Source organism: Lithobates pipiens, unplaced genomic scaffold (assembly GCF_037356315.1).
Source record: "Lithobates pipiens isolate NorthernLeopardFrog02 unplaced genomic scaffold, aLitPip1_a1.2 Scaffold_18, whole genome shotgun sequence".
Classification (NCBI taxonomy): domain Eukaryota; kingdom Metazoa; phylum Chordata; class Amphibia; order Anura; family Ranidae; genus Lithobates; species Lithobates pipiens.
In genome coordinates this window covers 368,708,176-368,852,354 of record NW_027507758.1, presented here as the reverse complement: position 1 = coordinate 368,852,354, position 144,179 = coordinate 368,708,176, and the positions used below count along the sequence as shown (strand labels likewise).

The following is a 144,179-nucleotide window of genomic DNA, read 5'->3' as shown; positions in this document are numbered from 1 at the left end:
AATACAGGAGATGACCAGAGACTGCGAATCTAATACAAGAGATGACCACAGACTGCGGATCTATTACAGGAGATGACCAGAGACTACGGATCTAATACAGGAGATGACCAGAGTCTGCGGATCTAATACAGGAGATGACCAGAGACTGCGGATCTAATACAGGAGATGACCAGAGACTGCAGATTTAATACAGGAGATGACCAGCGACTGCGGATCTATTACAGGAGATGACCAGAGACTGTGGATTTAATACAGAAGATGACCAGAGACTTTGAATCTAATACAGGAGATGACCAGAGACTACGGATCTAATACAGGAGATGACCAGAGACTACGGATCTAATACAGGAGATGACCAGAGACTGCGGATCTAATACAGGAGATGACCAGAGACTGCGGATCTAATACAGGAGATGACCAGAGACTGCGGATCTAATACAGGAGATGACCAGAGACTGCGGATCTAATACAGGAGATGACCAGAGACTACAGATCTAATACAGGAGATGACCAGAGACTGTGGATCTAATAGAAGAGATGACCAGAGACTGCGGATCTATTACAGGAGATGACCAGAGACTGCGGATCTAATACAGGAGATGACCAGAGACTGCGGATCTAATACAAGAGATGACCAAAGACTGCCGATTTAATACAGGAGATGACCAGAGACTGCGGATTTAATACAGGAGATGACCAGAGACTGCGGATCTATTACAGGAGATGACCAGAGACTGCGGATCTAATACAGGAGATGACCAGAGACTGCGGATCTATTACAGGAGATGACCAGAGACTGCGGATCTAATACAGGAGATGACCAGAGACTGCGGATCTAATACAAGAGATGACCAGAGACTGCGGATCTAATACAGGAGATGACCAGAGACTGCGGATCTAATACAGGAGATGACCAGAGACTGCGGATTTAATACAGGAGATGACCAGAGACTGCAAATCTAATACAAGAGATGACCAGAGACTGCGGATCTAATACAGGAGATGACCAGAGACTGCGGATCTAATACAGGAGATGACCAGAGACTGCGGATCTAATACAGGAGATGACCAGAGACTGCAGATCTAATACAGGAGATGACCAGAGACTGCGGATCTAATACAGGAGATGACCAAAGACTGCGGATTTAATACAGGAGATGACCAGAGACTGCAAATCTAATACAAGAGATGACCAGAGACTGCGGATCTAATACAGGAGATGACCAGAGACTGCGGATCTAATACAGGAGATGACCAGAGACTGCGGATCTAATACAGGAGATGACCAGAGACTGCGGATCTAATACAGGAGATGACCAGAGACTGCAGATCTAATACAGGAGATGACCAGAGACTGCGGATCTAATACAGGAGATGACCAGAGACTGCGGATTTAATACAGGAGATGACCAGAGACTGCAGATCTATTATAGGAGATGACCAGAGACTGCGGATCTAATGCAAGAGATGACCAGAGACTGCGGATCTATTACAGGAGATGACCAGATACTGCGGATCTAATACAAGAGATGACCAGAGACTGCGGATTTAATACAGGAGATGACCAGAGACTACAGATCTAATACAGGAGATGACCAGAGACTGCGGATCTAATACAAGAGATGACCAGAGACTGCGGATCTATTACAGGAGATGACCAGAGACTGCGGATCTAATACAGGAGATGACCAGATACTGCGGATCTAATACAAGAGATGACCAGAGACTGCGGATCTATTACAGGAGATGACCAGAGACTGCGGATCTAATACAGGAGATGACCAGTGTGAAAGGGATCTCTAAGAGAGACTGACCACTTTTATTTTTTATTAAGATCAGTTTTAGGCTGGGTTCGCACTGCTGCGGCTACGAGACCCGGATGTGATTCGCACCGCACTGCAGTGCAAATCACATCCGATCTCTCTGCGATGCGAGTTCAGCCATACAGAGAGTATGGCTGAATTCGCATCGCACCCGCCCCAAACTCGCACGGGACCCTTTTTTTGGTCCGCAGCAGAATCGGATCGCATGGGTGTTCACACCATGCGATCCGATTCCTGTCCGAGTTTGCAGATCGCACTGCGATATGCGAACTGATCTGGGGGTGTCATTAACCTTTTACTGACACTCCCAGCAGTTCGCGTAGGGCAGTGTGAACTGCCACCGGGAGGCATGCGATGCGGGAACCCGCCGCGGATTCGCGGCGTTCCTGCATCCCTGCAGTGTGAACCCAGCCTAAAGCATTGGCAGGCATGAAAAAAAAAAAAAATTAATACTATGAGCCAAGATACAAAAAACACATTGGCAGGCATGATAAAAAAAAAAAAAAAAACATTGGCAGGCATGAAAAAAAAAACACATTGGCACAGGCATAATAAAAAAAAAAAAAAAAACACGTTGGCAGGCATGAAAAAAAAAAAAAAACACATTATCAGCAAAGATGCATAAAAAAAATATACATATGAGGCAGGCAATAGTTTCACTTACCTTTCTAGCAGTTGCAGGTCCTTTTACGACACTAGGCAGATAAGGTGTCCTCCAACTCCTCCCCCTTCGGTCACATGACCTCTTCTTCTTCATTTCCTGCTAAGGTGAAAGGCTGGCCGGATGGCTGCGGAGGTGGCTGTGGTTAGCGGCGCTGGCACAAGGAGCAGCCCAGCCCGCAGCCCAGCCCAGCCCGCAGCCCTTGACTCCTGCAGAAATAAATGCGGCCGTCTCCGCGGAGTCGGCCGCGGAGCCGGCCGCGGAGCTTGTTGCAGGATCAGCTTCGCAGGGACATGCGGCCTGGCGGTCCGCGGCCCACCGGGCAAATGCCCGGTGTGCCCTATGGCCAGTCCGGGCCTGCCCTCACTCCTAGCCTCTCCCTGCTACTGCACTCATCACCTCTTGCAAATTAACCCGCACTGTTCTGATCATTATAAGGTATATATTTACTGATCGTACTGTTGCTTTAAATTGGCATCCATTACTAACAGGAACTGCAGTATATTCCGCCCACTTCCTGCCCAGCAGTCATATTAGATAATCTTTCTACAGTGAAGGAAGCATACTAAAAACCTCCACTATTTCTTAATACAGGCCCTGGAAGCATAAGTCTGTAAGTAAGCAGTCATCAGTTTTCAATTAGTTAGTATATGTTCTACTAATGCAACTACATTGTATATGTGTGTTGGTGGGAGTTTACCCAGCTAGGCCACATTTCTGCTAGCTAGTGCCTTAACAGTATTGTAGCATGCATGTTACTATTTGCATTTGTGATGTAATGTTAAATGCTAATGCATATTTTTATAATTTGTGTTTTGCAGTTTAACAAAAAACTTATTCTGAGTAAAGATTACAACTATTAGCCCTTCCTCCTAAAAACAATGGCCACTATGCCATACTCATACTATTATATCTTTCTGCTGCCTTTGTTACCGTTGACCACTTGCTCCTCTTCAAAAAAAGTCCACTCCATTGGCCTCCAAGACTCTCCTCTTTTCTGATTATCCTCATACCTACCACAGTTTTCGTCAGTATTGCTTACAACTCTGTCTCCTTTTCTTCGCCTTTTCTTTCAAAAGCAGTCCCCAAAGGTTTCGTCCTCAGACCCATTCTTCTCCATCTACGTCTCCTCCCTTGGCCACTTGATAAACTCATACCACTTTGAATACCACATCTATGCTAATTACATCAAAATCTATCTTTCTACTCCCCACCTCACCCCTTTCAGTCTCCTCTGCATTACTAATTTATTAACTGACATATCAGTATGGATGTCACACCACAACCTCAAACTCAATATTTATAGAACTAAACTCATAATATCTCTCCGCCTGTGGCCCCTCCCTTGACTCCATCAAGACCAATAATACAACTGTTGGTCCCTCCCCTCATACCAGGTTGCTAGGTGTAATCCTGCATGCTGACCTGCCCTTTCAGCCCCAAATCACATCACTATCCAAATATTGTAGACTCCACCTCTGTAACATCTCCAAAATATGCCCAATTTAAACTGATGAAACCACTAAATCATTAATTCACACTTTATCTCTCGCCTTGACTATTGCAACTCCCTCCTGTGTTGCCATAAGTTTAGTAGTGACTTGATAGCCATAATATGGAGTTAGATATATTAGCCCATATATTGTTACAAGCTAAGGCTCTCTATTGAAATGTAATTAAACCAGTTGGATAGGTTTTTGGAGATGAGCAGAGGACAGGAAGTTGGTGGGAGGGGCCTGGGGGTCTTTTGAAGAAAGCATGTGGTGGAAGCAAGGGAGTTGTGTTTTGGAAATGAAAGAACAAGATGAGGCTGCCCGAAGCTGGAGAGTTTTGGAGACGTTTTGAGTTTGGACTTTGAAGGACATTACATCTTGGTCTCTAAGTTGAGTAACTGTTTAGTTTACTTAATGCATACATATTGTACATGCTTAATTTTTGCTAGAAAGGATATGAATTGTGTTGTATTGTGTATCCTACAGTTGTATGTGCAGCTAAGCATTGGTACACTACAAAAGTCTAAGCTTCCTTGCTTTTACCGCAAGAACCTTAATAGATAGACGGAAAGCAAAACACTGGGGGGCTTGTGAATAAGGCTGCAAATGTTTTTGGTGTCCTTGAGGATAAGGCGTGTACCCTTCCTACATGGTCCAGAGATAGTCAGTGGGTGTCTATTGTAAAGGAGCTGGCTAGATATGCTTCTCCTTTGAAAAGAGCTTGGGGAGAAGGGGTCTCTGATCTTTCCTCAGATTTTAGTCTCAAAAGTTTTGGGTTCAGTAAGGGAGAGATATGGGCAGTTGTGTTTGGTTTGCACTTCCTGCATGCTCAATATATTGAATCTGAAAAGTGGGAAAAGGCAGAATTATAAACAGATTTACGAAAGGAGCAGCTTGCAGTGACATTCAAGTGTTTGGAGGAAACTGCAAGCAAGGCAAAAGATTTATAAACTAGGGTAATCAAAGTTAAACCTGCAGTGGCTTCAAAGTGTGTTTAAACCCTTGTAGGCAGAGCTGAAGATTTTAATGAATGGTGTACCACCCTCATAAACAAGTCTAATGATGCCCTAACAAAGGCCTTAAGCCTGTAAGCAAAAGTAGGACGTGTGCCACTGGTGCTTCCCATAAGCGCGAAACTGGAAATTCGATCTCAAATAGAGATGGCCGAGTTGAGCCAGATGAAAGTAAAGCAAGGCCTATGGTTTCCAGGAGACAGGGGGGAGAAGGGTGGAGATACCTGTCAAAGACAGGTATTTACACCCACTTCCGGGCATAGACTCCCGTGGGAGTCTATGTCATTTCCTGTCCTGCCGCGCTGTCTGCTGGGACACACGCGAGTCCCAGTGACAGCGCGGACAATTCCTATTGCGCTGCGCGACTCGCGCATGCGCAGTAGGGAACCGGGAAGTGAAGCCGATTCGCTTCACTTCCTGATTCCCTCACTTAGAATGGTGACGGCAGCAGCCGAGAGCCGAGCGATCGATCAGCCTCGGCTGGCGGCATCGCTGGAACCCGGGACAGGTGAGTGTCCATTTATTAAAAGTCAGCAGCTGTAGTATTTATAGCTGCTGGCTTTTAATATTTTTTTTTAGGTGGAATCCCTCTTTAAGAAGTGGAAACAAGTGGTTGAGAATGGTAGATTCAGTCACATTAAGTGTTTCTGTTGCCATAAAATGGGACATGTTGCTAAAATGTACCATGCTGTAAAGACTGGACAACACCAGGCATGTGTTTCCAGGACAGCACGGTGAGGCATGCAAGTTTATTCATTCCTTTGGAATTCAATGCCTTTCTTTGATAGTGTTTCAAGGCAACAGTGGGCACCCTACAATAGTTTTGCAGTTAAAAAATTAGCAGGTAGAGAAATGTAAGCAGTCAGCTATGTTTTTGGCACAGGTGGAAGGAACATATAATATGCTTTGTCTCTTACTCTTTTAAGGCACTGAGCATCAGCAGGTCAGAAGATCGGATGAGAACCTGAGGATTTCCTGACTTTCATCTGAGCATTTCCTTATGACAAGGACAAGGAGGACAACAAAGGATTTACATCATCTGGAACTTTTATTCCACAGACTGGCAAGGACATTATTAAACCTGCTCAAAAGTAATGTTGCAGCCTTCCAGGGACTTAGTTTGACCGCCCAGAAGATACAGGAGTAGAAATTGCATTTTTTCCTCCCATTTAAATATATAGGGGGTTTATTTTGCCTTTTCCTGAACAAAAGGCTTTACAAGATGTTGGAGTTTCCTATATTATGCTATAAAGTCAAGATGCGATATGTATTGCCATGGCTATTAGTGACTTGCTAGCCATATTATGGAGTTAGAAATATTAGTCCATATGTTGTTACAAGCTAAGGCTCTCTCCATTGATATGTAAATAAACCAGTTGGATAGGTTTTTGGAGATGAACAGAGGATAAGAACTTGGTGTATACAGGAAGTTGGTGGGAGGGGCTTGGGGGTCTTTTGCAGGAGGCGTGTGGTGGAAACAAGAGAGTTGTGTTTTGGAAGAGAAAGAGCAAGACATGGCTGGCAGAAGCTGGAGAGTTTTAGAGAAGTTTTGAGTTTGGACTTTGAAGGACATCTCATCTTGATCCCTAAGTTGCGTAACTGTTTAGTTTACTTAATGCGTACATATTGTACATGCTTATATTTTGCTAGAAAGGATACTTGGCTTGTGCATGGTTTAGGCATATTTTGTAACCTATGAATTGCATTGCATTGTGTATCCTACAGTTATATGTGCAGCTTTTCTGTTTAGTAAAGCATTGATACACTACAGAAATCTAAGCTTCCTTGGTTTACTGCAAGAACCTTATTAGATGATAGCAAAACACCTCCTCATAGGCCTACCTCTTTAAACGCTGCCCCCTTTCAGTCTATCAGGAATGTAGCTGCCAAACTCATCCACTTAACTAACTGCTCAGTGTCCGCTACCCAGGGCCATCTTTAATTTTGATTGGACCCTGGGCAAACATTTTCTTGGGCACCCTCCCCTATGCAATTTCGCTCTCCACCTGCCCTGAAACATACAATAAATAGCAGCTAGACTTGAAATCGGTTTACTAAATCAGATCAGGCAGCGATTGCGTTTGGTTGCCAAAGTTTACAATGCATCATTATCGCTCACTGACTGGCCGCAAGAGGTCACAGCACACATTATGGCTCACTGATTATTTGCTAGAGGTTACAGCACATGACTTATGCTTGTTGATTGGTTGCTAGAGGTTACTGTACATCAATACTACTCAATAATTGGTTGCTAGAGATTACTAGACATCCTTACCACTCACTAATTGGTTGCTACAGCTTACTGCACATTATTACTGCTCACTGATTGGTTTCTAGCAGTTACTGCATATCCCTACCACTCAATGATGGTTGGAAGAGGATAGTGCACATCCTTACTGCTCACTGATTGGTTGTTAAAGGTTATAGCACATTATCACTTCACTGCCTGCACACCACCTCTAATGAAATCCAATGTTAGATGGCATTTACACTGACCACCAGTGTAAGGGAAATTCTGCATTTACAACCAATGTAAAGGGAAATGTACACTTATCACCAATGTAATTAAGAATTTGCACTTGCCAATGTAATGGGGGAATTGACATCAACAACCTATAAAGGGGGATTTCTACAATGGCCACCAATGTAATGGAGATTTACACTGACCATTAATGTAATGGGGATTTACACTGACCAACAATGTAATAGGAGCATTCACAGTAACCACTAATGTAAGAAGGGATTTACACTGACCACCAATGTAAGGGGGGCCATTACACTGGCCACTAGTGTGAATGAAAGGATTGTACACCAAGCCTCAATGTAATGAGAAGATTTACACTGACCACCAATGTAACTGAGACATTTAGCCTGCGTTCACATTTGTGTCGGGAACGCATGCAGTATCACTTTCCTGACACTACAGAAACATGCTGCCCTTTAGCGGATACACAGAAATGTCATTAGTTGTTAATGTTACCCTCACGCATCTGCTGAAATTTACGTTTTCACATGCACAAAAATTCAGGGTGCTGTGGCACCATGTTATTTTGAAAAAGGGTTCCACCTCCAATTTGCTTAGCTTTGCAGAACAGGATGATGTTAGGCTTAATGACCACAGTTGTAGGCAAGACTTTCCAGCATGCCCCTTTATCTCCCTAGTGGGCAGCATTCAGCAGAAGTGATGGTGAATATGACCTCAGGGTGGCATGATATACATACGAATGCTACATATCAATGCCTTTGGTCCACAGCTATTTACATATTAATGCAGCCGCTATTTGCATATTGATGCAGATTATTTCCATGTAAACACAGGGTCTGCAGGTGAGTCAGCAGAAATGGGCAGCATTAGTAACAGAACTTCAAACTGAGATATTGGGACACCACACATGACTAAAACGACAAGGGAATTTAAAACGGGGATAGTTGACAAGTATGAGGCAGCTGCTTTGGGCCCCACAACAATCAGCTGCCCCTTTTTCCCTGGCTTAAAAACGGTCCTGCCTCCACTCCTCTCTGCCAATCCCTCCACTGGCTTCCGATTGCCTAACAAATGAAATTCAAAATACTGATAGCATAACCAATATTATCTAAATATATCATATTTATATGATGTATATATATATATATATATATATATATATATATATATATATATATATACAGTGCCTTGTGAAAGTATTCGGCCCCCTTGAACTTTTCAACCTTTTGCCACATTTCAGGCTTCAAACATAAAGATATAAAATTTTAATTTTTTGTGAAGAATCACCAACAAGTGGGACACAATTGTGAAGTGGAACGAAATCTATTGGATATTTTAAACTTTTTTAGCAAATAAAAAACTGAAAAGTGGTGCGTGCAAAATTATTCGGCCCCTTTACTTTCAGTGCAGTAAACTCACTCCAGAAGTTCAGCGAGGATCTCTGAATGATCCAATGTTGTCCTAAATGACTGATGGTGATAAATAGAATCCACCTGTGTGTAATCAAGTCTCTGTATAAATGCACCTGCTCTGTGATAGTCTCAGGGTTCTGTTGAAAGCGCAGAGAGCATCATGAAGACCAAGGAACACACCAGGCAGGTCTGTAATACTGTTGTGGAGAAGTTTAAAGCCGGATTTGGATAGAAAAAGATTTCCCAAGCTTTAAACATCCCAAGGAGCACTGTGCAAGCGATCCTTTTGAAATGGAAGGAGTATCAGACCACTGCAAATCTACCAAGACCTGGCCGTCCCTCTAAACTTTCAGCTCAGACAAGGAGAAGACTGATCAGAGATGCAGCCAAGAGGCCCATGATCACTCTGGATGAACTGCAGAGAACTACAGCGTAGGTGGGAGAGTCTGTCCATAGGACAACAATCAGTCGTACACTGCACAAATCTGGCCTTTATGGAAGAGTGGCAAGAAGAAAGCCATTTCTCAAAGATATCCATAAAAAGTCTTGTCTAAAGTTTGCCACAAGCCACCTGGGAGACACACCAAACATGTGGAAGAAGGTGCTCTGGTCAGATGAAACCAAAATCAAACTTTTTGCCCACAATGCAAAATGATATGTTTGGCGTAAAAGCAACACAGCTCATCACCCTCAACACACCATCCCCACTGTCAAACATGGTGGTGGCAGCATCATGGTTTGGGCCTGCTTTTCTTCAGCAGGGACAGGGAAGATGGTTAAAATTGAGGGGAAGATGGATGCAGCCAAATACAGGACCATTCTGGATGAAAACCTGTTGGAGTCTGCAAAAGACCTGAAACTGGGATGGAAATGTATCTTCCAACAAGACAATGATCCCAAACATACAGCAAAATCTACAAAGGAATGGTTCACAAATAAACGTATCCAGGTGTTAGAATGGCCAAGTCAAAGTCCAGACCTGAATCCAATCGAGAATCTGTGGAATGAGCTGAAAACTCACAAACACTCTCCATCCAACCTCACTGAGCTCGAGCTGTTTTGCAAGGAAGAATGGGCAAGAATTTCAGTCTCTCGATGTGTAAAACTGATAGAGACATACCCCAAGCGACTTGCAGCTGTAATCGCAGCAAAAGGTGGCTCTACAAAGTATTAACGCAAGGGGGCCGAATAATTTTACACGCCCCACTTTTCATTTTTTTTTATTAGTTAAAAAAATCCAATAGTTGGTGATTCTTCGCAAAAAATAAAACTTTAATATCTTTGTTTGAAGCCTGAAATGTGGCAAAAGGTTGAAAAGTTCAAGGGGGCCGAATACTTTCGCAAAGGCACTGTGTATATATATATATATATATATATATATATATGTATATATATATATATAAATATATAAATAAATTTATCTCTCCATTCCACCCTATATCTCCTGCACTCTCCTGCACTCTAGCTCCCTTGTCTCCCCCCATGCTCGTCTCCAGGACTTCTTCAGAGCCTTTCCTATCTTCTGGAACTCTCTACCCCAATCTGTCTGACCAGGGGTGGACTGACAACTCATGAGGCCCCCGGGCAATCCGAGATTATGGGGCCACACAGTATACACACACACAGTATACAATCACACAGTATACACAGACATATTTCTATTGGCTGAGAAGGTACTGGAGACGTTAGGCAGCTATAATCTTGGGATTTTTAGACCAAAAGGATGTCGATAAAAGGACATTTCAGAGACCGATGTAAAAAAAAAAAAAACACAGATTTTTACATACTGTCCCTGGTTTTACTGAGGCTGGCAACCCTGATGGGGCCCCCTAGTGGCTCGGGGCCCTCGGGCAGTGCCCGAGTGGCCCAATGGTCAGTCCACCCCTGTGTCTGACTATCTCCTACTCTGTCCACTTTCACGGGATGCCTTCAAACTCAACTCTTCAGGGAAGCCTATTCTGCTGTCAGCTAACAACTGAATCTTTTATTTCTCCCACTAGCTCTTCCCTCTCAGTTATTACATTTTGCTCCACTTGCCCCTCCCTATTAATTTGTAAGCTCTCAGGAGCAGGTTCAGCCTAAATCTCTTGTATTTGGTTGTATTATTACTATACTGTCTCCCATTATATTGTAAAGTGCTGTGCAAACTGTTGACACTATATACAGCCTGTATATTAATAATAATACTACAGTAAAAATAATGTATACCATTAACAATAACACAATTCTTATTTAATAAAAGACTACTCACATTTTGGGTGCAACTTCAAGAAAGATACAGGATGTATAACATGTCCAAAGCAAAATTTAGGGTATATTTTAAATTGTTCTAATGAGAAACACACCACTTGCTAAAATATCCTATGGGTCCTTTAAAATGTTTTACACATGGGTGGTCAGTAGGGTTGTTCCGATACCACTTTTTTAAGACTGAGTACCAATACCTTTTTTTAATGTCATATGACAGTTTTCAAAGCACAATACAGACTAATGATCTTGTCTTTATAATTATGAAGAACTATAACTCAAGACGTTATAAAAGAATAAAACGGTTTTATTTGCTTGTCACAAAGTTGTAAAAAGCTCAAAGATTTTTCACATAACAGCTTGATAAATACAAAAAATATATTTTACAACAATAAAATATATTGATAACAACAATAAATAACACATTTTAAATCACACAACCAACCAAAAGTACAAAACAGTAAAAAAAATACTGTTAAATATAACAATATAACAGTACATTGTTTAATCATGGGGAACAGTATGGGCTAGATTAACAGGCAATCTAGCAATTAGAATTATTATTTCTCAAAAGTTAGTGGCAAGTTTTTTTTTTTTTAGAAACAAGCATCTCTGCATGTTCAGACATTAGCCTGTTTCTGCTATCAATAAGGACGTTAGAAGCTAAGCTGAACAGTCTTTTACTTTCCACACTACCTCATGTGGCAGAAAGATATGTTTGAGATTTCAAACTCTGGCTAAAATGGCCCACTTTATGAACTGCCCAGTACTGAAGGGGTTTCTTTGAACGAGGTGCAGTGATCTCTCCCAGGTAAGCTTCCAGCTGTATAGTAGCAGCTTTTAGAGCACTGCTTTCAGATGTAGATGAACATTCACCAGAAAATTCTGCAAAGACACTGTCCAGACTGGTACCTGGCTGGTCACAGTGAGGCCTTTTGGAAACTAGTTCTTCATGCTTCTCCTGAAATACAATTGCCTCTTTAGAAATGTTTTGCCGTTCCAGTATAAACATTTCTTTTGCCTCCCTAGAAGTGCCTGAATTACAGAAAAATGTATTGTTATACCTAGAATAAAAAAAAAAAAAAAAAAAAAAAGAAACAATCAATGAATGTAATATATTCTTTCTGTGCATTAAGAAAAAAATAGTCAGAGCATTACACTAAAAACTCAATAAATAACTCAAATAAAATTACTCTAGTTAGCTTTTAAAATGTTGTTAAATAACATTACATTTTTTTAATATCATTATTTATGAGCACATTTAAAGCTTTTTTTTTAATATTTAATTTAATAGCAGAAAAAGTACAATTTCCTTGGATCAAGTAAAGTTGCGATACAGTAAAGTGGATTTCACGTAGTACCAGTAGCAATCTGTAGCATTGTGACTGCAGGAATTACATCAGAGGCAAACACATCTGAATAACTCACTTGGCGAGTCATCCCTTCCAAGGGAGCCAAGATTTTGATCATCTTCTCCATCAGATTCCACTGTTTTGCAGTAATGGTGGCAGGGAGCCCATGTTCAGCAAATACACTTCAAGGGCCCCGTTTCAGAGACTTCAGCATGTAAAATGTGCCATTTGAACAAGTTGGCATGTCTGGTTGGAGTCGTCTTAGTGGCTGACCAAGCTGTATCTGGATGTCCTACAGCCGAGAGTATGCCAGGTTAGAATGTTTGAAGTGGCCAATTATTCTGCACCTGACTCCCACAGCATCCTTAATTCTGCTCTGTGATAAATGTCCCTCTGAGACAGCCAGCTGCAGTGTATGTGTCACACATGAAATACTGGGAAGTCCAGCATCTTCCATACCTTTTTATCATGTTTTGGGCATTGTCCTGGACCACAACATGAACAGAACTTCTGGGAATCACCCAAGTCTGAAACATTTCCTCAAGTATGTTTGCTATTGCTTGACCAGTGTGGGAGCCTTCAAATTTCGTAGCCTGGAGCATGACCTGATGCAGAGAGAATACGCCATCTATCCACTGCGCCATTAAGCTGATGAGAGACAGTGGACTCACTACTGCTCCAGATGTCAGTGGTGAAGATAATTGCCTTTATGTTCTTCTGCAGCATGATGTTAATGTGCTTTTTAACCACGTTGTGGATCTGTGGTAAGATGACGTCTGTTTTGTAGCAGCGACTGGGAATGTCGTACTTCGGCTCCAACACGTTAAAAAATCGATGAAAACCCATGTTATCAACAATTGAAAGAGGTTGATCATCCAGAATAATAAATTGGGTGAGCGCCTCTGTTATTTTTTACAGCTCTGGGGTTATCTCTTGACAGCTTTTCTCTTCTGGCTAAAGTGTGTTGCAGAGTTGGCTGCCAAGTGCTACTGCTAGCAATAGAGGTAAATTCTCCATGCTTAAATTTTAATTTCAAATACTTTATCAGATTACTGGTATTGTAAGAACTGATTTTGTTTACCTCCTCTTGATAATTTTGCCGAACAAAGTTTTCAGTTTGCAATCCGTGGGTTGTCCTCGTTAATTTTAAATACTTCCACACCGTTGACATTTTGCTGATGTCTCTGTGCAGTGCGAGTACAAGTACTCGCACAAATGCATCGGTGTCCACTAGGGATGAGCCGAACACCCCCCAGTTCGGTTCGCACCAGAACTTGCGAACGACCCCCGCGTTCGGTACGAACGTTAGAACCCCATTGAAGTCTATGGGACTCGAACGTTCGAATTGGAAAGTGCTAATTTTAACGGCTAATATGCAAGATAGTGTCCTAAAAAGGGTTTGGGGACCTGCCTCCTGCCTCAGGGGACATGGGTCACTGCAAAAAAAAGTTTTAAAAACTGCCGTTTTGGCGGGAACACTGATTTTAATGACGATTAAAGTGAAAAAAAAAAGTGAAATATTCCTTTAAATATGGTGCCTGGGGGGTGTCTGTAGTATGCCTGTGAAGTGCCACGTGTTTCCCTTGTTTAGAACAGTCCCTGCACAAAATGACATTAAACGGAAATAACACCATTTAAAACTGCTTGCGGTTTTAATGTTATATCTGGTTCCTGCAATATGGTTGAAAATCATTGAGAAACATGGCATGGGTAGCCCTCCCTGCCCATTACCAGCCTATTTGGGTCTTGTACGCATATTAAGGGGAACCCCGTACCCATATTAAAAAAAGGAAATGCGTGTGGCCCCCAGGCCCTATATACTCAGAACAGCAGTATACAGGCGGTGCAAACAAGACAGGGACTGTGTAGGTTTGTTGTGTTAAGTTGAATCTGTTTGTCATTTTCAACCGGTACATTTTTAAAGTGTAGCTCCAGTCAAAAAAACTATCTTTAAGCTTTTTGGAAAACATAGGGAAGGGTTATCAGCCCTGTATAATTTGTTTTGTCGTCCATCTTTTTTCATCTCACTTGCTGCTGTCTCCTTGCGTTTGCAAGTAGGAGATGTTTGTAAGTTGGATGTTTGAAAGTAGGGGCCTGCCCTATATTATAGCGGTATGTACTGGGTACAGAGCACGCAGACAGCACGCACTATCTCCTAACACTACTGACTGCAAGCTCTATTATTAACCACTTGTTAGCCCAATGTTTGCATAAAGTGAAAGATGAAGTTATGCTGAGTAAATAGATATCAAACATGTCACTCTTCAAAATTGCACATGCCCGTGGAATGGCGCCAAACGTCGCTACTTAAAAAATCCCCATAGGCTACGCTTGAATTTTTTTTTTACTGGTTACATGTTTTGAGTTGCAGAGGAGGTCTAGGACTAGAATTATTGCTCTCGCTCTAACATTCTCGGCGATACCTCACATGTGTGGCACATGCGAGCACATGGGGACATGGGCGCTTTAATTTTTATTTTATTTTTTTATTGTTCATTTTACTTTATTTATTTTAGTTTGACATTTTTTTCCCCAAAAATATATTTTTGATCACTTTTATTCCTATTACAAGAAATGTAAACATCCCTTGTAATAGGAATATGGGGTGACAGGTCCTCTTTACAGTGAAATCTGGGGGGTCAATATGACCCCACATCTCACCTCTAGGCTGGGAAGCCTGAAATAAAAAATAAAAAAAAGATTCTGGCTTTGATCGTACTGGCGAGTTGGTAGAAGCACCGGAGGGCGGTGAGGGGTGGGGGGCGTCTATGGCTGGGTATTTCAGGGTATCACCGAGTATGGCTGGGTATCTCTGAGTATGGCTGGGTATGGCAATTTATGGCAGGGTATTACAGAGTATTGGCGGGGTACTACAGAGTAATAGCAGGGTACTGCAGAGTATTGGGGGGTACTACAGAGTAATGGCAGGGTACTGCAGAGTATTGGGGGTACTGCAGAGTATTGGGGGGTACTGCAGAGTAATCGGGGTTACTGCAGAGTAATGGGGGGTACTGCAGAGTAATGGCAGGGTACTGCAGAGTAATGGCAGGGTACTGCAGAGTATTGGGGGGTACTGCAGAGTAATGGGGGTTACTGCAGAGTAATGGCAGGGTACTGCAGAGTAATGGCAGGGTACTGCAGAGTAATGGCAGGGTACTGCAGAGTATGCACTGGTATTGCAGAGTATTGGCAGGGAATTGAGGGGTTAAATTCGGTGAGCAGCGATGTGGGCACTGCAGATGCAGCCCACATCGCTGCTGACACCGATCTCTTTCCCCTCCGCTGTACCGATCGGTACAGAGAGGGGAGGGAGGAACCGGCGTCATAACATGACGCCGGTTTGTTTCCAAGTGATCACTCCGTCATTTGACAGAGCAATCACGTGGTAAACGGCCGCTATGAGCGGCCGTTTACCGTGATCCGTGATGCGCCGGGTCCACAGAGTGCGCACACCTCGGGGCACGCGAGAGCAGAATTCTGGGAGGCCGTTAATTAACGGCCTCTCAGAGTTAAACAACCGCCCTGAAGCCGTTAATCGGCAATGGGCAGTTGTTAAGTGGTTAAAGCTAGATCACTAGCTATATAGGTGAGGTGAATATAGTGGTGTATACTGCAGTCAGGGCACAGACAACAACCACTACACAGCAGCAAGATAGGAAATCAGCCAAAAACGATTAGTGTGTACTGTGTTGAAGGTACACAGAACACCCACTGCTTCAGATGCTAAGTAACACACTACACGAAGCCGCCTCAAAGGCGGCCTTATATAGTGTGGGGCGTGCACTACACAGCCTGAGCTATGATTGGCCACAGGCAGGATGCCTGTGGCCAATCATGGCTCTCCTCGCTGCCGGCGCTGCGATTGGCCAAGCATGCGGGGTCACAGTGCATGCTTGGCCAATCATCGGGCAGCAATGCACTGCGCCAACGCAGTGCATTATGGTCCGCGCGCGCGTCACTCGAATTTTGACGCGAACGGCCAAAACGTTCGGAATTCGCCGAACGCACGAACAGCCAATGTTCAAGTCGAACGTACGTTCGACTCGAACACGAAGCTCATCCCTAGTGTCCACTCAGGTTTAAAATAAGATCACAATACAATTTTGTTGGCACTCCACTCAAAAATGATCTTTTAGTATAGATGAAGGCTGGTGGCTTGATACAGCCCCTGACGTCTCAAATGTTTTTGGGGACACCAGCAGTGGAATTTATATGCATCAAAGTGATACTAAACAGAGACGTGTTCATTGCAAGAATTCATTCACATAAATCATGTACAATACATCATGCCACTGTTTTTTTTTTAATTCTCTAAGTACCTTATTCCTGCAGCTCAGTTGTGTGGTCACATGATATTTTACTCTTCTTTGGCATCTGCAGGCAGGGCCAGACTGGCCTACCAGGACATTTCCCAGTAGGCTGCCTGCCCTGAAGCCGCTTTGAGCTACACTGTGGCTGCAGTGTGGCTCAAAGCAGAGTCCCACTGTGTCACAGAACTCAGGGTGAAGTCGCGCTATGACAAAGGCACCGTAAGGTGGTAATGATGGGCATGGTGAGGCTACATTGATTGGCATGGTGAGGCGACAATGATGGGCACATTGAGGCTGCATTGATCTCTTGTACCTTGTCTGCAGTCTCTGACCATCTCCTGTATCATGTCTACATTCTCTTACCATCTTTAGTATCATGTCCTCAGTCTCTAATAATCTCCTGTACCATGCCCACAGCCTCTGACCATCTCATGCATTATGCCTGCAGCCTCTAACCATCTCTTGTATCATGTCCGCAACCTCTGACCTTCTCTTGTCTTATATCATGTCTGCAGTCTCTGAGGGTGTCTGGAGAGGAGTCAAGAATGGGAGCGCCGCTGGGATGGGAATCATGGGAAAAGTCAAATGTGTGTGGACTGTGGAGAGAAGACTATAGGATAAAACCATAGCCACCAAACTGGTGCCAACTGGTTGAGCCCTGCACGGTACACCTGAGAGGAGGTCAGTGGCGGCGCCGTCAGGCCAGTCTGGGGGGGGAAAGTCACTGATGTAAAGGGGCACGGATATAAAGGTTTCCCCCTTATTACCCCCCTTTACCTTAGTGTATTCTTTCTGTGGAAGGTGGTCTCTGGTCACTAGAGACCCCCCCCCCACATTCCCAGAGTCCTTGTTGTCCACTTTGATGATTCCTCCACTTTTACTACTTTTAACTGAACATTTCTGTTATATATATGAAGCCCTATGTGATTTCATATCTGTCTCATCTATATACAGTTATAATATGCTTTTCAAATGTGCTTTGAAATGTATGGTTTTCCCTTTTATGAACAAGAAAATAATGACGCTATATTGTTGGGCTGATATAATAATTCTATGGGGCTGGTATAAAATTATTTCCAGGACTGGTTTTTATTCCCAGTCCGGCCCTGTCTGCAGGGAAGATGTTTTGGAGGGGCTTATATTATTCTGCTGATGTATGTTCTCTAGTTGACACTAGGAGTGTCTGTACAGCCCTGATTGGTGTCACATGACAAAAAAAAAAAATAATAATAATTTCAGAAGAGCAATTCAAATTAAAATTATTAATGTAAAAAAACTGTTTAACAGCTTCCTATAAATCTTAATTGAACATCAATTGCATATCTTTTTTGTGCATTATAATGGTGTAGGCTGAGTCAAAAATGATTGATACTCGCTTTCATTTCATTCAAATGGCATCGACATCCAAGGCTCTTTTTTTTACTTTACAGGTATGAGCAATAACATTAGCTATATTGAATACTGGTTTCTATTAAAACAAAGCTTTTTATTAGTTTCTTAGTGATTTAATCAATCAGCATACAATATCCCACCCCCATAGCTGTTTAGATAAAGGAGAAAATGAAGAGCTTAGAAGGGAACTGAAACTGGAGCATGCTCAGTAGATGGCAATAGCTCATCTACATAATTTCAGGCTGCAATGGGCACACAATGGGAGGGACAGCTGAAGGCAGGATCAACCAGTTATAATTCACTCTACACAAAAGGAATGCTCTAGTGGCTTTGTGAGTATGAACACTCTAATACCTGATCCATCACTGTATCCTGCTTTTTGGGTGTTCCTGTCCATTTTTTGCATTTTCTATAATATAAAACAAAATATATTATAATAATATAAAAGAAGAAATAAGAAGAAGGAAACTGAAAGAACAGTAGTGATGATACTTTTGACATGTGTGTTTAGTTTAGTATTTAATAGCTATAAATTGAGAAATGACAGTTTTTTCTCATAATGTTATCATTGCCAGTATCTTTTAAAGTGATTGTAAACTCTTAATTTTATTATTTTAACCACTTGCCTACTAAACACTTTCACTCCCTTCCTGCACAGGCCAATTTTCAGCTTTCAGCGCTGTCACACCTTGAATGACAATTGCGTGGTTATGCAACACTGTACACACAGGATTTTTTTTTTATCATTTTTTTCACACAAATAGAGCTTCCAGTTTTCACCAATGGGTTTATTATTTTTTGATAAACAAAAAAAAAATATGGAAAAACATTTTTGTTATATAATTTTGCAAGCAGGTAATATTTCTCCTTCACTGATGTGTGCAGATGCACTGATAGGCTGCTCTGATTGGTGGCACTGATGATGAGGCACTGATTGGCAACACTGGCGCTGATAGGTGGCACTTGTGGGTACTGATTATCAGCACTGATCGTGAATGCCCTCCCAACTTTTCTTTTTTTTTTGTTTACAAACGTTTTTATTAACGTATTTAAGCAAGTAAAAACATATAAATGCGTGGAGAGAATACAGTGTACATTCAAAAACCAACATATGATTGTACAGGTAAACAGCTCTCCAAATTTAATTGAGTAAGAAAAATAATAAAATAACAAAATTCAGAATGAAAAAGAAACTGAGTAGCTGTTTCTTCAATATAAATAGATTTCTTACATAGAAGATATGCTCTAGTCTAGACACTAATCTTCCAATATACAGGAATCGGCAGTACTGGGTGTGTTATATTCCAGAGATACCCAATCATCCAATGACCTCAAATGGGGAAACAAGGAAGCCCTCCAAACACAGGTTACATCTGATAAGGCGACCAGTTAGCCCACTTACACTCGAAAACACGTATGATATCCATGAGGGTGTGGTGTACCCTTTCTATCAGTTTAATGGATTCCAATGCGATGGAGCACACCTGTGACAATTAAACAGAGGGACACCGCCAGTTTAGGGCAATTGCCCAGTGGATGGCACTGAAAAGTGTGTGAGACAGATTTTGATGGGGCTGGGGGGGATCTCCCAGAGCTATGCAAATAAGACGAATATCTGGTAGGTCAGGTCCACATGTGCACCTGTTATCTGGAGCACCATCAATGAGGTTCTTTTCCATATGGGTTTCAACACCGAGCAGCTCCAGAATGTATGGAGAAAAATGCTCCTCTCGTGACAACCTCTAAAACGTGTCAGGAACTAAGGGGAAAATCTTATTTAATCTAAAGGGGGTATAATTCCAGCGGGTGTGTTGCTTGACAACATTCTCCTTAATAGCGATGGAGCATGTGCATTTATGCATGTTAGAGACCATGTCAAACCAATCCTCCTCTGAGATCTCCTGGTCAGTCTCCGCCTCCCATACCAGCATAGCTGATGATTTGGCTGTACTATTGTGGTCATAAAGGTATTGATATAAGGTTGAGATAGTCCCCTTATCTCTAGAGGCCTCCACACAAAGGTTCTCAAATGGTGTTACAACTCTATCAGCCGCCTGAGTTGACATATTAGAGAAGAAATGTCGTACTTGTAGGTATTTAGTATAGTATAGTTTGTAAGGTTGAATAAAGACACCAGTCCATCCAGTTCAACCTGAGTGTCTACAATTGTCCCTATCCCTGTACATTGTGTCTCATTAAAATGTTCATCTATTATATTATTATTTATTTAAGGTACCCGTATAGCGCTGTCAATTTACGCAGCACTTCCCACATACATTGCACGCTCACATCGGTCCCTACCCCACAAGGTCCCCAACTCACATCCATATACTAGGGCCAATTTTTGGACAGAAGCCAATTAACCTACCAGCATGTCTTTGGAGTGTGGGAGGAAACCGGAGTACCCGGAGGAAACCCACACAGGTACAGGGAGAACATGCAAACTCCAGGCAGGTAGTGTCGTGGTTGGGATTCGAACCAGCGACCCTTTTTGCTGCTAGGTGAGAATGCTACCCACTACACCACTGTACCACCCAAATCCGCTGTTGGGGACACCAGATGTAAGGAAGGGTTCCGCTGCTGGGGACACCAGATGTGAGGAGATATCCACTGCTGGGGAACCAGATGTGCGGAGGGGCTCCGCTGCTGGGGACACCATATGTGCGGAGAGGCTCCGCTGCGGGGGAACCAGATGTGCGGAGGGGCTCCGCTGCTGGGGACACCATATGTGCGGAGGGGCTCCGCTGCGGGGGAACCAGATGTGCGAAGGGGCTCCGCTGCTGGGGACACCTGATGTGAGGAGGGGCTCTGCTGCTGGGGACACCAGATGTGAGGAGGGGCTCTGCTGGGGACACCTGATGTAAGGACGGGCTTCTCTGGGGGCACCTGATGTAAGGACGGACTCTGCTCATCCTGACGCCATAACAACTATGGTGCCGGGATGATTGAAGCACTAACACCAGGTGTTTGGAGCAACTTTATCTGCTGATTGTTAAAGTTTCTGGAATAGACATACTTTTATTGTGGTGTAGGATCTGGGCCTGCTGTCCCTCCATCTCTCTCTCATTCTCTCTCCCTCCTCTCCTTCTCCCTCATCCCTCGTTTATCTCTGAGTCTAACCACACCCCTTTGAACCATGCCCCCTTTAAGCCACGCGCAATATTTTGCTTAATCCACGCCCATTGTTCGTTACGCAATTCACACGCTGCATTTTTCTTTCTCCGACCCTTAATTATAACACCACTCTAAAATGTTGGCAACTATGCAAACAGGACAGAATTTTTGATCGGTATAGCTGCCCCTCTTGACCTGGATTCGTATGTGGTGAAATAACATTGTTTAACCTCCCTGGCGGTATGATTAGTTCTGGTTTTAGGTGCTGAAAGCGGTACAATTATTTTGCATGGAAATTTGGCGTTTTATATTGTAGTCCTGTAATTCCTAGGAATAACTCTTTTAAATCTGTTCAAACCAGAGTCTAGCAGACATCCCGGGTATGATAAAGTTTATAATATAATAAATAATAAAAATTATTTAATAATGTAATCAAATCCAAAAACACAGAAATTTGCTCATTTGCAGAATTGTCGCTGTCATTAGATTTAGTGTTTGATGACGAATTTCCCCACAAATCGCTATCGCTCAATTCTGCAAGTGATTATAATTTATTATCGCTGTTTTCTAGTTGGTCTAAAATCACTTTTGACATAAAGGGACACTTTTTGGTTGCTATGGGCAATCTCCAAATTCCAGGCAGAAAAAAAACAGTATTTATAATATAAAAGTGCATGCAGGGCACTGCACAGACCACTAGAGACAAAGGGGTGTGTAATTTTTTTATACAGTACTGTAATCTGTAAGTGTGTGTGTTTTGTGTAATTTAACTTTTTTGAATTTGGCGCCGATCTCCGCTCCCCTGCGCCGTAACGTCGCAGGGAACGGAGCTCGGCGGCATTCGGGCACTGTGTGAATCGAGCGGAGGACAGCACGATCACACAGCGCGGAGGACATCGCTGGATCCAGGGGACAAGGTAAGTAAGTTTCCCGAGTCTGGCTCGGGGTTACCGCTTATGATAGTAAAATCCTAACCCGAGCCAGACTCGGGATCACTGCCAGGGAGGTTAAAGGACTTGTCTAGGTAGGATGGGTGATTATGTGTGGAAAAATGTGTTAAAGCCATACCCAATATTTCGCTTAAACCACACCCATTGTTCGCCACGGCGCAAATGTGCACGCCGCATTTTTCTTTCCCCCACTATGTCAAGCCTACAATCGAATGCCCCGCCCAAAATATAATAACAATTTGCCTACAGGCAAAAAAGTGTCCCTATAATTTTTTTTTTACAATGTTGGCAACTATACAAACGGGACCGAATTTTTGATCAGTATAGCTGCCCCTCTCGAACTGGACTTGTATGTGGTGAAGTAACATTGTTTAAAGGACTTGTCTAGGTAGTATGGGTGATTGTGTGTGGAAAATGTGTTTCTTGAAGCAGTAGTATGTCTGCTCCCAAGATTTTATGAGATCTGAATGCTTTTTTCCTTTCGTGTGGGGAATTAAAAACGTTATGGGAAATCACCTTAAAGCGGGGCTCCACCCTAAAGTGGAACTTCCGCTCATCGGATACCCTCCCCCCCTCCGGCGCCACAATTGGCACCTTTCAGGGGGAGGGGGGTGCAGATACCTGTACAGTACAGGTATTTGCACCCACTTCCGGCATAAATATCCGCAGAATCTGCGGATATTTACGCCACTTCCTGCGGGTCCCCCGCTGTCTGCTGGGAAACACCCGGATCCCAGGGACAGCGGGGACCATCCTTATTGCGCAGTGCGATTCGCGCATGCGCAGTAGGGAACCGGGAAGTGAAGCCGCAAGGCTCCACTTCCTGATTCCCATACACAAGATGGCGGCGGCAGCACCCGAGAGATGATCGAGAGATCGGCTTCGGGTGCCGACATCGCGGGCACGCTGGGCAGGTAAGTGTCCTTATTTTAAAAGTCAGCAGCTGCAGTATTTGTAGCCGCTGACTTTAAAAAAAAAAAAAAAACGGCCAAACTCCCGCTTTAAGGGAGGGATGCAGCTAAGGGATCAATAGGAGTCCAGGTCGAGGAGTAGGCCCATAGAACAACCGACAGTACATTTCTAAAGAAATTAGGTTGAGAAGATAAGTGGTAAGTAGAATACCAGCACCATCTAGTGAGCTTAACAGGTAGAACAACCAAATAAGTAATACATTGATAATGCAGAGTAAACAGTGAAATTAAAAACATTCCGAAAAAAATATAAAAGTCCATAAACCAGAAAAACAAGCCAAAAAATGCCAGAAAGTTGGCTGGTGGGGTCAGGGGAAAAGCACTCAGCCTGAGGAAAAAGAGCAGTGTCAATTCAGACCAAAGATTTGATTTTTCCAGGTACATGAAGGGATCTTTCGGGACAGGACATCCCGATCCATGGTGGAGCCAACAGGTAGGGACTGAATTAGAGTAGGGGGACAGTCAAGCAGACACGACCGGACTTCAGCACCGCTCGGAGAGTGTACAGTAGCTAATGAGCATGCCTGCTTCGTTCGGTCATCCATAAACTTAAAAGAAAGGGAAAAAAGGAAAAACAAAACAAAGGAGGGCAAGAGAAGCAAGTGTTAGCGTTGACTCTGACGATCACATCTTGGAGAAGGAGCTGCTCAGATAGGAGCTGAACATTGAGTAGAAGGTAGCCTAGGGAGCACAGCTGCATTGAGGAAGCCCAGCTTCACCAAAAGCTGTTTACACTCTGGAACCGTGGTAACCGCGTATGTTGTGCTGTTTTGGGGAACCTGCAGCTTGAATGGAAATCCCCAATGATACCAGATCCTGGCAGACTGAAGAACAAACGTAACCTCTTTCCTCTTCCTGCATTTATCCAGGGTGGTAGGAGAATTATCGGGGTACATTTGGATAGAAGTGCCCTCATACTGGATGTTTGGTGTATTGTGAGAGGCCCTGAGGATTTCTTTCTTAATCAGAAACTCTTTAAGGCAGAGCACAATATCCCTCTGTGGTTTTTCGGGGGGGGGGGGGGGTTTAGGATGCAGGGGTCTGTAAATCCTGTCACAGGTAAACGCAGACAGGGGAGAGTCAGGGGGCAGGTTTTTTCACCGCAGGAAGCAGATCCAGATTACGGTTTCTGAGACCCCTCGCACCCTGAGGTTGTTGCATAGTTACATAGGTTGAAAAAAGACACAAGTCCATCTAGTTCAACCATAAATATAAATAAATACATAAAAAATATGAAACAATCCCATATACCCAGTCATATACCCACAGTTGATCCAGAGGAAGCCGAAAAACCCCAGCAAAGCATGCTCCAATTTGCTACAGAAGGGGAAAAATTTCCTTCCAGACCCCCAAGAGGCAATCAGATTTTCCCTGGATCAACTTTACCTATAAATGTTAGTACCCAGTTATATTGTGTGCATTTAGGAAAGAATCCAGGCCTTTCTTAAAGCAATCTACTGAGCTGACCAGAACCACCTCTAAAGGGGAGTCTATTCCACATTTTCACAGCTCTTACTGTGAAGAAAACTTTTGGTATTTGGAGATTAAATCTCTTTTCCTCTAGGCGTAAAGAGTACCCCCTTGTCCTCTGTGATGACCGTAAAGTGAAAAACTCAACACAAAGTTCACTATATGGACCCCTTATATATTTGTACATGTTGCTCATATCCGCCCTTAATCTCCTCTTCTCAAGAGAGAATAAATTCAGTTCCTCTAATCTTTCCTCATAGCTGAAACCCTCTATGCCTCTTATCAGTTTGATTGCCCTTCTCTGCACTTTCTCCAGTTCCCCGATATCCTTTTTGAGAACCGATGCCAAAAACTGAACTGCATATTCCAGATGAGGTCTTACTAATGATTTGTACAGGGGAAAAATGATATCGCTCTCTCTGGAGTCCATACTACCAAAACCCCCAGATCCTTCTCCACTACGAATTCCCCCAGTTGTACTCCTCCTATTATGTATGATGCATGCAAATTCTTAGCCCCCAAGTGTATAACTTTACATTTATCAACATTAAACCTCATCTGCCACATAGTCCCCCAATTAGACAGTGCATTGAGGTCGGCTTGTAAATTGGAGACATCTTGTCACATCTATTTCTGTTATTAAGGTCCTCCAGGTGAGCATGGAGGGTTTTAAGGTCTTTCCTGAGAATCAAAGTAGGCTAAGCTGAGTCATCACGTTTGGTTTCTAATAAGTCAGTCCTGGTGCCTAGTGCTGCAATCTCCAGGGACAGAGTGTTAGTGGATTTGTGCAGCTCTGATTGAAAATTCTGTGCTATCTTGTCATACATGACAGTAAGACTTTCATCCAAATCAGATTTTGAGAGCTGTACAGCATACTCGCTGTCTCCCATGTAGTGGGTTGGGGATGCCTCTGCAGCCAGAGAACATGGCTGTGTCTCTTCCAGCCGGGCGCCATCTTGAGACACATTGCTCTGCTCCCTCACCCAAAACAGGTAGTTAGTTAGGGACCTTTGAGCCATTTTATTGCAGTGATTTCTGCATCCAGGCATATGCTAATCATTCCACCGGGGGTGTGGGCTGAAATTGAGGTTAAAGGGTGTCAGTATAGGCCTGGGATTGCCAGTATAGTCCTTACTGTTCATGGAGCTTCAAGCCTCTGCTTCCTTCCTGCTTCGCACCACGCATGCGTGTCCCCTGCTCTCCTGACATTTTAAGCCTGCACTGTAGCCGTCTTTTGGCTATAGCACGGGTGGTAAGGCGTTAAATAACAAACATGTTATACTTATCTGCTCTGTGTGATGGTTTTGCACAGAGTAGCTCAAATCCTCAACTTTTCATGTCTCTTGTCGGTGTGCTCTTTGTCCACGGACACACACAGTGTGGCTCATCCCAGCCCTGCCCCCTGCGCCATCTTCAGTGGCTGTGATTGCTTGCCAGTGGATCCGGCTGCTATCTCTGAGCCTATCGGAAGGGAGAGAGCCACAAGCACATCATTAGAGTGAGATGATCAGGTTCAGGTAAGTATAAAAGGGGGAGGGGGGGTTGATATATCCAAAAGCAAGCCCAAATTTGCAAAAAAATAACAGCTGGAACAATATCTTCAGGCAATTTAGTTTTATCTTCATCATGAATGAGTTAAAAAAATAAAAAAAGTAAACTTATCTCAGTGTGATGAATCATACATCAGGAGGTAAACTATTTCTGAAGTATGTGTTCATTTGCTCCTGTCAACTACCCAAGCCCAGCAACTCGTCCAAACTGTACAAAAAAACTGTACAAAAAAACTGTACATAAAAACTGTACAAAAATAGGGAGGGGAGGGGGGCATGACAAAAAAAAAAAGGGCAACTAAAAGTCAAACTAACCTTTTTATGGACATCCTTGTATACTCAAAAAATGTGTTTTCATGTGCATGTATGTCACTATACATGATGGCCTCTCACTGGCCTCATTTTTCTCAATCAGAGATGACCAGGTGGACCCAGTATCTGCTTGCCCCCTCTTTCTCTGTTCCTCACAAAAGAAATATGACATTACAGCATCTGTGAAACACATCTTTTCTTCATCATTCATGTTGGAGAAAAAAGCACCACACAACACAGCAAAGACCAGGAACAAGAATATATTCATCCAGGAAGCAGAAACACGTAGCAAGAAATTCTAAAACAGATTCTATTTTTTCTGTATTGGCTAATAAAAATCTGCCAAAGATCAAAACTGCCTTAAAAATCACTGTACAAAAATGCACATACTGTACAAACATGTGACAAAATGTGCAACAACGCTACTCTTGGGTGTAAAAGCAGCTTCAAATTTTCATGAGAGGTCCATGAGTATATGGCTGTCTTATATGTTGCCTTAGTTATCTGGTTTATTCATAGGATAATCTAAACTTGTATTATATGTATGATTGTAACATGCTGTATGTTTGTCTCCTTTTTTCTACATTCAACCACTTATTTTGCTTTGTGCTATCTGAAAACACTTACAAAGTGAATAATAATAAATCTTTTTTTTTTTTCTTACATGGACACAGAAGCACCCATTCAACTAATGTGATAGATCAGTCAGGGTCACCCCCAATGTCGATGCCGGTGAAACACTTCAAAACTAACAGTAGCCAAAAGCTCATTCTTTGTCTAAATATCCAACATACGGTAAGCAGAAACTTGGAAAGTTAGAGTAAGTAGTGGTAAAAGGGTAACAGGTCCAGACCTTTTGCTAATGTGTAAGTAAACCATTCAATGGTGATAAATGTCTAAGATGGCAATTTTCCTCATGTTGGTGAAATTTCTTATTTCCTGTTGCGTATCCAGGACAGAAAATTAAGTAAAATCACTAATAGGACATATACGGCAAAGAATAGGGATTTTAACTCATACTCTAAGCCCTTGTACACACGGTCGGAAATTCAGACGGAAAATGTCTGATCGGACCGTGTTGTCGGATAATCCGACCGTGTGTGGGCTCCATCGGACATTTTCCGTCGGAATGTCCGACCAACAAAGTTTGAGAGCTGGATATAACATTTTCCGACAACATGATCCGATCGGACTTTGTCCGATCGTTTGTAGAGAATTCCGATCGGACAAAGTGCCACGCATGCTCAGATCAAATTACAAGACCAAAGTTATTGGCTACTAGCCTGAATGTAGTCCCGTCCTAACGAATGAACGTCATCACGTACCGAACGATCATATTTTCTGACAACTTTGTGCGACCGTGTGTATGCAACACCAGTTTTGGACAAAATCCGTCAGAAAAAATCAGACGGATTTTGTTGTCGGAATGTCCAAGGGCTTAGGCTGGGTTCACACTGCTGTGCTGTGCAATATCACATGTGATTTTCACCGCACTGCTGTGCACATCACATGCGATGTCTGTGCGATAGAGATTGTATGGCCGAATTTGCATCGCATTCGGACCAAAATCGTGCAGGACCCGTTTTTTGGTCCACACCAGAATTGGATCGCATGGGTGTTCACACTGTTGTATGTGAACAGTGGTTCGCATACGACAGTGTAAATTGCCTGAGAGTCCCTGGATTCGCAGGGTTCCCGCATCTCACTAACGTGAACCAAGCCTAAAACTAAAACGATAACATTTCGGCTAGAGGTACACTCTAGGTTTCTTAGGAGCATGAGATTAAAATCTCCTGCATGGTCAAGGGATAAGAGGTGAGTGTAGTGTTGCAGAAGGCTTGGTAGGAAAGGTCCAGAAGAATTTACTTTTTTAATTTTGGATAGCGTGGAGAGAGATTAGAATACCTGTCAGGTTTCATTGCTGACTTTGAACCCAGTAGGGAGATTCACCCTCTCTATTTCGCCTGTGTACTTTTATCATCAAAAGTGAAAGTAAAAGGAAATCCCAAATTTTAGGCTGATGTGAGCATAATAATAAAGAGGACATTTTCCAATGGGGACAATGGTTCTTGTGCTCCGGGTGACACTATGGGATTTCCTCACTTTTTATGGATTTCATCACAATTAGAATTTTAGCTTTAGGACAGGAAGTGAAGGGAAATTTCCCCAATAAAACACAGATGGCAAAAAATAATAGGGTTTAGAACCCTCCCTTAAGCCCTGTACACATGATAGGATTTTCCGATGGAAAATGTGTGATAGGACCTTGTTGTCACAAATTCCAACCATGTGTAGGCTCCATCACACATTTTCCATAGGAATTTCCATCACACAAAATTTGAGATCTGGTTCTCAAATTTTCCGACAACAAAATCTTTTGTCAGAAATTCCGATCATGTGTACACAATTCTGATGCACAAAGTGCTCGGAGTCAAGCAGAAGGACAGCACTGGCTATTGAACTTCATTTTTCTCGGCTTGTCGCATGTGTTGTATGTTACAGCGTTCTTGACGTTCGGAATTTCCGACCAACCTTGTGTGACCGTGTGTATGCAAGACAAGTTTGAGCCAACATCCGTCGGAAAAAAAAACCCATGGATTTTGTTGTCGGAAAATGCTATTGTGTGTACAGGGCATAATTCTATCCATTTCCTTTAGTTACACTTTAAATCCTTGAATTAATGGGAATAAAGACTGAGGGTGGAGGTGTAGTTGAAATGGTTGATAAAGAAGATAGCTATGTTGCTGCATTCAGCATTCTGAGGTTGTGCCAACTTACTCCTTGCGGCAAGCCAATCAGTAAACATTTTCAGCAATTCATGCATATATATATAATTAACCTTTAAACACCACAACTTTAAGCCACTTCAGCAAAAGAATACTTACCTATCTTGTAATGAAAATGATTGTTTCATAGCATTTATCCGTTTTTAATATTGATATTATTATTCTAACTGAACTGTGTCTATAGCATGGAATTTCTTGCTGCTTCATGAAGTTCAGTGTCAAAGTCTAAACCCTTACTTGGAGGATGATACAATAAGGAAAGCATTATAACACTGACACACACAGGTGTCCAAAGGTTAATTGGAGTATTTTGCATGGTTAATGGTACAGATATTTAATAGGAGGGAAGTCTATATAATGTCAGTCTGGAAAACAACAGAGTGCATGTACCTACCATTACAACGTACAGAGATGAAGGGGATACGTCCAATTGTTTTTATCTTATTGGCAGTAGCATCTTACATCACCCAATCCTGCGATGCAGTAGTAGTGGCTTCCCTTGGTAAGAACACTTTAATCTGATCTACATCGATGCTCTACATACTTTCAATTTGGTGTGTGTTGTGTGCTTCTGAATCTCTGGTGGTGATTATAGTTCCACTTCTTCAGAGTGGTGGGTACATCTGGCATAAATTATGCCTGAGTACTCCACATAGCTTTATAAATAGAATTGTAACTCTATCTAGGACAAATATGTTTTTAGATTTATTAAAAATAATATACAGTATATTACTACAGATGTGAGCTGGCTGTCAACAACAAAACAATTCATGATGAACAATTCACGAGAACGATTGAATTTTTCATGGATGGCAGCATCTATTATTGAAAAGTCATTTTGGAAAATGTGTCCACCTAAAATGGTAATTCAATTCTGGGTCAATCTAACCTGCAGGTTTGGTTGACTACCTAAAACTTTGAGGCTTGATGGTTAGATCACAAAAATACAGCCTCCCCACCTTGCCTCTTTGGAAACAATTTTTATCATTTCATGCTGTTCACAAATTACAGAAAAAAAATCCAGCAGGTGTAAGGTGAGAATTTTTTTTTTTCGAGAGTGGGTTAGAGATGCAAAACCTCATCAAAGCCTTTGCTAGGCTAGAAACATTTCAAACCCAGCAGGGTATATCCGTATATTATATGGATATTCTGTGTTTCGGGGCCCTAAGGCTATGCATGATCCAAGAGGGCAGACATGTTTTCACCTAATAATGCAGTGCACAAACTTTTCTTGGAAGTAAAGCAACTTATGTTTTACTACCATGCCTGTGACTACTGTCAATACACTTAAGGACAACGTCTCACATTGCCTAGTTAGGGAAAATTAGAGGTTCCCCTTAAAGTATATGTACACCCAACATTTGTTTTTCAGTATGCTTTCTATTATGGATCCCTGTGTATAGTTTTCTTGGGGAAATCATTTTTGTGACTCTATTGGAAAGTGTCTTACCTGGAGATTCTGTCAGTAACAGCACTTCTTGCTGCAGTTTGACAACACTAAGCCACTGTCCTTCAGCATTTTCACCCTGCTCTTTCAGTTGACCATTCACCAGACTATCAGTTGTAAACATCCTAACAGCCCCTGTCCTGTCCTTCTTAAAGCTTCAGCTGAATGTGATAATTTGGTTTTATAAATAATGTATGTAATTGAACAGAGCATTGGTCACTGTGGGCATACTTGGCAAGCTTGTCTCCTTTTAAAAACCTGAAACAAAAAATGCAGTAAGATTGTGGCCCATATATAAGCAGCCAGGTTGTATACTTTATTTTCTTATCTCCACTGAAATAATATGACTACTGAAGTGTGGCTTCTAAGCTAATGTGATTTGATCTAGTGCTTGTAAGTTATTTCATTTGGAATTCATAAATACATAAATGTACTTAAAATTAGATGACAACAGCAATTTAATGACAGTGCCTAATTACATTTCTTTTAATTTGTTTATAAGAGCCTGGCAATATGGATAGCACTGTAATCTGAGGTGTATTTGGGATGTTATCTCCCACCAATCGATCAAACAAGCGTAATATTTTATCCCAAAATGTGATAATTTTCAGACAGGTGCCCCAAATATGGGTCATGGTGCCAGAGTCCCTTAAACAACACCTGCAGGTATCTGGGATAGATGGATCACTTTTATGTAATAGTGTAGGGCAGCGATACCACTTGGATAGGATCCGATAATTATGTTCATGTATGTGAGAAGATATAGAGAGAGTGTATAAAACAGCCAGTATTTTGTGCCAGTCCATATCTTCCGACGATATTTGCAGTTGCCTGTATTATGCCATTGTAGAAAGGTGGGGGACTAGGAGACAGCCAGGTCTGTGCAATGAGCTTGCATGCAAGAAAACAGTAAACACATCAGCAGCAATTTGGTCAAAGATGGTACAACATCCTCAGGGTTAATGCTCAGGAAAGTCAAAGTTGAATGAAGCGCAGGTCGAAGGTTTGAAAGACAGTTGATCAGTATCGAAATCATTTAGCACACATATGAATTAAGATACTGTAGTGCCCTCTTCTAGTAAGTTGCTAAGTAAATTTAGTTTTTGGCTTCATTGCAGTGAATAGAACATTGATTGATTGTGTTGGTCTGTTCTGGGTTTTCTGAGTTGGGAGTTTGATTACTCCCACTTTCTTCTAGAAGAAGTATCCAGAGAATATGGCCGGGAGCTTCAAATGATCAGTTGAATATTTAACATGCTCCAGCCAAACCCCAGGAGAAGGCATCCAGAAGGTGATAAATGCGCAGGAGGTCTGAACAGAGTGTTTTTTTTCCCTCAAGGGAGTGTGACAGGTTATCTTGGGGCTACTGCCCGTGGAGGAAGCTCCACTAAAGGCAAAAAACTGCAGTCTAGGTATAGCAGCTGCTGGTCTGAAGAAGATTGCCTGAGGATTACTTTTGTTAGATGGCTACTAAGAGAGTAGAGTATATGTTTCCTATTAAACCCCTTTTGTCAGTGCCTGACAGAGCAACCATTTTGCGGAATAAGGAACCATCTAGGATGAGTGTGATTGCTTATGTAAGGTGTGGTGAAGTTGTAGGTAGTTAAAAGAGTGACTTGAGAGCTGGTATTGGTCGACAATGTATTGGAAAGACAACAATATGCCTTTATCATACAATTGGTGCAGATGGCTGCATCAGTTTTCTTTTTTAGGCTTGCTTTCTTCTATTTTCATCTGGTGATCAAGCCAGTAAAGCTGATATTTTTCAACAGAAATGCTCTCTTGCAGTTACAGGGAAAATACAAACCATTTAATGATAAGCTTTTTCTTTATCCTAAGAGGAAATAAAATGTTAGCTGTAACTGATAATAAATGATTACCTAGAATTCTGCTTCAATTTGCTAGAGTACGTACAGTAAATCTGCTGTTACTTCTAAGCCCACGTACACACGGTCGGAGAATATAACTTGAAAAACAATGGGGTTGATTTACTAAAACTGGAATGTGCAAAATCTGCTGCAGCTCTACATAGAAACCAACCAGCTTCCATTTTTTTTTTTTGTCAAAGCTTAACTAAACAAGCGGACGTTAGAAGGTGATTGTCTTTCATGCACAGCCGCACCAGATTTTGTACTCTCCAAATTCAGTAAATAAACCCCAATGAGTCCTTGTGCTGTTACAGTTTGCAGGACTTTGTGTAGAAATGAACACATTATATGCTTGGCGACAGGTCTCCTTTATAGCCACTCTTAGCCCACGTACACACGGTCGGAGATTTTGCCAACCAAATCCGTCGGATTTTGCCCATCGGATTTTGCCCATCGGATTTAGTCCGACGGATTGTGTCCGAAACTGTTGCATACACACGGTTGGGTCAAGTTGGCGAAAAATCCGATCTTTCAGAACGTGATGACGTAATTTCATTACGATGGGACTACATTCAGGCTTGTAGCCAATAGCTTTGATGTAGGAATTTGATCTGAGCATGCGTGGCACTTGGTCTGATGAAAATGCTTTACACATGATCGGATTAGGTCCGTCCGGCCCAGTTGGTCGGGAAATATTTCCAACATGTTGGAAAATTGGGTCGGACGGAGATTCGGACGGAATCAGTCCGATGCATACCACACACAGTCGGATTATCTGACGACACGGTCCGATAAGACTCATTCCGACAGATTCTCCGACTGTGTGTACAAGGGCTTAGACACCCCTGCCCCCAGAGTGACAATGCTGCTGTACAAATCTGCCCCCATGTCCCTTCATCCAGATTGGTGTCTGCATAACACAGAAGGTGTGTTACTAGCCAGATCACCAGGTGAAACACAGAGGGAAAAAAAACTAAAAAAAATCAAAACAAAACGAATGCCGTCACCACATCTAATGATTGGTTTTGAGTTTAATACTGCTTTAAAGTTTCCCACCCAGCAATCTGCTGGAATTGGGAGGCCAGAGGATATAATTTGGGGTAAGGAACTGCCAGTCCTCCACCATCTTTTGCAGAGTGAAGAGCCTCTAGCCTCATTCTAGGCCAGGGGTGTCCAAACTTTTTTCAAAGAGAGCCAGATTTGATGGAGTGAACATGTGTGAGGGTTGACAATTTTGCCTGACATTCTTTTAAACCATTATAATTCGGTCTATGTGTGTTCGTCCTGGCACTAATACACTGTCCAATAAGTTTTATCTTGCCTTTGTGGCTGTGTGTGGTGAAGAGATGAGCTCGGGCGTGTTGTTTTGATATATCATATTTACTAGCATATAACATGCACCTTTACTTTAAGAGGGACGTTTCAAGAAAAAAAATACATTTTAAACTGTGAAGCAAAATAAGGGTCAGTGCCCATCAATGCAGCCTAATCAGTGCCCATCTGCAGCTTCACAAGTGCCATGAATGCAGCACCCTCTTTGCCATGAATGCAGCACCCCCTGTTGTCATGAATGCAGACTCACCATTGCCATCAGTGCAAACTGATTGATACCCATCCATCTGCAGCCTTGGAGGAGACAGGGAGGGGGCGGGATGAGCGCCAACAGACATACAGGAGAAACTCTTGTTTTCTTGGCGACCTCTTTAATAGAAAGTCCTGCCTCCTATGATGGACAGAACAGTCGTCCAATGTCAGCACAGGAGACAGGACTTCCTTTTACAGAGGCCGTTGTGTAAACACTGTATGTACGGTACTAGTCCTGCCCAATCCCTGTCCCCTCCAAGGCAGCCAGCATATAAATCTTTTGTGGCCCCTGGGATTCGTTGGGGGCCACAAAAGATATACATGTCAAAATTACCAGGTGGGCCGTCCAAATCCCCGAAAAGCGGTCCAGACTTTGGACATGCCTGTTTTAGGCCTTCTTCCTTTCCAAATTAGATCCCTGAATATCTTAGAACAACTTTAAAGAGGAACTTAAATAAAATAAAATGTAAAGTCTACAGCTACAAGTACTGTACTGTAAATACACTGTATTGTAAAGACACTCACTAGCCCAAAGATCCAGCGCTGTCCTCACTCAGGCCAGTTCCTCACTGGTCTTTGGGTCCTCAGTGCCACTATGTTGACTATGCAATAATATGCAAGCTGTACTGCACTTTCTAAATGGCCAAACAGCTTCTTGGGACCTGTGACATGTCTCAGGAGGTTGCAGGTAATTGGGGGGGGGGGGGGACTAGAATGCCTAGGCAATCCAAGCAGAAGCAAAACTAGGTACATGTGCTCCCAGCAAAATAAATAGGTACCATTAATGTCAGGGAAGGAGGAGGTAGAGCAGAACTGCCTGTAGTAAGTGGAAATGTAATAGGCATTGCAAAGCACAGATACAAATAGAAGACTAACACCTCATTATAGATGACAGATTCTCAAATTACTCTACAGAATTATGAGAGAGAATGAGTTACTACTGAATGTATAAGAATGGATGCACGTATAATAGAAACAAATTTAAAGGTTTTAGATTTAGGTCTCGGTCTCTACAGAATCACACTAAAGCAGGCCAGGACACTAGATGATTTTCAAACAAATGTTTATAGGAACATTTGTACAAAAATTCTCAGTACATTGGATGACTTAATAAATGTAGTTCAAAAGTCATTTAAAATTTGCAGCATGAAGATCAGTATCCTGTGAAAAGCGACCCGCAGTAAGTGATCCATGCTGGGCATTTTATAGCTTCCTGCTCCCTATTCAAACCTACAATCACAGCACCTAGCAGAAGGATATCTTCCAGTCTTCCAGCACCAACCTCTTTCTCATGTCATGTGTTTTGGAATGCCAAGAGCCAAAAAAAAAAAGTGCTAATGTTGAAAGGTGTGTAAAACCTAGTTGCCAATATTTAAAAAAAATGTGTTCCCGGGACACCATTTTTCACCTTTGCACATCCACTGTACATGGAGAATGTACTTTAATCAGGGGCAGGGCATTCATTTAAAATGGGCATAGTTCTACAAGAGAAATATTGTTCCCTAATGCCACATATATAAGGATACTTGCACACGGTACTTATGTTTGAACATTAGTATTTCTGGTTTCAATTTCTTCCTTTTATTCTGCACACAGGTGCATCTCATAAAATTAGAATATCATCAAAAGGTAGATTTGTTTCAGTAATTCAGTTCAAAAAGTGAAACTCATATATTTTATATAGATGCGTTACACACAGAGTGATATAATTTTGATGATTACAGTTAGTGATAACCCAAAATTCAGTATCTCAGAATATTTGAATATTACATACGTAAGATCAATAAAAAAAAGGATTTTTAATACAGAAATGTTGGCTTACTGAAAAGTATGTCCATATACAGTATAGTATGCACTCAATACTTGGTCGGGGCTCCTTTTGCATGAATTACTGCATCAATGCAACGTGGTACGGAGGTGATCAGCCTGTGGCACTGCTGAGGTGTTATGGAAGCCCAGGTTGCTGTGATAGCAGCCTTCAGTTTGTCTGCATTGTTGGTTCTGGTGTCTCTCATCTTCTTCTTGACAATACCCCACTGATTCTCTATAGGGTTTAGGTCAGGTGAGTTTGCTGGCCAATCAAGCACAGTAATATCATGATCATTAAATGACCTCAGCAGTGCCAAAGGCTGATCGCCTCTATGCCACGTCGCATTGATGCAGTATTCATGCAAAAGGAGCCCCGGCCAAGTATTGCATGCATACTATACTGAACATGGACATACTTTTCAGTAAGCCATCATTTCTGTATTAAAAAACCTTTTTTTTTATTGGTCTTATGTAATATTCAAATATTCTGAGATACTGAATTTTGGGTTTTCACTACCTGTAATGCCGCGTAACACACGACCGGACTTTCCTGCAGACTAGGTCCAAAGGGATTAGTCAGTCGGACAATCCGATCATGTGTGGGCTAATCCGATCATTTTTCCCCAAAAAAAAAATCAGACAGACCTAGAAATAGAACATGTTTCAAATCTATCCGACGGACTCAATTCCGACGGACTAAAATCAGGAAAACCGTTTGTCTGTGTGCTGGTCCGGTGGACCAAATATGATGCAAGGGAAGCTACTGGCTATTGAGCTTCCTTGTTTAGTCCCGTTTATGTCATCACGTTTAACCACTTTCAGACCGGACCAATTTGCTGGTCAAAGACCAGACCACTTTTTGCGATTCGGCACTGCGTCGCTTTAACTGACAATTGCGCGGTCGTGCGACGTGGCTCCCAAACAAAATTGACGTCCTTTTTTTCCCACAAATAGAGCTTTCTTTTGGTTGTATTTGATCACCCCTGCGGTTTTTATTTTTTGCGCTATAAACAAAAATAGAGCGACAATTTTGAAAAAAACGCATTATTTTTTACTTTTTGTTATAATAAATATCCCCCAAAAATATATAAAAAAACATTTTTTTCCCTCAGTTTAGGCCGATACGTATTCTTCTATATATTTTTGGTAAAAAAAATCACAATAAGCGATTAATGATTGGTTTGCGCAAAAGTTATAGAGTTTACAAAATAGGGATAGTTTTATAGCATTTTTATTAATAATTTTTTATTCTTTTTTTTTTTTACTAGTAATGGCGGCGATCAGCGATTTTTATTGTGACTGCGACATTGTGGGGGACCCATCGGACATTTTTGACACATTTTTGGGACCATTGTCATTTATACAGTAATCACTGCTATATAAATGCAGTGATTCCTGTGTAAATGACACTGGCAGTGAAAGGGTTAACCAGTGGGTGGCAGTGTAGGGGTTAAGTGTTCCTAGGGGAGTGTTACTAACTGTGGGGGGGTTGGGCTTTCATTTAGTGTACACTGATCTCTGCTCCAATCACATGGAGCAGAGATCAGCGTCACTAGTTGCTAGGCAGAATAGACAAATGTTGTTTACACAGCATTTGCTCTATTCGGCCGCTCCGTGAGACGATCGCAGGGATGCCCGCGGCGATCGAGTCCTCGGGTCCCGCGACCGGACTCACGGGGGTCCCGACCAGTGCGGGAGCGCCGCCGGCGGCGGGCTCCCGATGGCAGGGCGGCATCGAATATTGGACGTACCTGTACGCCAATATGCCTGCCCGTGCCATTCTGTCGACGTACATCGTCGTGCGTTGGTCGGGAAGTGGTTAAAATAAACTGACTTAGTCCGTTCATGTGTGGCCAAGTCCATTCGTTCGGAAAGTCCGTCGGACCTAGTCTTGCTGAAAAGTCCGGTCGTGTGTACCATAAACCATAATCATTAAAATTTTAAAAAATAAATACTTGGAATATATCACTCTGTGTGTAACGCATCTATATAAAGTCCATTTGTTTCATTTTTTGAATTGAAATACTGAAATAAATTAACTTTTTGATGATATTCAAATTTTATGAGATGCACCTGTATATGCGTGTACACAAGTAAAATAAACTGTAGCTCACAGAATGCAATTTTTACCTCTTTATACCAAATTTTACACGATATGCATGAGCAAAATACTGACCAGCAACTCAGATTTTTGTCATTTTTTATACCCATCTGTATGCAGTGCATGCTTACACATCTGTGTGTACAGGCACATTCAAATCAACGTGCTGCATTTAATAATTAAAAAGAGTTTTTAAATAGCAGCATGTAAGAGGCTTAAGAAAGCTTAGTTATAGGGCAAAAAAAAAAAAAAAAAAGTAGACAAAACAGTAAACAGATCCAAGGTTTTAGTGGAGGACTGCAGGCATTACCAATCATTCTACACCGTAAAAAAAAGTATGATAACACTACGTACATTAAAATAAAATTGAAATTGAGCTAAAAGTTATTTTTTTGCTTCACAGCTTTAGTGATCCAACATATTGTAATGAAATATGTCCCACATCATGCAGGCAGCTGGATCCTGGAGAAATCTTCACGAAGGGATGCCTGTCCTCTTCCTGTCTTGGAACCACACCTCTGCACCCTCCATTGATCTGCCACCAATGTCCCTCCACACACCTCTGTACTAACACACCTCATCCACCATTGCACCACTGTGCTCCTCAGTACATGTCTGCCAGCTCTGCACTCCCAGCACACCTCTTCCAACAATGTCTCCCCTGAACACCTCTGTACCCTAACATGCTTCTGTAACAACTATACCCTCCAACAAATCTTTTGTCACCATTGTGCCCACCACAAATTTCTGTACCCCCAACACACCCCTGCCACCACAGTACCCCTCAGCACAATTCTACCCACTAGAACCCTTCTTCTACCAATGTCCCACCTGCACACCTCTGTACCCCCTAACACACTTGTGCGACCACTGTGCCCCCAGCACATTTCTGCCAGCAATGTCCCCTTAGCACACCACTGTACCCTCCAGCACATCTTTGCCACCAACATCCTCAGCAGCACACAACTCTGTACCCCCTAGTACACCCCTGCTACCACTGTACTTCTGCCACTAATTCCCCCCCCAGCATACCTCTGCAGTCTGTCTAACTCCCCCACCCAACCGCATATGCGCCCTACAGTCACTGTAACGTTCCATAGTGGGAGCATGTGCTCCATGCAGTCGTGGAATACAAACAGAATGTGATGGGAAAGGGGGAGGCATGGCCAGCTACCTAGCTATAAATGACAGAGCTTGGTGCTAGAACAGGGGCATTGCAGCTGTCATTGTGGCCCTGATCCCAGGAAAGTTGGTAAGTAGGCAGCATTCACTGATGACACTGCACACCAGGGGTGGAGAGGGAAGTCCTTGGCAATGAAGTGTATGGACTGTATTATTACTGTCAGCAATGAGAGCCAGTGCATATGCAGTAACACTTAGCGAGCCTCATGCTGTGAAACAGCTATCATGGGACAATTAGCTCAAAAGCAGGGTTTTCCTGTCAAACTCAGGTCAGCGGAAAAGTATGGAAAAGATATGTTACAATTTCACAAAAAAACAATGTCCCTCAGAACCGCCCACCTTTCCTCATTCCTACCAATTATTAAGACACCATGGCACACTTTGCTTTCTGCAGCTCACAAAAATCTGTCTGTACAATGGGAGGGCTAGCTGGTTGTGTTTGCCCTCCAGGCCAAAGGTTCCCAGTCCTCTGGGTCCCAAGGCAAGCCCTTGGTGAGACATTTGAAAGAAAACATAACTGCAGTCTATAACATGCATTCAAAATTTTACTGAGCACAGCAGTAAAGCCGTAAGACCGATGCAGAAGCATTATCAGACCACAAAGTAGCAAGCCCGTGTACAGTACAGAAATAGGTGGTATATCTTCTATAACATTTCACTGCAGAGTTGTATGATTTTAAATTCTCATGAACTGTAAAGTAATGTACATTTTTTTTTCTAAGTATTTTTATCACTTTAACATGTAATTTACAAATGGACTAAAAGGCATTCCATTTTTTGTGACTCATCTTCTTGAGTTTATCTGTCATTTTTCTTTTTAAACCAAAGGTCTCATGGAACAGGGCTTGTTGTCTTATATATCACACATAACCTCAGCAGAAGAGTAAAGTACACAGATAAGTTCTAGGAGATTTCGGTTAGGTTCACATTATTGCGATCTGCATTCTCAGTGGAGGGGGCTGCCCTACCCGCAGAAACATCCAACCTTTTTTTTTTTTTTTTTAAATAGCCCTGCACTGAGCCACATAGTGAATGTTTGCTGATCAGGACTAAGGGCACCCACCAAGTGTTTGCTAAAGAGCAGCAAGTTTACTTGCAGTTTTACGCATGTTTCCAACCTGCAATAACTTCTATAATCCAATTATATGCCATCAATAATACAAATTTTTATATCCCAAGCTTAGGCAAAATATGAACCCCTTTCAACCCCCCTAAACTCATGCTGCATTTTTTTTTCTCTTACCTTGTAAAGCAAGTTATACTCACCTAAGACCACAATCTGGGTGCCTCACTGGTGCTGTTTCTGGATGCAAGGACTGACAGTCTCCTTGCACTGATGTCACTTCTCTTCTGAATCCTGAGAGACCTTGCCACTGGACAATCAATAGTAAGAGCCTGTGGGAGGTGGACACCTGATGAAGGACCACACCTCATGTAAATAGGAGTGGAGAGAAGACTGAGGGTCATGTTACTGCAGCTTTAGGTAAGTGTAGCATTCTGACACATCAAAAACGGGATAGCATTTCAGCCCAAGGCAAAAATGGGGGGGGGACGAGAGAGGATATTGGGCGCCAGTGACTTTTGTCTTTTTCTTTTTCTTTTTTTTGAAGATTCTTTTTATTAAGCGTTTGCATTTAAAATACAAAACAAAGCCCTATTGGGCATACCCAGGCTTATGTGGTATACACAAAAAGCATAAGGAAAAAAAAACACACAACAGTGCTTAGTACAACTATTCACTTGGCAACCAAGGTGTCTTTTTGGATACAGCTCATTGGCATAGGCATAACCCAGGATAACATTGATCAAACTTCCTCCACTGCTCAGGTGCTCTCAAAAGGCCAAAAAATAAAAGTATGGAGAATCACTTTGAAATATCCCCAGAAGAAGTCGTTATTTAAGTGAGTCAGCCCAGATATCCCAAGTTTTAGCAAATTTCCTGGGGCAACCCCTAGATTCATAAGTGTATTTTAACAGCGGTATTACTGAATTGATCAGTTTTCAAAAAATCAAGCATGGGTGCCTTCGGGGACTTCTATTTGAGCAGGATGACCTTGCAGGAATAACATAACAACCCTATTCAGGTTCTCATTGCTCTAGACATGGCCAATAAGTGGACCAGACCAACTACACAGACATTCACCGCAGTGGTGCGGAGATCAAAGTACAGTGCTTTATACACTCAAAAAAGAATTGGACACAGCCAAATAACATGTGTAAATGTTGCTGGGTCTTCTGGACAGTGCCAGCATTTTTGGGGTAGATCCTATGCACTTTTGAGGGTTGATATAGATTCTGTGAAGTATCTTAAATTGGATTAGTCTGTCTTTCGCCAAGACCAGTTGTTGCATAGGGTATTCCTATGCAAATTCCCAGTCCCCGGAATCCATATCTGGGGACTCCACGCGCCAGCAGTTTATCAAGGCAATCATGAATAGATGGAAGGAGAGCTTTGTATATATTGAATAAAGGTTTTGCATACGAGTAATCTCATAGCATGCTCTCCATTACAGATTCTACAAAAGTAAGTTGAAGTGGAGCTTGGGTCAGTAAACAGATCCAGGAATGACTAGTAGGTGGGTCTACCATGCCACACAATTCACAATGAAAATGTGAATAATATGAGAGATAAATTGTGCCAACCAAAAACAATTGTACAAGGTTGCCAGGTAACACTAAACTGTAAAGACAATATAATAAACTCCCTACTAACCAGCTTTTACCCCAACAGAACTGACTAGTCAGTTTTTGGTCCCAAATCAAGTTCAACAAGGTCCTCTTCTACTGTGAATTGTGCAAAATGTACCCAACGAATGTTTCTAGGACAAGAAGGCCAAAGAATCTGAAGAATATGGGCACCTGAGAGAGCTACGGTAATGGAAGCATCCTAAAAGCGTCCTCTTCTCTGAAAATCAGACCACAGCTTAGCAGCAATGTAAGAACATACCGAGTAACCAAGTAAACTCCCCTTCCCGCTTAAAAAAACCCCCAAAAAAAAAACCCAGGCGTGCACAGACTTACGCACCCAGTGAGGAAGATAGGACTAACATTTCAGTATTTGAAGGTTTTTCAAACTTGGGCAGTGTCTGTAACCCATAACTGAGATGTCTTAATGCTTGATTTTTTGAAAACTGGGCTCCGTTCCCTGCGAGCATCTCGAAGCATTGGGGCCGGAGCCCGGCAGCAAATTCAAAAAGTACAAAAAATATAACACATACGGTACACTGTAATCTTACAGATTACATTACTGTATCAAATAATTTCACATCCCTTTTGTCCCTAGTGCTTTGTCCAGTGCCTTGCAAGCACTTTTATATTATATTTACTGTTCTTTCTGCCTAGAAACACAAGATTGTCCGTGGCAACTAAAATGTGTCCCTTATGTCAAAAGTGGTTTTAGACCAGCTAGAAAACAGCGATAGTAAATAAGAACACTTGCAGAATCGTGGGGAAATTCATTTTATTATTATTATATAATTTTTTATCATTATTTATGGTTATTTATTATATTATATTTATGATTTCGTGTTTCAAACTTTATCATACCCAGGATGTCTACTAGACTCTTGTTTGGACGGATTTAAGTGAGTTATTCCTAAGAATTACAGGCCTACAATATAAAATGTCAAATTTCTATGCAAAACAATGTACCGCTTTGAGATCCAAAAATCTGACATAATCATACCGCCAGGGAGGCTACATGCGATTCTCTCTCGACAAAAACATGAAGAAAGTCTGGCACACTTACTGCAGGGTAGAAAGCCAGTAATTCGCCTTGGCTTGGGATTTAAAAAAAATCAGACTGATCCAAAGTGTTGAATCTGGAGGCAACTGGGATACAGCATACTATATTAGATGTTCTTCCTCCGGAGATGACAACAGACATCATTAAAAGTTTTCCTCTTCCTCTGCAGCTCTGCTGAGAAGTCGGGCAACAGGAATACAGAGGTTTTACTGTAGGACAGTGTGGGATGTTCTCTTGCTTCCAAGAGGATTTTGTCACAGCCCCGGTGGTTGAGAAATGTAACCAGGAAGGGGCAAGGATTATTATACAGAATGTAGCCTCTGGTAGGTACACAGTGATCGCGTTCTACAAAATATGTTGGAGACACCTCTGTAAGACCTAATAGGTCTTTAAAGAAGGATTCCACAAACTCTGCTGGAGAATCTCTTCACCTTTTAGAAGCCCCAGGACACGCACATTATTGCACCTCAATCGATTCTTAGCGTTGTCCAATATTACTACTAGGGCATCTCCTGTGAGTGGCTGTCAGATCTTTTGTGGCAGAGATGCGGGTCTCAGTCTCTGTAAGTCTGCCCCAAATCTTATCTAGATAACTCCGGATAAGTTTGCACTCCTGCCAGATGATCAATGCGCATCCAAAAAAGAGATCTTACTTTGTTCTATGGCCCAAAAAAGGAAGCCACTGCCCCCATCTATAACTGGCCATTGCAGCAAACAACATTGGAAGGCAACATATGTTAGAAAAAAGGCCAAGGCTAAATCCAAGGAATACTCCAAGCTCACTTACAGTCCAGTCCGTGGACAACCAAATTGACCTGTCTAACAATATGCGGTAAAAACAGGGGTTTAGTCTGCACACATTTGCAAATACATGCGTATGCTACAGGCCCCACCAAAGCACCCTGGTATGTGTAGTCCTATCATTAGCTTATGAGTGACTCCACAATAGAAGACTCCACATGCATTCTGATGGATAGATGGAGGGCAGTTGGACTGAAGGGAGTCCACCCCTTCTTAAAGGTGCAGGGGCAACCTGAAAACCCAGCACATAGCACAATGGCTGCAAAGGAGTCAGTGTGTTGCCTGAAAAATATAACAATAATACAAAAAAGGAAGTCACTACCCCCACCTAGAACTGGCCATAATGGCATTGGAAGGCAACATATGTTAGAGAAAAAGCCAAGGATAAATCCAAGGAAAACGGCAAGCTCACTTACCGACCAGCCGGCAACAACCATGCACCCCTAATAAACAGGCCACCACTGGTCTGAACTAACTACAGCCCAGCCAAGAACTAACTTTTCATAGAAGCCCCTATTTAGAACAAGGAGACTACCCTAGTAAAAAGGGATTTTTTTTATGCCAATGACCAGTTAGAGGGGCGTGTAAGGGAGGGATGGGAGGGCATTTATGTTTTGACCAGAGTTGGAGTTTAATTTTCCTTGTACATGACTAAGTATTTTTTGCAAAGTGAATTTTTACCATATTCTCAAAAAAGTAAAAATTTCCCTGCAATGCGAACATTCTCCTTTAGTAAATTTGCCACAATGAGTCAATGGAAAAAAAATCGAATGCCCCGTACACGCGAGCGGAATTTCCATCGGAAACATCTTGGATGGTTTTTTTAACGGAATTCCACTCAAGCTTGGCTTGCATACACACGTTCACACAAAAGTTCACTGAACTTTCAACCGTCAAAAATGCAGTGACGTGCAACATGATGAGCCGAGAAAATGGCATGCATAGGAATTTTGCACATCGGAAATTGGAATTGCTGATCTGAACTTTTTCCGACCGAGAAATTGAGAACATGCTCTCAATCTTTTGCTGGCGGGAATTTGGCCAGCAAAAGTCCGATGGAGCATACACACAGTCGCATTTTCCCGAACAAAAGCTCTCACCGGTCTTTGGCTGGCTGAATTTATGATCGTGTGTACGGGGCTGTAAGTGCTAGGGGTTTGCAGTGCATATAAATTTATATGTAGAGAAAGGCAGCAATTTTGTTCTAATCTATAGTGTAATACCTATTATCAAATGTCAAGCTGTTTTAGCTTGACGCTGTGCATATTTTTGAACATCCTGCAAAACTGGTGAGAATTCAATTGAATGTTTGTAAACTATAAAAATATGATTTTTTTTGAGTTTGTAAAACCCCTTTGTGATCAGGGGTGTAAATATGGTGATGGCTTTTGAGTCCAACCACCCCTTCCCCTGAGTGTATATCTGTGGTGCAGGTGCAGCAGCTAGGTACATTCATATTGCTCACACAAGTGGTTCTTAACCACAGGGCTGCAGCTTCCCTTTTGCCAGGCTTTGAAATGTGCTGTCAGAGGTAAGCAGTGTTGGAGGATGGTGGCATGGGGCTCAGAGGTAAGAAGCATTGAAAGTGTGTGACAGACAGTGCAGTGGTGAGAACCATTGCAAGATGGTGGTAGGGGATGCAGAGGTGAGCAGTGTTGAAAGAGGATGGCAGGGGTCGCAGACTTGAGCATCAATGGAAGAGAGTGGCAGGGGTTGCAGAGGTTGGCAGTATTGGAAGACAAAGGCAGGTGGGGCAGAGCTAAGCAGAGTTTGTAGAGAGTTGCAGGGGATGCAGAGATGAACAGTGTTGTAAGAAGGTGGCAGGATGTTCAGAGGTGAGCAATGCTGGAAGAGAATGGTTGTGGATGCAGAGTTGAGTGGTATTGAAAGAGGGCGACGGGGACACAGACTTGAGCATCAATGGAAGAGAGTGGCTGGGGATGCAGAGGTTGGCAGCATTGGAAGACAGTGGCAGGAGGTGCAGAGCTAAACAGTGTTTGTAGGGGGATACAGGGGATGCAGAGATAAGCAGTGTTGTAAGAAGGTGTCAGGAAGTTCAGAGGTGAAGAATCATGGAAAAGGATGGTCTTGGATGCAGAGGTGAGTGGTGTTGACAGAGGTTAGCAAAGGGCACAGAAGTAAACAGTTTTGGAACATTGTGGTAGAGGGTGCAGAGGTGAACAGTGTTTCTAGGTTTGTTCACAGTGTCTCAGAAGCTGAATTTTGGACTGTCCCAAGGAACCAGGTTCCCCTCTTCACCTGCAGTGGTGGTGGCGTGATCAAAGATTACAGGAATCACACAGGGAAGACCTACAATGAATGATACATACCTTGCACTGGATTAGCTGTACAGATATGTCGCCTGCTATGTGTTCGTAAATGTATCTATTAATAGCAGTCATATAATGATTACAGACATTAGAACTACAGACATACACAGCAGACACAAGGCAGGCAAAAAAGTTTATATTCATGTAATAAAAGTATGGGAATACAACGTAGATATTTTGCATTCCCATATTTTATGGTATGAATATAAATAAAGGTTTTGGAATGCAAAATATGTGTTTCCATACTTTTATAGTATTTTGAATTGGCTGCCTTAATTTAAGGGCTAAATTCACCTTTAATAAGATATTACACCCTTATCCAGGGTGTAACATGTTACTAAGTGAGCAGCCTTGACCACCTTGCTAATTGCGGGTGCTATACAGGCTCGTAATAAATAAATAAATAAATATATGCACGTTTTTTTAACCTGCAAAAAAGGCGTGCATTCATTTTTTTTTTTTTTTTTTTTTATCAAAGGTGAACTTATCCTTTAACATAATATTTGTTAATGCACAATGATGAAGTAAATGGGCTCTTACTGATGAGGCATGGAAGGTTTTCGAAGCAAAATACCAGGCCCTGATCTCACTAAAACTGAGAATCACTGCTCTTTAGCTAGCATAAAATGACTGCCTTAGCAATCATTACAGTATGGATGGTTCTAATAGATTATTTTAACTGACCACTTAATTTGTTACACTAGGCTGTATATGACATTCTCTTGACCCCTGTACATTTTATAGTCATAATTCCTGCATTCTTTGTTATATCGCACAACAATTGCTGGTGGCTTAGTAGTCAATAAGGTCTTCCCGAAGGTAGGCTGTGTACATTAAATTATACATAAGGGAAGAGTTTAATTTTTTTAAATGATTTTGCTGGGGTTTATACATGTCTGTTAAATTCTTGTGTTGGGCACAGTAGTAAAAGGATAATTTGTGGGTACAAGGACTGCACCACATTTTACTTAGTCAGCTCAAGTTTTAAGCCCCTTACATTATTAGTATAATTTAGCCACAGTGCGCTGTGGGCCTCCGGTGATTGAACCCTCCGTGGAAAAAATAAAATAAAAATATATATATATATAGAATTCTGCTTATGATAGGCATTAAAATATAAATGTAACTTGAACGTGCATGCTAATAATGCCTGGCTATGATCAGTGTACTTATATTAAAGAATGGAACATCAGACCTACAGACTTTGATATTACTTCACAAATTAACATTAGAACAAGCACTATCAAGCCTCCCTAAAGTAACATTAAACATTTGTTTTTTTAAATTGGAATAACAAACATGTTATACTTACCTGGTCAGTGCAACACCTCCAATCCTCCTTTTCTGGGGTCCCCCGCCGGCGCACCAGGCACCTCCTCTTTGGCAAATGCACCTGTGCGGGCTCACTCCCATGTCTATTGACACAGACCAGGCAAATCGGCCCACCTTCTTATCACAACATTTGATGGACAGCCAATGCCCAATGAGGAGGGAGACAGGGGCGAGAGCCGCTGCTTTTCTGCATGTCACTGGATTGGATCGGGCTCCACTAAGAAAAGGGGGGGGGGGGAGTTGGGGGATCCTGCAGCAGAGAAGGTTTTAGAACCACTTTAAACTTGCAGACAGGATAATCACACATGAATGCCACTACAAGGAAAAGATAAGACTTTTCAATAAGCTCTTTGTAAATGCCAACATGGTATTAGAAGGAAAAAATGTAATTATTGACATGCCCTTGGTGAATAAAGCACATTTTATATATCTTTGTACATACAACCAGATGTCTTTACACATGTTTATTTGGGGGCACTGGCTTACCTTAGTTAAGGGACTATAAAAACTGTCCATCATATGTACCTTTTTTATTTGAATGTGAAATAACTTACAGATGTTTCATCGTTGTCAAGCACAGCCTTTGATTTAAATGTTCAGCTTAATGAAATCTAGGTTTCTATGGCTGTGACTGAGCCTCTTTCTGAGATTTGGTGTTTATAAGTTAAAAACTTAAAACTTTTTTGCTAGAAAATTACTTAGAACCCCAAACATTATACATTTTTTTTCTAACACCCTAGAGAATAAAATGGAGGTCAATGCAATACTTGCTGTCACACCGTATTTGCACACTTTTTTGCATTAAAAAATAAGACAACAGTAAAGTTAGCCCAATTTTTTCTTATATTTTGAAAGATAATGTTACGTAAGTAAATTGACACCGAACATGTCATGTTTAAAATTGTGCCCGCTTGTGGACTAGCAACACATTTTTACCCTTAAAAATCTCCATAGGTGACGGTTAACAAATTCTGCGGGTTGTTGTTTTAAGTTACAGAGGAGGTCTAGGGCTAGAATTATTGCTTTTGCTCTAACGAACGTGGTGATACCTCACATGTTTGGTTTGAACACTGTTTTCATATGCAGGTGCTACTCATGTATCCGTTCGTTTCTGCCCATGAGCTCGGTGGGACGGGGTGCACTAAAAAAAATGTTTCTTGTTTATTTAACTTTTTTATTCTTTTTTTTTAATTTTTTATAGAATTCTGTCACTTTTAGTCCTAATACAAGTAATGTAAACATCCCTTGTAATAGAAAAAAGCATGTCAGGACCTCTTGAATATGAGATCTGGGGTCAAAATGACCTCAGATCTTATATTTACACTAAAATGAAATACAAAATAAATAAAAATCTATCCCATAATTTCTTGTTCCTTCCACACCAAGCTTACATCAACAATTGCTGTATCATTAAGACCCCTTTCACACTGCTAGCATGGCCGTGATAGCGGTAAAGCACCCCTAGTTTTAGCGGCACTTTACCGCTGTTATATCGGTGCTTTTCGGCTGCTAGCGGGGAGCTTTAGTTGCTCTCTTCAGCTGTACTCCCCTGATGGTGGCCCAGCATGCAGGAGGAGGGTGCAGGTGCTTTTTTTCGTGCCACCCCCCTCAAAGTGCCACCCTAGGCCTCAGCCTTGTTGGCCTAGGCCAAAACACAGCACTGCTATAAGGTCAGAACAGGACACTACAGCGGTAGGGTCACAAAGTTTAAAAGCTAGTACTATTGCATGCAGACACTTAAAAATACCTAAGCACAGAGCACCCAAGGTCTTCAAGTTCATATCTACTAGGGAAAATATATGACATATTAGAAAAGCAACATGATCCATGTTGGGTAATTTGGGCAATCTGTCAAACTACAGTATATAATAAATACATAATTTAAAACATCAAATGCAACATAAAATGTTAATAACTATACAGCTTTAACAAGTGTTTGACTTGTGAGATAAAACAACATGAAACCATATAGATAAAATGGCTATTTCAGGTGCATTGGTAGCTCAGATTCCTATCATACAGGAATGTGAACCTGGTGACATATGATAATTGTGATCTCTGAAAATCTCAAAGTCTTCAATAATAGGTGATCTGTACTTCGATATGATCTACACAAGGTACAATACACCTGTCTGTGAACTGTCTGACATCTACACTCAGTCTGGCCTGTTCTGTCTATTAGGATGATATTCTATATGGCAATCATGGCATACAGTTAAGATAGATCTCTTATACAGATTCCATAGTATAATGGGGACGAAGGACGCACTACAGAAATGGGGCAGCAGTAGGAATTAAGACAAACTTATTACTAGTGCTGTTTTTTCGGGCAAGGGTTTCTTAAATGAAATACCTTTCAGTCACATTGATCAATAACTCATAAATAATGCCTGGGATAGCAGGATAGCCATCCTAATAGGCACTGTCTTTTTTTTTTTTACTATTTTTTATTGTATATACTTAAAGGGTAACTCCACTTTCATGGGAAAAAAAAGCAAATAAAAAAAAAAATATATATATATAGCACATACAATTGCGACTTAAGTCTTATTGTAATTGAATGTTATTAAAAATGACCTTTCCTTTCCAATCTGCAGCTCTGTAATTTTCTGTAAAGTGCAATGCAATATGGCTACCTGGAGGTATTTTGTACACAGAATGTGTACAGAACACCCCTCCCCCCCAGAAACATAATTTTCTGCTTGTGTGATTGGCTCACTGATTTTCCAAAAGTCTGCCTAAGATACAAGTCAGATTTTTTATATTCCCTGCATCAAAAATGTCTCTCTGCCCCACTGTGGGACTTGTGTGGATGTCTGGTGACCCACCAGGTACAACGATGTCCTTGTGACATCAGTGGCGTATGTCTGCGATGCAATCGCTGCCCCCAGTCCAGCAGTGAACTTACATGATGATCATCCTGGTGTGATTCCCTCCTGCCTACTGGCCCTGACGAAGGGACGTTTTGTATCCTGAAACATGTTGGGCTGTCTGGACCTCCATGGGAATTAATCATCATTGTTATCAATTTTTAGTGGTTTGATAATTCATCTCTGTATATATGTACATTTTGTTGAATAATTTATATTGTATTTTTGTATTTCATTGCCTTTAAAGTCCCAGTTTTTATGGGGGGGGGGGGGATCTCCTTTTCTAAATTAACTGTACAAGGGATGTTGGCAAGCTCAAATTGGTTTGGCTTGGAAATTCTCTTACTATGTGTATACAAGTACTGGTATGATCAGGCCAAGAAACTTTAGAAACTAAACTGCAACCCAATACCAATAAAGCAAAGAATCTCATCTTGTTTTTATTTAGAAAGGGGGCCATGCTGTCCCTCACCAGAGTGCGGCCTTTTTCCTGCAGCATCTCTCGGACGAGCCTTGCCGGCCCTAAAGCAGTGAGAGCATTTGTGCTTGTATCGGCAACTAGTGCCGAACTTGCAGGAACCTTCATTAAACTGCCAATGTTGCGGCCGGTTGTCCAGGGGCGGTAGGACTCCTGGATCCCCGCTGGGAAAAGGGAAGTCGAGGCGGAGGTGGAGAAGACATACGTTTTATCCACAAATGAATATCTTTATCATCCCAGTGCAGAGAGGGACGCATTGCCTTGTGTTGACAGAACTGCTCATCATAACGCAGCCAAGCTACGTCCCCATAAACCCTCTGGGCCTCGCTAATCCAGAAACCAGATAACTAAAAAGCGGAGAACAATTTTCAGGGGATTTCTCACCGATAACGCTCGCCAAAATGGCGAATGCCTGGAGCCAATTGTTAAACGTAAGTGAAATCAACCTATAACGCCGCTTCTCTTTGTCTTCTTTCTTGGACTCTTCTGGTTTTACCTTATCTAAATTCAACTTTTCCAGGGAGAACAACATGAAGATCTCCACATATTCCCCCTGCCAAATCTTTTCCCATATCTCAGATTTGAGCTGTGCTCCCAGATGACCTTCAAAACAGACATACACTTCGCATTTGGTCGAATCGGCCAGGCGAACCTAGTCCATGCTTTTATTAGCTTCTTTCGCAGATTCTACAGGGGGACTGACACTAGTCCCTGGGGCCACTGTAACCCCTGAAGATGTTAATGCCACGGATACTTGACCCCGCACCGGCGCAGGACTCGCAGTAACCTGTGTCACTGCCCGACCCACCCCCAGGGAGGCTGAAACCCAAGCCAACACCAGTGTAGAGCTCGGCAATGTGCCCACGTGAAAGTGTTGGACCAAAGAATGCAGCCTGACCAAAAGGCCCAGTGCAGCATCACCTGTCGTGGCCGGCCCCTGCTGTGGCAGTCGTCCCCTGCAGGGCTGTGATCCGGTCCCCATGGATTCCGCCATCGAGCGGAGCTGCTCAGCCAAGCACCTTGGATCCTCCATCAGGAACACAGGGGAAAGGCTAAGCACAGAACGATTTCCTACTCGTGCCTGCTGGCCGGATATCCTGTCGCTCCTGACCTCCCTCACTCCAGCTCCTGTACTACCCCCCACCACTTCACTGGCCAATCTACAGTCTGCTCTAGTTGCCTAGCAACAGTATTAACCCCCACTAGCCTGGCTCCCTTTGTGCCCCTGTTCATGCAGTCCTGCACTTTTATTTTCTTTATTTTGCTACGGGCTGTGCTGCAGTCACAGTTTTTGGTTATATTGTGAATCACTGTTTAACTGCGCTGATTGTTTTTCACATATATTGAACCATATCTGCCATATACCTGCCCACCCCTCTATTTTAACTTGGTCTTCTGGTAAAGTTGCTATATCCTGTAGTGAGGTTATTGCCCTGCTTACTTTTGTATCATCACCAAACACTGAAATGTAACTTTTTATTCCATCCTCTATATTGTTTATGAACAAGCTTAACAGAATTGGCCCCAGGGCAGAGCCCTGGCGCACCCTGCTCAAAACTCCAGAGCATTCAGAAAATATCACATTAATCGCTAGCCTCTGGATATCCTCCTGAAACAAGTGTTCTCTCCAGGTACATACCATATCATAAATGCTAAAAGACCTTAATATGTAAATTAAGCTTTTGGGGTACTGTACGAAATGCCTTAGCAATATCTATATAAATACCATCAACAGGCCTTCCTCTATCTGAATTAGAGCTCACCTACTCATATAATGTTAGGTAGACCTAGCTGGTGGCTAGGCCTGTTTGTTTTCATTCTGGGCTGGGTGTGGCTCAGGGTAGGGCTGGGCGACTCCAAGGTAGCATCACTGTCATCTCCCTCTTTTCTGGAAGGTGCTAGAAAGAGAGGGGGAGAGGAGAGATGGAGCTGCTTGGGGTATTCCAAGGAGCCTTGATCAATCCCCAACTTGGATTAGCAGGTGGCAGGCCTCCTTAAATATGCAGAGTCAGCCCAGCTGGGGAGGAGTTGTTGGATGGAAGAGCTGAAGTGAGGCTGTCGGGGCCCACAGGGATCTCCCTAGTCTGGGGGGGTGACCTTGGGCCTTGGCTCAAGTGTAGCCAGGAGGAGAAGAGATTCTGGAGGATGGACACATGAGAGAGCAAGGAGAGGACAGTGGGAGAGAGCACTGCTAAGAGACTCCAGAGAGGACAACTGGTCGCAGCCAGGAGGGAGTGAAGCGCAGTTAGGCACACCTGATAGAACTGGGAGTTGGGTGCAGAACCATAAGCCCCTGTACACACTGTCGGAGATTTCCATAACCAAATCCGTCGGATTTTGCCCGTCGGATTTTGTTCGTCGGATCTTGTCCGAAACTGTTGCATACACACGGTCGGACAAAGTTGGCGAAAAATCCGATCTTTCAGAACATGATGACGTAATTTCGTTACGATGGGACTACATTCAGGCTAGTAGCCAATAGCTTTGATGTAGGAATTTGATCTGAGCATGTGTGGCACTTGGTCCGATCAAAATTCTCTACACATGATCGGAGTATGTCCGATCGGCCCAGTTGGTCGGGAAATATTTCCAACATGTTGGAAAATTGGGTCCGACGGATATTCCGACGGAATCGGTCCGATGCATACCACACACAGTCGGATTATCCGACGACACGGTCTGATAGGACACATTCCGACGGATTCTCCGACCGTGTGTACAAGGGCTAAGAGTGGACTGTGAGAAGGGCATTGGAAAGAGGCAGCTGCAGCCAAGAAGGCTGGCAGAGCCTGAAAAGGGTTTACTGGGATCAGTAGCCGAGTTGAGGACAGTTAGCACCAGAACTATTTCTACATCATAGGGACCCAAGGTTTCCAGCCCACAAAAGGCAATTCACTGAGGCCTGGCTGAGTTTGTTTCAGGCCCAACCATGTGGTGCTAGCTGGTCTGGGAATCTACAGCAAGTGAAGTGCTGGAGGAGTAACGTTCTATAGCAAGTGAAGTGCTGGAGGAGTAATGGTCTGCAGCAAGTGAAGTGCTGGAGAAATAAGAGAAAAAGGTCTTAAGCATATAAGAGTTGTGCTGGGGAGAAGACTGGGGTATATATACAGGAGTGTATATAGTAGTCCCAAGCAAGTTGCACTGAATCTTTCTAGGCATCCCATAATTTCCCTTTCCCATCCAAGTTCAATCCCCTCAATAAAAAAACAAAGCTTATAGACTGGACTGTTCTATGTCTCTGAGTGCCTGAGAGATGGATGCCCGGCTGGGTAGGGTGACGGTGAACCAGGGGCAGACTGACAACTCATGGGGCCCCCGGGCAATAGGAGATTATGGGGCTCCCAGGCAATCAGAGATTATGGGGCCACATAGTATACAATCACACAGTATACACAGACATGTTTCTATTGGCTAAGAAGCTACTGGAGAGGTGGGGCAGCTATAATCTCTGGATTTTTAGACCAAAGGGATGTTGGTAAGGGACATTTCATAGACAGATGTAAAAAAAAAAAAAGATTTTTTACATACTGTCCCTGGTTTTACTGAGGCTGGCTACCCTGATGGGGCCCCCAGGCAGTGCCCGAGTTGGCGAATGGTCAGTTGGCCCCTGGCGAACCATAATATTCAGCTATGGCTACACATTAGTAGAAGTCAAATATTGGTAACGTGAATAACATGGTATGCACTTACTCATGCTATAAGGTCAGAACAGGATACTACAGCAGTAGGGTCACAAAGTTTAAAAGCTGATACTATTGCATGCAGACACTTAAAAATACCTAAGCTCAGAGCACCCAAGGTGTTCAAGTTCATATCTAGGGAAAATATATAAAATATTAGAAAAGCAACATGATCCGTGTTGGGTAATTTGGGCAATCTGTCAATAAACTACAGTATATAATAAATACATAATTTAAAACATCAAATGCAACATAAAATGTTAATAACAATACAGGTTTAACAAGTGTTTGACTTGTGAGATAAAACAACATGAAACCATATAGATAAAATGGCTATTTCAGGTGCATTGGTAGCTCAGATTCCTATCGCACAGGAATGTGAACCTGGTGACATATGATAATTGTAATCTCTGAAAATCTCAAAGTCTTCAATAATAGGTGATCTGTACTTCGATATGATCTACACAAGGTACAATACACCTGTCTGTGAACTGTCTGACATCTTCACTCGGTCTGGCCTGTTCTGTCTATTAGGATGATATCCTATGTGGCAATCATGGCATACAGTTAAGATAGATCTCTTATACAGATTCCATACTATGAAGGGGATGAAGGACGCACTACAGAAATGGGGCAGCAGTAAGAATGAAGAGAAACGTTTTACTAGTGCTGTTTTTTTAGGACAAGGGCACATTGATCAAGACCCCAGAAATAATGCCTGGGACAGCAGCATAGCCATCCTAATATGCACTGTCTTCTTTCTTATTTTTGGTATTTTTATTGTATATACTTAAAGGGTAACCCCACTTTCATGGGGGAAAAAAAGCACATAAGAAAAAATAATATAGCAGACACAATTGCGACTTAAGTCATATTGTAATTAAATGTTATTAAAAATGACCTTTCCTTTCCAATCTGCAGCTCTGTAATTTTCTGTAAAGTGCAATGCAATATGGCTACCTGGAGTTGTCCTGTATACAGAACGCCCCCCCTAGAAATATAATTTTCTGCTTGTGTGATTGGCTCGCTAATTTTCCCAAAAGTCTGCCTAAGATACAAGTAAGATTTTTGGCATACCCTGCAGCAAAAATGTAATTTTTGGTAAGATATCCACAATGTGAAATAACGTCTAAAGGGAAGCAGACCCTGCAACTTTCCTCATAAGAGCCCTGATTCTTCAGCAGCTGGTTGATAATTATGAAACCACTCTCATTAGACTCACTTGGCACAGGGGCACAGAGGAACAAACAGTGATTTCTTCAGAATAACAAAAGGTAGGAATCTGCAACAAAGCTTGTTACAATCCTTGCAGTGTACATAGATCACCCATAAGGGAATGCTTTTTTCTCTACACAAGTAGAGAACGTTTTAAAGATAAATTTATTTGCAAATTAAATTGCATTGCCATGATATTTAGAAGTAATTATAAGAGTTTTAGCGATTAGTGTGTCATGATTAAACATACAATTGGAAAAATATATATTATGGTCTAATGGGATATTTTGTTGCTTGTATTTCACAGAGGCCGAACAAACACCCAAGTACTGGTATGATCAGGCCAAGGAAACGTTAGCAAATGCTATCAAACTGGTACCCAATACCAATAAAGCAAAGAATCTCATCTTGTTTCTAGGAGATGGTAAGTGCAAAGAAAATACATATACTGTACTTTCCAGTGTCGGTGCATACACAGAGGGTGCAGGAGCACTGCCCCCCCCCCCCTCTCCTGCACCGCTCTATCACCAATAGATAGATTCATGCATTGCATGAATCTATCTATTTTCGCTGCTGCCACCCCCTATTCAGGTGTCTGGCCCCTGGTCGGGTGCCAGGCATCAGAATTACAGCGGCAAGGTTTCTTTGGAAGTGCCTGATCTGATAAGCGTCCTGATTAGAGCTGTGGGCTCTAATAGGCTTCTAAAAGTGTAAACAGCGGGCACACTGCTGTGTGTTCGCTGTTTACACAGTGTTGTGTTAGAGAAGCGAATACATCGCTTCCCTAACACTGACCTGCCTCTCAGCCAATCAGGTTTCCGGGTCTGTGTTACCTATCAATTGATTGGCTGAAATCACAGGCGCTGTGATTGGACGCCTACCAGGTGTCCAATCATTGCAGAAGACGAGAAGAGGAGCACGGGAGAAGACATCAGGGTCAGATTTGGAGGACACCGGACACTGCTCGTCCGCCTGCTGCCATCACCCTCTGCACAGTAGAGACAAGGTAAGTGCTGGGCACAGTGGCAGCACATGGGCACAGTTGCAACATTTGGGGCACAGTGGCAGCGTTTGATGGGCAAAGTGAGGCTGCAATTTTGAGCACCAGCCGCCACTGCATCTTTCTCACTCCAAACATTAATAACCTATCCTCAAAAAACTACTTACCCTTAATACAAAAATTAAGATTGATGCTTAAAATGTGGAAATCTTTCAAAATATAATTTTTGGGGCAGAATCACTGCAATTAAAATGACAATTCTAGCAAAGATATTATACCTATTTAGGGCACTCCCAATTAGACAAAATAAAGCAATTATTACTAAATTCCAAGCAAAGATTAACAAGTTTATATGGTTAGATTCTCACCCACATCTATCGGATTACTATTATATAAATCACAAAAGAACGGATGACTGGACCTCCCAGATTTCTGGTTATACCATTTAGCTGCCAGATAGTCTCAAATTGCACAGTGGCATATTCTCAACCCCCAAGAATCCCATGGGTTAGGTTTGAAAGAGACTCAATTCTACCATATTCTATCTCAGGGATATTATGGGGAAACAAACCATACCCTAGACACTCTTAGCCAAGTAGTCTCACAATCATACCAATTATGGAAACTACACAATAAAAAATAAAAAATTATATCTAACACACCCCCACATGCTTCTTTTGTAGGAGATCCAAATTCTCCCTACATACACACGAAGCTGGAGACTTCTCATGGTGGACAAACAACAATCTGACATCCCTTTTTATATAAACCTCACTCTCCACAACTGTGTACTATTTTCCCCTATCATTGGACTCTCCACCCATAATGTGAGACTGACCCACACAATACGTGTAGCAATACACTGGTTGATAGCATTCCATTGGAAATCCTCATCAGTTCCTCTAGCACATTTGAAAACCAGAATTAACAATATTAATCTTATGGGAAAAATATTCCACACATTACAGAATACTAATCATTTTCATAATAAAAAAATGTGGCCCATGGTTTAACCTTCTCAACCTCTTTCAATCCTGAATATTACATTACTAGATATCGGAGTTCGAGGAAAATTATAAGATGTGTATATGAGTAACAATCATAGAGGTTAACATGTTAACTTACTATAACAAAGTATATCAACAATTCACACAATATATTTTGATCCTCCTTATGTGTAAACTACTTGTACTGTATTTCTTTTGGCATATGACAGAGCTTTTTGTACCACCTTTTTGTACCCAATAAAAATAGTTTGTAAACAAAAAAAGAAAATACATATACTATATATGAAGTGTGAGCAGTAAAAATATACTTGTCAAATGAAATAGTCATCAGACAACATAGACTACCCAAAACAAAAGTCATAATACTGAGTCAGAGAAGATCATGGTGTGTGTTAGTATTGATGATGGTTGAATGAGGATGGGCTAATCTCTATCAATTTTTACATTCTTGTGATAGATGTGCTCCTTTATAGCTACCCCTATAATATTATCCAAGTCACCCAGTATTCACCAGATTTTAAGGCCGGTTGTTACAACCCAAAAAGCATTTTCAAAAGTCATTTACATTTCGGTCCTTCCTTTTCAAATACCAAAACGAGCATATATTCATGAGTTAATGGTCATACAGATGTATGGCATACTCCTGCGCTAATGGATAAAATGGGTGAACACAATTTTTATATATATATATATATATAATATACAGTATCTCACAGAAGTGAGTACACCCCTCACATTTTTGTAAATATTTTATTATAGCTTTTCATGTGACAACACTGAAGAAATGACACTTTGCTACAATGTAAAGTAGTGAGTGTAGTGCTTGTATAACAGTGTAAATTTGCTGTCCCCTCAAAATAACTCAACACACAGCCATTAATGTCTAAACCCCTGGCAACAAAAGTGAGTACACCCCTAAGTGAAAATGTCCAAATTGGGCCCAAAGTTCAATATTTTGTGTGGCCACCATTATTTTCCAGCACTCCCTTAACCCTCTTTGGCATGGAGTTCACCAGAGCTTCACAGGTTGCCACTGGAGTCCTCTTCCACTCCTCTATGACAACATCATGAAGCTGGTGGATTTTAGAGACCTTGCATTCCTCCACCTTCCGTTTGAGGATGCCTCACAGATGCCAGTCCATCACCTTTGCCCTCAGATTCTTTAGCAAGGCAGTGGTTGTTTTGGAGGTGTGTTTAAGGTCGTTATCGTGTTGGAATACTGCCCTGCGGCCCAGTCTCCGAAGGGAGGGGGTCATGCTCTGCTTCAGTATGTCACAGTACATGTTGGCATTCGTGGTTCCCTCAATGAACTGTAGCTCCTCAGTGGCGGCAGAACCCATGCAGCCCCAAACCATGACACTCCCACCACCATGCTTGACTGTAGGCAAGACACACTTTTCTTTGTACTCCTCACCTGGTTGCTGCCACACACGCTTGATACCATCTGAACCAAATAAGTTTATCTTGGTCTCATCAGACCACAGGACATGGTTCCAGTAATCCATGTCCTTAGTCTGCTTGTCTTCAGCAAACTGTTTGTGGGCTTTCATGTGCATCATCTTTAGAAGTGGTTTCCTTCTAGGACGACAGCCAATGCAGTCCAATTTGATGCCGCGTGCGGCTTATGCTCTGAGCACTGACAGGCTGACCCCCCCCACCCCTTCAGCCTCTGCAGCAATGCTAGTAGCACTCATACATCTATTTCTCAAAGACAACCTCTGGATATGATGCTGAGCTTGTGCACTCAACTTCTTTGGTCGACCATGGAGAGGCCTGTTCTGAATGGAACCTGTCCTGATAAACCTCTGTATGGTCTTGGCCACCATGCTGCAACTTTCAGGGTCTTTGAAATCTCCTTATAGTCTAGGCCATCTTTATGTAGAACAATTCATTTTTTCAGATCCTCAGAGAGTTCTTTGCCATGAGGTGCCATGTTGAACTTCCAGTGACCAGTATGAGAGAGTGAGAGTGATAGCACCAAATTTAACACACCTGCTCCCCATTCACACCTGAGACCTTGTAACACTTATGCCGCGTACACACGAGCGGACTGTATGGCGTACTTAGTCCGTCGAAACACATTTCAGCGGACAGTCCGCTCGTGTGTGGGCTTCAGCGGACTTTTTCAGCGTGCAGTCCGGCGTACTAAGAATTTCGGATTTTTCGAAATTCTGTCCGTCGTACTTTGGTTTCAGCGGACAATCCGCTCATCAGTATGCTAGTTCGACGGACTAAAAATGGCGCATGCCCAGAAAGGATTTACACGGCGGAAGGGTGCTTTGCTGTGTATTGGACTTCCTATTTCTAGTCCCGTCGTACGTGCTGTACACGTCATCGCGCAAGCTTTCGACGGACTGTTTGGGTATCCGTGTGTGGTCAAGTCCGTTCAGTGGAAAGTACGACGGACTGTCCGTCGGATTGTATGACGAACTAAGTACGCCGTACAGTCCGCTCGTGTGTACGCGGCATAACGATTTACATGATACCGGGGAGGGAAAATGGCCAATTGGGCCCAATTTGGACATTTTCACTTAGGGGTGTACTCACTTTTGTTGCCAGCAGTTTAAACATTAATGGCTGTATGTTGAGTTATTTTGAGGGGACAGAAAATTTACACGGTTATACAAGCTGTACACTCACTACTTAACATTGTAGCAAAGTGTAATTTCTTCAGTGTTGTCACATGAAAAGATATAATAAAATATTTACAAAAATGTGAGGGGTTTACGCACTATTGTGAGATATTGTGTATATATATATATATATATATATATATATATATATATATATATATATTTATATATATATATATATATATATATATATATATAGTCATGGCTGAAATTGTTGGCCCCCCAGACATTTTTCCAGAAAATCAAGTATTTCCCACAGAAAAGTATTGCAGTAACACGTTTTGCTATACACATGTTTATTCCCCTTGTGTGTATTGGGTCAAGACAAAAAGAGGGAGGAAAGCAAGCAAATTGGACATAATGTCACAAAATGTCAAAAATGGACTGGTCAAAATTCTTGGCACCCTTTCAAAACTGTGGATAAATAAGATTGTTTCAAGCATGTGATGCTCCTTTAAACTCACCGGGGGCAAGTAACAGGTGTGGGCAATATAAAAATCACACCTGAAAGCAGATAAAAAGAAGAGAAGTTCACTTAGTCTTTGCATTGTGTGTCTGTGTGTGTCACACTAAGCATGGACAACAGAAAGAGGAGAAGAGAACTGTCTGAGGACTTGAAAACCAAAAGTGTGGAAAAATATCAACAATCTCAAGGTTACATGTCCGTCTCCAGAGATCTAGATTTGCCTTTGTCCATAGTGCGCAATGTTATCAAGACGTTTGCAACCCATGGCACTGTAGCTAATCTCTCTGGGCATGGACAGAAGAGAAAAATTTATGAAAGGTTGCAACGCAGGATAGTCCGGATGGTGGATAAGCAGCCCCAAACAAGTTCCAAAGAAATTCAAGCTGTCCTGCAGAAGACCCAGGAGGACCCCACTGCTGACACAGAAACATAAAAATGCAAGACTACAATTTGCCAAAATGTACTTGAGTAAGCCAAAATCCTTCTGGGAAAACGTCTTGTGGACAGATGAAACCAAGATAGAGCTTTTTGGTAAAGCACATTATTCTACTGTTTACCGAAAACGGAATGAGGCCTACAAAGAAATGAACACAGCACCTACAGTGAAATATGGTGGAGGTTCAATGATGTTTTGAGGTTTGTCTTGCTGCCTCTGGCACTGGGTGCCTTGAATGTATGCAAGGCATCATGAAATCTGAGGATTACCAAAGGATTTTGGGTCACACTGTAGAGCAGGGGTGTCCAAACTTTTTTCAAAGAGGGCCGGATTTGATGAAGTGAACATGCGCGAGGGCCGACCATTTTGCCTGACATTCTTTGAACCGTTAAAATTCGGTCTAAGTGTGTTCGTTCGAGCTCTAATACACTGCCCAACAAGAATTCTCTTGCCTTTGTGGCTGTGTGTGGGAAGAAATGAGCTTGGGCGTATTTGTACATACTGTATTAATTGGCGTATAACACACACCTTCACTTTAAGAGGGAAGTTTCAGGAAAAAAAAATGTTTAAATAAAGAACTGTGAAGCAAAATAATGGTCAGTGCCCACCAATGCAGCCTAATCAGTGCACATCTGCAGACCCACCATTGCCAGGAACACACCCACCACAGCCAGGAATGCACCCACCATTGCCAGGAACACACCCACCACAGCCAGGAATGCACCCACCATTGCCAGGAACACACCCACCACAGCCAGGAATGCACCCACCATTGCCAGGAATGCACTCACCATAGCCAAGAATGCCACCAGCATAGCCAGGAATGCCCCCACCATAGCAAGGAATGCCCCACCATAGCCAGGAATGCCCCACCATAGCCAGGAATGCCCCTACTATAGCCAGGAATGCCCCCACCATAGCAAGGAATGCCCCCACCATAGCAAGGAATGCCCCCACCATAGCAAGGAATGCCCCCACCATAGCCAGGAATGCCCCACCATAGCCAGGAATGCAGCACCATAGCCAGGGACGCAGCACCATTGCCAGGGACGCAGCACCATTGCCAGGGACGCAGCACCATTGCCTGGGACGCAGCACCATTGCTAGGAATGCCTCCCCAAATGCCTCACCATTGCCAGGAATGCAGCACCATTGCCAGGAATGCAGCACCATTGCCAGGAATGACTCACCATTGCCAGGAATGCAGCACCATTGCCAGGAACGCAGCACCATTGCCAGGAACACAGCACCATTGCCAGGAATGCACTGACGAGCGCCAAAGGAGAATCTCCTGTTTACACGGCGGCTTCTTTAATAGAAAGTCCCGCCTCCTTTGATGGACAGAACAGTCGTCCAATGGCAGTGCAGGAGAAGGACTTCCTATTACAGAGGCTGCCCGTAAACAGGAAATTCTCCTGTGTACGGCGCTCGGTCCTGTCCTCCCTGTACTTTCCGAAGCATATATATCTTTTGTGGCCCTGGCGCTGGGAGATCGTCGGGGGCCATAAAAGATATGTATGTTCAAATAACCAGGTGGGCCGTTCAAAACCGAGCTGCGGGCCGCGATTGGCCCGCGGGCCGGACTTTGGACATGCCTGCTGTAGAGCCTAGTGTCAGCTGGGTTTGCGTCCGAAATCTTCCAGCAGGACAATGACCCCAAACATACGTCAAAAAGCACCCAGAAATGGATGGCAACAAAGCGCTGGAGACAGTGGCGTAACTAGAACCTTCAGGGCCCCGATGCAAGAAACCATGAAGGGCCCCCCTGAACCCCAGCCAGGGCCCTTCCCTCCGGGTCCGGCGGTGGAGCTCCAGGGCGTGGTCACAGGTATGACCTTTGTGAGCCCTGTAGTTCCACCACTGGTATCAGTAGTTTTTTTTTATTTTATTTTTTTAGGTGCCCCATTGGGGGACTGTTCCTAGGCAGGATGGGGTTCCCATCCCCAGAATAGATGAGGTCCTTTTCTCCAAGGAAGATGAAGTTACTGCCCCCAGGTGAGAAGGGGTCCCTGTCCCCTGTCCCCAGGGGAGGTGGGGGCCCCTGTCCCCACGTGAGAAGGGCTCCCTGTCCCCAGGGGGAGATGGAGGGGGTATGTAATAGTGTGTGGGGGATGGGGTCCTCTCACTCGCCATGACCAAGCTGTACGCCGCACACTGATCCATGTTGGCCTGGGCTCCATCCAGTGTGCTGGGCGGGCGATCAGCATATCTCCCAGAAAGAACTTTCATCATCTGTGTATGGCGGGGGGAGGGGGGCTGGCAGACAAGCCTGCAGTGTCCTCCGGGGGGGGCTCTCTTAGGGCTGCAATGCATCTGTGTGCTTAAAGTTTGTTTACCTGGGAGAAGTATGCAGTGCAGTGTGGGCCGGACTCGGGGGGGGGGGGGCGGGACTCTGGCTGGGGAGAACAAACATCGGACTGAGTGGCAATGCATGGAGCAGAAGAGGGGTACTCTGAGGAGCCGTCTGAGGACACGGGTCATGCGGAGAATGCACAACTAAAGAGCATCCAGTGCGATAGTCAAGCATGGAGCTCTGCTAGTCACCCTCTACCTCCAGCCACCCGTGTGCATGGTGCACTGGTACCCCTAGCTGCCTATGCTGCTGCCGGCCATATGTAGAGGGGGCTGCATGGGCCCCCTGCATCACAGGGCCCGGTTGCGGTCGCGACTGCTGCACCCCCTATAGTTACGCCCCTGGCTGGAGAGTTCTAAAGTAGCTTGCAATGAGTACAGATCTAAATTCCATTGAACACCTATAGGGAGATCTTAAAATTGCTGTTGAGAAAAGGCGCCCTTCCAATAAGAGAGACCTGGAGCAGTTTGCAAAGGTAGAGTGGTCCAAGATTCAAGGTAAGAGGTGTAAGAAGCTTATTGATGGTTATAGGAAGCGACTGATTTCAGTTATTTTTTCCAAAGGGTGTGCAACCAAATATTAAGTTAAGTGTGCAAAGAATTTTGACCAGCCCACTTTTGGAATTTTGTGTGACATTATGTCCAATTTGCTTTTTTCCTCCCTTTTTTTTTTGTTCCAATGCACATAAAGGGAATAAACATGCATATGGCAAAACGTGTTACTGCAATACTTTTCTGTGAGAAATACTTGATTTTCTGGAAAAATTTCTGGGGTGCCAACAATTCCGGCCATGATTGTAATATATATATATATATATATATATATCCTATTAAAGAGAGTTCATATGTGAATATATATGTGAATTCTTGATTGCTGTGAACATCCGTTCATATATCATTCCCCACAGCGCTCCTCTCATTCTCTATAGATAATACTTGAATTCTTTCTTAGTTTTTAACACTTGTTACAGCGATTTTACATGTGAGTGGATATTGTTTGTTTTATGTGACCAATAAATGGAATTATGCTATATTGCTTTCTCTGCCATCTGTTCAAATCTCATGATGGTACATTGAGAACCACCCACGCTGTAGGACAAAACACAACCCGTGGAACTACAGAGCCCAACCATTTATACAAGCACTTGTGACTTCTGTCATGGGAGTCACAGACATCTGGGGGGTGAGGATGCACAGAGGGGAGCACGGATCGCACAGACTAGTTTTTCAGCACTTGCCACTTTTATTGCACAATTGAATATTTGAAGCTGCACTGGAAGAATATGAAATTATATTTATGAACTTTATAAGAATTTATTAATTTTTTATGGACTAATTAGTTATGATTATGGTTTGTTATTAATTTATTGCACTGCGGTTAATGATTTGTTACCATTGGATAGCGTTCTTATATTCTAAGTATATATTCATCTTTACCATTGTTGTGCTCAACCTAAAAAGCCTACTTTATAGCCTTGTGTTGGCAATTGATGTATTTATAACATCAGATGCTAGAAAATCCAATTGGCCATACATATTAGGAATGGTACAATAAGTAAAATATGTTATAGAAGTGACACGGTTATAGTCTCTATTTTCTGCATCCATCTCTTTATTGCTTGATGTTTTGTTATAGGAATGGGTGTCACCACAATATCTGCAGCTCGTATATACCAGGGACAATTGGAAGGGCAGCCTGGAGAGGAAAACATTTTGGAGATGGAGAAATTTCCTTATGTTGCACTTTCTAAGGTAAACAGTGCTGTAAACCCTTTACAGCATCCTCATGTATTATTGTCGGATCATGATTTCTGTGGTTCTTATTATGTTATTTTTAAATATGTACTTGCAAAAGTGTGTCCATTTATTGCAGGGAGTGGAATGCACTGTACACTCATCACACCCTACCATGCACTCCATATTTAGCATTTCTCCCTGTGTACTCTATACACTCAGTCCACTTTACTGTACATTTAGCTCACCCTACCATGTACTAATATACCTTATATACATTTTATTATCATACCCGAGAACTTGCTGGAATTTACCTGGTCATGCAGGACTTTTGCTCCTGTTGATGGGTCATTGCCAGAATCAATTACATCTCCTGACCTTCGATTCCAGAGATGTATACAATACAGTGCACCTCTATGCACTCAGCACACAACACCATGCACCCTTTGTACACTCAGCACACCCATTATGTATGCATATATAGTCAGTGAACCCCACCATGCACCCTTACTATACCCAGTACACTTTACTGTGCACCCCTATACACACAAGGCTCCTGTAAGAGGATCACCAGGCTTACCTGTGAAGTTCTAGGCAGATATGTACACCCTGCCCTCATTTTTTTTCCAGGCTTCTTTATGACATGAGGTTCCTTCTCCTGACTTTCTTGCCCTTGTCAATCCTAGTCTTGTTCACACTAAACTCAGTCAATTAAGAGTGTGTAGTATGTAAGGCTACCTCTCATTCACCTTTTAGTTTTTATATTTAATATAATTATGGGATTTTTGTATTTATGCATTAAGGCTAGATTATGAACAAATGCTATGGGACAAATTCAAATATAACTTGAAAAACAATGGGGTTGATTTACTAAAACTGGAACGTGCAAAATCTGCTGCAGCTCTACATAGAAACCAACCAGCTTCCATTTTTTAACTTCATTTTTTTAATTTCTTAACTAAACAAGCGGACGTTTGAAGGTGATTGTCTTTCATGCACAGCCGCACCAGATTTTGTACTCTTCAAATTCAGTAAATAAACCCCAATGAGTCCTTGTGCTGTTACAGTTTGCAGGACTTTGTGTAGAAATGAACACATTATATGCTTGGCGACAGGTCTCCTTTATAGCCACTCTTAGCCCACGTACACACGGTCGGAGATTTTGCCAACCAAATCCGTCGGATTTTGCCCGTCGGATTTTGCCCGTCGGATTGTGTCCGAAACTGTTGCATACACATGGTCGGGTCAAGTTGGCGAAAAATCCGATCTTTCAGAACGTGATGACGTAATTTCATTACGATGGGACTACATTCAGGCTAGTAGCCAATAGCTTTGATGTAGGAATTTGATCTGAGCATGCGTGGCACTTGGTCTGATGAAAATGCTCTACACATGATCGGATTAGGTCCGTCCGGCCCAGTTGGTCGGGAAATATTTCCAACATGTTGGAAAATTGGGTCGGACGGAATCAGTCCGATGCATACCACACACAGTCGGATTATCCGACGACACGGCCCGATAAGACTCATTCCGACAGATTCTCAGACCGTGTGTACAAGGGCTTACTGTGTCTTGACCAAATACCAGGAGAAGTTTTGATTAGCCAAAAAAGAGTTGTGCTTACATTTTGCCCTTATGTTGGCAAATTTTCTTTATAACATTAACATTTTTAAAACCATGCAGGTCATTATGAGAAGGCATTAAGGCAGGAGTTCCAAACCTTTTGAAGAGCTAGAGCCACTTAAGTAACTTGGTAACCCGTCAAGAGCCACAATGAGGGGAGCGGGCAGATGACAGGTCTGTGTCCATTTTGCACATACAGAGCGGACAAGGACACAGCCTGCTCTCCTCTATGGGCCCTCCAATCCAATCCACCCAGATGTAAGGGGATTGGATTAGAGGTAGCTGGGTGTAAATGGACACAAGTTATGCCTCTCCATAGTGATGAATGAAGGGTCCGACTGAAAAACGTACAGGTGGACCCAATCGAGACAGTCATGTAAAAGGTACCTAAGACTGCTTTCACACCGATGAGCTGCGGTTTACATATACAGTGAGTGCAGTGCATCTGTGGCTTTCCTGTGAGTTACCTGCACTTTGCAATATAATTCTATTATAGCCTGCAAGTGTGGTGCATTCAGGAGTTTTGATGCGCAAATCTATGGTTTAGAGCAGGTAACCCACAGATCAATTTGAAAGCAGCCTAGAGTAACCAGTGTAGAGAACGGATATTCCCATTGCTGTTTGATTTTAATAAGAAAATTGGCCTCAATCTTCACGTCTTCCTCGGGATTCCTACAGGTATCTGTCCCGAGCTGTTGCTGTCCCAGGTGGGTATCGCTGGCTGTTGCTGTCCCAGGCAGAGTGCATTTGATATCACTCCACCTGTGACAGGAGTCGGCGCTATACCAGAAAAATCGTCTCTGCTCTTTACTGCAGCCACATGCTTCCTCTCCCGCCAACTCCATTCTTACCACTGATGCTCTGAGTTGGATTGGGTCAGGAACAGGGGCGTACTAAGTGGGGGGGGGGCGGGGGGCGGGCCGCCCCGGGTGCCATACACTGGGGGGGGGTGTCAGGCCAGCGCCCCCCCTCCGCAACTGAAGTGTCAGACAGCGCCGTGCCTCGGTTCCACAGCCCACACAGAGAGAGCCTGAGGCACTGGCAGTGGGCGGCATTGCAGGGGGGGGGTGCGAGCAGCACCCGAGTGGAGTGACATATGACGGCTCAGTGATCCGGGACCCGGCGCAATAATCCCCTTGTCTCTGTGGTCACGTCGCGCGGCCGTTCTGATCACTCTCGGGCAGCGGCTGTCACTCACAGCCGAGCAGAGTGAAGCCGCCTCCCCCTCCTCTATGCACAGCACTGTGTAGACAAGGAGGGGGAGGCGGCTTCACTCTGCTCGGCTGTGAGTGACAGCCGCTGCCCGAGAGTGATCAGAACGGCGCGACGTGAGTCACGCGACCACAGAGAGAAGGGGATTATTGCGCCGGGTCCCGGATCACTGAGTCGACAGGTGACACTCCACTCGGGTGCTGCTCGCACCTCCGCCCTGCAATGCCGCTGCCTTGGGCTCGAGGTACACTATGGGTCCTTAGGGGAGGCTGTGCACTGTAGGGGGGTTCTTTACTGTGGTGGGTCCTGCACTGTAGGGGGGTCTGCACTGTAGGGGGGGTCCTGCACTGTAGGGGGGGTCCTGCACTGTAGGGGGTCCTGCACTGTAGGGGGGTCCTGCACTGTAGAAGGGGTCCTGCACTGTAGGGGGGGGGGTCTGTACTGTAGGGGAAGATTCGGCACTGTAGGGGGGTCTGTACTGTAGGGGGGTCTGCGCTGTAGGGGGAGGGGTCTGTACTGTAGGAGGGTCTGCACTGTAGGGGGGGGGGTCTGCGCTATAGGGTGGAGGGGTCTGTACTGTAGGAGGGTCTGCACTGTAGGGGAGAATTCTGTACTGTAGGGGGGTCTACACTGTAGATGGGGGTCTGTATGGTAGGGAGGGGGGTCTGCACTGTAGGGGATCTGTGTAACATGCAGAGGGTCCAGAGCTGTGAGGGGCTGTGTAATGTAAAGGGGTGCAGAGGTGCAGGGTGCTGTGTAATGTAAAGGGGTCCAGAGGTGTAGGCTGCTGTGTAATGTAAAGAGGTCCTTAGGTGCAAGGTCCTGTGTAATGTAAAGGGGTCCAGAGGTGCAGGGCGCTGTGTAATATAAAGGGGTCAGGAGGTTCAGGGTGCTATGTTATGTAAAGGGGTCCAGAGGTACAAGAGTTGTGCAATGTAAAGGGGTCCAGAGGTGCAGGCTGCTGTGTAATGTAAAGGGGTCCAGAGGTGCAGGCTGCTGTGTAATGTAAAGAGGTCCTTAGGTGCAAGGTCCTGTGTAATGTAAAGGGGTCCAGAGGTACAGGGTGCTGTGTAATGTAAGGGGGTCCAGAGGTGCAGGGCACTGTGTAATATAAAGGGGTCAGGAGGTTCAGGGTGCTATGTTATGTAAAGGGGTCCAGAGGTACAAGAGCTGTGTAATGTAAAGGGGTCCAGAGGTGCAGGCTGCTGTGTAATGTAAAGAGGTCCTTAGGTGCAAGGTCCTGTGTAATGTAAAGGGGTGCAGAGGTGCAGGGTGCTGTGTAATTTAAAGGGGTCCAGAGGTGCAGTTGTGGAGAGGAGGGGTACACAGTAGTGACAAAAAGATATTGAAGGATGCAGAGGTATGCAGGGGACACGGTGGGTGTTTTTACATGTTATGGTGGGGGGGGGGTGCCAGATATAGGATCCGCCCCGGGTGCCAAATGCTCTAGGTACGCCCCTGGTCAGGAACCTGCAATCTGGGCTTGCCAACCTGCTATCCCAGACCAGGAGTTCCAATGGTTGGGCACCACTGAATTAAGGAAATCAAAAAGCCTTCACTCTAATCAGTGTGTAGCACAGTGGAGCCTTCTTAAAACAAAGTATTCTCATGTCTCATTCCATCACATATCTGAAAAATAAGAGAGGAGAAAGGAAAAAGGGGCTGGAGGGTAACCAACCCCCGGGACTTTTAAACGGTACCAAAAATAGGAAAGGATCAGAAATAATACCCACAGAAATAATACATTCTCTTTATTAAATATTTAGTAAAAATAAAAAATGAAGTCCGTAAATAAATACATATATAGTCTTCAAGAGAATCAACTCATGGAAATGTATACAAGGAAGGTACAGTTCAAATCACCATGAAATGTTACCAGTCCAACACATTTAGTTATGCTGTGATTTTCTTTTCTTTCTACATGTTTCGCTTTCATGAGCTTCTTCAGGATAATGCAGCGAAAATATTAAAAACTAAGAGAGATACAGAAATTAAAAAATGAAAACATGGAACAGCGTATTAAATACAAGCTTAGTTTAACAAAAACCTGACAAAATACAAGGGTATTATACATCTTAGATGTTATATCATGATTATTATAAGGATTTTGTAGATAAGGGAAAAATAACATCTATGTAAGTATATTACAACAGTAAACGAAGGGTAGAGAATTGTGTCTCACCATGTGCACATGATCTCGAGAGCCTCTAGTTCACAAATCACATCACACAGTATGCAATAGAAATATTTTGGTAGAAAAAGCTCATTAGAAAAGCGTGTTGGGAAATACCGGACCCCATAGATCTGCAGAGAGGGACAATTCAGCACTATAATATGTCAGCTATGTCACTAATAAATAAAATAAAGAAGTATGGGAACTCAAGAATACCTGAAGTTTATTGGATTAAGCACAATTGAATCAATCTGAGAAAACCCAAATAGGTTTCCACAAATGGCGTGGTTATTAAGATACTGCCAGACGGTGTCAAATGGTATGTAACAAATAGATATTTCCACTGACCACCTGGGGAAAATGTGAGAGGGAGGAGATATAAGTATCAACATAATACTCTGTATAAAGGGAGCAACTAGGGACAGCTTAAAAAGCTGTCTCCCATATGTGCAAACACTCATTAATATTATTATAGTGGAATCAACAGACCAATCATAGCAGTATACAAGGATTAGTTACCTCTAATGCAGAGCCCAACAGCCCATGGGCTAGGCAAAAGGTCCCTAAATGTACCAGCGAATCAAAATATTTCAGCCCCTCCGCAAGGATCAAGGGACAGGACCTGCCTCATCAATTGCCAGACCGGCATTGATGTAGGCTAGGTTTTTAAAAGCCCTCTCCAGCTCAGCGGCATCTGACGTCGCCGCCGAGCTGCGGGCATGTATAGACAGACTTCGCCCCCCCGCACAGTCCGAACCGCAGCTGTGTGCATGCGCGAGTGACGCAAATCACGTCATCATCGCGCAGCGGCCATCTTAACAGATGGCCACGTGCCCTAAAGTGTGTTGACATTGCTGCGCATGCGCTCATGATGTCAAACTGGTGCCGCAGCCATATTGGAAGAGGCCGGTTGCCCATAGGTGTAGTACATATGGGAGCAAAGGTGAAAAGAGGGAAGAGCGAACATCACCCATCCCAAAATCACCTTTCCAGCAATCCAAAAGGAAAAGGGAGCGAGGTGAAATTCACAGCTACATTATAAGGATGATGCAGAGGGGCGGAAAATCTGATCAAACAAAAAAACGGGCACCCAGAATCTGGGATCTGATTTATTAAAGAAACCTGTAGCCTGTGGTACCCCCGGGCACCTGTGCAGATCTCATTAAAGGGGACATGTATACCCAAAACAAAGAAACAAGGAAATTAAGAAGAATAAAGTGCAACAATCCATTATTTGTATTGTTAATATTCCTATATTATCTCAATAGGAATATAAAATCATATAGTTTTAAAGAAATTAATTACTAGCACTAAGCCAATTAATAGAAGGGAACTGTGACTTATTAGAGACTAGGCACATAGTGATATACACGTAAATCAAACCCAATCTCAACACATATTTGATAGTGATCTATTATTCTTATTAAAAAAAAAACAACACAAAACCCTACAAAAATGGCTTGTAACGGAAAGTGTCATTTAGGCCTGGGGAGCAAGTAGCAAGTAGATTGAAGATCCAGCGTGCTTCACGTTGGAGCAATATACAATTATAATCACCCCCGTGGTCTCAAGGAGGCACATATTCGAATGCAAAGAAATGCATCAGAGAGTCGTCAAAATGATGATAAAGGCCAAAATGGCGACTAATGGGGGTCTCCATTTTCTTACCACGCACTAGAGACACATGGTCTCGAATGGGATGGTAAAATGGGCGTTTTGTTTTGCCTATGTAATAGGCATTGTATTGACAGATCATGATATACACAATGCCGATGGATTGGCAAGTAACCGAGAATCTAGGTTTAAATAGATACCCATTTGGTAGCCTTATGGATTCAGAAGCATAAATGTATCTGAAAAAGCTATACTTGTGACAAGGGGCAGATCCCTTCCGTTTTTTAAAGACAGATGGCTGGGGGACAAAATGGCTATGGACCAGAGTGTCCTGCAGTGATCGCGATCTCCTGAAGGTGATCTCAGGATGATCAGATAGATGTTTAGATATCGCCGGATCACCCTTCAGGAGGTACCAATATTTCTGAAGGATGTCTCGCATTTGAGAGTGTTGACCATTGTATCGAGTAATCAATCTGACCCCTGGGCAGAGTCTAGAAGATTTCTGACCATGAATCAGACTGGTTTGATTTTGTTTTTTAGCTTGAGAATACGATCGTTTAAGACACTTATTGCTATACCCTCAATGTTGTAAGCGTAACCGAAGCTTTTTAGCTTCAAGTTCAAAGTCGACATCGTTACTACAGTTGCGTCTCAGACGGAGATATTGTCCATAAGGAATACTCGCAATCAGGGGGGCGGGATGAGAGCTGGAGGCATGCAGACGGTTTCCGATATAGAGTTGATTGAATCTCACCCTTCGGATTTACGAAAATTTGTATATCCAGAAATGTCAATCTGGTACGACTTCTCTCCATGGTGAATCTATTTCGCAAATCTGAAAAATAAGAGGATTATTCCTCGTTTCAGGACAGTGGTCAGAGCCATTGGTTTATGGCGCAACTATAGCCTAATATTATACAGTCATTTATACCAAACGGCATACAGTTGTTTCAGTACATTCAAAAGAGAATTGGGACTTTAGATGAAGCAGTTGAAATGCGGAGGTAGGAGTAAAAATATTTTATTCATGACAATTATAATAGAAAAATCATTTCATATATATATATATATATATATATATATATATATATATATATATATATATATATATATATATATATATATATATATATATATATATATATATATATATATATATATACATATATACACATAATATTAGCACAAGGTATAGGCATGATAGATGAAAAAATATATACAAATGAGCACATAATCATAATAGATACATAGTAATCAGAGTAATAATATATAAAGCAGCAATATAGCCTGCAAGTGCCAAGGGCGGCATGCCCGGTAACTGTATCTATGATCGCATGGTATGTATAAGTATGTATAAGTATAATTGTACATCAAGGCGTAATTGGTATGGCTGTAGCATCAAATATAACTCGACGCGTTTTGTGGATAATTCTCCACTCATCAGGAGCAGATGCGACCAATTCCTTCAGAATATGCATATATGTTAAACCAAGCTCTGTATAGCGGGTAATGAAAGAAGTAGTTTAAATGTTGAAAAAAAAGCAGCGCGTATGTGGTACAAAGTCGGTTGCAGCCCCCCAGCCAAGAAATCCCCCAAAAAAGGGGTTTTCACGAATAGTTGGAAATGTATTAGAATGGGGTATTTGGCGCTACCTGGTACTAAAAAAAGGACCCCAATATTTCTAAGGGTCCAGGTATCTCATCAGTTTATTAAATTTATTAGAGTAAAATGACCCTCTCTCCTAGTATCTGTATCGGACCTATATTTTAGCTACCATGTCCCTAGAAGGTAGAATCAGTAATATATTGTGATAAATGGGTACAAGGTACCTATAAAAAGTGCTTGTGCAGGAAAAGTGCAAAGTAATAATGTAGTGCTCAGTACAGTTAATGTTTAGAAATCATATAAGTGCTAATGTATGTTTAAATCTTATCCAGATCACTTCTAGTATTTGACTGCATAGAATAAGCTTATCAGATTATAAAGTGCAAGTGTATGACAAATAAGTGAATAAATATGTATAAACATATATAAACCTATACTCAAATCCACATAAATATGGTAGTGCAAAAAAGCAAACTAAAACAATCAAATGAAAAATCAAGAAAATAAAAAGAAAGGAGAAAAAAATAAAAGAGAAAAAAATGTGCATAGAATATATATCAAAAAACCTCAAAAAATCTATATATCAAAAAACAACAAAGAATTGTTGAAAAAAATCAATCAAAAAATCTAAAATTAATAATAAGTCTTAGTGTCCACGAAAAAAAGAGTCCTCAATTGTGTAAATCCAGCAGAAAGATGTATTCATAAAGTGACTTTAGTGCTCAATATATGTCCTTCAGGTGACTCGCGTGCTCCCCCACAAGGGTCCCCACTCACCAGAAATCTACACCCCTACGGGGGTACCGTGCCTGTAGGTCAGATCACTGTTCTCAGCCACATGCAGTTCCAGCGCTCAGGCCCATGTAAGGTATATTTCTTTGCATCCAAGTATCTCCAGTAAGTTCCTGTTTCAGCCTGGCCAGGCTGAAAACACTGAATATCAGCTGTTTTCAGGCCGGTCACATCACTCGTGCCCGCTCTGATAGATGTCTTCTGCAGGATGGCCGTGATCTCCCTCTGACGTCATAGGGAGATCATGTGGCCACTCATCTCCTCTGCAGAAGCCACCCATCGGAGCTGGAAACCGGCTGCGAGTCAGCTGACCGGCCTGAAGACAGCTGATATTCAGTATTTGAATGGGTACCACGTGTGCCTAGGAGAGCTACAAACAAATGGCCACTGCCCCCACCTAGGAAAGCTACACCTTGCAGCAGGCCCTCCTGCTATTTCCCATGTGGAGGAGCATCTCTCTAAAGTTATGGGCCACAGAGACAGGACCATGAACACCCAGGATAACAACCTTATTACCTTTCTAACTCTCTTGGCATCCTGCTAACTCACATTACTGTACAGAAAACAGTAATATAGACACTTACCTAATACCAGAAGTGTTACCAGTAACATGTTACACATACTATTGGTATAGCAGTGCCAATATCACATACAGCAAAACAAATAAACTGTATTCTACATCCTAGCACCTGCTTACAAGGGTGCTTTTGTGAAATTTTTATAGATAGGCAATGTCTATCCTCCTATTGATCAGTGGTTCCAAATTAATAACACCTACTGCAGTAGGGAACAGACACAACAATCTTTTCAAATACCTGTTCTGTTTATTAGGCACAGTTGAAATTTTCTTATACACATGCTTGTTTAGGTATCACATTAATATTACAATTGTATTTTATAGGTAACAAGAGGAGTTACATAGGCAGGCTCATTTCTTAACAGGACTTGAAAGAATGCAAATACATAATCAAAACATTAGTGCCATGTGCGGCATAAGTGCAGTGTGCAATACATATGCCAAGTTTAAAAAAATAGAATACAGTTCCATATAGAATTTACGATTTCTTTCACAGGTGCCAACATAACTACACTTGTACAGCAAGATTATCAAATTATTGTAGTCATTCAATCGATGCATGTTTTTTTTTGTTATTGTAGGTTTACAATGTAGATGCACAGGTTCCGGACAGTGCAGGTACAGGAACAGCCTATTTGTGTGGGGTAAAGACTAATTCTGGGATGCTGGGTGTGAGTGCAGCTGCGCGTCCTGGAGTCTGCACTAGTGCCAACGGAAATGAAGTGACCTCAATACTTCACAAAGCAAAGCAAGGGGGTGAGTGGCTACTATGCAAATCTGTTATCCATATAGACAGTGATCTTTTAAAACCATTTCCTGTTAGTATTTTGATTGTTAGAGCTAAACACATGTGAGTATGCACAGACCTGGGAATTATGGTATAGAGATCTTATAATTATTGCTGCTTGGGTGGACTGACTGCTAAGAATTGCACAATCATCATTATTTATGGACTTAAAATACAGCAGGATTTGTGACTCTCGACCACCTATGGTGGAAAAGAGTTGCAAATATATACAAGGGCATGCCGATACATTTACTATTAACTACATTGTCTGCTCAAATATTACTAAGGTAAGGTGACCAGATTTTAAAATGAAATCCGGGGACATATTTTTTATTTTTTTTTACTAGTAATGGCAGCAATCAGCGACTCATAGCAGGACTACGATATTGCGGTGGACAAATCGGACACTAAGTGACACTTTTGACACTTTGTGGAAACCAGTGACAGCAATACAGTGATCAGTGCTAAAAATATGTACTGTCACTGTACTAATGACACTGGCTGGGAAGGGGGTAACATCTAGGGCAATCATTGGGTTAAATGTGTGCCTAACAAGTGTTTTCTCACTGTGGGGGAGGTGCTTTTACTAAGGGAAGACATAGATCCCTGTACCTGCTGTGCAGGAACACAAGATCAATGTCTTCCATACTAACAGAATGGCGAACTGCCTTGTTTACATAGGCAGACCACTAGGCGTGTCCGCCGGATCGGCTGATTGGCTCTGACACCCAGAAATGCAGGATCATGGATATAAGTGATCCTGCGCAGCGCAACCCCCCATAGCAGTAAATCTGCTATCAGGTGATCAGAAACTGGTTAAGATCATCAGCACAACCAGGCAGCAGGCACTCTATCATAGCTTTGGCTGGCTCTGTCACAGTGACATGGCTGCTGGGTAGGGGTGCAACGGATCGTCACCGATCCGTGATCCGAACGGGTCACCCTGTTTGGATCGGCACACCCCGCATTCCACTTAGGAAAGGCCGTGGCTTCGGCCTAGCTCTGGAGCGACAGCCATCTTGGTACACCCGGCGGCCGTTTACAATGTGATCGCTCTGTCAAATGATGGAGCGATCACTTGTAAACAAACTGGCGTTCCTCTCTCCCCTCTGTGTACTGATCTGTACAGTGGAGGGGAGAGATCCGATGGCAGCAGCGCTGTGGGCTGGATCTGTAGTGCCCACAGCGCTGCTCTGTGACAATTGCAGTCACATCCATCCATGCTCAGCCATCCCGCCATACTCTGCCATACCCTACCAATACTCTGCAATACCCTGCCAATACTCTGCCATACCCTACCAATACTCGGCGATACCCAGCCATTCTCAGCCAATATTACAGTGGGGGAGATGACATGAATATTACAGTGGGGACTATATGGTGGTGGAATTTTCACAGGTTTTTGCAAATTCAATTATTATTTGCTGATTTGAAAAATGATCCGATCCGTGACTCTGATCTGAGGAACAATCCGATCCGTGAGTTTTTTAATCCGTTGCACCCCTACTGCTGGGTGCTGATTTTGTTAACTTCTGACCAATAAGTGCCCCCCGCTGCCTATGAGTTCTTATACTATCCATTATGCCAGAGAGACAGGCACAGTGCAATGTAGTCTATTCACAGGCACCCTCAAAGCACACCTGTGTTGAAGCCTTGAAGGCACTGGCAGCCCCACGATTGGATATCCTTCCCCTCTATTCCTGCTGCGGGACATCATCAGCTGAGCTCAGCTGCCTCTTTCTGCCCGTTGCCTCCGCCGGCCTCACAGCCTCTCAGGTCTCACTCTCCGGGCACCCAGCTACTACTGGGTGGGGAACGGAGGAAAATGACTCTGCCGGGGAAGTCAAGGAGATTGGTAGGCAGGCGGCTAGCTGGGATTTGAGCCAAGGCAGAAGAACATGTGAGCGGAGCTGAATGGGCATGTGCCAAAAACTGAAGAAATAGCCCATCCACTCTGACCAGCACATCATCATCAGAAAGGGACACAGATAATGTAAAAAATACACCCCCCTAAGCTGGGGGGGGGGGGGGGTAATTCAGGTTTTTTTTTATTCTGCACTGACTGTCTTTGAAAATTGCCCAAGCTCCTGTTGAAGTCAAATATGGGGCCAAAACTGGGGACAGACTTGGTTCAGGGAGTGTCCTCAATCCGGGGACTGTCCCCTGAAACCGGCACATCTGGTCACCCTATGCTAAGGACACATTGTTCTAAACAATATAAAGGTGGACCGTGTTGTTGACTGAAAAATGTTAACACTTCATGTCTGCATAGGCAGTGTGCTATGAGTTGGATCCACCTGAGACTACCTGCATATTTGTAATTGTAATAATTATAATTGCCAGGAAAATAGGTAAAAGCAAGATTGCCTTTCTCCTTACATCCCAATTTCATGTGATATATCACATCATTCCCAGATAGGAGCCCACTCTGGTAGGAGTTCTGAAAAGTAAGGTAGCACCTCAGAGCTTGCCCCCTTCCCAAGACCAAGATAAAGGAAAGGTGTTAGTCCCTCTCAGGACACCATATTCCCCCTCCCCAGATTTGTTCCTCCTACTGACATCACCAACACATTCTAACAGTGTGCACCTAGTACAGGCATACCCCACTTTTAAGTACACAATGGGGTTTATTTACTAAAGCTGAAAAGTGCAAAATCAGGCTCATTTCTGCATAGAATCCAATGAGATTCTAACACCAGCTTGTTCAATTAAGCTTTTGGAATAAAACAGAAGCTCATTGGTTTCTATGCAGAAGTGAGCCTGATTTTGCACTTTTCAGCTTTAGTAAATAAACCCCATCGTGTAATTAAAGGTGGGGTATGCCTGTACTCTCACCAGCACTGCAACTGTAGACTTTGCCAATGTTTGCCATTGCACCTGAGAAGCTAGCCTGTGACCACCACTGCAAGCAGACACTCCAGTCTAGAACACATTAATGGTCTGTTAGAGTTCCCTCACGCATAGGACCGATTGAAGACTTTAGCTAGGACTGAGTGAGCTGAGCATTTTATCTACAAATTTTCACCCATTTATTGCAACATATGGTCATTCATGTTTTTCCTATGGTCTTATTTTTCCAGGTAAATCAGTGGGTATTGTGACAACCACTCGTGTCCAACATGCCTCTCCAGCTGCGGCCTATGCTCACATTGTTGATAGAGACTGGTACTCAGACAATGAGATGACTGAAAATATGACTAACAGTGGCTGCAAGGATATTGCATACCAACTGGTGCACAACACGGATATAAATGTAATTACAGTGGAATAATGGGATTTGGTGAAACACAGTGACTAGACTATTTTTTAACAAATCACATAGACATTTTAGTAGTATTGTCGATCCCTTTAAGAAATGTTTTTATATGCAAGAAGGCTATCCTAGAATGTTGGTAGGACCGATGTTACATATTTGGCAAGGTTGAATACAGACACCAGTCAATCCTTGTACACTAATAGGTTTTCTTTTTTTAAATACTTTAGACATTTATTTTTACTTTTTAATGTTAATTTCCTGTAGGTGATTCTGGGAGGTGGGAGAGCATACATGAATGCCGCAAAAACACCTGATCCTGAATACCCAACCAGCACATCAAGTCAAGCTCTTCGTAAAGATGGGCAAAACCTAACCAATATATGGCTGAGCAAAAGACAGGTGACTTAACAATTCCGGAGTCCGAAATGTATATTTGTATTTTTCTCCTATCTATGGTTATATTTGTTTATCTTGTTTGTATAGTTATAGATCTACACGTGCTTTATTTGTCCATCTCTCTTTCTTCTTCCTCCTCCTGTGTTTACTTTTGTGGACCTTGCTTTTACTTTCACTCCCTCAGTGTCCCTTATCGGTTATGTGACTAACCTGGTAAAATGATATTAGTAATCTTTCTAGATTTAGGATAAAGAGTAATGCCCTTGTGGCTGATCTGCTGCACTTAGCTAGAGGAACTAGAGAATGTTCTGTTGGTCCAGGAAAAGGTAAAACCACCATGCTTATCTGTGCTTTTCTCCGCTAATGGAGGAGGAAGAGGGGGGGCATCACTGTCATCATTATCAACAGAGCCAAGCAGCTTCGGCAGATTTAACCCCACAGCTGCCAGGGAGAGAGATGAGCAGGAGGAGGATACAATTAACCCCTCAATGGCTGGGCACTTTTACTGTGTAACTATTACTTGAAAGTAGGGCATTGTAGTAAAAGTGCCCAGCCATTGAGAGGTTAATTGTATCCTCCTGCTCAGCTCTCTCCCTGGCAGCTGTGTGATTAAAACTGTGTGAAGCTGCTCGGCTCTGTTGATAATGATGATATTATTTACAAACACCTTTGGGTCACTAGTAAGACTCCATTCACACAGGGACAACTTTGTATCTAAAAAAATAGCGTGGGGGTTCCCCCAAAATCCATAGCCGACCCTTATCTGAGCACGCAGCCTGCCCAGTCAGGAAAGGGGGTGGGTATGAGTGAGCGACCCCCCCTCCTGAACCGTACCAGGCCGCATGCCCTCAACTCTCCAGCATCTTCTCCCGGGCTCCTCCGCTATCTTCTTGCAGCTCTTTTACTAGCGGTGGAGCCCGGTCTCCTCCGTCCTTCCTTCTTCCCTCTTCCGATGTTGACTCGACGCTCTCTCCAGCTGACTTATATAGGTATGGGCCGTGGTCATTGGGTGATGTCACACGGTGACCCCGCCCCTTATGACGTCAAGTCCCAGGGCACGCTGGGACTGTGACGTCATAAGAGGCGGGGTCACCGTGTGACATCACTCAGTGACCACTCCCCATACCTATATAAGTCGATGCGCGCGTCGTACAAGCCATTACAGCGGAAGAGAGCGTCGTGTCAACATCGGAAGAAGAAAGAAGACGGAAGAAGAATAGAGGAGACCAGGCTCCTCCGCTAGTAAAAGAGCTGCAAGAAGATAGCGGAGGAGCCCGGGAGAAGATGCCGGAGAGCGGGAGATGATGCTGGAGAGCAGGAGAAGAGGCTGAACAGAGCGGAGAAGTCGTAAGAAGACCCCCGGAGCTGATTAATAAATTACTTTAAAAACCTGTGTTGTGTTTTTTTTTTATTGACACTTTTTCCCCCCAGGTGAATGGGTAGGGGTACGATGTACCCCTTACTCATTCACATAGGGTGGGGGACTGGGATCTCCCTTATTAAAGGGCGCTTCAGGATTCTGAGAAGCCCCCTGCCTGCAGACCCCAACAGCCAACGGCCAGGGTTGGAAGAGGCATTTGTCCTCATCAACATGGGGACAAGGTGCTTTGGGGTGGGAAGGCCGCAGGGCGCCCCCCTTTCCCAAAGCACCCACCCCCCATGTTGAGGGCATGTGGCCTGGTATGGTTCAGGAGGAGGGGCGCTGGCTCATCTCCACCCCCTTTCCTGATCGGCCAGGCTGCACACTCGGATAAGGGTCTGGTATGAATCTTAGGGGGACCTCCATGCTGTTTTTTCGGCGTAGGGGGTTCCCCTTAAAATCCATACCAGACTTAAGGGTCTAGTATGCTCCCAGAGGGGGAACTCATGCCGGTTTTTTTATTTAAAATTTGCTGTGAAGTTCCCCCTCCAGAGCTGATTATTCTCTGATTGGCCGCGGCCAAAGTCGCCTGGCATAGGGGCGACTTAAAGTCGTGTTGTAAGTCGTCCTAAGTCTGTCTGTCAGGAGGGTTTACATATAAATTCAGCATGTGAAGCTAAACTATTAAATAGTAGGAATACTATCCCTTCTGGCTTGGGGTTTAGCAGCATGGATGAGTTTTTTTTTCCTTCCACGGTTTCAAAGTAAAAAAAACAGTGAGAGAAAGCGCATACATTATATTAGGGGGAGGGGGAAGCAGATACTTGTCTAATACAGGTATTTCCTCCCACTTCCGGCGATAGATTGCCACAGACTCCGTGGCGATCTATGCCATGTCTGGCCCCTCCTCCACCCCCCACTGTCTTCTGGGAGACACACAGGTCCCAGAAGACAGCAGGGTCCAGTGAGGATGCGCAGCGCTACTCACGCATGCGCAGTAGGGAACCAGGCTTCACTTCCTGATTCCTTTACTGAAGATGCAAACCTGAGCAGTACTGAAACCATTGAAATTAGTCTTCTGCTCACTGAACAGGTGGTTAATGAGGTCGATGTGGAAACTGGAGGGGTAAGTCAGGGTTATCAGGTGAGAAGATGGGTTACTGTAGTTAGGAGTGGTAGAGGCTTACAGAAAAGGAAGGCCAGTCCTGGGTTTGAGCATCCGAACAAGTTTGCCAAGTTGGATGAAGATGTGGGGGTGGCAAACTCAGAGATGGCAACCCCAGTTGTCACTGTTATACCTAACATCCTGGAGAGCAGCCCATCTAGTAGAGGTGGTGGGGGTACTGCAGGAAGGCCTAGACCGGGGTAGGCAACCTCGGCCCTCCAGCTGTGGTGAAACTACAAGTCCCATGAGACATTTCAAGATCCTGGCAATCACAGGCATGACTCCTAGAGGTAGAGGCATGATGGGATCTGTAGTTTCACCACAACTGGAATGCCGAGGTTGCCTACCCCTGGCCTAGACAGTTGGTGGTAATAGGGAATTCTATAATCAGAAGGACTGATAGAATAATTTGTTGCCAGGAGCACCTCAACCAAATGGTTTGCTGTCTCCGAGTCCTTGGTGCCAGGGTTCAAAATGTGGTGGACCAGGTTGCTAAATTACCAAGAGCGGCTGGGCATGACACAGCGGTCCATGTTTAAACCAATGACAGAATACATGGAAGATGCAAGCTTCTTAAAATCAATTTAATGAACTAGGCTGCAAGTTGACGGGAAGGACCTCCACAGTGATATTCTCTGAAATATTGCCTGTGCCATGCACAACACAGGAAAGACAGGGGGAGCTTAGAGTACTGAATGCATGACTAAAGACCTGATGTAAGAGGGAAGCGTTTGGATTTCTAGAGCACTGGGATGACTTTATATTGGGGTACAACCTATATGGTTTACATCTAAAATGAAGGGGGTCTGCTGTGCTGGGGGAGAGGTTTATGGGAAGGCTACAAGAGTAAACTAGGGTTAAGTGGGCTGGATGAACTAGAATATAATGGGACAGACAGGTCAGATAGGAAACCTATTGGTGGGTGGAAAGGGGAAGATGGGGGGAGAGCGATGACAGGTGATAAGAAGGTTCCCATGTTACAAACAACCATTGGAAATTATAGTACCATTTGCACTACAAAAATTTTAATATAAAAAACACAAGTGCAATATGCAATAATGAATTTAAGTAATTCTGCACTGATGTCTGCATCAGTGCATGAAGAGAGCTACAGTGGTGTGAAAAAGTGTTTGCCCCCTTCCTCATTTCCTGTTCCTTTGCATGTTTGTCACACTTAAGTGTTTCGGAACATCAAACCAATTTAAACAATAGTCAAGGACAACACAAGTAAACACAAAATGCAATTTGTAAATGAAGGTGTTTATTATTAAAGGTGAAAAAAAATCCAAACCATCATGGCCATCATTAAAACATACTATAACTGTGGTTGTCCACACCTGAGTTCAATTTCTCTAGCCACACCCAGGCCTAATTATTGCCACACCTGTTCACAATCAAGGCATCACTTAAATAGGAGCTGCTTGACACAGTAAGGTCCACCAGAAGATCCTTAAAAGCTACACATCACGCCGAGACCCAAAGAAATTCAGGAACAATTGAGAAAGAAAGTAATTGAGATCTATCAGTCTGGAAAGGGTTATAAAGCCATTTCCAAAGCTTTGGGAATCCAGCGAACCACATTGAGAGCCATTATCCACAAATGGCGAAGACATGGAACAGTGGTGAACCTTCCCAGGAGTGGCCGGCCGCCCAAAATTACCCCAAGAGCGCAGCGACGACTCATCCAAGAGGTCACAAAAGACGCCAGAACAACGTCCAAGGAACTGCAGGCCTCACTTGCCTCAGTTAAGGTCAGCGTTCATGCCTCCACCATCAGGAAAAGACTGGGCAAAAATGGCCTGCATGGCAGAGTTCCAAGGAGAAAACCACTGCTGAGCAAAAAGAACATCAAAGCTCATCTCAATTTCTCAACAACACATCTTGATGATCCCCAAGACTTTTGGGACAACATTCTGTGGACCGATGAGACAAAAGTGGAACTCTTTGGAAGGTGTGTGTCCAAGTATATCTGGCGTAGAAGGAACACTGCATTTCATAAAAAGAACATTATACCAACAGTAAAATATGGTGGTGGTAGTGTGATGGTCTGGGGCGGTTTTGCTGCTTCAGGACCTGGAAGACTTGCCGTGATAAAAGGAACTATGAATTCTGCTGTCTACCAAGAGATCCTGAAGGAGAATGTCTGACCATCTGTTTGTGTACTCAAGCTGAAACGAACTTGGGTTCTGCAGCAGGACAATGATCCTAAACACACCAGCAAGTCCACCACCGAATGGCTGAAGAAAAACAAAATGAAGACTTTGGAGTGGCCTAGCCAAAGTCCTGACCTGAATCCTATTGAGATGTTGTGGTATGACCTTAAAAAGGCCGTTCATGCTCGAAAACCCTCTAATGTAACTGAATTAGGACAATTCTGCAAAGATGAGTGGGCCAAAATTCCTCCAGGACGCTGTAAAAGCCTCATTGCACATTATCGCAAACGCTTGGTTGCAGTTGTTGCTGCTAAGGGTGGCCCAACCAGTTATTAGGTTTAGGGGGCAATCACTTTTTCACACAGGGCCATGATGGTTTGGATTTTTTTTCACCTTTAATAATAAACAACTTCATTTACAAATTGCATTTTGTGTTTACTTGTGTTGTCCTTGACTATTGTTTAAATTGGTTTGATGTTCCGAAACACTTAAGTGTGACAAACATGCAAGGAACAGGAAATGAGGAAGGGGGCAAACACTTTTTCACACCACTGTATGATTTAATTGGTATTGCCAAATCGTGGTTTAATTCTTCACACAATTGTGCTATTATTATTCCTGGCTATGCTCGCTTTTAGAGAGACAAAGTATATCGGTGGTGGTGGGTGGTCTCTGTCTCTATGTGAAAAGTGATCTTAAAGCGAGTGTGATGGTGCTGAAGCAGAGTGTGAAGGTGAAACTGCATATGGTGTGCATACTTTAACTACTTAAGGATCAGACTTAGGCCTCTTTCACACCGACGTGCCGTTCAGGCCCGCCTGTCAGTTTTTCAGGCGGACCTGAACGGGTGCTCCATAGAGCTCTATGGAGCGTCGGATGTCAGCGGTGACATGTCCGCTGACATCCGACCCGCTCCGATCCGAAAAAGTGTGACGGAGGAAAAAGCTATTTTTCCATCCGTCTGCGGATCGGATCGGATGACGACGGGCACTGCGGTCCGTCGTCATCCGATCTCCCATAGGGGAGAGCGGCGCTGTGACAGGTCCGTCCCTGCGCAGTGTGCAGAGACAGACCTGTCATCTCCCTGCTCAGCGGGGATCGGCGGAGTGATCCCCGCTGAGCAAACGGACATCCACGGGGCGGATCAGAACTGATCCGCCCCGTGTGAAAGGACCCTTATTTTTGCAAAAATTCAAAACGAATGCCAGTTTGCAAAATAGACTAGGACAAACCCAATTTTTTTTTCACATATATTAACAAGAGGGATGAGCCGAACACCCCCCAGGTTCGGTTTGCAGCAGAACATGCGGACAGGCAAAAAATTTGTTTGAACACGGGAACACTGTTAAAGTCTATGGGACACAGACGGGAATAATCAAAAGTGCTAATTTTAAAGGCTTATATGCAAGTTATTGTCATAAAAAGTGTTTGGGGACCTGGGTCCTGCCCCAGGGACACGTATCAATGCAAATTTTTTTTTTAAAAATGGCCATTTTTCAAGAGCAGTGATTTTAATAATGCTTGAAGTGAAACAATAAAAGTAAAATATTGCTTTAAATTTTGTACCTGGGGGGTGTCTATAGTATGCCTGTAAAGTGCCGCATTTTTCCCCTGTTTGTAGAAGTCCCTGCACAAAATGACATTTCTAAAGGAAAAAAAGTAATTTAAAAATACTCACGGCTATAATGAATTGTCAGTCCCGGCAATACAGATAAAAGAAGCCATTGAAAAAAACGGCATCCCTTAATATTCATAACAGACCCAAAAGGCCTCGTAATCGAATTGGGCCCCCCCCCCCCCCCAAATTCAGTTACCAGGACTTTTGGGTCTGTTATGAATATTAAGGAAAACCCAGAACCAAAATTAAAAAAAAAAAAAAAAATGGTGTGAGGGTCCCCCCGAATTCCATACCAGGCCCTTCAGTTCTGGTATATATTTCAAAGGGAACCCCGCACCAAAATTTTTAAAAAATGGTGTGGGGGGTACCCCCAAAAATCCATACCAGACACTTATCTGAGCATGCAATCTGGCAGGCCACAGGAAAAAATGTAGGGATGAGAGAGTGACCCAGAAGGGTCTGGTATGGATTTTGAGGGGGGCCCCCACGCCATTTTTAAAAACAAAATTGGTGCGGGGTTCCCCTTAATATCCATACCAGAAGGGCCTGGTATTGTATTTGGGGGGCCTCCCCACTCAATTTCTTTTTTATATTTTGGTTCGAGGTTCCCCTTAATATTATTACCAGACCCAAAAGGCCTGGTAATTAACTGGGGGATCCCATGCCGTTTTTTTCAATGACTTCTTTTATCTGTATTGCCGGGGCCGACAATTCATTATAGCTGCGAGTCCTTTTAAATAACTTTTGCATTGATACATATCCCATGGGGAAGGACCCAGGTCCCCAAACACTTTATGACAATACCATGCATATAAGCCTTTAAAATTAGCACTGTTGATCTCTCCCATAGACTTTTAAAGGGTGTTCCGTGGCTTTCGAATGTGCCACAAACACCCCAAAGTGTTCGCTATTCGGCGAACATTGGGCTCATCCCTAATTAACAGTAAAAAGGCCAGGTCTAAACATGTAGTCCCTTTACAAAATTATTTAGAGTTGGCGACTGAGGAGAAAGATGAGGTAAATTTATTCAATAAATATAAAAGCTATATCCGCACTAGGAACTAAAATTTAATAAGCAGCTGTGCACTATAACCCAGACACCAAGCACAGACAATATATGTAAAAAGAATGCAACGCTAAAAATAAAAAAATATATATACATAAAAGTGCATTCGTGCGAATGCAAACAAGTATACTAATATGCAGACAATCAATTATATATAAATAATATTAACTGTGAATAAAGTCTGAAGACACATATGCAAAATTACATCATGTGAATAAAGTGCAATAGTGCAAACAAAAAATTCCTATAGAGCTGGATTCCATCAACGAAAGTCCCATGGGAGAAAAGAGTGTTTGGAAATGACGATCAGGCACTTGATGGCGTGACACCCATCACCATACCGATTTTGAGGTTAAATTGAATGGTTTAGATGCTTAGGGATACATATATGTTGTGTATGCATGTGTGGTTCTAGAAACCTCAATTTTTTTATTTTATTTTATATTTTAACCATTTTCAAATATGATTATATTGATTTTATTATTATATATACTATTTTGTTAATACTTGGGATGACAAGGAATCGTGTCCACTTAATAAAATTTTAATTTTCAAGTTTTTTATATTTATGCAGATTTTGTTATGATCCACAAGATGGCCCTGTACGTTTAATTCTTTAGATGATTAGGAACAACTGTTTGCCTTGAGTGAAGGGCAAAATTTGCCTCTATGGGGATTTTCTTATGACCAACAAGATGGTGCTGTGCATTTAATCCCCCCTTATTTTTTTAGTTGCTTAGGAACAACTGTTTGCCTCGATTGATGGGCATACTCTTTTACAAATGGTTGCACAGGTCATTCTTTCATTTAACCTATGGTGAGACATGCTTTGTTTACCAATGGATGTAAAGGTCATTTCTCTCTTACCTATGGCAGCACTTCCTTGTATCTCAATGGGACTATTTAAAGAGCAGCATTAGGCATGTGTACGTACCCATGATGATGTAATTTATGAGGAAACGATCATCGAGATAGTCATGTACCCATGCTATTGCACCTGCACGATCGCTGCTTAAAACCCACAAGGAATTCATCTGTTTGATCTGTTGATTGTGACATGATCATAGCTTGGAATTTTAAGTGTACTGTTTAATAAACCGGATGTTGAGACAGTATCACACTATGTGGAGTCTTTTTGTCTCCTAAAAATTCTGCTATTGAGGCTTCCTAATACTGCATCCTGTATCCTGAGTTGCTGTGACCCTCCTGGTGTATACCATCCATGGCCATAGGAGAGGACAATCCAGATTTCCTTCTCAGCGGTTCAGAGATCCAACCAAGCACTGTGTCACCTCTCTGAGTAAGAGGGGTCACTGGCTTTCCAGTAAGCCTCCATTTTCAATTATGGTGATGGCTGCCACGCCGTCAGGTGCATGATCGTCATTTCCAAACACTCTTTTCTGCAATGGGACTTTCTTTTATGGAATCCAGCTCTATATGAATTTTGTGTTTGCAATATTGCACTTTATTCACATGTGATGTAATTTTGCATATGTGTCTTCAGACTTTATTTACAGTTTTTATTATTAATATATAATTGATTGTCTGCATAATAGTATATTTGTTTGCATTTGCACTAATGCACATTATATATATATATATATATATATATATATATATATATATATATATATATATATATATATATATATATATATATTTATATATTTAGCGCTGCACTCTTTTTACATAAATTTATTACATTACTTCTTCAGCTCTGTGTATACAAAAAGAGCATGGGGGAGCTCAAGTCTATACTGGAGATAGTATTGACATGACAGTAAATAAAGCACCTGGACCAGATGGCATACACTCACAGGTCCTAATTGTTGAGTTGAGCTCTGCTATTTCAAAGCTGTTGTTTCTAATATTTAGGGACTCTTTAATGACTGGCATAGTACCACTGGATTGGTTTAAGGCCAATGTGGTGTCTAATTAAAAAAAAAAGAATAAAAGTCTTTACCAAGTAACAACAGACCACTTAGTTTAACTTCTATAGTTAGGAAGATATTGGATAGTTTAACCACTGGGCACTTAAACACTCTTAATAACCAGACCAATTTTCAGCTTTTGGTGCTCTCACATTTTGAATGACAATTACTCAGTCATGCAACACTGTACCTATATGACATTTTTGTCCTTTTTTTCACACAAATGGAGCTTTCTTTTGGTGGTATTTAATCACTGCTGGCTTTTTTATTTTTTGTGCTATAAAAGAAAAAAAGACCAAAAATTCTGTAAAAAAAAAAAAAAATGTTTAATTTATACGTCTACATATCTTTGGTAAAAATAAGTACAAATTGGTATATATTATTTGGTCTTTGTGAAAGTTAGAGTCCACAAGCTATGGTGCCAATATCTGAAAATCACACCTGAAGTACTGACGGCCTATTTCAATTCTTGAGACCCTAACATCCCGTAAAAGTACAAATACCCCCCAAATGACCCCTTTTTGGAAAGAAGACATTCCAAGGTATTTGGTAAGAGGCATGATGAGTTTTTTGAAGTTGTCATTTTTTCACACAATTCTTTGCAACACATTTTTTCCTTTTTTTTTTTCACAAAATTGTCATATTATCAGTTTATTTCTCACACACAGCATATGCATAGCACAAATTATACCCCAAAACACATTCTGCTATTACTCCCGAGTAAGGCGATACCACATGTGTGAGACTTTTACACAGCGTAGCCACATACAGAGGCCCAACATGCAGGGAGCGTAAAAATCATCATTTATTTGCTATTACATAGAACCCCAAAACATTATATATGTTTTTTTTAGCAAAGACCCCAGAGAATACAATGGTGGTCGTTGCAACTTTTTATCTCGCATGGTATTTGCGCAGCAATTTTTCGAACGCATGTTTTTGGAAATAAAACAGTTTTGTGCTTAAAAAAAAAGAAAACAGTAAAATTAGCCCTACATACCTAACATGTTACTCTTCAAAATTGCACATGCTCGTGGAATGGCGCCAAACATCGCTACTTAAAAAATCCCCATAGGCGGCGCTTTCAATTTTTTTACTGGTTACATGTTTTGAGTTACAGAGGAGGTCTAGGGCTAGAATTATTGCTCTCACTCTAACGTTCGCATTGATACCTCACATGTGAGGTTCGAACACCGTTTTCATATGTGGGCGGGACTTACATATGCATTCGCTTCTGCATGCGAGCACATGGAGACAGGGGCAATTTAAAAAAAAATATTTATTGTTCATTTTACTTTATTTTAGTTTGACATTTTTTTCCCCAAAAATACATTTTTTGATCACTTTTATTAATATTACAAGGAATGTAAACATCCCTTGTAATAGGAATATGGCATGACAGGTCCTCTTTACAGTGAGATATGGGGTCAATAAGACCATGGCTGGGTATCTATGACGTCTATGGCTGGGTATCTCCGAGTATCACCGGGTATGGCTGGGTATCTCCGAGTATCACCGGGTATGGCTGGGTATTGCAGGGTATCTCTGAGTATGGCTGGGGATGGCAATTTATGGCAGGGTATTGCAGAGTATTGGTGGGGTATTGCAGAGTATTGGCGGGGTATTGCAGAGTATTGGCGGGGTATTGCAGAGTATTGGCAGGGTATTGCAGAGTATTGGCAGGGTATTGCAGAGTATTGGCAGGTATTGCAGTGTATTGGCAGGTATTGCAGAGTATTGGCGGGTATTGCAGAGTATTGGTGGGTATTGGCAGAGTATTGGCGGGTATTGGCAGGGTATTGCAGAGTATGGCAGGGTATTGCAGAGTATGGGCTGGTATTGCAGAGTATGGCAGGGTATTGCAGAGTATGGCAGGGTATTGCAGAGTATTGGCGGGTATTGCAGAGTATTGGCGGGTATTGCAGAGTATTGGCTGGTATTGCAGAGTATTGGCAGGTATTGGCAGGGTATTGCAGAGTATTGGCGGGTATTGCAGAGTATTGGCGGGTATTGCAGAGTATTGGCGGGTATTGCAGAGTATGGCAGGTATTGCAGAGTATTGGCAGGTATTGCAGAGTATTGGCAGGGTATTGCAGTGTATTGCTGGGTATTGGTTGGTATTGAAGAGTATTGTTGGGTATTGCAGAGTATTGGCAGGGAATTGAGGGGTTAAATTCGGTGGGAAGCGATGTGGGCACTGCAGATGCAGCCCACAGCGCTGCTGACACCGATCTCTTCCCCCTCCGCTGTACAGATTGGTACAGAGAGGGGAGGGAGGAACCGGCGTCATAACAAGTCATTTGACAGAGAGCGATCACGTGGTAAACGGCCGGGATGAGCGGTCACGGACGCTCTCGAGTGCGCGCGAGAGCAGAATTCTGCTAATAACGGCCTCTCAGAGTTAAACAACCACCCTGTAGCCATTAATTGGCTATAGGCCGGTTGTTAAGCGGTTAATAAAGAATCAAATAGATAAGTTTTTGCTAGGAAAAAAAACTATTTACCCAAAAGACAACATGGATTCAAAAATGATAGAAGTTGTCAAACAAATCTCTTTTTATGAGGAAGAAAGGAAAAACTTAGACAGACAAAGGAGTGGCTGTGGACGTAGTATAGGATTTTGCAAAGGCATTTGACAGAGTTTCCAACATGTGACTAATGTATAAGGTAAAGTCTACAGGTGTGGAAATTCAGTTTGTAGAAAGATAGAAAACTGGCTAAAAGACAGAATTCAGCGAGTAGTGGTTAATGATTCATACTCTGAATGGTCTAAAGTTAGTGGTGTGCTCCAGGGTTCAGTGTTGGGACCCTCACTTTTTAACATATTTACAAATGATATAGGGTCTGGGATTACAACTACCATTTTAGTGTGTGCAGATGACACCAAGCTATGCAGTGGAGTATACCCTATCTGGAATATGCAGTTCAGTTTTGGCACCAGTTCACAAAAAGAAGCTTGGCTATGAGGAAAGATTAGCTGAGCTGAATTTATTCTCTCTTGAGAATAATTAAGGGGGATATGATCAACATGTACAGTACAAATACATAGGTGGTTCATATAGTGAACTTGGTGTAGAGTTGTCATCAAAAAGAATAATGGGGAACTCTTTTCATCTAGAGGAGTAGAGATTTACCTTTCAAAAGGAAAAGTTTTCTTTACAGTAAGAGCTGTGAACATGTAGACAAGACTCCCTCAAGGACTATTTTTGGCCAGCTCAGTAGATTGTTTTAAAAAAGGCATGGCTTCTTTCCTATAATTGGATATTTATAGATATTAGCACCAGGGGTAGTTGATCCAGGGAATATCCAAAAGCTTCCTGGGAAATCAGAAAGTAATATTTTCCCCCACTGTGGTTTTAGCCTTCCACTGGATCAACTGTGGGTATAGGATTGTGTATATAGAGGTTTTCTTTGTGGTGTGTTTTTTTATTTATTGATTGAACTAGATGGACTTTTGTCTTTTTTTCAACAAGACCAAGGGTTCTGTCACACGGGCTTGTCCGTCTACGGACTCCACTTTGCTCAGCAGGGATCAATCAGCTGATCCCCACTGAGCAGGCGGATGACAGGTCCGTTTCCGCTCACTGTGGGGAGACAGATTTGTCAGAGCCCCGCTGTCCTCTATGGAGATTGGATGAAAACGAACCACCTGCCTGTCCATTTTCATCTGATCCAATTCTCCAGACGGATGGAAAATAGGGATTCCATCAATCTGGATTTCACGGACAGGATCGGATCAGATACCGGCGGATGTCAGCGAACATGTCACCGCTGACATCCACCGCTCCATAGAGGTGAATGGAGCCCCTGATCAGGTCTGCCTTAAAAACTGACAGGCGGACCTGATTGGAGCGTCCATGTGAAAGGGGCCTTAAAATGTAACTCTCTAATTAATCTGTGCACAGCCCTGCTGAATTGCTCATGTTTCCACAGAAAGGTGAAAATGTACTATTCTATAGTTGTGTACAGGGCAACAAATCACACCATGAAACGATATGATCAATGCACTTCTTATGCAGGTGAAAAACAAGGTGCAGGTGGGAATCTTTACCAAGCCTTTAAATGATATGAGCCAACTAAACCCATAAAGGGGAATTTTATTATTTGGAGACCCCAGGGGCTCTTGCCATATTGTGCGTTTTTACACAGTATACATTAGGCCACACTTACCTGATATTATGACACCCTCCTCCAGAAATGCAATATTCATGCTCCCCTTCACTACCACCACTGCCATCTTCACCATGTTTTCTTATTTAGAGTCTTTTTTTCCTTGACCTACAACAGATGATGTAACTCACATGCATGTGCTTAGGAGTAACTTTGTCTCGGCACATGGCACTTGTAAGATGCCAGGATTGTAAACTCCTTTGCGTATTTGCAGCTGCACAAAAAAAAAAAATCTAGCGGGCAGGGAAAGCGTTTGTCTGTCTTCTATCATAAAAAAAAAAAAAAAAAAAAACTTACCTGGTGGCAATAGAGGGCTAGGAAAATGGACAATGAGACCAGAGTGTTTACCAAATTTTTCCACCCGAGACCGCAAGCCAAGCAAACACCTTTCTGATCCTGCCAAATAAACAAGTGCATCATCTGCTAAAAGACACTTTTTCTCTAGTTGGCCCCCTTTTATCCCCCAGCAATTTCATATATCAGAAACAGGCCTTTCTTTTACCCTTTCACAGTAGTAAAATAGCTGAACTGTCTCTATTCAAGTCTTGCTAAAGATACAAAAGTTGGATTTGTTTTAAGAAAGTTACTCAAAGATAACCTCATTCTACAGAGTCAAAATACTTGTGTATGGCGAAAGACGCCACAAAACCATCTTTCAAATCCATCTGTGCTTGGCAGATATATTCTGAAGTCTTTGTTCAACAATTTGCTTTTCCCGGACATGAGGCTTATGGGATTTGGTTCTGTCAAGAAAAGGTTACTTTGGGTAGGCCATGTTTTAGAACTGTAACTTTATTTTAAATATATATATTGCGTATTAAGCTGTGAAAGCTGTGTTTTTTTTTTTATCGGTTTTGGGTAAAAACACTATCATGACTTCTATCACTGAAGAAGGTTTATGCTTACAGCTTCATGCACCTTTGTCTTATTTATAAACTGCATGCTATGATATGGTTTTCCTCCTTTATTTCAATGGGCATGCGATACTGGAAAGTAGCAACTCTTGTTGCTGAACATCGCAGTCTTTTCCTATTGAGAAAAACACATCAGTAGATTTCTGTTTATTTATGAAAGTATACTCTCTTGTACATTTGGTGGGAGTGTCCAGAAATGAAATGGTTCTGATCTAACATCTACCAATTGGTATACACTGGACCTTGGTAATTAAGGGAATTCATAAATCATCAATAGAAGCATTGTTGAACCTAAAGCCAGAGGACTGCACCAAAAATCAACATCTCTCCTTTTGACTTTTCTCTTCACTACAGCGGAACAGGCTTTGGCAAAAGCATGGTGGTCCTCTACCCGACATTAACACAAACATGTCTTGGTACCTAGTTCAGTAAAAAAGGGATCCTCCATGCTGTACCGATCAGCTCCTTAGGCTCTCTCCTTGCAGTTCTTAGAGCTCTCCACAGCGACATCTGTCAGCATGTCTCTCTAAATCTGTCAGGTTCCTCAGTGGGGAAGCTGACAGGCTCAGATGAGCATGTTGGCAGTGGAGGTACCGAGGGCCAGATAGGGCCGGATGCAGCCCTGGGGGTTGCAATATGCCCAGGTCTGAGCTGATCGGTACAGCAGGGAGGCTCAGTCTGGTGGGAGATTGTTGCCTAGGAGACATCCCAACACACTCTTGCCACTCTGCTACCTGGCCAAATTCTTCATGTGTTAATATCAACACGCTGCAATCCCCAGGAGCCATGCACCTGTTCTTCACTCAAGGTCAGGATTTTTAGAAATCACAGTTTTATTGATCTCAGGATCTCTTCTTCCCATCACAATACTTTTCAGATGGCATTTAACAGGCAGTAAGATGATATAATGTCACCTCTGTACTGTCTGAATTAACCCTATACTGTTGCACCATCTCTCCACAATCCTGTGCATTGCATATGGTTGCAGCATAGCCCTATTGAACTCAGTGGGTGAGTTTGACAAGTGGTGAAGCAGCTCTGCACTCTTAGCCCCCCCGTGCACACGGTCGGACATTCCGACAACAAAATCCATCTGATTTTTTCCTAAACTGGCATTGCATACACACGGTCGAACAAAGTTGTCAGAAAATCCGATCGTGACATTCGTTGTGTAAAACGGGACTACAATAGAGGCTAGTAGCCAATATCTTTGGTCTCGTAATTTGATCTGAGCATGAGTGGCACTTTGTCTGATTGGAATTCTCTACAAACGATCAGAAAAAATCCGATCGTATTTTTTGGTCGGAAAATTTGAGATCCTGAAATTCCGATGGAAAAAGTCCGATAGAGCCCACACACGATAGGATTTTCCGTCGGAATTTCCGACCGTGTGTACAAGGCATTAGTTAAATGCTGCAAAGCGAAGCATCACAGCCAAAGCATTTGAATAGGCCCATCTAGTTGTTGTTTTATTTGGGTAGGCGGCCGGGGGACAGAAAAACCACAGTTCAGCAACTCGTTTTTACCACTCCCCAACTGCCGGTCTGAAATAAATCTATTTCATGAGCAGTTCTGCCTATTTTTCCTAGAACCAGGTGTTTGTTTTCTATATTTTGTATGTACTTACAGACCTTTCCACAACCAAAATTAATGTTCAGAACAATTACAGTAAGTTTGGACCTCCACAATAGTCCCAATTTCTCATATGGCCCACTGAAAAAATGAATTGCCTGCCCCTGCAACAGTATTTAAAACTGGAGAGCTTCAATAAATGTAAAAAAAAAAAAAAAAAACAACAGCAGTATTGGATGCTGATCTAGTGATGCTTTTTGTCTTCTGATACGGATACATTTTAATTATTGAACTCTTGTTAGAAAGATCTTAGAAAAATGTCTCATTCAATAGACTGTAGATCTATCTGATTGTATACTGGACCTGAAATGAGAATGTTGTGGTACTGTAAGACCATCAACCGATAATTCTGTTGTATACTGCAAATTATACAAAGTACACAAACTGTTTGTTCTTAATTAAAAAAGTATTTAAACAGAAAATTTTATTTTTACAAAAAATATTGTTTTTATTACTTTTTTTGTTTACAGCGGGCACATTATGTATGGAACAAGGAGCAGTTTGATGCCATACAAGAAACTAACACTGATTATCTTATGGGTAAGGTATTTTTTTTGCCACATATACTGATAAATATCTAAAAGAACATAAACATGGGCTATGTTTTGATATGGGTACTTATCACAAAGCAAAAGTGCATATTTAACAGCATTTGCCAGTAGGGATGGCCGAACGGTTCGCCCGGCGGTCGTTTCGCTGCAAATTTCGGCTGTTCGCCATCCTCCCGATCGGTGGACTATTGCCACCGTTCACCCGGCGGACTTCCGTGTTTACTGTGTAAAAGAACTTTGACCTATGATGACACATCCATCATGGGGTACAGGACAGCCAATTGAGACATTACAGCACATGGACACTTGGACATTCCCCCTAACTTATAAATAGACCCGATCCGGCAGCCATTTTACATTCTTTCTTCTGTCACTATAGGGAGAGGTTGCTGTGTGGAGCAGGGAGAGACTGCAGTGACCCAAATCGCTAGCTATTTGGTCCACAAAAGTTCTTTTCAGGACTGGTATAGGTGTAGTTCAGGATATAGGTTTGAGGCACTGCTGTGCTACTGATTTTTGCAGCAGCCTGTCTTTTGTCAGTGTAGAGAGAGGGACAGGACGCTGTGTGCTGCAGGGACAGTCAGTTTAATCATTAGCTGTTACTATTAGGTCCACAAAAGTGCTATTCAAGTTATTGTTCCAGCAGCCTCTGTTTTGTCAGTTTAAATAGGGACAGGCAGGAAGCTGTGTGTGAGGCAGTGAGGGACAGTCAGTTTAATCAGTAGCTGTTACTATTAGGTCCACAAAGGTTCTTTTCAGGACTGGTATGGTAATAGGCTTGTACACGTATAATATTCTTTCTTCCAAATATAGAAAGAATATTATACTTGACTGCTGCCCTTCTGCTGCAGTAGTCCTTTATCAGTATAGGGACTGAGGTACAGTCTGCTAATCATTCACAACCTACTTGTTCCACAAAGGTCCTTATAAGGACTGGTAAGGTATAGGGTACTACAGTACATAGGGTTGAGTGAGGTACAGTCTGCTATTCCGTAAGGACTGGTATAGGTCCACAATACATAGGGTTGAGGTGCACTACTGCTGACTGCTGCCCTTCTGCTGCAGTAGTCCTTTATCAGTATAGGGACTGAGGTACAGTCTGCTAATCATTCACAACCTACTTGTTCCACAAAGTTCCTTATAAGGACTGGTGAGGTATAGGGTACTACAGTACATAGGGTTGGGTGAGGTACAGTCTGCTATTCCTTAAGGACTGGTATAGGTCCACAATACATAGGGTTGAGGTGCACTACTGCTGACTGCTGCCCTTCTGCTGCAGTAGTCCTTTATCAATATAGGGACTGAGGTACAGTCTGCTAATCATTCACAACCTACTTGTTCCACAAAGGTCCTTATAAGGACTGGTAAGGTATAGGGTACTACAGTACATAGGGTTGAGTGAGGTACAGTCTGCTATTCTTTAAGGACTGGTATAGGTCCAAAATACATAGGGTTGAGGTGCACTACTGCTGACTGCTGTCCTTCTGCTGCAGTAGTCCTTTATCAGTATAGGGACTGAGGTACAGTCTGCTAATCATTCACAACCTACTTGTTCCACAAAGGTCCTTATAAGGACTGGTAAGGTATAAGGTACTACAGTACATAGGGTTGAGTGAGGTACAGTCTGCTATTCCTTAAGGACTGGTATAGGTCCACAATACATAGGGTTGAGGTGCACTACTGCTGACTGCTGCCCTATACGGTCCTTTATCAGTATAGGGACTGAGAGTTTTGTCACAGGGTCATTTAAAAAATGACAGGCAGAGGAAGAGGCAGGCCCTTCCGCAGGGGTGGTAGGGGTAAGGCAGGAGCAACATGCTTGAGCCAAAGTGGGAAGTTGCAGAAGGTGCGTTCAATTCATTTAAAGGACGCACCAGACTTGGTTGAGTGGCTCACTCAGCCTTACTCTTCTGCACCCTCCTCATCCTCTCGATCTGCACCCTCTTCTTCACTCTCTGCTATGTGCACCCCCAAAGACACTACCACCAACAACACCACCACCACCGCCACATACCTTCCGCTTGAGTCACAGGAATTATTTTCCGATCCATATCAAGACATTTCTGATGCGCAGCCACTCTTGGTATTGGATCAGGAAGAGGAGGTAGCAACAACCGCCACTCAGCAGTCTGACGACAGTACCCAGATCAGCCCAAGGAGGAGGTTGGTCCCTAGTGTTGCTGCCTACTCCGAGATCTCTACTTATAGCGGTGGGGAAGGTGACGTCGATGATGACGTGTCTAGTGATGTCACGTGAGTGCCCACAAGAGAGGAAGAGGAGGGGAGTTCAGAGGGAGATATGGACCAGCAGATAAGGAGGAGAAGCAGGAATAACTTACATTGCACAGGAGGGACAAAGCAGACTGCAAATGTATCAGGAGCCAGTCATCGACCATGTACGGTCACATCTGGTGCTCCCAGGACACCGGCACATGGCTCCGCAGTGTGGGCTTTTTTTAACGTGTCCGCTGCTGACAATAGCGTTGCCATCTGCAATCTTTTCAGTCAACGCATTAGTCGCGGTAAGCCCAACACTCACCTAGGGACGACCGCCTTAAGAAGGCACATGAGCAGCCATCACTGAGCCCAGTGGGAGCAACGGAACACACAAAGCCACACTCCAGGCTCTCACCGTCCAGCCTCGTCTTCTACTTCTCCTTCTCCTCTCTCCTCACAATTGTCCTCCACTCCACCTTCCATCACGCCAAGCTCACGTTTTTCTGCAAAATGGCAGGCTTCCGTGGGCCTAATGTTCGAGCGTAAAAAAATGATGACGCCGGATAACCCTCTTGCCCAACGGTTGACGGCTGGCTTGTCAGAACTCATAGCCCGCCAACTACTGCCATATAAACTGGTGGACTCGGAGGCCTTTCGCAAATTTGTGGCCATTGGAACACCACAATGGAAGGTCCCAGGAAGGAAGTATTTCTCACAGAAGGGCATCCCAGAGCTATATGGCCATGTTCAGCGGCAAGTGAATGCATCTCTGGCACACAGTGTTGGTGCCAAGATACATCTGACCACAGACACATGGTCTAGCAAACACGGGCAGGGAAGGTATATCACTTTTACTGCCCTTTGGGTGAACCTTCTGACGGCCGTCAAGCATGTAACCCGTGGCACCCGTGTAGACTTGGTTTTACCACCACGGATTGCATGCAGGCCTGGCTCTTCTTCTCCTCCTTCTCCATCCTCCTCCCTCTCCTCCTTGGCTGACTCCTCCTTTTCCGCTGCTAGCGTCTCTTTCGCTGCGCCGCCCAAGCTCCCCAGAACCTATTCGACATGCCAGGTGAGACGTTGCCATGCCGTGCTGCGTCTGTTGTACCTGGAAGCCAAGAGCCACACTGGCCCGGCACTCCTTTCAGCTTTGCGTTCACAGGCAGATCAGTGGCTAACACCGCTCAATTTGACAGTTGGTAAAGTGGTGTGTGACAACGGTGCCAATCTGCTTAGCACATTGAAACAGGGCACAATGACGCACGTGCCATGCATGGCACACGTCTTAAACTTGGTCGTGCAGCGATTCGTTGTCAAATACCCTGGGGTCCAGGACATCTTGCGGCAGGCAAGGAAAATCTCGGCCCATTTCAGAAGATCTTACACGGCCATGGCTCGCCTTGCTGACATTCAGCGGCGACAGACGTCTTATTTGCGATTGCCCGACGCAATGGAACTCAACCTTCTATATGCTTGCTGTGCTGACTTCCTCCTGGGGCTGTACCTCTGCTGTGCATATTATGAGGGGCTCCCACCATCCCTGTGCTATGCTCATTATGAGGGGCTCCCACCATCCCTGTGCTGTGCTGACTTCCTCCTGGGGCTGTACCTCTGCTGTGCATATTATAAGGGGCTCCCACCATCCCTGTGCTATGCTCATTATGAGGGGCTCCCACCATCTCTGTGCTATGCTGACATCCTCCTGCGGCTGCTTATTATGAGGGGCTCCCACCATCCCTGTGCTGTGCTGACTTCCTCCTGGGGCTGTACCTCTGTTGTGCATATTATGAGAGGCTCCCACCATCCCTGTGCTATAGTGACTTCCTCCTGGGGCTGCTTACGGTGCTGGTGTCAGTGCTGTATATCATGGTGCTGGTGTCAGTGCTTTATGTCACGCTGCTGATGTCAGTGCTCTCTATCACGGTGCAGGTGTCATTGCTGTATGTCACGCTGCTGGTGATCATCTCCTGCACCCTCTTCTTTGCCTACCCTGACCTTCCCTCTCCTCCATTGCCTTCATGCGCTCCACAGTCCTGAATTGTCACAACAATTTCACATATAAAAAAAGAATGCTTGTAGTTGTTGATGCCAGATTCACCTCATACATGTGTTATGTCATTGGCCATGTGGTGGGACTATGTTTACACAGCTAGTAATTATTTTGTGGCTGCAAATTTGACCTGTAGGTTTGCAAAGTTCGCCTCCCATTGAAGTCAATGGGGCCCGCCACGAACGTTATGGTAAGCGAACTATCGGCCGCGTTCACGAAACGTCCCGTCGGAAGTTCGTCCATCACTATTTGCCAGTACATTTACCAACAAATTCACTGGTTAACACTTAAGCCCCATACACACTATCAGATTTTCTGCAGATTTTTTCCTTCAGATTTACCAAAACCATATAATATGAGGTCAAACCTTAGGAGTTTCAATGTATATGCAATCAGGCAGGCCCTTGCACTACATGGTTTTGGTAAATCTGAAGACAAAAATTTGCAGAAAATCTGATGCGTGCATTACTGATAGTGTGCATTACTCTTTTCATATAGCACAGCCTTTATGAACCCTAGAAATAGTTCTCCAGTCTCAAGGAACCCCTGCTAAAAATTAGAACTCTACAACTCATGATACATTAGTGTGATGGTCAGTGGGAAGAATGGTCCTTACACTTGTGGTCATTGGGAAGAATTACCTCCTTACAGATAGCTAAAAAGATCAATGGTGTCGGTGGGAACTTATCTGAGAGGCAGAAATTGCTCAATGCTGAAGGAACCCCTAGCAACCTTTGGAGGAGCCCTGGTTGAGAAGCACTGATACAGCACATTTACCGGGTAAAAGAACATACTCCCTGAATGAACATATGCTCTTCAGTAGAAAATGTGCTAACTGTAACAGATAACTAGCCTAAAAAGAGTTAAAGCAGTTCTCCACCCTAATGGGGAAGTTCCGCTAATCTGATCCCTCCCCCCCTCCGGTCCCACAATCGGCACCTTTCAGGGGGAGGGGGGTGCAGATACCTGGATAATCTGCACCCACTTCCGGGACAGACCGCCGCAGACCCCCGCAGACACCCCGCCCCCCCCCCCCCCCCGTTGTGTTCTGGGAAACACACAGTTCCCAGGACACAGTGGGGACCAGAAGAGACGCGCAGCGCGACTCGCGCATGCGCAGTAGGGAACCGGGCAGTGAAGCCACAACGTTTTACTTCCCGATTCCCTGACAGAGGATGGCGGCGGGGGCAGCAGAGAGACTAGTGATCGCTCGTCATCTGCCGCCGACATTGCTGGACCCTGGGACAGGTAAGTGTGATTTTATTAAAAGTCAGCAGCTGCAATATTAGTAGCTGCTGGCTTTTAATATTTTTTTTTTAGGTGCAGAACCGCTTTAATGTTACATTTCATGAACAATGACTGCACATTTGCTAAAAACATTTAAAAATCAAATTTAGAAGCCTAAGATGGCAAATCATTGCATTTTCAAATGGAAATCCAATGATTTCCTATAGAGACTGCTAAAACAGATTTCAAAAATAAAATAAAAAATATCCTCCTAAAGGCATGCTGGCTGTTCTTAAGCCCTGTACACATGGGCCGAATGATGGGTGGCATCAGCTGCTTCAAAAGAAATGGCCGACATTCGGCTCATGTGTATGGCAGCTGGTCTGGCAGAAGGAAAGGGCATGACCGAAAAAGGTCTGTCGTCCAGCTCCAGGTCAGCACTCTCATCCAGTGGCTGAGAACACTGATTGGAGTGTTCAGGCTAGGGGGGTTGGGGGTCCCCTTTGTCAGAACACAATAGAACAGCAGGGGAGAGAGCTGTACTAACATACAGCGGCTCTGACCTGAGCTGTCAGGTTTTTATTTTTTGTTCAGCCAGCTGGGTTGACTGGAAAACAACTACAAAGTGTGTACTAGGCTTTTATCTGGTGACACCTTGCAAACAAAACAATAGCTGAGGTGCACCAGACTCCTTTATCTAGACATTGCTCCCTTACAGGCTGAAACACTCATTTGCAGAACCACTCATTTGCAAGGTAGCAGTCTTGGAGAGACATGGTTCAGGAATCAGAAGGCGAGTGGACTCACCAATCCTGTCACTCACCAGTTGTACAAAAAGAGCTTCAGAATGTCCAATATCATACTTTGCTAACCTAAGTCAGCTCATGTTTTCCATGTAACAAACAAAAATGGTACATTATCTGACTTCTAAATATTCCAGGTCTTTTTGAACCAAAAGACATGAAGTATGAACTGAGTCGGGATAAGAGCACTGACCCATCTCTGGCCGAGATGACTGAGAAGGCCATCAAGATCCTGAGCAAGAATCCCAATGGGTTTTTCCTTTTTGTAGAAGATAAGTACACAAAATTACATTTTTAAAAACGTGACAGAAAATAAGAGACAAATCCATTTTAAGGGATGTTGAAAAATTGGAATCAGCAATAAGCTTTGACATATGTTTGCAATGATCTCATTGCCAAAATATGTATCATCAGACAAAGAAATGCATGCTTACATCAAACAAATGCGTAGGTCTTTATGCACATCAGACAACCTTGTTTTCACTGGGAAACAAAAAAAAAAAATCCAATTAAAAGGATAGCTTGATCACCTCGAGATCGGTCTGCAAAGGGTATTTTCTAGCCATGAACATTAAAGTGTTACTAAACCTAGTAATATGAAAAGCTCAATCCCCCCCACAATGCCCACACTTACATTAAAATATTGCCATTGTATACCTTTTTGGATGATCTGTATACCACAATTACATAATAAACTGCACAGTTTCTCCAGTGCTGAGCGTTCAGGAATGTGGAGATTTCCACTTCAGCCTGTATACACGCCCACATGTGTGATGCCAATATCATGTGACCTATCATGTAAAGCGGAGTTTCACCCAAAAATTGAATTTCCGTTTTTTGGAATCCCCCCCCCCCCTCCGGTGTCACATTTGGCACCTTTTAGGAGTCCCATTGGGGGGGCTTTGGGGAAATGTCAAGGGTCCAAACAGACTGCTGATGTCTCACTTTTGAGACAGAGAAAGGGACTGAGGACAGAGTTTTCCTAGCCCTTTCTCTACAGCCTCAGCTGCACTGGAGAGTGAACGAATGGGAAGTGCTGTGTGTTGAGCGGCTTCCTGTTCATTCACAACTGAAGCATAGTAAACATAGTCTCTACAGATCACTCGCTGTGTTCATTTAGAAAAGGAAGGGGCTGGTAAATATTTACTGGCCTCTTCCACTGCTTTCCATCCTGAAACATCCCCTGCAGCAGCAAGCGGGAGAGAGGAGGGTGGCTGGCAGCACTGCAGGGGGGAGATAGTTGGCCCCAAAAAGCGGGGGGGGGGGGGGGGGGGAATTGACAATGCACAGAATGATTAGGGTGTGCCCAGGCACATCCAGCACACCCTGTGCGCACGCCTATGGGTACTAACAAAATACTTTCCTGTGCCACAATAAAGAGAATCACAGAAAAACAATAACTGTGGTCAATAGTATGTTACATAGTGTCGTATATATTGTTGGTCAGTGGGGGATAAAATGTCCTGGCATTGGTGGTCAGTGGAGAAAAAATTATGTGTCCACCAGAGGGACAGTAGGGAAGTAGGGTTGGTGGTAGGGTTGCCACCTCATCCCTTTAAAACTGAACACATATTGATTACACAGATTCTGTGGGTGATTGAGGCAGTAATTAAACTCACTTGGTGCCTTATCTGCATTAGATTAGCCGCAGAACCTGTGTAATTCATATGTGTTCGGGTTTAAAGGGATGAGATAGCAACTCTAGTTGGTGGTCAGTGGGAGGAAAAAATTGCCTGGCATCAGTGAGAGGAAAAACACGAGGCAGGGAAAGACCTGGGGGGTCCTAAAGCTGGGTAGCTAGGAGCTCTGGGTCTGAGGTACTATAGGGGACCTGAGGAACTCTGGGTGGGTGCTTGGCAGGGTCTGAGATTGGGGTGCTGCTTGGATAGGAAGCTCTGAAGCTGCGGAAGGTCTATGGGTGGCTGGTAGGCACTTAAACTGGGTGGGGCATTCTCTGACTGGGGAGGTATGAGGATGTGGGCTCTGGGAGCCCTGGAGAGCTCTGGGATGGGTATAGAGGCTCTGTGGCTAAAGTGGTTACCCCACCTTATCTGCAACTGCTTTTTCAGATCTCCTGTCAGTGCAGGTACCCAGCAGAAAGTGAATAAAAGCTTCTTTATTTGTCTGGTCATATGACAGGTTACATGCCAGGGTTGACAGGAAGAGGGGCAGCTATCCTTCACTCCTTGGCATGTACCTTTTCTGGCAGGCATTGGATTCACAGGCAATATACGGTATTCACCACAGGTTATAACTGACCTACGTACACATTACACTATATGGTTATAATTCATACATTGCATTAAATATTACTAAACAAACATTTATTTTCTGAAAGTTCTTCCTGAAAATGGTTGTGGATTTGCAGACCTGGAAAAGAGCAATAATAACTGATAGCATTTAAGTAAAATACTGAAAAAACAGTTATCTTTCTTTCCTCCAATTGTGACACTTTCATTGTTTATGTGAAGTGATTGTAACAAATTTTGAGATTCAGTTAAAACATAGAATTTATGAATTATTATTAATTTCTTAAAAGAATTTAACAAAAAGCTAACATTATTTAATGGTTTACGTGGCAGAATTGACCATGGTCACCATGATACGAATGCCAAGAATTCTTTGACTGAGGCTGTTGAATTTGACAAAGCCGTCCGCAGGGCTGGACAGATGACATCTGAAACCGACACACTAACTGTTGTAACTGCTGACCACTCCCACGTTTTTGCCTTTGGCGGATACTCAGATCGTGGCAACAGCATTTTGGGTATGAATTTTATTTTTACAGAAGATTAATTTGTAATATTTTTAATTATAAAAGTAAAAAAGGGCAACATAAAATGAGTATGATATTTGACACTGTTTTTGCTAAACCATTACATTAATATCTTTTTTGATGGATGTACAGTAGTAGCAATTCTCCATGAATTCTCAAGGTGCTTATCAGATGCTCTAGTTCTAATTTTGCTCTTCGTATGCTAGTTTATCCTTGAAATTATTTGCTCAAATAGAGGAGCTGCTGAAACCTGATGTTATAGCTAAGGCATGATTGCGAGGAGTAGGATATTTTACATTTGATTTTGAAGTGAACAGACTTTCCCAAATCAACACCACATCCACAGTTAGAAAGTTGTTAGTTCAAGAACAATTGTTCATCCTGCCCCTTTTGAATTTTCTCATCATTGTGCAGTCACGCATCGGGAAATGTCTCACTGCTTGTGATTAGCGATCCGCAGTGCCGACTTCCTGGTAGGCTCTGTACGTGTGGATTGCGAACACGCCTGATCTCATCATTACCCCCCGCTCTTCCCCGAAAAAAAAAAAAAATACTGTTGATAAAAGCAATGTCCTCACCCGGGCTGGTTCTTCGCCGGTCTTTGGGTCTCTGAAGCCAGCATGTTTACTTTGTAAAGCTCCTTGCGGCTTCACTGCTGGTACCAACTGCGCATGCGTGAGCCACGTTGCACTTTGTGAATGACCCTGCAGTCTCCTGGGTCCTGTGACATGTCCCAGAAGTTTGCAGGCAGAGATGGGGCGCCAAGCTGGGCGATTTGAGCGAAACCTATTAAAACTAGGTACCCCCCCCCCCCCCCCCAAAAAAAGTGTCCAAGAGTGGGGGAGCAGGGGGGAAGAGGTGGAAAAGCTGTTGCGTAAAACTTACATGGTGATAACGAAATAAAATGCTTCATAAAACCCAATTGATTTTCTTTAAAATTCAAATACAGTGATGTTATCAGCTGTACAATGACGTGTCACTGTAAATGTAAATGCATCATGATGTGTATCGACATTCAATGCACAATGCATTACAATGCACGTTTAGAACCCACAATAATGCACATTATTGTTGTCTCTATTAATATCCATGAAAAACACTACGAGGTGATAATGCATTGGTCTGAATCCAACTTTATACATTACAATCACTAAGCCTGAACTAAAATGCTTCCAGCAACTCTTCAGCGTTGTACTACCACCCGCTGGGCACTGCATCACTACTGTGGCCCTGCACAGCTGTGGTCATGTAGCAGTCGGTGGGGATAGCTGAAGCAGCAAGGGCTGTGAGGTTCACTGAGGGAAACTGGTAGTACAAAGATTACACGAGCCGTGAGATAGGGGATGAGAAGGAGAAGACGCAGGAGGGCCGTGTAAATTAGGAATGGAATAAATTAGTTACAGTCAGCAAGTGAGTTTAACAGTTAATCAGGCAGAGTAAAATTCCTAATCCTCTAGGAGTATCCCCATTAAATTAGTGGGTACGATGTCCAATGGGTATGGTAGTATAACTTGGTGCACATCTTTTGACATGTATGTGTTCCTTACATAAGATGAAGAGGCAAGCAGAAGAGGTAACGGTAAGCTCGAATAAAACCAGCAGCTCCTTCGGGGTTTAGTGCTACATATTGTGTGTGTGTGTATATATATATATATGTGTGTGTGTGTATATATGCGTATGTGCATATATATGTATGTATGTACATTTTTTTCCCTTCTCTCTCTCTCCTTCTGTTTATTATTGTGGGTGGGTTAAGATTTACGATTGTGAATTTTTACATAAGTCTGATAATGTTTGCCATGATATCCGTTTGAAAACCAATAAAAATTATTGAATATAAGAAAATAAAAAATAAAAAGAGGCCAGAACTTATTGGCCCAATAAAGGATGATGCAGGGAATTTGGTTACAAAAGACAAAGAAAAGGCAAAGGTTTTAAATGCATTAGTCTCCCCAGTTTTCACAAAGGAAAAGGGGGATATAGTTATGATGTTAAGGTTGAATAAAGTCAACAGTCCATAGTAACCAAGACTGTAATGTTAATAACATGTCACAGAATGCACCCTCATATTGAACAGAATCAAATATCAGAAATAGGGGGGCGTGGCCGGGATGCAATGTTGGTCATCTTACTTTAAAAATGTAATTAGTTAAGTTACAAATTACTTCTCCCAAAAAGTAATTTACAATGTAGTAACTGAGTTACTAACGCAAAGTAAATAGTTACTCAGCAAAGTAACTGACTTTTTTTTAAATTTTCTATAGACGGGACTAGCGAAGGAAGTGAATATCGCCACCTCCATTGGCGAGATTGACATCTCACAAGCCCCGTCGACTGGTAGATGGGACTAGCGAAGGAAGTGAATGGTATGGATTTAAAGGGGAACCCCTATGCCAGAAAAAAAAGGCGTGGAGGTCCCCCCAAAGTCCATAGCAGACCCTTATCCAAGCACGCAGCCCGGCTGGTCAGGAAAGGGGGTGGGGATGAGCGAGCGAGCGCCCCCCTCCTTAACTGTACCAGGCCGTGTGCCCTCAACATGGGGGGTGCTTTGGGGAAGGGGGGGTCCTGCGCCCCCCCAACCCAAAGCACCTTGTCCCCATGTTGATGAGGACAAGGGCCTCTTCCTGACTTATCAGAATCCGGGAGCCCCCTTTAATAAGGGGGCCCCCAGATTTTGGCCCCCTGCTCTATGTGAACCCATTCACATGGGGAAAAAAGCATTAATAAAAAAAACACAACACAGGTTTTTAAAGTACTTTATTAGACAGCTCCGGGGGTCTTCTTCCGACTTCGCCGTGCTCCTCCGCTATCTTCTGCTCTTTTACCACTAGATCTTTAACTAGTGGAGGAGTCTGGCTTTCTCCTTCGTCACTGCCACCGTCTGGGGGTCTTTTTTCGACTTCGGGATCTTGTCCCGCTCTTCGCTTCTTCTGCTGGGCCTCCGCTATCTTCTTACAGCTCTTTTACTAGTGTTGGCCCGGTCTTGTCAATGTCGTCGCCTCCTTCTTCTTCCTTCCGATGTTGACACAACGCTCTCTCTGGCCGTAAAGGCAGGGATGCGTTGTGCGGCGACTTATATAGGCATAAGGGGCGGGGTCCCCGGGTGATGCCACATGGTGACCCCGCCCCTTATGACGTCACAGTCCCGGAGGATGCTGGCAATGTGACTTCATAATGGGTGGGGTCACCATGTGACATCACCCGGTGACCCCGCCCCTTATGCCTATATAAGTCGCTGCACAACACATCCCTGCCATTACGGCCGGAGAGAGCATCGTGTCAACATCGGAAGGAAGAAGAAGAAGAAGAAGGCGGCGGCGACAGTGACAAGACCGGGCCAACGCTAGTAAAAGAACTGTAAGAAGATAGCGGAGGCCCAGCAGAAGAAGCGAAGAGTGGGACAAAACCCCCAAAGTCGGAAGAAGACCCCCGAAGGGCGGTGGCGGCAACGAAGGAGAAAGCCAGGCTCCCCCGCTAGTAAAAGAGCTAGCGGTAAAAGAGCAGAAGTTAGTGGAGGAGCCCAGCAAGAATACTCCCGAAGTCGGAAGAAGACCCTCGGAGCTGTCTAATAAAAGTACTTTAAAAACCTGTGTTGTGGTTTTTAGTAACACTTTTTTCCCCAGGTGAATGGGTAGAGGTACATCTTACCCCATACTCATTCACATAGGGTAGGGGCAGGAATCTGGGGGCCCCCTTATTAAAGGAGGCTCCCGGATTCTGATAGGCCCCCCGCACGCAGACCCCGACAACCAACGGCCAGGGTTGTCGGGAAGAGGCTTTTGTCCTCATCAACATAGGGACAAGGTGCTTTGGGGTGGGGGGGCCGCAGGGCCCCCCTTCCCCAAAGCATCCCCCCCATGTTGAGGGCACGTGGCCTGGTACAGTTCAGGAGGGGGGGCGCTTGCTCGTCCCCACCCCCTTTCCTGACCGGCCAGGCTGCGTGCTCAGATAAGGGTCTGCTATGGACTTTGGGGGGACCCCCACACCATTTTTTTTGGCGTAGGGGTTCCCCTTTAAATCCATACCATTCACTTCCTTCGCTAGTCCCATCTACCAGGAGTCATGTTAAAATTTAATGGACTTTACTCCGTGTGTGGGCTAGTCCGTTCATTTCAAAAGTCCGGCGGTAGATGTAATTGCGGTAACGCCGCCCAAGTAATGGGAACGGCATTACCATGAGGGGAAGAGTAATCAGATTACTCGTTACCCTCTAAAGAAACTGCGTTAGGTAACTCTGTTTATTTTAACTTGCATCACTGCCGAGATGTGAAAGGGGAGAGATGTGTTCAGCTTTGGCTCCCGCCATCCGTGACATCCATCCACCTCCATCCTGGGTTTAACTCACCGATCCTGCTCAGCAAACACCTTTCTGCTGACTGGACCCCCCCCCCCCCCCATGACTGGTAAATGTAAATCCACAAAGAAGGCAGCTGCTCAGGACTCTGGCCTGCTCCACTGAATACTCGATCAGCCGCCATCTTGCCTGTCACTTCTCTGCCCTCAGCATCGGTTGGGATACAGACAGACTCCTTGATGGCAGCTCTGGACTTGGCTGGCTCTTCATCCATGCATCAGGCTGACCCAGGGCTGCAAGAGGAACACTCCACCAGTGATCCTGGTGGCCATTGCTGCAAGTAAGTCCTCTGTGGACGGAAAGAGATACCCTGACCATTGAATATGGCCTGATTAGGCAGGACAGGGAAAAGTTCAGGGGCCGCCTTACTGAAGCGCATCTCAGTAATGGAAGATGTCTCTGCGTCCACTCTGTGGCGGAACTCCAGCAGCAAGTTAAGATCCTTATAGCCCGCTTGGAAGATGCTGAGAACCACCTCAGATGGAATAAATGTCAAGGTGGTCGGGCTCCCAGAGGGCGAGGAGGGCCCTGATCCTGTAATGTTTGCCGAATCCTTTTTCATACGGCTCCTGGGCCTGCAACGTCCCCAGTATATATTGTGGAACGTGCACACAGGGTCCTTATGGGTCAGAGGCCTGCTGGTGCATGGCCGCCTGCTTTTTCTATTTTGCCTGTTCATAAGCAGCCTGAGCAAAAGTATAAAAATGCTGTGATAAATCTATACCCTGATTTCTCCCAAGACCTGCAGAAAAAACAGCGTTCCTTCACTGATATCTGCAGAGGCCTGAGAGAGAAAGGGCTGGTGTATAATATGCTGTATCCTAGTCCCCTGAAAGTAATTCATAATGGTAAAAAAAATTGAATCCCCTGCAGATGCAGTAGATTGGTTGGATTCCATTGCATGAGGATAAGGTTGGGCCAGCCGTGCTGCCAACCTTGTGCCTGTTATCTCTGGGCACCTGTCTACTTACCTTTTGCTATGGCAATTCTGGAAGTTATTGTTCATGTTGTTGCAGTTCTCCGTTGAAAACGTGTTACTCTGTTACAGCGGTTTCCCTAAATAGGTGAACTGTGCTAAGGAATCCGGAATCATCCATCCGTCTACTGCGGGAATCCAAAATACTGTTTCTGGACACTTTGACTTATCTATTCGTCTCCACTTCCCCCTTTAAGAGAGGATGAACACTCCGCTGATGTTCTTCACGTTTTTTGGACTAACGTTTCTCTGGGAGTTTTTTTCTGTTTCCCCAGGTGCAAACAGGGAGTTGGGTCTTACTACTGTTCTTTTTTATGCCCTTCTGGATTCTTTTCACTTTAATTTTTTTGTCTTTTTTACAATTTTTTCTTTTTTCGTGTGTCTTGCCCAGAGGGATCACACTGATGGGCCTTATGTTTGCCTAGTACAATATACAATGTCAGTAAGCTATAATATTGGGGTGTGTGGTTCTCTGCATCTGGGCTCCCACCCTTGGCCTCCTCCCCTGCACTGTTCTTATCCTGTCTTCATGCTAAACAACACCTTACTTTATTTCATGGAATGTCCGTGGCCTGAATTTCAAATTCAAAAGAGCACTGGTTGGTCTTCTGTATCTCAAATCCCAAGACCCTCATATTGTCCTCTTGCAAGAGACACATTTAATGGGTAGTAAAGTGCTCTCCTTAAACAGGGCCTGGATGCAGAGAGCCATACATTTAACTCATTCATCGTATGCTAGGGGGGTAGCTATCCTAATCCACAAGAAGTTGGTCTGTTCCATAGAACATATTGTAACAGACCCTCATGGGCAGTATGCCATACTGGTGTTAACAGTTGAATCCCAACTATTGGCAATAGTAAACTTGTATGTTACTCCCCCTTTCAAACATGTGGTACTATATAAAGTGTTAGAGAAGGTGGCCACTTTTGGCCCATTGAAGTTGTTGGTGGCGGGTGATTTCAACCCGACCCGGGTGCGTAATCTGGATCTTGGACATTGGGCTGACTCAGCGGCCCTGGAGGAGGTATGGCGGTGGGAACAGAAATTACTCCTACCTTTCCCACATTAGTGCCTCTTCCTCCTGTATTGATTTAGCCTTTGTCAACCCAGCTTTATTGCCCCAGGTTATGGATCGCCAATCATGCTCCCTTACAGGTTACACTGAGCCTTACCGTGCATAGACAGGCTGGAATCTGAAGTTTGCATTCAGGTTGGGTGACAGAGTCTTCGGTAGAGTCCTCGGTCACACTGCTCCTGCAGGAGTACTGGCAAAATAATGAGGGCACAGCGGAATGGCTGGTAGTGTGGGATGCCTTTGAGGCCTCCACTAGGGGACTGCATGTGCTGGCCATTAAAGCTGCCAGAGTGGAAAAGAATTCTATTTCTGAGGAACTCCAGGCTCATGAAATACAATGCGCCCAGACCCACGCTGATACACCTTCCCCCTCCTCCTTGGCTGAGCTACAGATGGCTGGGGGGGGGGGGCTTCCAGAATCTCACCCCGTGTACCTTAAGAACCCAAGCTGAGGAATTGTTCGAGAAAGGTGACAAAAATGGGAAACTATTGGCTTACCTGACAGCAGATGCTCTGGCGCACACTGTGATCCCTTGCATTTCTTCATCAGAGGGTATGGTTGTGAGAGATAGAGAGGGTATCATGCAAGCATTTGTCTCTTACTACTCAGAATTATACTCTGCCATCCAGCCCTATGAACACCAGGTTCTTGAGGATCTGCTGGGTTCCCTTTCGTTCTTGGTGCTGCCAGATGAGGTGGCGACCAGGTTGGATGCACCCTTCACTGACAAGGAACTGGCGACCGATATCGCTTCTTTTCCTAATGGTAGGTCGCTGGGCTTGGATGGGATCCCCGCAGAATGGTATAAGCAATATTTAGATCTTTTATCTCACAGACTCTTAAAACTGTATGGGGACTAATGTTGAACTTGAGACATTACCACCTTCCTTCTACGAGGCCCATGTAGTGTTACTGCCTAAACCTGATAAGGACCCGCTTCTCTGTTCTTCGTACAGACCCATAGCTTTGCTTAATATGGATCTCACCAAATAACCTTCCGAGGGTATACACTCATACTGAATTAGATATTGTACAGAGATATTGTCTGGGAGGGGGGCTCTGGTGTTTTTTGACCTGGAAAAGGCATTCGACTCCATTTAGTGGGGGTGCACAACTCATGCATTACAACGTATGGGGTTCGGCCCCAAGTTTAAGTGGATATCACTGCTGTATGATCATCTGGTAACGGCCCTCTGTGTCAATGGTGGGGTGTTGGATGCCTTTCCAGAGGCACTAGACAGTAAAGTGAATAACCCTGTGAAAAGGGGGCACCCCTAACGGAACCCCTTGCGATTGCCTTACGCTCCTACTTTCAAATACATGGGATCTTTATAGGATACGTTAACAGAAACAAGGGCCCTATATGCAGATGACCTACCATATTTATCGGCATATAACATGCATTTTTCCCCCCTAAAATCAGGGGGAAATCGGGGTTGCGTGTTCACCGCTGATCCGCCGCTGTTGCTAGGGCTTTCCACTATCTGAGAAGCCGAAAGCCGCCGAGAACGGCCGAGTGTGGCCGAAAATAGCCGAGAGCAGCCAAGTGCGGCCGAAAATAGCCAAGAACGGCCAAGTGCGGCTGAAAATACCCGAAAGCCGCCGAGAACGCCCAAGAACTACCGGCACCATTTAAACGGCAAATGACTGACAAGGCTGCAAATGCAAGGCTGCAAATGACTGACAAGGCTGCAAATGCAAGCCTGCAAATGACTGACAAGGCTGCAAATGCAAGGCTGCAAACGACTGACAAGGTTGCAAATGCAAGGCTGCAAACGACTGACGAGGCTAAAAAATGACTGACAGGGCTGCATACGACTGACAAGGCTGCAAATGCAAGGCTGCAAATGACTGACAAGGCTGAAAGCGACTGACAAGGCTGCATACGACTGACAAGGCTGCAATGCAAGGCTGCAAATGACACTGACAAGGCTGCATTGATGGCCATTTAAATGTAATTTTTTTTCCTTAAACTTCCCTCCTAAAAGTTTTTTTCTTTTAAATTCCCTCCTAAACTTGGGGTGCGTGTTATACGCCGACACGTGTTATACGCCGATAAATACGGTAGTTATTTTCCTTAGTGACACTGGGCCTTCCCTATAGGCTGCGCTGTCACTTATGGGTAAGTTTACGGTAGTCTCTGGCCTCAAGGTAAACTGGACTTAATCAAAGATACTTCCTCTACATTCCCATCCCGTACTGAGTCAACCCAATCCAAATAACCCCCTACAATGGGTCACGCAAATGAAGTATTTGGGGCTTTTTATCACAAATCCCTGACTTTATTAACCTTAATGTCTCCCCACTGATTTTCATTCTAAAAAGTTGCACGCTTGGCAAAACCTTCCCTTGTACCTCATTGGGAAAATAAATCTACTTAAGATGAAAATCCTACCTCTACTGTTATATATATTCAGAAATTCTTCAGCGTGGATCCCAAAGACTACCTTTTAATAAATTGACAGTATGATCTCATCCTTTTTGTGGCAGGGGGAACTCCTCGTCTTAAATTGGCCATGGGAGCCTAGGGGTACCAAGTTTCTATAAATCCTTTCTGTCGTACCAACTAACAATAGCCCACTGCTGGCTGACTACTCCTCCAGATGACTCCTCTCTGTCCATGCAGGTTGCCTCTGTGGGCACTTACGAAGCACTCTCACATCTGGTCTATAGAGGCTTGAGATCTCCCTATTTAGTTACTGCTTCTATGCGGTCAGTGATTAGGGCATAGTCTGTGACCCAGGGAATGTGGCAGTCAGACCCCAGTCAGTTTTCCCCAATCTAACGCTCTGGCCACTGCAAGGGCTATACGAACTCTTCTCACCCTCCCATTGTTTTTATGCTAAAAGTGGATTATCCTGTCGTGGAAGAGCTCTTCTGCCCCAACTCTGGCATCCTGGAAATCACTAATCAATAAACCTTTCTACAAAGCAACATACTTGAATAGTGGGGCCATGGCCAAGTTTGGCAAAGTTTGGGGAGGCAGGAAGGCATCGGTGGATACGGTCTTGGATTAACTCACGGCTGGGCAGTTACAATTTAATTTGCGTGGCAGTAAGGATTTCTTTGACCTTTTGATTCTCTGGACCTTAATCTCTCATAGGGGGGGAGTGGGGCTGGGGAGCCACAATGTAGGTATTGTTGAAGTACAAAAAGAGACCATGCCTTAAATCACAATGCACTTCATTCGGTGGGAGGTTCGAATTGAATATATCTGTCTGGGCAAGTGTTTGTATTATTTTTCTTTATATTCACCCTTTTTTTTTTCCTGTGTTTGTCGCTGTTGTGCACCGGAATTTTGCTGCAACCAGTGACTGTTGTCCGCAACTGGGGCTGAAGTTGTATGTGTATTATAAAAATAAAGAAAAAGTATTTACAAAAAATAAATAAATATCAGAAATAGACTTGAAAAACTTAACATAAATAAATCACCAGGACCAGATTACTTACACCCGAGGGTCCTTAAGGAACTCACTCAGGTGATAGCTGGACCATTGTTCCTATTTTTTATGGACAGTTTACTGACTGGAATGGTACCAGCTGATTGGAGACAAGCCAAAGTGGTACCAATATTTAAAAAAGGGTCGCAATATAGCCCTGGAAATTACAGGCCAGTTAGACTAAGGCCGCGTACACACGGGCGGATTGTCTGCCCAACTAAGTTCGTCAGACAATCCGACAGACAGTCCGTTCAACTTTTGAATGAACGGACTTGACCACACACGATGAACAGACAGTCCACTGAAAACTTGCGTGATGACGTGTACAGCACGTACGACGGGACTAGAAAAACGACGTCCAATACACTGCAATGCAACCTTCGGCCGTGTAAATCCTTTCTGAGCATGCGTCATACTTAGTCTGTCCAACTTGCCTACACACGAGCGGACTGTCCGCTGAAACCAAGTTTGGACGGACAAAACCAAGTTTGGACGGACAAAATTACGGAAATTACGAAAGACAAAGTCTGTCAGACTGTCCGCTGAAAAAGTCCGCTGAAGCCCACACACGAGCGGATTGTCCGCTGAAGCACGGTTCAGCGGACTAAGTTGGGCAGACAATCCGCCCGTGTGTACGCGGCCTCACATCAATAGTCTGCAAGCTATTGGAGGGGATGATAATGGACTTTATCTAAGATTCTAGTAATGAAAAAGGTGCCATTAGTAGTAATCCGCATGGATTCATGAATGATCATCTTGACAGACCAATCTATTAACATTCTATGAAGAAGTAAGCTGCCATCTAGATAAAGGAAGCCCTGTGGATGTGGTGTATCTGGATTTTGCAAAGGCATTTTATACAGTTCCCCACAAACGTTTACTCTACAAACCGAGGCCTGTCGGCATGGACTATAGGGTGAGTACCTGAATTGAAAACTGGCTACAGGGGCGGGTCCAAAGGGTGGTGATAAATAGCGAGTACTCGGAATGGTCCAGTGTGATAAGTGGGGTCCCCAAAAGATCTGTTCTGGGACCAATTCTGTTTATTTACAAATGATATAGGGGGGTGGGATAAATTGCTCAATCTCAATATTTGTGGATGATACAAAGTTAAGCAGGGCAATAACGTCTACACAGGATGTGGAAACCTTACAAGAAGACCTAAGTAAAATAATGGCTTGTGCAACTACATGGCAAATGAGGTTTAATGTTGAAAAATGTAAAGTAATGCATTTGAGTGCTCAAAATACAAACACAAGTTATTCGCTAGGGGGAGAACCTCTGGTAGAATCTAGGATGGAAAGGAAGTAGGGGGCCTAGTAGATGAGAGGCTCAGCAATAGCATGCAATTGCTGCAAGCAAAGCCAACGGAATATTGGCATACATTAAAAAGGGGATTCACTCCAGAGATAAAACGATAATTCTCTCACTCTACAAGACTCTGGTTCAGCCGCATCTTGAGTATGCTGTCCAGTTCTGGGCACCAATCCTCAAGAAGGATGTGCTGGAACTGGAGAGAGTCCAGAGAAGGACAACAGAGCTAATAAAGGGACTAGAGGATCTCAGCTATGGGGAAAGACTACAGGCATTGAACTTATTCTCTCTGGAAAAGAGATGCTTTTGAGGGGCTATGATAGAGATGCACAAATACCATACTGGTGACCTTAGTATAGGGGAAAAACTTTTCAGTGAAAGGGAGTTTAAAAAGACACACAGCCATTCACTGAAATTGGAAGAAAAGTGGTTTAACCTTAAACTGAGTATAGGGTTCTTTACGGTCAGAGCGGTAAGGATGTGGAACTTTCTTCCACAAGCAGTGGTATCAGAAGGGAGCGTCGATAGTTTAACAAAACTATTAGATGGCCACCTTAACGATCACAACATACAGGGATATATGATTTACTATTGACATAAACACAAGCACCCTCACACACCACAGGTTGAACTGGATGGACTGGTGTCCTTTTTAAACCTTACCGACTATGACAGATATGTAATGGATTTATGACATATCCAGTTCAAACTCTGGATACTACCAAAACACTGTTACCCATAAACGCAGTAACATTGACAGAGAAACTCCAGAAATATGACATTAGACCATGTTGCTATCCAACAGTGTGTTTAACAAATGAAGGCTCTGTCAGCCTATTTCTCTGATTCCAATTATGGATCAATACTGCAAATATTCTCAAAGCACCTGCATGGAGGAGCAGCTGTGCACCTGTGAGTACCAACTGAGATGACATATTTTGATCTGATGTATAGTATATTGAAGGTGCTCAATATTCACAAGTTTGTATGTCTTTTATAAGATCGAATTTAATTGTTAAAAATTTTGACTTTTGCAGGAAAGGCCCGCAGCACAGCTTCAGATCGTCTGCCATATACAAGCTTGTTGTATGGCAATGGACCTGGCTTCAAAATTGTTAATGGAACTCGCGAGAATATTACCAGCATTGCCATAGGTAAAAAATATTGAGTTTTTGTCCACATATCACTTCTGTCCCTGCTTTCAAGTTTGACAAACTAATATCTGTAAGGCAGACTCGTGTACAAATATTAGAGCCTATAATATAAAGGGCCTCAGATAGAGTTTATTACAGTACCTATGTTTTACCATTCATTCAGAAATGGGGATGAGCTTCAGATTCAGACCATACTTTGATTTAGTGGTAGATTACTACCACTGCTAAATGTGACAACCTCCTACCAGGCTAGTTGTTAGGGAGCTGGCAGTCACCGTCTTCCAAGCAACCAGAGCTGCATCCCCACCTAGGTCATTTATCTGGAAGCTGGGGATTCCTTTCTGACAGGTGACTATAAATGAAGGAGTGGGGATGATGGGTGACATTGCTGACCAGGTATGGTTAATGGAAATATTTGATAAATGACATCATTCATCATCCCTACTCCTTTGTTCATCTTGTCAGGATGTTTACATGATCAATCAAGTCAGTGATATCAATTTTTGAATTGATATGCAATAGTGCCTCTAGCCTTTCGACATAAAATAAAATTAATAAATATATATACACTGACTCAATTAATATTTACTCACATCTGATTATGAAGTAATATTACTGATTATCTAATCAAGTCAAGATTTATTGTCATTCTACTACATGTGAGAACATACAGTAGAACGAAATGTCGTATCTCACAAGGCCACGGTGCTTCATACAAATTAAACATAATTATAAATAAATATACAAAGAACAATAGCACAGCGAAGAACTAATAAATAAAAAAAAATAAAAAATAATTATAAACCTATACACAACTGGGAACTATGCAACTGTACATATACTGTATATTTATAAAAGTCTTTATAGCAGCAAGTGTTTATAAAAAGCGTCTAGTGCATATTCAAGAGTATAAAGGAGGGGAAGTGAGACGTTCCTGGTCACAATATATAGGTTGTAGAAGAGGTTTCAAAGAGGACTGGAGTTGAGGGCTCTCACAGCCTGGGAGAAAAAACTGCTGAGAAGAACTTCTACCTGATCGCAAGAGCTGGAAGAGACTGTGGGAGGGATGGGTAGGATCCTTCACGATACTGGTAGCTTTGCTGGAGCATCGTGTATGGAAAATGCCCAGGATGGAGAAGAGGGAGACACCAATAATCTTTTCAACCATCTTCACTAGCCGCTACAGGGTCTTGTGGTCAGCAGAACTGCAGTCCCAATACCAGACAATGATGCAGCTGGTCAGCACGCTTTCAATGGTTCCCCTATAGAATGTAGTAAGGATGGGTGGAGGGAGACTGGCTTTTTTAATGCGGCGGAGAAAATATAGGCACTGTTGTGCCTTATTGGTTAGTGACATAATGTTGGTTGTCCAGGTAAGATCCTCTTAGATGTGCACTCCCAAGAATTTAAAAATGCTTTTTTATTTTTTTATTTTAACATTTAAAAATCCTCTCCCATCCTCTGGAACTCCCTGCCCCAGTCAGTCCGATCAGCCCCTACCCTGTCCACCTTTAGGAGATCCCTGAAAACTCATTTGTTTAGGGAAGCCTATCCCAAACCCACCTAACAACTGTCCCCAAGCCACCCCCATCAAATCATTCTCTGCAACTATTACCTTTTGTACCACCATCCCTCCCTTTAGAATGAAAGCTCTAAAGGAACACGTTGTTTGTACTACACTATTTACCAGTTGTGTCACTTCCTCTCTGTAGATTGTTTCATCATTGTTGCTGATGAGACCTACCACCATTGTGTCATCCGCAAACTTGATGATATGGTTGGAGCTGAATTTGGCAGAAGTGTGAAGAGCAGGGGGCTGAGTACATATCCCTGTGGGGCACCTGTGCTCAGTGTGGTAGTGCTCGAGGTGCTGCAGCCAACACAGACTGACTGAGCTCTTCCGGTTAAAAAGTCCAGAATCCAGTTACAGAGGGGCAGGTTGAGGCCCAGCGAGTTAAATTTAGTGATAAGTTATTGAGGAATTATTGTATTAAATGCTGAGCTAAAGTCAATGAACAGCATTCTAACATAAGAGTCTTTCTGTTCTAAGTGGGTAAGGGCCAAGTGAAGCGTAAAGGATACTAAATCGTCCGTTGAATGGTTTGGACGGTATGCAAACTGATATGGGTCCAGTGTGTTTGGAAAACTGGACTTAAAGCGGAGCTCCACCCTAAAGTGGAACTTCCGCTCATTGGAACCCTCCCCCCCTCCGGTGCCACAATTGGCACCTTTCAGGGGGGAGGGGGTGCAGATACCTGTATAGTACAGGTATTTGCACCCACTTCCGGCATAGATATCCACAGAATCTGTGGGTATTTACTCCACTTCCTGCGGGTCCCCCGCTGTCTGCTGAGAAACACACGGATCTAAGAGACAACGGGGACCATCCTTAATGCGCAGCGCGACTCACGCATGAGCAGTAGGGAACCGGGAAGTGAAGCCGCAAGGCTTCACTTCCTGATTCCCATACCGAAGATGGGAATCACAGTCTCTCAGCACACGTCCAGGTATGTCATCAGGGCCAGTAGCCTTCTGTCGGTTAATCCTGAACAGGGCCTTCCTTACGTCGGCTGGAGAAAAGCTATAGTTTCAGGTTATGGGTTGTTTTTGTGAAGGTGTTTGGTTCTGCATCTCAAACCGTGCATAAAAATGGATGAGCGCATCCGGGAGAGAAGTATCATTATCACTGGCCTGTGGCAGGGGCTTGTAGTTAGTGATGATCTGGATGGCTTGCCACAGTGCCCGTGTATCTTTGCTGTCGCTAAAGTGTTTATTGATTTTTTGAGCATATTGTTGTTTTGTATTCTTGATGCCATTAGACAGATTAGCTCTTGCTGTTTTGAGAGCGGCTTTATCTCCTGATCTGAATACCTCATCTCTGGTCTTTAGCAGCCCACAAACCTCTGCTATCATCCATGGCTTCTGGTTGGCACGTGTGGTAATGAGATAATCTTGGTGACTGTCACATCATCTATGCACTTTTTGATGTAAGCAGTCACTGTTTCAGTGTAATCTTGTAAATCTATATGATTGTTGTAAGTGGCTGCCTCTTTAAACATGTTCCAATCTGTGTGCTGAAAGCAGTCCTGCAGTAGCATTATCTGGCCATACTGTGAATTGTTTTTGAACCGGTTTTGCAAGTTTAAGCAACGGTTTGTATGCTGGAATTAGCATAACAGCGATGCGATCTGAATACCCAAGCTGGGGACGGGGTTCAGACTTGGATGCATTTTTCTTTGTTGTATAAACAAAGTCCAATATGTTGTTTCCCCTTGGTGCAAAATTCACAGGTTGGTAGAACTTCGGCAAAACTGTTATTAAGTTTGTGTGGTTGAAGTCACCAGCAATAATGAAAAAGCCATCAGGATTGTTTGATGTCCACTGATAGAGCTGTAACACATCCTTAGAGGTTACACACGGGGGAATGTAAACCGTGACAACAACAATGGCTGTGAACTCCCTCTGCAGATAGAATGGTCGACACTTCATAAACAAACTCTACCAGTGATGAGCAGTGTTTTGTTACTACCACAGCATTGTTACATCATTCTTTGTTGATATACACATACAGACCACCTCCACGAGTCTTACCGGACAGTGATAAATCTCAATCTGCTCGGTAGCAAGTTAGCCCGTGTAGCTGAATGGCAGAATCCAGGATGCTGTTGTTTAGCCATGTTTCAGTGAAGATAAACACACAGCAATCTCTTGTTTCGTGCTGTGTAGACCGACTGACTTGAATTAAGTCCAGTTTATTTTCCAGTGAGCGAACATTAGAGAGCATAAGTGTTGGAAGAGCCGGCGCACTCACATGCTGGTCGGGACCCCCGTGAGTCTGGTCGTGGGTCCCGCGGACTCGATCGCTGCAGGCATACCCGCGATCGTCTCACGGGGCAGCTGAACGGAGAGATGCCTTTGTAAACAGCATCTCCCCATTCTGCCTAGCAACAAGTGACGCTGATCTCTGCTCCATGTGATTGGAGCAGAGATCAGTGTTCACTAAAAGAAAGCCCAGCCCCCAACAGTTAGTAACACGCCCCTAGGAACACTTAACCCCTACACTGCCACCCACTGGTTAACCCCTTCACTGCCAGTGTCATTTACACGGGAATCACTGCATTTGTATAGCAGTGATTGCTGCATAAATGACAATGGTCCCAAAAATGTGTCAAAAATGCCCGATGTGTCCGCCATAATGTCGCAGTCACAATAAAAAAAAAAATATATATATAAAAGAATACGTATCGGCCTAAACTGAGGGAAAATTATTTTTTTTATTTTTTTTTGTAAAATCTTTTTTATTGAGTTTTTCAACAGCATAGAAAATCGCCCACACCCGGGCCAACAGTACCCACGCAGGGGAAAACTCTCCGCTACGGCTACAACCGCAGCAGGGCATATCAGGTAACACAACATGATCGGTCTGCCTCTGAGGCAACAACAGGCCTCAACCAGGCAGACCGATAAAAACAAAACTAAACGTATCTAAGCCCCCATGGGGGGGAGGGTTAACAGCAGGAGAATCCATGTTTAAAAGCATGTTGTTTTTGAACCGGTTTTGCAAGTTTAAGCAACGGTTTGTATGCTGGAATTAGCATAACAGCGATGCGATCTGAATACCCAAGCTGGGGACGGGGTTCAGACTTGGATGCATTTTTCTTTGTTGTATAAACAAAGTCCAATATGTTGTTTCCCCTTGGTGCAAAATTCACAGGTTGGTAGAACTTCGGCAAAACTGTTATTAAGTTTGTGTGGTTGAAGTCACCAGCAATAATGAAAAAGCCATCAGGATTGTTTGATGTCCACTGATAGAGCTGTAACACATCCTTAGAGGTTACACACGGGGGAATGTAAACCGTGACAACAACAATGGCTGTGAACTCCCTCTGCAGATAGAATGGTCGACACTTCATAAACAAACTCTACCAGTGATGAGCAGTGTTTTGTTACTACCACAGCATTGTTACATCATTCTTTGTTGATATACACATACAGACCACCTCCACGAGTCTTACCGGACATTGATAAATCTCAATCTGCTCGGTAGCAAGTTAGCCCGTGTAGCTGAATGGCAGAATCCAGGATGCTGTTGTTTAGCCATGTTTCAGTGAAGATAAACACACAGCAATCTCTTGTTTCGTGCTGTGTAGACCGACTGACTTGAATTAAGTCCAGTTTATTTTCCAGTGAGCGAACATTAGAGAGCATAAGTGTTGGAAGAGCCGGCGCACTCACATGCTGGTCGGGACCCCCGTGAGTCTGGTCGTGGGTCCCGCGGACTCGATCGCTGCAGGCATACCCGCGATCGTCTCACGGGGCAGCTGAACGGAGAGATGCCTTTGTAAACAGCATCTCCCCATTCTGCCTAGCAACAAGTGACACTGATCTCTGCTCCATGTGATTGGAGCAGAGATCATTGTTCACTAAAAGAAAGCCCAGCCCCCAACAGTTAGTAACACGCCCCTAGGAACACTTAACCCCTACACTGCCACCCACTGGTTAACCCCTTCACTGCCAGTGTCATTTACACGGGAATCACTGCATTTGTATAGCAGTGATTGCTGCATAAATGACAATGGTCCCAAAAATGTGTCAAAAATGCCCGATGTGTCCGCCATAATGTCGCAGTCACAATAAAAAAAAATATATATATATAAAAGAATACGTATCGGCCTAAACTGAGGGAAAATTATTTTTTTTATTTTTTTTTGTAAAATCTTTTTTATTGAGTTTTTCAACAGCATAGAAAATCGCCCACACCCGGGCCAACAGTACCCACGCAGGGGAAAACTCTCCGCTACGGCTACAACCGCAGCAGGGCATATCAGGTAACACAACATGATCGGTCTGCCTCTGAGGCAACAACAGGCCTCAACCAGGCAGACCGATAAAAACAAAACTAAACGTATCTAAGCCCCCATGGGGGGGAGGGTTAACAGCAGGAGAATCCGTGTTTAAAAGCATAAGTACACGATGTCAAAGCATAGAAGTACAAGTAATACCTGGGTCAGTCTATTACCATATCAGGACCTTAATGTTGGTCTAAGGGTTAGTTACTGCATCAGTCGCCGTAGTGCTATCAGCTAACCAACAAGTCCACACCTTTTCAAATTTTTTTGGGCATCCCCTACCCTCGTAGGTAGCTCTATAAAGGGGCAAACTAGCATTCACTAGACCCTTCCAGAACGTGACAGAGGGGGGAGATGATTGCTTCCAATTCATCGTGATGGCCTTACGTGCATAGTATAGTAGTAAGGATATGAGTATTTTCCTAGCTCTGTGGATTATCAACTGCTCCACCAGCCCCAGCAGACAACATTTAGGATCATAAGGAATACTAATCTTAGTAATGTTAGCTATTACCTGGAGAACTTCCTTCCAGTAATGCCCAATTGCTGGACAAGCCCAGAAAATGTGAAAAAACTCCATTGGCTGATACGAGCATCTCCAGCACGCCGGGGAATGTGTCGGCGACATCTGGTGCATTCTATGGGGTGTGTAGTGCGCTCTGTGTATAATTTTATACTGAACAAGTTTGTCCCTGGCCGAGACCAGTGGAGAGAATGGGAACACCCAGATTTCCCTCCAATCATCATCGTCCAGTTCCGGTATGTCCCCCACCCACTTCCTGCGTAGGGAGGACAGTTCGGGGATGGCAGCAACCAACAGGGACCCATAAATCTGAGAAGTGGGTTTCTCCAAATCCTTCACCCGAAGGGTGGACTCGAGCTCCGAGTATTCCATTATGACTGGTTGACCTAAGAACTGACATCTATGGGCATGGGCGATCTGGAGATACCTGAAATGAGCCCGTGCAGGCATGTTGAACTTCGTACACAATACATGAAAGGGAGCAAGCTCCCCATTGGTGATAACATGCTCCAGAGTCAGTATTTTGTATCTGGCCCAGGCCTGAGGATCCGGGATAGTGGTGAACTGTGGTAGGTTGGGATTCAGCCACAGGGGGGTGTGAGGAGACCAGGTGTTCGGCGGGTACTCTCTCAGCGCCTCCCCCACCCTCCATGCCCTCATAGTGGTGCGCATGGAAGGGGTGAGGCAATGAGGTGTTTTTGGCCCCCTGAATACCAAACCTTTCAAGGCCTCCAGAGACCCCACTATAGCTGCCTCCAACACCGTAGCAGAGTTGGTCAGATCTGGCAGCAACCACCAGTGGACAGTTACAAGCTGAGTAGCCAAAAAGTATTTGTGGCAGTCCAGGAGAGCCAAGCCCCCATCGTCCACAGGCCTGGTCAGAGTGGTATACTTGAATCTAGGCGTTCCAGATCCCCAAATAAATGAAAGGAAGAGTTGTTTAAGAGAATTAAAGAAAGTTTTATTTAGCCATTGTGGGGAATTCCTAAATATGTACATTAGTTTGGGGAGGACTTTCATTTTGAGAAGGTTAATGCGCCCCATGAGGGAGAGGGGAAGATTACCCCATGCCCTTAGTTTGGATTTAATCCCTATCAGGACAGGTTCAAGATTAAGCCGGACAAAATCCCGGCTCTCCCTTGAAATAATGATACCTAAATAGGTGAACCTATCCACCCATTGAAGCGGGGTAGAGGGGGACGAGGAGGACCTGGCCCCCGCATCCACTGGGAAAAGCTGAGACTTATGCCAGTTAACCCTCAACCCGGTGAAGGCGGAAAAATCATCCATAATTCCAAGTGCTCCCCGCAAAGAGTCACCAGCATCGTTTAAAAAAAGCAGTAAATCATCCGCATAGAGAGCCACTCTCTCCTCCAGCCAGCCCACCCTAAGGCCACGGATGTCGGCCGAGCACCTAAGGGCCTCCGCAATAGGTTCCATTGCCAGGGCGAACAAGGATGGGGAGAGAGGGCATCCCTGCCTGGTGCCCCTCCGCAGGGGGAACTGAGGAGACAAGGAGCCGTTCAGTTTAATGCATGCTAGGGGACCGGTGTACAATGTGCGTAACCAGGCAATAAACTTCAGTGGAAAACCCATTCTTCTGAGCACCTCCCACAGATACACCCACTCTACCGTGTCAAATGCCTTCTCCATATCAAGGGTGGCAATAGTCCTAGTGCCTTGATTAGTATGGGGGGCATGGATATTAGAAAATAGTCTACGGATGTTGATGTCTGTGGATCTACCTGGCATAAAGCCTGTTTGGTCCGGGTCAATCAAAGATTTAATCACCTTATTGAGTCTGGTGGCCAGTATTTTGGTTAGTATTTTTAAGTCACAATTCAGGAGTGCTATTGGCCTGTAGGAGGCGCACAACCTGGGGTCCTTATTAGGTTTTGGGATGAGGACAATATGGGCCTCCCTCATAGAGGACGGCAGGGAACCCTGTTGAAGGCACTCACGATACAGCTGAGCCAACCTAGGGGCAAGCAGTTCTATGTGGGCTCTGTAATATTCTATGGGTAGCCCATCTGGCCCTGGGGTCTTCCCAGCCGGGAAAGACCCGATGGCCATCACCACCTCCTCCGGAGTGATCTCTGAGACAAGGAGTAGTCTCTCTGCATCAGAGAGCCATCCCAGTGCTAACGTGTCCAACCTGGCGGTCATAGGAGTGGGATCAAAATCATCGGGGAGCGAGGAAGCATATAGGGAGGTGTAAAACCCCGTGAAGGCAAGTAGAATGTCCTCCGGAGAGGTAACCAACGCCCCATCAGCCGTGAGTATTTCTGAAATAACCACTAAAGACCTATCCTGCCGTGCTAACATCGCTAGTAGCTTACTGTTCTTATCCCCATGTTCAAAGTACTTCTGTCTACTATGCTGTATACCAAGCCTGGTAGTGTCCGAAACATGGAGATGCAAGTCTCGCCGAAGCGATGAAAGGTGTTCAAAGTTAGATACCGTAGCTGAGGCTGAGTATTGCCTGAGAGCCTCTTCCACCTTGTGCTGAAGGTCAGAGACCTTATCCCCGAGTTCTGCCCTAACCGCCACCACGGCCGAGATGTACTGACCCCTGCCGTGGGCTTTGGAAGCATCCCATGTTGTCTCCAGGGAGGCTGACCCCGCATTATGCACCCAATAGTCCCACAAGGAGGGAGAAACCCTATCGTGTACTATGTCATTGTTGATCCAGTAGGGCTGTAACCTCCAGAGGGCTTTGCTCCTTGTTCTAGAGGTCCCAATGACAAGCTTAAGAGGGTGATGGTCAGATAGGCCAGAGGGAAGATAACTAGCCTCCCGGATACTAGCCAGGAGGGTATCATTGGCAAAAGCCAAATCAATGCGGGAGGACGTTTTAAATGTAGATGAGAAGCAGGAGTACGTTCGTTCTTGGGGATGCAACCACCTCCATACCTCTTGGAATTCTGTTGCCTGGGCCCACACACCAAGATCAGGATTGAAAGCAGATTGTGGGGAGGGTCTATCAAGATCACGTGACAGTGTGGCATTGAAATCACCCATAAACAGGACACTTGCCGGACAATGCAGAGCCAGCCTCTCATACAGTGAATACAGAATGTGTATCTGGCTCGGAGGAGGCAGATAGACGTTCACAATAACATATTTCTTACCAAAGATACTCAACACCACTATAGCAAATTTCCCCTGGGGATCCAAATGGACCTCATGGATTGTACACGGGACTCGTTTACTAATCAATATAGAAACCCCCCGAGAGTACGAGGAGTAGGTCGCATGAAGCACCCTTTGCACCCAGGGTTTTTTTAAAGCCAGAACCTTACTGCCAGTCAAGTGCTTTTCCTGTAGCAGTACTATGTGGGGGTTATGTAGCTTTAAATATTGGAATAACAGCGACCGTTTATATTTAGAATTAAGCCCCCTGACGTTCCACGATATAACGGTCAGCAACTCAGCATCTGAGGGGGCCATCATGGAACACCAGGGGGAAATCGAAACAGGATGAACCTAACCAACCAAGAAATATAGACTGACCCAAATTGAGCACATACAATCAGTGGCCTATGAGCAGTACAGTACTTATTCATTACTTTAAAACAGAAAAACCCCTCCCCCAAAACATAAAACACCCTACCCAAACATCATGAGAACCAAGCTCAGTGGCCCAAACGGTAGGCCAGAGAGCCATATAACCCGATGCAGGGTTTAGTCCCTTAACTAGAAAAAACAGAGTCTTTAGGTCACTGGGACCCCTGGACTATGGACCACTGGGTCGAAGGTGGATACAGACCTTCCAGCGAGAGTCCTCCTCTCGTGCGGGAGGAGAATCCAAGTGTGGAGGGGACAACAGAGGGGGTAAACAGGGGGCACTTCTGAACAGAGGGGAGGTAAGTCAGTGATAGTCATCGGAGCTCCTTAGGCAGGAGTAAACGGTATTTCAGCTAGCAACAGGAAGGGGGGTACAAGGGGGATGCAATAGGGAGGAGAGGACTGGGGGCAGAAAGCAGTCAATGCAGGGAAGCAGCAAAAGACAGTCCTGTTGACAAGAAGAGAGATACTTAGCAAAGGATTGTGGACGGTCGTTCATCCTCGTGATCGCCTATGTTTATGTTTAGCGGGCATCCAGCCAAGCCGCCGCAGCCTCTGGAGTATCGAAGAAGCGAGTGGTGTCCCCATCAGTAATCCGTAATCTGCTGGGATACAAAAGACCAAAACGGATTCCTCATTCTCAAAGCCGGCGTCTCACATCAGTAAAGGATTTGCGTCTTTGCTGCACCTCCTGAGAAAAGTCTGGGAAAAAGAGCAGTTTGGTGTTCTCATACTTGATTTCAGGCATGGTACGAGCCGCCGCCAGGATGCGGTCCCGATCACGATAGTTTAGCAACCGCAACAGAAAAGGGCGCGGAGGTGCCCCGGGCCTCGGAGGGAGCGGTGGGACCCGGTGGGCTCTTTCCACTACAAAGGTGGGCGGCACGTCCCCTAGATTGAACAAATTGGATAGCAACTGCTCAGTGAATTCAGCAGGGTTGGAGCCCTCAGCTCTCTCGGGGAGCCCAAGTATACGGATATTGTTACGCCTAAGGCGATTTTCAGTATCTATTGCCCGTTCTTGGAGTGCCTTCACCTGGAGCTGCAAGGCCTTGACCTCCCTGGAGTCCGATCGGACCGTATCCTCCACCGCGGAAACCCTGTCCTCCACTTCGGCAACGCGCGACCGGAACTTATCCATATCCTGGCGGATGAGCCCGACATCCACAGTCAAGAAGTCGATCTTTGCTGTGAGGGTTTCCTTGCAGGATGTTATAGCTGCTAGGATCTCTGCCCCCGTGGGAGCCCCCACCTCCCCCGAATCCGCCACCGGCCGTGTACCGGACGCCATCTCAGCCGCCGACTGCCCTGCATCGGCGGGGAGGCACGGGGAGTTCTGGAGCCGGACTTGGAGCAGCGGGTCTTGGGATGGCCCATCTGAGGTTCCCCTTGGGATGGGGAAAATCCGGAAGGAGTATATGAGCTGAGAGCCTGCGGTCCGTCAGTAGAATAAAACCCGTGCCTGGGCTAATACCCTGACACAGGAGCCAATTCTCCCTATTGAGAGGGCAACGGGCAAGGCCTGGGGTTCCGCTGGAACTGTGGGAGAGGTGGTGGTGAGCCTGTGCACAGGGACAGGACCCCCAGCAAAGGGGGGGGGGGTGCCGCTGGGAGGATGAAGGCACAGGGAAAAGGAAGCAGCAGCTCTGGGATCCAGCTGATGGCACAAGGAGAGGGGTGTACTGCTTCCAGGGAGCAGATGGGGACACAGGGAGGGTAGTCTAATAAGCTGGCACTGTACCTTGAGATGAGGGGGGAAGCCCGATGTAGTAGGCCACAAGATGGCGGCTGTAACCGGCCTGGATAGATCTCCTGGAGCCCCCCAAGGCCCCCGTTCAACTCAGCCTCTTCCAAAAGTGTGGGGGGGGGGGGGGGTCCACCGCCTCACCCCCCTGCGGATCGCTGTAAATTGAGCCCGGGGATGTCAGAGGCCAGGCAGGCCTCAAGATGGCGGCAGATCTCTTCCGTGTGGGACTGGCCGCGGCTTGATCGGAAGCAATCGGCCGGCTGCGCTGCTCAATACAGGCTGGGCCAGATGCAGCAGGCTCCCGAGAGTCCGTGGGGGGGAACCCGGGAGGCCCCCAAGCAGCGGCAGTGGAGGATGGCCGTGGATTGTTAGGCCGCAAGATGGCGGCAGCAGCAAGCTCCCGGGAGCGGCCCCGCGGATCTCCCTCGATGGCGTTGGCTTTCCCTCCGTTCCACAACCCCCTGGGGTGACCGATGCCGAGGCGTGCGGAAGCTTCTCCTCTCCTCCCTCGGATCGCTGATGCCAAGCCCGAGGATGCCTGAGGATGTCCGAGGCAGGTAGGCCCCAAGATGGCGGCCGGAGTACAGCGCCGGCCGCGACTCTGTCAAGGCCGAATCGAACCGGTGAGCACCGCAATTTTCACTGGGGCTGGTGCAGCTGATGTCCGGCGTCCCGTGGGGAAAGTTTGAGGCCTCCCCGTGCTATGTAGGTGCAGGATGGTGGCAGGTTGTAGCAGGATCAGCGGAGCTCCTCTGGAACACGTCTAGTTCCTATTACATCCGGACACGCCCCCCGAAAATTATTTTTTTTATATATTTTTGGGGGATATTTATTATAACAAAAAGTAAAAAATAATGCGTTTTTTTCAAAATTGTCGCTCTATTTTTGTTTATAGTGCCAAAAAAAAAAAAACGCAGAGGTGATCAAATACCACCAAAAGAAAGCTCTATTTGTGGAAAAAAAAAAAAAGGACGTCAATTTTGTTTGGGAGCCACGCCGCATTACCGCGCAAATATCAGTTAAAGCAACGCAGTGCCGAATCGCAAAAAGTGGTCTGGTCTTTGGCCAGCAAAATGGTTCAGGGCTGAAGTGGTTGAAAACACTGTTCCCCATCAATCTGTATTTTTTAAAATGTTCTTTATTAGTATATGCCCTCCAGGGCAGTTCCCAGGCCCCATGCTATTTGTTTGACAGTCCCTTACCTAATAGAATTGAACACGGGCAGAAATAATTTGGCTCATGTTGATTTCAGTGGGGTTCAGATTAATCAATCCGTATAACACACACACACACACACACATATGGTGGCAAGGCGGCTCTTCTGCACTGGATCATGTATTAGGTACAGGATCTGGTACATCTGGGTAGGGAGCATGGGCGTACCCCCATTGACCCGGCTGTGCACTGATTAGACACAGCAGGTGCCAATCAGCGATAGAGCAGAGCTCTGTCCTGTCAATGGGAAAACTATGGATATTCTTTCACTGCAATGCAGGGAAAAAATCCATCACTTCCTTTAGTAAAAACACCAAAACATTGGCTAGGCACACATTTAACCCTAGCTGTTTAACCCCTTCCCAGGCAGTGTCATTAGTAGAGTTACAGTGCATATTTTTATCACTGATCACTCTATAAGGCTGCTTTCACACTGGGGCGGTATTCAGGCGTTACAGCGCTAAAAATAGCGCCTGTGTAACGCCTGAAAAAAACCGGCCCCTTTAACTCCAGTGTGAAAGCCGGAGGGCTTTCACACTGGAGCGATGCGCTGGCAGGATGGTGAAAAAAGTCCTGCTAGCCACATCTTTGCAGCGGTGAAGGAGCGGTGTATTCACTGCTCCTAAACCGCTACTACCCATTGAAATCAATGGGACACCGCGGCAATACCGCCGGCAAAGTGCCGCTGCAGCGGCGCTTTGCGGGCGGGTTTAACCCCTTTTAGGCCGCTAGCGGGGGTTAAAACCACCCCACTAGCGCCCGCACACCGCCGCTAAAACGACGGTAAAGCGCCGCTAAAAATAGCGGCACTTTACCGCCGACGCCGCTCCCGCTGCAGTGTGAAAGCAGCCTTAGTGTCACTGGAATACATCAACATCATCACAGTTCAACAAACCTCCCTCTAAAAAGTGTCAGTTATGCCACGTACAAACTAGGTCTGAAGGGATTAGTCCGTCGGACAATCTGATCGTGTGTGAGCTAGTCCAATCAGTTTTTGAAAAATAAACACGACGGACCTAGAAATAGAATGTTTCAAATCTATCCGACGGACTCAATTCCGACAGACTGAAATTGGGAAAACAGTTCATCTGTGTGCTGGTCCGACGGACCAAATGCGACGCAAGGGAAACTATTGGCTACTGGCTATTGAGCTTCCTTGTTTAGTCCTGTTTATGTCATCACGTTCAAAACCAATGGACTTTCGAATGGACTTAGTCTGTTCGTGTGTGGCCAAGTCCGTTTGTTCTGTAAGTTCGTCTGAATTCAGCTGAAAGTCCGTCGGGAAGACCGTCAGACCTAGTCTGCCGGAAAGTCCGGTTGTGTGTACGTGGCATTAGTGTCAGAATGTCTGCTGCAATATCGCAGTCCTGCTATAATTTGCTAATCGCTGCCATTCTTAGTAAAATATATAAATAAAAAATTCCAGTATATATCCCATAGTTTGCAGACGCTATAACTTTTGCTCAAACTAATTAATATACACTTATTGGGATTTTTTTTTTACCAAAAATATGTTGCAGAATACATATTGGCCTAAATTTATGAGGAAAGTAGATTTTTTTAAAAAAAAATTTGGATACGTTTTATAGCAGAAAGTGAAAAAATATATATATATTTTTTTCAAAATTGTCAGTCTTTTTGTTTATAGTGCACAAAAAAAAAAAAAACAGTGGTGACCAAATACCACCAAAAGAAAGCTCTATTTGTGGGAAAAAATGTCATATATTTTATTAATCTACAGTGTTGCATGACTGTGCAATTGTCAGGTAAAGTAACACAGTGCCGTATCACAAAGTATGGCCTGGTCATGAAGGGGGGTAAATCTTCTGGAGGTCAAGTGGTTAATGTTCAGAACATCAGCACAGTTCAACAAACCTCCCTCTAACTGAATCCAGGTACATAAACCCTCAAGGAAAAAAATGACTATATTCCTCATAGTCTAGTATGTTTGCAGTTTTTTTGGGAGGGGGAGGTGGCATAGTATGAAAAAAGAGCCATTGAAAGCTCTGTATTTGTAATTTCTGCCCATAGGCAGACTACACTGCCTTGTTGGGTCTCTCCAAAGGACCAACTGATGCTCTGTATGTTCGCACACACAGGCAGCATATAGGGACTCTATTCCAAACTGTTCTTGTCCTTACACAAATGCTTGAATTGACAGTAGCTCTTTTCAATGTGATATCCCTAGCTAGTGCTCTGTAGTATATGTGCTCCTTGATATCCGAGAGGGGCCACAGAGGGGAGATGCTTAAAATTGGAAAAGTAGGTGTTTGGGACCAAATGAATGATAACTACATAAATCTAATGAGTGAATTTACAATTAGTTACGTTAAAGTGGGAGTAAACTCCCATGCATGATTTTAACCTATAGGTAGGCCTATAATAAGGCTTACTTATAGGTACTGTAAATATCTCCTAAACATCCACCGTTTAGGAGATATTTACTTTAGACCAGAGGCGGCTCTCTAATTAGGCATATTAGGCGGTTGCCTAAGGCCTCACACTCACAGGGGCCTCGCGGCCGCCTAGTTTGCCTAATTAAAGAGCTGTGTTGATGGTGGATCCCCCCGCCATCAACACAGTGCTGACTCCGCTCACCGCTACATGGAGAGATAGCGGATTGTTTACCGATTGATCGGAGCTCACTGATAGCTCCGGATCACAGCCAGGGACAGCCTCTCAGAGCCAGCGCTGACACTTCCATCTTCCCTCACAAGCAGGAGAGGAGAGAGAGCTGCTAATGCTGCTGCTCCTCCTCCTTCTGCCCACTTCTCCTGTCTGCCCCGCTGACCCATCAGGGGATAAAGCCAGTGTCTGACCAAGTCCCGAACTTCCAGCACTGCGCTCCACTCAAGGAGGATTCTTAGCTATGCCAGTCTGTTCCTCCGCTCAATGCCTCTCTCCCCGTCCGCCTTGGTAACCCCTTTTGGATCTACTGCTCAGCCGCTGTAAACACAGGAGAATTCTGTAGAACCGCTCCACCTCTCAGCTCCGCCCCCCCATCTTCGGCTCTCACGGTACCTTATTCCTGCCGGTAAGGCAATATAAATGATGTGGATCTTAAAGAGGGCAAGGGATGCTGCTATAAGGGGGGTCTCTAGGGGGGCACTCTGATGTAATGGGTATCTTTCTTTTCCTTCTACTCCCCCTGTACCACTTATCCTCCCTCTGTGCTGTGCCCTCCAGCTCCCTCCTTTACCTTACTCTCTTGTCCTGCGCCCACTTACCCTCCCCTGTACTGTACCCTCCTGCTGCTCGGTCCTGTGCCCACTTACCCTCCTCCTGTGCTGTGCCCTCCTCCCCCCTGTACTGTGACCACTTACCCTCCCTCCTGTGCTGTGCCCACTCACCCTCCCCCTGTACTGTACCCTTCTGCCCCCTGTACTGTGCCCACTTACCCTCCTCCTGTGCTGTGCCCTCCTCCCCCCTGTACTGTGCCCACTTACCCTCCCCCTGTGCTGTGCCCTCCTGCCCCCTTTATTGTGCCCACTTACCCTCCCCCTGTGCTGTGCCCTCCTGCCCTCTGTACTGTGCCCACTTATCCTCCCCCTCTTCTGCGCCCTCCTGCTCCCCTGGTACTGTACCCTCCTGCCCCCTGTATTGTCCACTGACCCTCCCCCTGTACTGTACCCTCGTTCCCCCTGTACTGTGCCCACTTACCCTCCCCCTATGCTGTGCCCTCCTGCCCCCTGTACTGTGCCCACTTACCCTCCCCTCTATGCTGCGCCTTCCTGCTCCCCCCTGTACTGTCCCATCCTGCCCCTGTACTGTGCCCCCTTACCCTCCCCTTGTGCTGTGCCCTCCTACCCCCTGTACTGTGCCCACTTACCCTCCCTCTTGTGCCTTCCTGCTCCCCTGTACTGTACCCTCCTGCCCCCTGTACTGTTCCCACTTACCTCCCCTGTTCTGTGCCTTCCTGCTCCCCCTGTACTGTACCCTCCTGCCCCCTGTACTATGTCCACTTACCTTCCACTGTACTGTGCCCACTTTACTCTCCCCCTGTGCTGTGCCCTCCTGCTCCCTCCTTTACTATACCCTTCTGCCCCCTGTACTGTGCCCACTTGCCCTCCCTGTGCTGTGCCATCCTGCCCCTGTACTGTGCCCTCCTGCCCCCTGTACTGTGCCCACTTACCCTCCCCCCTGTGCCGTGCCCTCCTGCTCCCTCCTTTACTATACCCTCCTGCCCCCTGTACTGTGCCCACTTGCCCTCCCTCCCTGTGCTGTACACTCCTGCCCCCTGTACTGTGCCCACTTACCCTCCCCTGTGCTGTGCCCTCCTGCCCCCTTTACTGTGCCCACTTACCCTCCCCCCATGCTGTGCCTTCCTGCTGCCCCTGTGCTGTACCCTCCTGCCCCCTGTACTGTGCCCGCTTACCCTTCCCTTGTGCTGTGTCCTTCTCCCCCCTGTACTGTGTCCAATTACCCTCCTTATACAGTTATTTTTTATCACTTGAATTATTTTTCCCATTATGGGTGTGAGTGGGGCCTCATGCCTAAGTTTTGCCTAAGGCCCCACAAAGCCTAGAGCTGCCTCTGCTTTAGACATCACTAGCGCATGCGCTCTGAAAGAATGGCATACCCGTGCTGTTCTTTCTGAAGCCTGTGCTGTAAATTGCATCTCTGGCTTGCACACGTAGGAGTGACGCTACCGCAGCTTCGGCCACTCACACAGGTGGAGTCTTGGAAGGAAGACCAGGTGAAGATGGAAGCACCTTCAGTGGTGACGACATGCCCATGGAGGGATTCGTTCTAAGGTAAGTTTCTCATAATGTGCTAGCATGTGATGCATACTAGCACGTTATGACATTGCCTCACAGGTTTTTAAAAACAAAACAAAAACAAAACAAAAAAGCCAGCGGTTTACAACCGCTTTAAGCACTTTTATATGAACATGAGCGATTTACCATATTGCACATTTCTGACTAGCAGGAATTCATTCCCAAGGGTCCTCAAAGATAGCAAGACACACTCTGAAATCTATTCAATTTATAAAAAAAAACAACAACATCAGAGCGATGGCCTTACTCACTTTCTTAGTGATTTTTGAAAAAAAAAAATATATATATATATTTACAGTATTTGCAATGCACATATGGCTACATAGCTGAATGAAGGCTTCTTTAAAGGGCTTCTACTGCTTGTTTAGAGTCTGTACATACTTGAGTGTGAATGCACACGTTGAAACTTATCATGAGACTATAGCACAGACCTTGCCACTAAGCTAACTGCAGGAGGTCGGAAACAAATGAAATACATAGTTTGTCTAATCAGAAATAGCATCAGGAAGAACTTTGTAATGAAGTTTACAAAAATCTATTAAAAACGAAAAAACGAAAAATAACAGTTACATATTTCACTAAAATCTTCAATCAGAAGCCATATTTATTTCTTGCCTTTTTTCAAAGCATTCATTCTTCATTTTGTCTACAAACTTCCTATTTAACCTTGCAAACTGCAACCCTATGGGCACACAAACAGCAAAAAAAAACAAAAAAAAAACTGAAGATATTTCTAAGGTTTCCACACTCAATTACCATTAATGATTAAGGTCTTTGGTGAACTTAAACTCTATCCGAAACTATTGGAAAAAATGTTAGGTCGTCATTAAATGTCAACTGCTTCACCATCTTTTATTGTGTTTCTCACAGATGGAAATTATAGGCAACAAACCGCTGTCCCCCTTTCATCAGAGACACATGGAGGCGAGGACGTCGCTATTATGGCAAAAGGACCTTATGCACATCTCTTCCATGGCATCCATGAGCAGAGCTATATTCCCCATGTAATGGCGTTTGCGGCTTGCTTGGAACCTTATGAAGATTGCCCTCACAGTTCAGGCAATTCAGGCGTTCTCACCTCTCCTTCCGTCATGCTAATTTTGATCAGTATATGGGGATTTCTCTTACAATAAGGGTGTCAGTTCCTTTTTTTTTTTTTATGGCCAGCACTTTGTAGCTTACATTTAAGATCATTGTTTCTCTAACATTTCCGACTAATTCATTGTATCACATATATTTGGTTAAAAGTCAATAACAAGCTGGCTTTATATTTATATTCTTGCACTTTGTTTCTGATTCGTACAATAAACGATCCTGCCATTGAATCTGCATTGCTTTTATTATTCATACCAATATGAGATAATGTAATAATATTCGGTCAAACAGTTTGATATTTCTGTTCAGACAACTTAATACAGGCATACCCAACAAAGTAATACAGGCATACCCCATTTTTAAGTACACAATGGGGTTTATTTACTAAAGCTGGAAAGTGCAAAATCAGGCTCACTTTGGCATAGAAACCAATGAGCTTCCAGGTTTTATTACCAAAGCTTAATTGAACAAGCGGGGGTTTTGAAGCTCATCGGTTTCTATGCAGAACTGAGCCTGATTTTGCAGCTTTAGTAAATAAACCCCATTGTGTACTTAAAATTAGGGTATGCCTGTAATTTTGTAGAGGGCTGTAAAAAGGTAAAACTCAAAGTCCAAGGTCTGAATGTGAAATGAAAGTGGGAAAGCACTATGGTAACACATTTATGATTATTATCCTTAAGGCCGGGTTCACATTGGTACCACATACGCTCTGACATTGGGAGTACATGTCGCATGACGTGTGAAAATCAATGGTTCCCTATGAGAGCTGTCTAAACTGGTCTGACACAAGTTGGTCCGACTTTGAAAAAGGTTCACTACTTTGGTTCTACTTCAGCCCATTGAACACCATTAAAGTCGGATCAAAGTAGGATCCTTGTCCTAACCATTCGACTTGTGACATCCGACATGGTGATTACAGCAGCAGTAAAAGGAATTTATGTCACACTGGGATTGTTTTGATTGATCAAAGGACAAGTCGTACTAGCACAAATTTGGATTAAAGTAGTATTCTGTTCATTCAAGTCGGATGGATGTAGGACCGATGTAGGACTAATGTCGCAGAGCAAAGTAGGATGACAGTCATGTAATAGTGTGAACCCAGCCTGAAAAATGACCCTGCACTACTTTGGTCTGACTTTGGTCCTGCTTCAGCCCATTGAATATCACTGAAGTCAGAACCTTGTCCTAGCCATCCGACTTGGTGATTACAGTAGCAGAAAAATTGAATTTATCTAAAACTGGGATTGTTCTGATTGCTCAAAGGACAAGTCGTACTATCTCAAAGTCGGACCAACATCTTATCTTGTTCATTCAAGTGGAATGGAAGTAGGACCGATCTAGGACTGATGTCTCAGGGCTAAGTAGAATGACAGTCATACAACAGTTGTGTCATACCAGTGTGAACCTGATCTTAGATGGACCTTAGATGAATCCGACACTGGGAGAGTAAGCCTGGGTTCACACTGGTACTACACGACTGTTGTACAACTGTCATGCTACTTTGACCTGAGACATCAGTCTTACTGCAGTCCTACTTCCACCTGACTTGAATGAACAAGATACGTTTTCCTTTTACTGCTGCTGTAATCACCAAGTCAGATGTCACAAGTCGGATGGTTAGGACAAGGATCCGACTTTGATCCGACTTCAATGATATTCAATGGGCTGAAGTAGGACTAAAGTTGGACCAGAGTAGTGCAGGAACCTTTTTCAAAGTTGGACCGACTTGTGTCAGACCAGTTAAAATGGCTCTCATAGGGAATCATTGATTTGTGCTCCCAAAGTCGGAGCAGTGTGAACCAGGCCTAATAAGGAAGAGGCAGAGCAGTTGGTTTACTAAAGAAAAATGGACTGTTCGCTTTGCAATAGATTTTTAGCTTAGTGAATGTAGTGAAAATTGACTTTGAAAAGAATACCCAATCACGTGCAAGGTAAATAAAAACATAGTATTTTTTCTTGCACATGATTGGATAATGGAAGTCGGCAGAGCTTCACCTCATTCTCTAAGCTAAGAGAAAATGCTCTTGCAAAGTGAACAACTTATTTGCCTTTAGTAAATGAACCCTTGAGCTGGCAACAGAAGGGATTCTAATTGTTCACGTAGAATGAGATCAACTATCATTTCCATTAAACTCTACTGTTAGTACAATAGTACAGTAATCAGAGCTTTATGAGCTCTGACAATCTCGACAAATACACCTGCTGCCACTTATTCAAAAAGTTATTAAAAATTGAACAAAGTAAAAGAGTTATTTACTTACAGAGATTATTACACTATTGATCATTGCCCAGCAAACAAAATTGAGCTGTATGTTATTTTTCTACGAATCCTTGTTGGATTATAGAGCTGCAATTTGTCACAGTAACGAGTAAGCACGTCTGTGTGAACACACCCACTGAGCACCTTTTTTGGATTGATGTTTGTCATGTTCGCTTGATTTTACGGACTTTCAATAAATTCTTTTGATTTTATTTCTGGATGTGCTACCATTCTTCTTTGTTTCCATTGCAATTTGTCACAGTCTAGGCAACCATTAGTTCCGCTTTCAATATTGCAAGGGACAAAACGTAAAGTACACCAGCCTAATCCCACTTCTGATGGAAGCACTCCGTCTGGTTCTCAGGCCCCATTGACACTTCACGCCTGGGAAATGCATGTTCCCACTTGTGATTTTTTTTAGGGGCGATTTATATTTTGTTTTGTGTTTCTGTGTGTCGCACATGTAAGTGAATGGGCTGCCCTATGCACGTTTACTGCACAAAATAAGCTCCTGCAACTTTTTGGGTGATGAGCTTCATGCTTTTTTTTTTTTCACATGCGACAATTGCATTAAAATTGCAGCACGTTTGGGGTGTGATTGAGAGTGAATGCCACTAAAATGCGCATCACAGGTTTTGCTGCGATTTTAGCATTATTTGGAAATGCCAGTGTAATCGTGCTTATTTTGCCCTCAATCTCAAATCACTAGGTGGGAATGGGGCCTTAGCTGTAATTGTGTTATAATGTATCATTGGCAGGTGGCACTATGTAAAGAAATGAAAGACAACCCTAAAAATTACATAAAACACACCTGTGGCAAAAACAAAGACCTTAAAATAGTATTAGGCCCAAAACCAAAATTGTAATATATTGCTGTTTACCAATTCTTAGATGTGGCGGCTGCATTAGTATTCTTTTTGAAGGCTGGGTTCACACTTTGTGAATACAATGCGGGTTTCCTCACATCCAATTCACATAGCAGGAGATTGTGACCGGCTTTCCATGGAGCTGGTTCACACATCGCCACAGTGACTCAGTTGCGGATTGCACAGGAGACCTGTATGTCTTTTGATCCATTTCAGGTCCAAATTCAGCCAAAAATTTAGGTTGAAATTGGACGTGAATCTGTGAATGGAGACGCACCAGACCCCTCCTGTGTGCCGCAAGCGTACTACAATGTAAACCCAACCTAAGGCTGTACTGTGGCAACATGGCTCGGCTGCGCGAATCACCGTTATCTTACGTCGCTTCCTTCTTTAGCCACTAGGGGGCACGCTCACTCCCTGCCCGCCCATAGAGCCGATGCGAGTGCCCGGGGCACACGGAGAACCGGGATCTGTGTGTGTAAACACACAGTTTCCTGGTTTTCTGAGGGGAGAAGTGGCGGCTCGTCATAAAGAACACACTATGGAAAACATTAACCCCTTGATCGGCCCCTAGTGGTTAACCCCTTCACTGCCAGTGACATTTTTGCAGTAATCATTTTTATATCACTGATCGCTGTAAAAATGGCATTGGTCCCAAAAATGTGTCAAAAGTGTCTGATGTGTCCGCCATAATGTTGCAGTCCCAAAAAAATAAAAAAATTAAAATAAAAAACTATTTTGCAGATCGGCACCATTACTAGAAAAAAAAAAAAAAAGGAATAATAAAAATGCCATAAAACTATCCCCTATGTTGTAGGCGCTATAAATTTTGCGCAAACCAATCAATATACACTTATTTATAGTGTAAAAAATAAAAACCACAGAGGCGATCAAATACCACCAATAGAAAGCTCTATTTGTGGGAAAAAAGGACGTCAATTTTGTTTGGGTGCATTGTCGCACGACTGCACAATTTTCAGTTAAAGTGACGAAGTGCCAAATCGCAAAAAGTGCTCTGGTCAGGAAGGGGGTAAAATCATCCGGGGCTGAAGCAGTTAAAAGGCATTTGTTTTGTAGTGATATAAACAGTATTAATATTATGGTTGTTGTTTGACACCATTATTATTAGTTTTTAAGATCAAAGATACAACTATGTTGGTGTCCCTTGTTAATTTTCCATTGTTTTGTTTATAATGTAACTGCCTACTGCAAAACTGTCATTTGAAGATCAGGAATGATCTGAATCAACGATCACCAAACTTCCACTAACATGAAATTAGCAGAAGGGTCCCCAAGGGTGCGCTTGAGAAATGAATTTCCTCTTTATACACTCATAGTACGTCACTACATTCGTGTTTGTCGAGCGACAATTTGCAGATAAATAGTATGCTAGAAAAAATCCTGCACACCTGCTTTTGACAAAAATCAGACACTTGGTTGTACAACAGGGCACCATACATTGGAATTATGTTTTTTTTTTTTTTTAGAAGCACATAATTAGAGCCTTCCACAGCAAGTAGTGGGATCCAATGAGAAGGGAGAGTCCTGGAATCTCCTGCAATATCGCTGGATAGAGATGGGCTCAGGTAAGTATTAGGGGGGCTGAGGGGTGCTTCTGAACACAGAAGATGCATTAGAATGCATTTAGATAAAAAACCTTCTGCCTTTACAACCACTTTAAGCCTGCTTTGTTTATATGAGATGGCCAGCAGTGATAGATTCCTCCATTTGCACTGCTAGCAAAGTTACATTTAAAGAACACGTGAAGCGATTGTAAACCTCAGATATGAAATACAAATAAAGCATATCCCTCTAATGTTTACTAGTCTTAGTAGAACGATAGAAAAATATACCATACCATATGTACTTGTTTTAAACTTTATTTTATAATTTCTTCAGTTACTTCCTGGTTTCTTACCTAGGCAAAAGATGTCATACATCCCAGGGGTCTTTAGTAGGGCTGTCACCTTTTCTTCAAGCCAAACCCAAATACTTTACTGGCGCATGGCATTTTTTTTTAGCATACACTATAGACAAAAGACAATAGGATTGTAAAAGACCTTGGAGCGGCAGCGGACGGGGTAGTGAGATATATACCAACAGACATTGTTTGATGGAAAGGATGGGGCAGCCTGTATGCCAGGGATATGCAATTTGTGGATCTCCAGCTGTTGCAAAACTACAAGTCCCATCATGCCTCTGCTTCTGGGTGTTATGCTTGTGGCTGTCAGAGTCTTGCTAAGCCTCATGGGACTTGTAGTTCTGCAACAGCTGGAGGTCCACTAATTGCATATCCCCGCTGTATGCTTTTATGTCAGTCAGCTACTTTTTTTTATTTTTTAAATAAAAATTCTTGATGGTATTTCAATATTTTGAGTTCCAATTCTTCTTGAAGTGCTTATATGGATTTTGGATATGGAGATGCTGAAGCGCTATATTACATTCTGATCTGGGGGGGGGGGGGGGGGGGGTCATAATTATGGGGGAGCTGCTGGAATAAGAATTTATAAATTTTAATATATTTTTTTTTCACATGAATGGACTTAAGTTATTGCACAGTTGGTGTTCACTTTTTTTTATTTTTTTTTAAGGTATATGTATATAGGGAAATTATTAGTAATTAATTGTATGAATTTTCAAATGTTCACATCATTGGAGGATAACACCTGTATGGTTTAGGTGATATTCTTTTTGCATGCAGCCGCAGATGTCACACACACACACACACACACACTCTCAGATGCATACGGATACTGAGATATATACATATGCTCAGTTACATACAGTACATGCGCACACACATATATACACACACTTAGATATATACAATCAGATACATGTATACACACATATATACATACTCATATATAATAGGATAAAACAGCTTACCTGTAAAATCCTTTTCTTTTATATACATCATGGGACACAGAGCCGTAGTACTTACTACGTGGTTATATCGGCGTATCAGGTGCTGGACACTGGTGTGAACTTCCCCCCTATAACCCCTCCCACTACTGGGAGTCCTCTGTTTTGTAGCCAAGCAATCAAAGTGTATAAGGAGAAGAAGGGAGGGACCTATGTGTCCCCTGATGTACATCAAAGAAAAGGATTTTACAGATAAGCTGTTTTAAAAATCCTATTTTCTTTTCTTACATCAGGGGACCCAGAGCCGTAGTACTTACTACGTGGGATGTCCCATAGCAATGGCAACTGAAGGTGGGGGAGGGGGGGAGAGACACAACAAAAAAGGAAGTCAGAGGACTTATACTGCAGCCTGCAGTACATTGCGCCCAAAGGCAGAATCCTCTTGACGCTTAACATCGATTTGATAAAATCTGGTAAATGTAGATCTGAGCCGCAGAGTCCTGATGATGCACCGCCCAGGAGGTACTAATCGCCCTGGTAGAGTGTGCCCTAATATGAAAAGCAGGAACCTTCCTCTTTAAACCATAAGCCTGTACAATGACCTGACAAATCCACTTAGCAATACTGGATATAGATGCTGCCTGTCCTCTCTTTGGACCATCCGGCAGAACAAACAAAATATCTGTCTTATGAACTTGAGCAGCTGCTCTTAAATATACTCTGACCGCCCTAACCACATCAAGGGAATGTAGCAACCTCTCTTCCCTATATTGAGGCTCTGGGAAGAATGAAAGAAGAACAATATCTTGGTTTAAGTGAAAACCTGTCACTACCTTTGGCAGGAATTCAGGATGAGGGCGTAAAACCACCTTATCCTTATCCATAATCAGATATGGCTCTTTACAAGATAGAGCCGCTAGTTCAGAAACTCTTCTGGCAGAAGAAATGGCAACCAGAAAGACTATCTTTCTGGTCAACAGAACCAAGGGAATTTCCCATAAAGGTTCAAAAGACTGTTTTTGTAAAGTTGACAGGACCAAGTTCAAATCCCAAGGATTTAGGGGTGTCTTGATCGGAGGACTTATCCGCGTTACCCTCTGCACAAAGCTACGCACTAAAGAGTGAGAAGCTAAAGGCTGCTGACAGAACACTGACAAGGCCGAGATCTGGCCCTTGATGGTATTCAAGGCCAGATTCATCTCTAATCCCATCTGTAGGAATTCAAGAATTCTATCTATAGCATATTTCCTGGGGTGCCAACTCCTGGATTCGCACCAGGCAACATATGCCTTCCAGACTCTATAGTAGATGATCCTGGATGCATCTGTTCTGCAAGCTAGCGGATCCCTTGTCCTTGACACAAAGTTGACATTTTGTTGTTGAATCTGGATACAAACAGGTCCACGTCCGGAGTACCCCATCTCTGACATATCGGAGGAAAGATGTTGGGGTGAAGAGATCACTCTCCTGGAAACAGTTGTTGGCAGCTCAAGTAGTCCGCCTGCCAATTCTCTATCCCGGGAATGAACACTGCCGATAGGCAAGAGACGTGTTCTGCCCAAGACAAAACGTGATTCACCTCTCTCTGGGCTGCACGACTCTTCGTGCCCCCCTGGTGATTGATGTGATTGACAGCCATGGCATTATCGGACTGAATCCTGACAAGACAGCCCTTCAGTCTGACCGTCCAGGCTCTTAAAGCCAGACGAATTGCCCAAATTTCCAAAATATTGATAGGCAAGGTCCTTTCCAACCTGGACCATTTTTCCTGGACAGAATCCTCTTCCAGGACCGCTCCTCAGCCTAAAAGACGGGCATCCGTGGTTACTACCTTCCAGGTGAAAGGTAGGAATGTCCTTCCCTTTTGAAGGTTGCTGGATGTCAGCCACCAGTTCAGGCTCTGATTCGGGAGCAAGCTGAATCGGAAAATCTAAGATCTGAACCCTTTTTGTTCCAGGCTGACAGGATTGGGTTTTGTAGCAATTATGAATGAAACTGTGCGTAAGGGACCACCAT

At 43.8% G+C, this 144,179-nt stretch overlaps 1 protein-coding gene and 1 long non-coding RNA gene across 2 annotated transcripts; both read left to right on the top strand.

The window, feature by feature from the left end:
- The first annotated feature begins 2,311 nt into the window (after window positions 1-2,311).
- LOC143988233 (uncharacterized) lies at window positions 2,312-6,764 on the top strand. The gene is made up of 2 exons (XR_013276795.1): window positions 2,312-3,097; window positions 5,917-6,764. It is a non-coding gene; the product is annotated as an uncharacterized LOC143988233 (long non-coding RNA).
- A 22,919-nt stretch (window positions 6,765-29,683) lies between these two features.
- On the top strand, window positions 29,684-136,402 carry LOC143988232 (alkaline phosphatase-like). Its single transcript, XM_077487644.1, has 11 exons — window positions 29,684-29,843; window positions 56,091-56,207; window positions 65,314-65,429; window positions 75,593-75,767; window positions 78,879-79,051; window positions 79,319-79,453; window positions 95,930-95,999; window positions 102,445-102,579; window positions 104,883-105,074; window positions 117,282-117,398; window positions 135,948-136,402. Exons 1-11 carry the CDS (start codon window positions 29,699-29,701, stop codon window positions 136,208-136,210), a joined length of 1,638 nt encoding a protein of 545 aa, XP_077343770.1. The 5' UTR covers window positions 29,684-29,698; the 3' UTR covers window positions 136,211-136,402.
- Window positions 136,403-144,179: the final 7,777 nt, after the last annotated feature.

Bases quoted from the DNA above. Each gene is read 5' to 3' on its own strand.
- LOC143988232 (XM_077487644.1), top strand. From the start codon at position 29,699: ATGTCAGTCTGGAAAACAACAGAGTGCATGTACCTACCATTACAACGT. The intron at 79,052-79,318 runs GTAATTACAGTG...AATTTCCTGTAG, and splicing joins TGCACAACACGGATATAAAT to GTGATTCTGGGAGGTGGGAG. The intron at 102,580-104,882 runs ATAAGTACACAA...TTAATGGTTTAC, and splicing joins GTTTTTCCTTTTTGTAGAAG to GTGGCAGAATTGACCATGGT.